The 144,179-nt window shown below is 40.2% G+C and overlaps 4 protein-coding genes across 17 annotated transcripts; all 4 read right to left on the bottom strand.

Moving 5' to 3' along the window:
• Positions 1-37,659: 37,659 nt before the first annotated feature.
• On the bottom strand, positions 37,660-70,295 carry ZNF684 (zinc finger protein 684). Of its 7 annotated transcripts, none has more exons than XM_082613957.1 (6): positions 62,682-62,764; positions 62,261-62,380; positions 47,998-48,106; positions 44,259-44,385; positions 43,469-43,564; positions 37,660-39,091 (listed from the first exon to the last, which is right to left on the bottom strand). In XM_082613957.1, exons 3-6 carry the CDS (start codon positions 47,998-48,000, stop codon positions 38,166-38,168), a joined length of 1,152 nt encoding a protein of 383 aa, XP_082470083.1. In that variant the 5' UTR covers positions 48,001-48,106; positions 62,261-62,380; positions 62,682-62,764; the 3' UTR covers positions 37,660-38,165. The 7 variants fall into 7 exon arrangements, with proteins under 7 accessions (XP_082470083.1, XP_082470082.1, XP_082470086.1 ...); XM_082613958.1 differs by lacking the exons at positions 37,660-39,091; positions 43,469-43,564; positions 44,259-44,385; positions 47,998-48,106 and adding exons at positions 56,264-57,813; positions 68,089-68,126; positions 68,495-68,848; positions 70,199-70,284 and having other exon boundaries at positions 62,261-62,356; positions 62,682-62,808; XM_082613956.1 differs by lacking the exons at positions 62,261-62,380; positions 62,682-62,764 and adding an exon at positions 48,647-48,766.
• A 14,612-nt stretch (positions 70,296-84,907) lies between these two features.
• Positions 84,908-96,744, bottom strand: EXO5 (exonuclease 5). Of its 4 annotated transcripts, none has more exons than XR_014293401.1 (4): positions 96,356-96,743; positions 95,627-95,796; positions 95,466-95,522; positions 84,908-85,045 (listed from the first exon to the last, which is right to left on the bottom strand). XR_014293401.1 is itself a non-coding variant. In XM_082613964.1 (4 exons), the coding sequence occupies exon 4, from the start codon at positions 90,550-90,552 to the stop codon at positions 89,440-89,442; it is 1,113 nt and encodes a 370-aa protein (XP_082470090.1). In that variant the 5' UTR covers positions 90,553-90,561; positions 95,466-95,522; positions 95,627-95,796; positions 96,356-96,744; the 3' UTR covers positions 89,072-89,439. The 4 variants fall into 4 exon arrangements, 2 of the variants coding, with proteins under 2 accessions (XP_082470090.1, XP_082470091.1); XM_082613964.1 differs by lacking the exon at positions 84,908-85,045 and adding an exon at positions 89,072-90,561 and having other exon boundaries at positions 96,356-96,744; XR_014293400.1 differs by having other exon boundaries at positions 95,466-95,796; positions 96,356-96,744.
• A 6,382-nt stretch (positions 96,745-103,126) lies between these two features.
• Positions 103,127-117,980, bottom strand: ZFP69 (ZFP69 zinc finger protein). 4 transcript variants are annotated; one of them, XM_082616385.1, is made up of 7 exons: positions 117,341-117,980; positions 115,722-116,205; positions 114,275-114,360; positions 108,448-108,574; positions 108,018-108,116; positions 105,760-105,867; positions 103,127-104,400 (listed from the first exon to the last, which is right to left on the bottom strand). In XM_082616385.1, exons 2-7 carry the CDS (start codon positions 115,846-115,848, stop codon positions 103,271-103,273), a joined length of 1,677 nt encoding a protein of 558 aa, XP_082472511.1. In that variant the 5' UTR covers positions 115,849-116,205; positions 117,341-117,980; the 3' UTR covers positions 103,127-103,270. The 4 variants fall into 4 exon arrangements, with proteins under 4 accessions (XP_082472511.1, XP_082472512.1, XP_082472513.1 ...); XM_082616386.1 differs by having other exon boundaries at positions 108,018-108,113; XM_082616387.1 differs by lacking the exon at positions 105,760-105,867.
• An 8,760-nt stretch (positions 117,981-126,740) lies between these two features.
• Positions 126,741-141,166, bottom strand: ZFP69B (ZFP69 zinc finger protein B). Of its 2 annotated transcripts, XM_082616389.1 has the most exons (5): positions 140,143-141,166; positions 136,192-136,277; positions 133,376-133,502; positions 133,015-133,110; positions 126,741-129,189 (listed from the first exon to the last, which is right to left on the bottom strand). In XM_082616389.1, exons 1-5 carry the CDS (start codon positions 140,267-140,269, stop codon positions 128,021-128,023), a joined length of 1,605 nt encoding a protein of 534 aa, XP_082472515.1. In that variant the 5' UTR covers positions 140,270-141,166; the 3' UTR covers positions 126,741-128,020. The 2 variants fall into 2 exon arrangements, with proteins under 2 accessions (XP_082472515.1, XP_082472516.1); XM_082616390.1 differs by lacking the exon at positions 140,143-141,166 and having other exon boundaries at positions 133,376-133,522; positions 136,192-136,241.
• Positions 141,167-144,179: the final 3,013 nt, after the last annotated feature.

The following is a 144,179-nucleotide window of genomic DNA, read 5'->3' as shown; positions in this document are numbered from 1 at the left end:
AAAGCCACCAAGAGGGGAAAGGGTGGCCTTCCATCAGTTAGACTGGTAGTCCCCAACTCATGCTCATTGTTTCTGTTCTATTACGAATGCTTGGAATAAATTTGACCTTTCCATCTTCATAACATTCCCTTCTGGAAACCATGGTGTCAGCTTGAATGAATACTATATTTTCTACTACCAATTTTCTCATTTTCTATAGTTTTTCTAGGAAATAGTTCTTAGGTCCTCCCATACTCTCCCTTCCCATTTATGCTGAGCTAGGTCTCCATCTGTCACATACTTTCTAAATAATGTCTCTGCCTGAAACAACAAGTTTTGTTTATTCCACACCTGGTATAAAACCTTAAGTGATTCCTTATTCACTGCTTCAAGTCATAGATGTCTACCTAATTTTCTAGGCCATCCACACTTTCTCCTGCTATTACTGAGAGTCTTCCATGAAATCTGAGTTCCAGTTACTCATAAAAGATGAATAAAGGGAATCATGCTCTATGTGATCTCATCGATGTCCTCAAAAGTAACAATTCTTATTGAAGTTCCAGGATGCTCTGAGTGACGCATGTAGTGCTGGCCAACCTGGGCTAGCTCCCAGAGAGGACACGCGTTTCCAGTCCAACATGGAGGGGGAATGAGTAGACCAGCCTATCCCATCAGATCGCGTGGCACAGGACTTGCACTCAATGCATTCTTCTTAAATGAGTGAATGGCTTTCAATGCACGAACATTTACTAAACCTATCCATCCAATTAGACTGCTAAGGACAATTTATGGTTGAATTTAAGTCAATTTGAATAGGTAAGTGAAGCTCTGGAAATTTTAAAAGCAAGTGAGGAAAGTGGCTTCAAGGACTTTATGGCTATAGAAGGTTAAGAGTATTTGGAATGAAATGAATATCAAGATCATACAAATACATTTTGAGGATTGCAATTCATTTAACTAGAACAATATGCCTAAATTAAGCAAAGCATGGCTCTGTATCCCAAATGTAGAGAGGCGCTAACAATTATATTCAGAACTGGTAGAAAAGCAGTTATACTCCAGTAAAGATGTTAAAAAAAAAAAAAAAAAAAGAAAGAAAGAACTGGTAGAGAGGGAGATTGAGAGACAGGGAGAGAGTGCCAGCTACCTGGTACTACCAAAGCTACCTGCTTTGTACTAAATTCCTCTACTTATACCATTAAAAAACGAACTTATTTTATATATAAAATAGATAAACAACAAGGACCTACTGTGTAGCACAGGGTAATAACCTAAAAGGGAAAAGAATCTGAAAATGAATATATATATTATATAATCATACAAGTGTTATATATATAATCAGTTTGCTATACATCTGAAACTAACAAAACATTGTAAATTAACTATACTTCAATTTAAGAAAAGAACTTATTCAATGCTTATTTATTTTTGTCTCCACTGAGAGTCTTTTAAATAAGTCATAGTCGTACTTTTTTTTATTAAGGTATAATTGACATATATCATTATATTAATTTTAGGTATACAACATAATGATTCAATATTTGTATATACTGTAATATGATTATCACGATAAGTCTAGTTAACACCTGTCACCATACATAGTTACAAAAATAGTTTTTTCTTGTGATGAGAACTTTTAAGATTTACTGTCTTAATAACTTTCAAATGTGCAATATAGTATTATTAATTATAGTTACCATGCTGTACATTATATCTCCATGACTTATTTATGACTGGAAGTTGTGCCTTTTGATTCCCTTCACCCATTTCGCCCCCTACCCCTCTGGCAATTACCAATCTGTTCTCTATGGTATGAACCTGTTGTTGTTGTTTGTTTTTTTAAAAATATTCCACACATAAGTGAGACCATAACGTATCTTTCTCTGACTTATTTCAATTAGCAAAATGCCCTCAAGGTCCATCCATATTGTCACAAGCAACAAGATTTCCTTCTCTTATGGCTGAATGATATTCCCTTGTGTGTGCGTGTGTGCTTGCGTGTGCATGCATGCATCACATTTTCTTTATCCATTTATCTATGGATGGACATTTAGGTTGTTTCCATATCTTGGCTATTGTAAATAATGCTGCAATAAACATGGGGGTGCAGATATCTTTTTGAGTTAGTGTTTTCCTTTTCCTCAGATAAATACCTAAAAGTGGAATTGCTGGATCATATGATCGTTCTATTTTTAATTTTTTTTTTTAATTTTTGAGGAAACTCCATACTGTTTTCCACTGTGGCTGTACCAGTTAAGCCATGGTCATCCTTGATGTCTGAGTGAAAGAACTTGCAATCAGAATTCTGGATGGTGAAGGGACTACACACAAGAAGCCCATCAAGGATTACCAAGAACTACACGCTTTAGAGATTATTTAGCAGCAGGATAGCCCTGGCCTAAGAGATGTTACTCCTTTCCAATTCTGAAGCTCAGCATGAAGACAAAGGGCAGATGAGAAATAGATCAAAAGTAAAGATGACAATCGTAGTCACTTGAGGGTAACATTTCCAAGATTTGGGGAATAGGGACAATGGGAGAGGAGAAAAGTAACTCCCTAAGTGAAACCTGATAGCCATTCCAGGACTTAGGCATTAATTTAACAAAGCTTAACACAAACCAAAACTTTAACGAAAATAACTATTTCCTATTTAAGAGGAATTTTTAAGTTGGGAGAAAGGCTTGATAAAGAAGTTGATTTAGCTGCTTATGGGTGAATTTGCCAAGGATGCTTTGGTGTTCCAGATAGCCCAGGTTAGCTGGAGGAATCAGAGGAGGTAAGGGGAATGGTTTGTCTTTATCCTCCATAACGTACCCATGTGGACTGATCATATTAGTTGCTTAATAGTAGATTATTAAAATAAAGGCTTGGGCCTCCCTGGTGGCGCAGTGGTTGAGAGTCCGCCTGCCGATGCAGGGGATACGGGTTCGTGCCCCGGTCTGGGAGGATCCCATATGCCGCGGAGCGGCTGGGCCCGTGAGCCATGGCCGCTGGGCCTGCGCATCCGGAGCCTGTGCTCCGCAACGGGGGAGGCCACAACAGTGAGAGGCCCGTGTACCGCAAAAAAAAAAAAAAAAAAAAAAAAAAAAAAAAAAGATAAAATAAAGGCTTAAGCTGCAAGGCTATATTGTACAGCACATGGAATATAGCCAATATTTTATAATAACTTTAAATAGAGTATAATCTATAAAAATATCGAATCCCTATTTTGTACACCTGAAACTAACATAATATTGTAAATCAACTACACTTCAATTAAAAATAATAATAAAGCTAAGTAAGTCTCCTAAAGGGACTTCCCTGGTGGTCCAGTGGTAAAGAATCCACCTTCCAATGCAGGGAACATGGGTTCCATCCCTGGTTGGGGAACTAAGATCCCACATGCCATGGGGCAACTAAGCTCACACACCACAACTACTGAGCTCACGCGCCTCAACTAGAGAGCCCGTGTTCCGCAAACTACAGAGCCCACGCTCTCTGGAGTCTGCATGCCACAACTAGAAAGAAGCTCGCACACCACAATAAAGAGCCCCCTCGCTGAAACGAAAGATCCCACATGCCACAAGGAAGATCCCGTGTGTCACAACGAAGACCCGACATAGCCAAAAAAACAACACAAAACAAAACAAAAAACCCCCCAAAACTCTCCTAAAAATAAATTTAAAAAAATAAAATAAAGGCTTATTTGTTAGGGTGCAGTGAACCCTCCAAAACAGTGATCCCCCTCTATCTCTGCCCCCAAATTTCTCACCTTTAGTCCCAGATGAGTGTGCTGGCAAAGCACTTGGTGAGGAGGCTTCTCCTGACCATGGCTTGTCTCCTGAAGGGACCTCATCCTTAGCTGTTTGTTGATTTCAGGGAAGCCAAGGTGTTAAATGTCTTAAAATTTCATCAAAATAGGATGGACAGGGACTTCCCTGGTGGTGCAGTGGTTAAGAATCCGCCTGCCAATGCAGGGGACACGGGTTTGAGCCCTGGTCTGGGAAGATCCCATATGCCACACAGCAACTAAGCCCATGCGTCACAACTACTGAGCCTGTGCTCTAGAGCCCAAGAGCCACAACTACTGAGTCTTCATGCCACAATTACTGAAGCCCGCGCACCTAGAGCCCATGCTCCACAACAAGAGAAGCCACCACAATGAGAAACCCGTGCACCGCAACGAAGAGTAGCCCCAGCTCGCCACAACTAGAAAAAGCCCGTGCATAGCAATGAAGACCCAACGCAGCCAAAAATAAATAAATTAAATATATAAATTAAAAATAAAAACAGAATGGACAGCACAGTAGCCCTGCCCTGACAACTGCTCAATCTTTTTTTTTTATCTCTTTGCCCCTCTTCAGCCTGTTTTCAGAAGTAGATACCTGCTCCTTATTTAATGCTATGGAATGTCTCTGAAAAAGTATCAGAGCCCCATCTTAAGGCTTCTGTAGAGAATCTGGGAGTGGGTGCTTGGAGCTTATTGGTTCACTCACTCGTATGTACCATGTCAAAAAAGGGGGCTTATTTATTATAGGACTAACAGTTTCTTACTTATAGAGCAAAGTGTTCCAGTACCAGAAACATTTTTCAGTGAGGAATTGCTGATAAGTGCAAAATTAGTTTTATACTCTTTAAACAGTACTTGAGGAACATATATTCATTGGCCTTAAGGGTGATCAGAGATTGCTTTGACAAGTCGAATTGAGAAGCCCTCTTCCTGTGTGGTTCCTTTACTTCCCTTGATCATGACCCCAGTAAACTCTGTCAGCATCAGTACTTTAACAGGATGTTCCAGACCCCATCTTAGTTGCCACGACCAAGATTCTGAATCAGCCATCCTCTAGGAAGCCCAGATTCCAGTTAGAAAAGGAGTATAAAGCAGCAGTTCCAAAACCTGGAACTTAGATGCTCAGTCAAGCCTTCTCACAGAAATGCTGAATCTCAGCCTCCTGGGGTGTAACCCAAGATAACCATATTTTTAACAAGCTGCAGTTGATTCTGATGCCCAGGCACATTTGGGAACCACTGATATAGATTCAGATTAGGCTATAAATTGCATATTTATGCCACTCCATATGACTAATTACAGTAAATAGGCTGATGCCAGAGACAGCACAAATTATTCAGTGACAGACTGACTTTATGCTGATGTGTCTAATTTAATCATCGTTGTGCTAAGGATAATTTAACCGTTATCCTACTTGACTATAGGAATTTCTCAATCTGTTTATTTTTTTATATATAATAGATTCATACCAGATTCCCCTTATTAAGTTGTATGTTCCCACAGCAAACCATGTTTAACGCTGTTTGAAGCTTTAGAAATAACATCATTTAAAAGCCGAGTTGTGGCTGCTTGTCCCCATAAGTTTTCATTTATGGTCATCACCCATCTCATCATGGGTGATGTCAGAGAACCCTTTGTTAATATTTCCTTGGGCAGCCAATGTGCATTTTCAAGTCTCCTGAATTTTACCTCCTACATCGATCAATTTATTGGTAGAAATTTCTGTATTCAGTAGGTTCAGCACACTAGTAAAATGCCACCTAAGATTTTGTTTCTTTTTTTTTTTTTTTTGCGGTATGCGGGCCTCTCACTGCTGTGGCCTCTCCCGTTGCGGAGCACAGGCTCCGGACGCACATGCTCAGCGGCCATGGCTCACGGGCCTAGCCGCTCCGCGGCATGTGGGATCTTCCCGGACCGGGGCACGAACCCGTGTCCCCTGCATTGGCAGGCAGACTCTAAACCATTGCGCCACCAGGGAAGCCCAGATTTTGTTTCTTTTTTTAACTTTATGCAAACATCCCATAGAGCAGTAATTCTCCAACTTTGGTATACGTAATAATCACCTATAAGGGAAGGAGGAGCCTTTACAAATGCAAATCCTTGGTCCCCACACCTGTAGACTGATTAAGAAGACGTGGTTGAGGCCCAGGAATCTGCATTTTAACAAGTGCCCCCCCCCGCAAGATAATTATGTACACTGAAGTTTTTGTGCACTAAGTACTAAGGTATTATTTACACTGTAGTACTCACCTTGAGTAATTCTGATATAGGTGATCTGCAAACCACACTGTGAGAAACAAGGATACTCACATAAGAAATGGGAAAGTGGAAAGTTTCACCTATCTCAAGACAAGATTTTAGACAATGCATAGGACATCATCACTCAGGAAAAGCAGCATTGTGGACCTACTTCCATGATCACTTACATTCTTGGCAGAATCTTGTACCACTGGAAAAGTCATGGTATGAACCCAACTCTTCGTGAGGTTTTTTCAGTCTCATTATGGGTCCAGGATGTTCCATAGATATAATTCTTTTCAACTTTTTTTATTGCTTCTTCATAAACAGAACCTTAAGGTGATTGCTTCTATATCTTGTAACATTAAAACAAACACTTGACAGATAATATTTTCACTTAAGTTTCACTTAGGCTATTGGTATGGTTTATTTCTTATATGTAACATCATTATGAGTTTTAAAGTTCTAGGTGAACTTTTTCCCCCCCACAATTGTCATATTTGTAATAGGTGTCTCTGCTGCACGTCTGAAACTTACAGTTTTGACCGTCCTTATTATCACATCGATTATAGAGGATTTCTCTTCCATGTAGATTCTACTAAAGGTGAATATTTCCTTTCTGACTGAAGTCCATGTCACACTTGTTCATATCAATTTTTCTCTTGTGTGGATTCTCAGATGAATGTGAAGCGTTGAAGCCTGAGAGGAGCCTTAACCACACTCATCACATTTATAGGGTCTCTCTTCCCGTGGGCTCTCTTATGAATGCCAAGTTTCACACTCAGAAAAATTCTTACAACACATACCACACTGATATATTCCTCTCCCGAATGGGAATGGGGTGTATAATGGAGAAGAGTGGAGCACCTGGTGAAGCCCTTACTGTGCTCTTCATGTGGATCTGGTTTATCTCCCATGTGGACTCTGATGACCTCTAAGATCAGCAGCTCTGTAATAACTCTCACCACCTTTACCTCCTTTATAGGGTTTCTCTCCTGCATAGATGCTTTCATGATTGCAAATGTTTTTGTACTGGCTGATACCCTCAACCCACTCAGCACATTTGCAAGGCCCTTCTACTGTGTGAACTCCAAGATTCTTAGAAGTTCTTATTTTAGCTCATCTAAAAAGGGTGTGTGCTGGACTTCCCTGGTGGCACAGTGGTTGAGAACCCGCCTGCCAATGCAGGGGACACGGGTTTGAGCCCTGGTCTGGGAAGATCCCACATGCTGCGGAGCAACTAAGCCCGTGCGCTACAACTATTGAGCCCACGCACCACAACTACTGAAGCCCATGCGCCTAGAGCCTGTGCTCCATGAGAGGCCACCACAATGAGAAGCCCGCGCACCACAACGTAGAGTAGCCCCCGCTTACTGCAACTAGAGAGAAGCCCATGTACAGCAATGAAGACCCAATGCAGCCAAAAATAAATAAATAAATAAGAATCTCATGCAAATAAATAAATAAACAAACAAATAAATAAATAAATAAAAAGGGTGTGTGGTAGGAAACTTCTGATATGGCTCCCATGATATTCATGCCTCCAGGTAATCACAGCCTTGGATAATTCCTTCCTCTTGAGTTCAGGCTGGACTTAACAACTTGCTTCTAACAAATAGAATAAGAAAAATGAACAATATTAATTTCCCTTTCATTTTCTTAAACTGAAACGATATGGTAATGGTGATGGGGATGCTACTTCTGTGATCAGGTTACAAATGACTGTGACTCTGTCTTGCTGGTCATCTCTTTCTGGATCTTCTTGCATGTTTGCCTTGATGGAGAGAGCTACCTGGCAAGGGAATAAGGGCGGTCTGCAGCCAACAGCCAGTAAGGAACTGAGGCACAAAATCCAACACCCTCAAGTAACTGAGTCCTGCTAATAACCATGCTTGGAAGTGGATCCTTCCCCTGTTGAACCTTCATTTGGGACTGCTTTCCCAGCCAACACCTTGACTGAAGCCTTGTGAGAAACTGAAACAGATGACCCAGTGAAGTTCTGCCTGGACCCCGACCCACAGAAACTGAGATAATAAATGTATGCTGTCTTAAGCCACTAAGTTTTGGGGTAATTTGTTACAGAGCAATAGATAAATAATACAGCGTGTAGTGATATCTCATTGTGGGTTTTATTTATTTATTATTTATTTATTTACTTTTGGCTGTGTCAGTTCTTAGTTGCAGCACACGGGATCATTCGTTGCAGTGCGTGGGCTTCTCTCTAGTTGTGCCACTTGGGCTCCAGAGCTTGCAGGCTCAGTAATTGCGGCACATGGGCTTAGTTGCCCCCCGGCATGTGGGATCTTAGTTCCCCAACCAGGGATTGAACCCGCGTCCCCTGCACTGGAAGGCGGATTATTAACTACTGGACCACCAGGGAAGTCCCTCTCAGTGTGGTTTTAATTTGCATTTCCTTAATGACTAATAATGTTGAGCATCTCTTCAGATGCTTATTTACCATCTGTGTACCTTCTCTGGTCGACTATCCATTCATATATATTTTTTAATCGGGTTGTTTGCTTTCTTATTGTTGAATTTTGAGAGATTTTTAAAAGATATATTCTGGCATACTCCTTTGTCATATAAGTGTTTTCTCCTAGTCTGTGGTTTGTCTTTTTATTCCCTTAACAGTGTCCTTCACAGAGCAAAAGTTTTAAATTCCGATGAAATCAATTTTTTTCTTTCATGGATTGTGCTTTTGCTGTCTTATCTAAGAACTCTGCTTAACTAGAAGTCATGAACATTTTCTCTTATGTTCTCTTCTAAGAGTTTTATAATCTTATGTTTTACATTTAGATCTCTGATCCATTTTTTTTTGAAAAACAGCTTTATTAAGGTATAATTCACATACCATAAAATTCACCCATTTAATGTGTAAATTAAATGCTTTTTAGTATATTCAGAGTTGTGCAACTATCACCACAACTAATTTTAGGACATTTTTATCCACAACCCCCCCAAAAAAAACCCACACCCATTAGCAATAAATCCCCTTTTCCACTTTCTACCTTTAGCCCCGAGCAACCATTAATCTACATTCTGTCTCTTCAATCTTGCTTATTTTAAGCATTTTATATAACTTGAATCATACAATATGTAATATTTTGTGACTTCTTTCACTTAGCCTATTTTCAAGGTCCATCCATGTTGTAACATGCATCAGTACTTCATTTCTTATTATAGCTGAATAATAGTCCACTGTATGAGTATACTATATTTTATTTACCCATTCACCAGTTGATGGACACTTAACTGTTTCAGCTTTTTAGTTATTATGAACACTGCTGCTATGAACATTTGTGCACACATTTTTGTGTGGACAAATGTTTTCATTTCTCTTGGGTGTACCCAGGAGTAGAACTGCTGGGTCTTTTGGTAACTCTATGTTTAACTTTTTGGGGAACTGCCGAATTGTTTTCCAAAGCGGTTGCACCATTTTACAATTCCACCAGTAATATATGACAGTTCCAACCATCACTGCTTGTTACTGTCTTTTTGATTAGTGACATGCTAGTGAATGTGAAGTGGTATCTCACTGTGGTCTAGCTATGATCCATTTTGAGTTAATTTTTAACAGTGTAAATTGTAAATCAAGATTCATATTTCTGCATATAGACGTCCAGTTCTAGCACCATTCACTGAAGACTTTCCTTTCTCTACTGAGTTGCTATTGCACCTTGGTCGAAAATCAGTTCATCATATTTGTGAGTCTATTTCTGGGATTTCTATTCTGTCTCATTATTCTATGTTATCCTTTTGCCCAGATTACACTGCCTTGACTGCTGTAGATTTATAGTATGTCTTAAAATCAGGTATGAGTCCTTCAGACTTTGTTCTTCTTTTTCAAAATTGTCTTGGCTAGTCTAGTTCCTTTACCTTTCTATATAAATTTTTGTTTGGGATTGCATTAAATCTATAGGTCAATTTGGGCAGAACTGCTATCTTAACTACATTGAGTCTTCTAACCCATATGCATGATATGTCTCTTCACTTTAGTTCTTTTTTCACCTCTTTCCTTAGCACATAAAACCTCACATAATTTGTTATATTTATACTTAAGCATTTCTTTCTCCTTTGGAACTAATACAAATGGTACTGTTTTTTAAATTTGTGTTTCCAGTTGTTAATTGCTAATATATAGAAATACATTGGATTTTTCTATATTGATCTTGTATCCTGCAACCTTGCTAAACTTTTTAGTTCTAAGAGCTTTTTAATAGATTCTTTGGGATATTTTACATAGACAATCATATCATCTGTGAATAGTTTTATTTCTTCCTTTTCAACTAGAATGCCTTTAGTTTTCTCCAGACTTATTGCATTTGCTAAGACTTCCACAGCAATATTCAATAGGAGTAATGACAGTAGACATTCTTGCATTAATATCCAGTCTTAGGAGGAAAGCATTCCATCTTTCACCATTAAGTATGATGTTAGCTGTAGTTTTATTGCAGATGACCTTTACCAGACTGAAGAAGTTCCCTTCTATTCCTAGTCTGCTGAATTTTAATTATGAATGGATGTTAATTTTTTTAAACTGCTTTTTCTGGACCTATTTATATGATCATGTAGTTTTTCTTAAATCTGTTAATGTGGAGAATTACATTGATTTTCAAGTGTTGAATCAGTCTTGTATTCCTGGAATGAACACCATTTGGTTATCTTTTTTATATATTGCTGAATTTCACTTGCTAATATTTTGTTGAGGAATTTTTGCTTCTATATACGGAGGGCAGGGATATTGTTTTGTAGTTTTCTTAGATCTTTGTCTCGTTTCGATATGAGGTTACTGCTGGCTTTATTAAACTGAGCTAGGAAGTATTACCTCTTTATCTTCTGGAAGAGACTGTGAAAAATTGTTGTTTCTTCCTTAAACGTTTAGTAGAATTCACCAGTGAAATCATCTGGACCTAGAGTTTTCTTTTTTGGAAGCCATGAATTAGATTTCTTTAATAGGTATAGGGCTATCCACTTTATTTCTCCTTGAATGAGTTTTGGTAATTTGTGTCTTTCAAGAAATTGGTCCATTTCATTTAAGTTGCTGCATATATGTGCACAGAGTTGTTCATGGTATTTCCTTATTATACTTTTAATATTTGTAGGGAGACTAGTGATGTCCCCTCCTTCATTCTTTATGTCAGGACTTTGTGTCTTCCCTCTTTTTATCTTGGTCAGTCTGGCTAGATATTTATCAACTTTATTGATTTTTTTTTTTTTTAAGAATCAGCTTTTGGTTTCATTGATTTTCTCCATTTTTCTGTTTTTTATTTTATTAATTTCTGCTCTTATCTTTATTATCCCCTTCTGCTTGCTTTGAGTTTATTTTGCTCTTCTTTTTCTAGGTTATTTAGTGAATTACCCGCTTTGGAGACTCCAGAACCATAGTAACAAATCCTGATTAAAATACGCCAAAAAAAAAAAAAAAAGGAAATCAGACAAATCTATAGATACAAAAATTACATATAAAACATTTTATTAAGATAATTAATCATAAAATAATTAATAGAGAAACCAATATTATGATATCAATAAATGCCAAAACAACATTGGATCTCATTCAGCATGATTTTAAAAATAGGTAGAATGTTCAAATCAAAACTACATTAAGGGGCTTCACTGGCTGCGCAGTGGTTAAGAATCCACCTGTCAATGCAAGGAACACGGGTTCAAGCCCTGGTCTGGGAAGATCCCACATGCCGCGGAACAACTAAGCACATGTGCCACAACTACTGAGCCCGCGTGCCACAACTACTGAAGCCTGCGCACCTAGAGCCCGGCTCTGCAACAAGAGAAGCCACCACAATAAGAAGCCCGTGCACTGCAATGAAGAGTAGCCTCCACTCGTCGTGACTAGAGAAAGCCCACATGTAACAATGAAGACCCAATGCAGCCAAAAATAAATTAATTTAAAAAAAACATTAAGAATACAAAAAGAAAAAAAGTACAGAAAATCCTCACCCTCACTCCTGTCCCCCCAATTATTTTATTAGTCCCTTGTTTATCCTTCCAGTGTGACATTATGCAAATATAAGCAAATATGGATATATATTCTCATTCTCCTCTTTACATAAAATTCATTATATATATATTTCTATAAAATATATATTTCTATACACAGACACATTGTTCTTCACCTTGCATTTTTCATTTAATAATATATCTTGGAAGTATTTCCATTTCAACAAGGAAATTTTCCTTACTTTTTATTACAGCTGCATACCATTCCACTGTGTGGATATAGTTTATTAAACCAGTTCTCTGTTGGTGGACATTTGTGTTGTTTTCTATTTTTTACTATTGGAAACAATGCCAGATATTTGCAAAGCACATGTACAAGTGTATCTGTGGGATAGAGTCTCAGAAATAGAATATCTGGATCAAAAGGCAAATGTATCTACGGTGTTGGTAGATATTGTCAAATTCTTCTCCATAGGAGTTGTTCTATTTTGCAAGCCCCACAGCAATGTATGAAAATGCCTACTTCTGTATGCCTCATTAACAAGTTTTTTTTTTTAATTTTAAATTTTTTGCTAATCCCATAGGTGAGAAATGGTATCTCAGCATGGTTTTGATGTGCATTTCTCATATTACAAGAAAAGTCTGTCATCCTTCCATACATTTAAGGGCCACTTGTATTATGTCTGAACAGTCTCTTCACATTTTTTGGTGTGCTTTTTCTTCTTAATTAATTTATTTTTGGCTGCATTGGGTCTTTGTTGCTGCATGCGGGCTTTCTCTAGTTGTGGCGAGTGGGGACTACTCTTCGTTGCGGTGCGTGGGCTTCTCGTTGCGGTGGCTTCTCTTGTGGAGGAGCACGGGCTCTAGGTACATGGGCTTCAGTAGTTGTGGCCTGCAGGCTCTAGAGAGAGGTACCAGTAGTTGTGGCGCACGGGCTTAGTTGCTCTGCAGCATGTGGGATCTTCCTGGACCAGGGCTCAAACCCGTGTCCTCTGCATTGGCAGGTGGATTCTTAACCACTGCACCACCAGGGAAGTCCCTGTGCTTTTTCTTCTTGATTTCTAAGAGCTCTTGATAAATAGGCAGATGAATCTCTTTGTCTGTGATATGGATTGGAAATATTTCCACCAGTTGTAATCTTCTATCCAGTTTGTATTCTTCCTCAGGGAACTGGTGAGGAAAAGCCTTCCTTTCCTAAAGCCCTCCCTCAGTGTCTCTTTCCCAGTCAGTACTCACTCATTCATTCATTCATTCATGGGGATTCAACAGAATGAAGGCAGAGCCTGGGGGGGAAGAAAGAACCATTTCATGATCTTATATACCCCACTGAGTTGACACTCCATGATTAAACCAGTTACACTTACTTTCGTTTCATAATGTTTTCATATTTTACAATAGGCATGTATCATTTTGCAATTAGAAGAGTTAATACTGTTGTCAACAGGGATTGGGAAGCATTAGAGACTGCTTGCAAAATCCTGAAAAACATAAAATAGAAAATAAAATCATCCATTGACACTATTAATATATTAGTATATGTCTTTCCAGTTTTTTCCTCTATGTATGTGTCTTTATATCTGCTATATTATGCAAATTTTCCTAAGTCATTAAAAATGATTCAAAAACATCACTTTTCTTGTTGGAGAATACTGCATCATAGAGATATACTATGATACATTATGACATCCTCTGGATTGTGAAGTAATCCTTTCCTTCTTTTAAAAAATGTAGAAATAACACATGGTAATGTATACTTTTTACACATAATTTATTTAATTATTCCCTTAACATAGATTCTTAGATGTAAAATCAATTGGCATAAACATTTTAAAGGCTTTTCATACATACTGCCAAATTGCATCCTGCAAGGGATGCTGCCCAAGTATCCAAGGGAAATTTAATTTCTAATAAATGCACTGAAATGCATTTATTAGAAAACAAGAAAGGCTAAAAATAAATAAACTCTAACCATGTAACTCAAGACGCTAGGAAAAAAAAGATACACCCAATAGAAGTAGAAGGATATAATAAAGAATGAAAAATTAACAAAAGAGAAAATAGCATGTAAAAGCTATTTTACATGCTACTGTCTTGATTAGGGAAAATACGAGTAAACCCACTCCTATATACATTTAGTAAAATGGAAGAACATACTTATGCTTTTCAGGATTTTGCAAATCCTAATTTTAAAACTAACCAGAGAGAAAAGTGAGGCTGTCTCAAAAGAAACAAGAATTAGACTAATAACAGACTTTTTTTTTTTTTTTTTGTGGTACGCGGGCCTCTCAGTGTTGTGGCCTCTCCCATTGTGGAGCACAGGCTCCGGACGCACAGGCTCAGCGGCCATGGCTCATGGACCCAGCCGCTCTGCGGCATGTGGGATCCTCCCGGACCGGGGCATGAACCCGTGTCCCCTGCATTGGCAGGCGGACCCCCAACCACTGCGCCACCAGGGAAGCCCTAATAACAGACTTTTAATAGCAGCAGTAGAGGTTAAGGAATGACTGAGAACAATTAAATTCCAATTTAGAATTCTATATCCAGCTATGCTGTAATTCACAAGGGAGAAATAAAGAATTTACTACTCTCAGACATACTTGCTGAAAAACTACTGAAGGATTCATTTATTTTATTTACATAAGAAATACTTTTATAAGGCTTAGTATGTGCCTGGCACTATTTTAATCATTCTACAAATAATTCATTTGATCCTAATAACAACCCCATGAAATAAATAATACTATCATCTCTCTTTTACAGATGGAGAAATTGAAGCACAAAGGAATTAAGTACTCTGCCCAGGGTCACATAGCTAGAGATCTACAGAGCCAGATATCAAACCAGGCAGGCTGACTGCAGAGCTGGTGCTTTTAACCACGACACAAGCTGCAACTGCTCTAGGAGGCTGAGGAAATGGAACTCAGAAGGAAGGAGGAAATGCAAGAACCAGTGGTAAGAAACTGGTAAATATTCTGGTTAATCCAAACTTGTGTTGGCTATTTACAACATATAATAATAGTGATAAATCTGGGGTGTGTTAAAAACATGATGAAATTAAAACCATGTATTGATACAACAATAACATGTAACATGAGAGGAGGAGTAGAGTTAGTGTTCTGTTCTATCTTGTTAAGGAGGGGCTTAATTTAACAGTTATGCAAGTTAACATAAAACAAAAGGAGATAAAATGTAAATACTAATCTTGTAGAGGAAAATAAAGGGAGAATAAAGAAAACATAGTCCAATGGAAAGAATGAAATGAGAGAAAAAGAAACAAAACTCCCAAAATCCCAATCCAACAGATTTTTTCAAAAATTTTAGCAAGCTGATCCTACAATTTATATGAAAGAATAAAGGGTTGTAAATAGCTAAGAAAATTACTATAAAGCTATATTACTCAAAAATGTGTTACTGGCACAGGGATATACAAATAATCTATTGAAAAGAATACCTGTCTGATAGCTCAGAACATGATAGAAGTTAAAATCCATGACTTTGTTCTAAAACAGCAGCATAAAAAATATCAAAACTGTAATGTTTGGTGAATCAAGCAAATTGCAAAAAGATAATATACAAGATGATGTTATCTATGTAAAAATTTAAGATACCATGGACATACAGGTAATAAAAAAACCAAAAACATACAAGGAACAACACATAGTAACTAAAGCATAATGGTTACCTCTGAGCAGAGTTTAGAGAATAGACATGAGGCTTTAGTTGTATCTGTTGCTTTTTTTTTTTTCCATACAAAAAAAAAAAAAAAACAAAAAACCTGAAGCTCTTATGGCAAAAAATTTAACATCTGCTTAATCTCAGTAGAGAAAATAGCTGTTAAATTTTCTGAACTTTTCTGTATGTCTGAAATATTTTGTACTTAAAATATTTTTTAAATCTAAAAACAGAAAGAAAATAAAAGGGAATAGACAGAGAGGAAAAAGAGGAAAAAGGAAAAGAAACTAATACAAAACCTCAGTGTTGTGAGAATTTTATTAATACCTTCATTCAGTGGTATTTGGGTGCCATCATAGTCCTCAGGGATACCAATCCCCTTTCCCAACTTAGGCCAGTGGTCCCTGGACAGCTCAACTGGCAGTCCTCCTAAAGAGTCCCAAAGCCTTTCTAACCCCCAAATGGCTGTTTAGCGGGGATGCAGAAAACACATTGCTCTTAGGTGAAGGACTCAGTGGAAATGTTAACCAACTTTCTCTGTTCCCTACCCAGATTTAGAGATGACACTGGGTCACTGACCTTTTCATAACCTCCACTTGTCCAGGTCTTCCCTTTTCATTGCCAGACCCCCAGGCTGTTCTCTAGTTAATTTATGCCTCCTGAAGGGGGTCAAGCTTATTATTGCCTGCATATATGATCCTTCCTTCTATTGGAGGGATAATGGTCCCACCTGACTTGGGCCACATCGGGAAATGATGGGGCATAGAGTTGCCTTCCAAGGCCTCTCACAGCAGCTCTTCCATCTCTGGTCCCAACTGGCACTGATGCCACTGGGGTCCATCCCGACCCACTACAGACCACACACTGGTCAACATAGATCTCCAAGGAGAGCCCTGCACTGGAGGTCGAGACACTTGCTGGAGACTTAGGAGAAGCCTTGGGGCTTCCCACCCCCATCACCCCCACCAACTACCTCCCAGGCACTGTTCTTTTCCTTTTCCTTCTAACCATTCCCTACCCTTTCAGACTTGCTTTTCTCCCCTCTAACTCCCCTCTGTAAACCCTGACCCAGCCCCCTTTTTTTTAGCTATCTCTTCTATAGACACTTACCCTGAAGATGCCTCACCTGGGGATTTCTATAATCCATGGTGCGAGGCTCCCAGCAGCCTGATGACATGATGGGCAGGGAGACAATCAGGGCCAGGAGGCTTCCAGCCTAGAAGGGCACTTTGCCAGGTAAGGGGCGTCTCTCCCAAAAGGAAGACCTTGTTAATCCTTGGCCCTGGATAACTCATTGGTTATGTCTAACATAAACCTCTTTGAGATGAAATATAAAACAAAAGAAGAGCTACTGCTACCAGATTCTGGTGGAGTCCACCTTATGCGGAGGTGGTCAGTCCAGAGCCTGACACAAAACTTCATTAGGGTATACACAGGATTTTTTTTTCCTGAATAGATACACATTTTAATGTATGAGTTTTGACTGAAGTATTTTCACAGCTGATACAGTTTTGGGGGTGTGGATTCTTATGCTGAAGATATGTATTTTTAAATTAACTATACCAATTTAATAATTTGATCATTTATCTCTAAGTCCATTAGTATAATCATCAGGTTCACAGGATTTCTCTCCTTCAGGGATTAACTCATGACAAAACCCATGATCTGACTGTGAACACACTTTCTAAAAAGGCTTCAACATGTTGACCTTGAAGTCCTTACCCTACTATCGCACAAACAGGGGTTCTCTCCCACATGGATTCTCATTCAACAAATATTTACTAGGTGGCTACTCCTGCCAGGCACTGTGCCAGGAGCTGGGGACACAACGGCGAGCAAAGCACATGCAGCTGCCCTCTCTTGGAGCTGCCAGAATTGTGGTAGAAACAGGCTCTCTGGGGAAGGGGGAGATATGCACACACCTACACCTGCATGGTTTTCTCCCACGTGGAGTCAGATGGATGTGAAGGCCTGACTCGCTTCTCACGCGCACAGGGTCTCTACTGCACATGGACTCTGATGTGCATGAAGGTTTGTGCTGTAACGGAAGCCCCAACCACAGACACTGAAATCAATGGTTTCTCCCCTGCGTAGATGCTCTGCAGAGAAGCTCTGTGTTCTAAAGAAACCCTTTACCACACTTGCACATTTGTAACATTGCTCTCTTGTGGGGACTTATGGAACTCAAGGTTAGTGCTCTTTCCAAAGCCCTTACTACACTTAGCACATATAAATGGGTTTTCTCCCATTTATAAACTCGAAGCTCTAAGCTCTAACTGAAGAAACCCTTATCACACACCCATCACATTTGCAGTTTCATTCTCGGAGAACGTGAAGATTCACTGAGATCGAAATCCTTCCCACACTCCTCACACCTACAGGTTTGTCTCCTGTGTGGACTTTCTGATGAGCACGGAAGCTGGTACTTTAAGGGTTTCACACTGAAATGGTTTCTCTTGTGTGGACCCTCTGATGCTCTTGGAGGTCTTCGTTCTGTCTGAAGCTCTCACAACACTTCTCACATTTATACGGTTTTGCTCCAGTGTGGACTCTTCAGTGGATGTAAAGGTTGGGGCTCTGATGGAGGCCCTTGCCACACTCCTTGCACTTAGTAGGTTTCTCTCCTGTGTGGACCCTCTGATGCACACGAAGATTTGTGTTATAACTGAAGCCTTTGCCACATGTATTGCACACGAAAGGTTTCTTTCTCATGTGGACTCTCTGGTGGATGTGAAGGTCTGTGCTCTGACTGAAGCTCTTGCCACACTCAGCACAGTCATAAAGTTTCTTTCCTGTATGGGAAAGGGGATGCTTTAAGAATGAGAAAATGTTTACAACGACGAAAAAATATGACCGTCAAGTTAAAAGACCTCAGTGGAGGTTGTAAGCAATAGAATATCAGACTGGAGAATGTAAAAAACCATGTTAGTGGATTAAAAGATCAACTTGAAGATGGGACTTCCTGGTGGCGCAGTGGTTAAGAATCTGCCTGCCAATGCAGGGGACACGGGTTCAAGCCCTGGTCTGGAAAGATCCCACATGCTGCAGAGCATGTGGTACGCCACATGCCGGTACGCCACAACTACTGATCCTGCGCTCTAGAGCCCACAAGCCACAACTACTGAGCCCACGCTGCACAACTACTGAAGCCTGCATGCCCCAGAGCCTGCGCACTGCAACTACTGAGCCCGCGTGCTGCAACTACTGAAGCCCGCGAATCTAGAGTCTGTGCTCTGCAACAAGAGAAGCCACTGCAATGAGAAGCCTACACCGCAAGAAAGAGTAGCTCCTGCTTGCCACAACTAGAGAATGCCTGTGTGCAGCAACGAAGATCCAATGCAGCCAAAAATAAAATTTTAATAAATAAATAAATACAAGTTCTTTAAAAAGAAAAAAGATCAACTTGAAGAGTTCTACTAGGGCTCAGAGGAAAGGATTTTAAAAATGGAATTATGATCTCAAAGCTCCTATATATTATATGTATAAGAGATTCAGAAGGAGAGAAGAAAGACTATGAAATAATAATAATAATAAATAATGAGAATGTACTTAGTCTGAAAGAGAACTTGATTCTCTTAGATTGAAACTATTTTCCCAGGACCACTTAGGAGTGCTAAAAAAAAAAGACAAACTAACATATACACCTACTGGGATGAAATTTATGAATTTCAAGGATCAAGAAAACATAAGCATACGAAACATTAAAAAAGCAAAACAAGTTACTTTCTTGAAAAGAGACTAAGACTGACCAAAGACAACAGTACAATATTTTCAGAGTCTTGAGAGAAAAAAGACTATCAGCAAGCAAGCTAAACCTAAACCGATGATTCCCCTACAAGGACAAAAGGAAGGAAAAAAAGGGGGGACAAAGATGTCCAAAATTTGTCAAAATAAAAACTTGTGAAAAGGGAAGACATGGAATATAAAAAGTAGAAATGAATAAATTAAAGCTTTTCCTCTTTTTCCCTCAACAAAATCTCATGAAATATCAAGGGAAAACTCCCCATGAGCTGAAGGCTTCAGAGATGAACGGGCTCAATGACAGGCAAATATAATTACGGGGTGGGGGGTGGCGGGGAGGACTGCCTAGCTAGGCACATCCTGGTAAAACTCCTAAATTCCAAAGAAGGGAGGGACTAGAAAAACAGGTTAAACAAACAAAAATACGATAAAATAAGACAGAGAAAATTACTAAACGAATGAATCAGATCAGAATCAGCAGTATCCGAGGCTTAAAAACAAAGATGCAATGGCTAGAACATTCTCAGGGAAAATGATTTTGAATCTAAAGGTCTCTACTCAGTCAAACTACTATGCAAGGGACTCCCCTGGTGGCGTAGTGGTTAAGAATTCGCCTGCCAACACAGGGGACACAGGTTCAAGCCCTGGTCCGGGAAGATCCCACATGCCGCAGAGCAACTAAGCCTGTGCGCCACAACTACTGAGCCTGTGCTCTAGAGCCCGCGAGCCACAAATACTGAGCCTGCATGCCACAACTACTGAAGCCTGCGTGCCTAGAGCCTGTGCTCTGCAACAAGAGAAGCCACTGCAATAAGAAGCCCGTGCACTGCAACAAAGAGTAGCCCCCACTCACTAGAGAAAGCCTGCTTGCAGCAACAAAGACCCAACTCAGCCAAAAATAAATAAATTTAAATAAATAAATTAAAAAATTAATTTCAGTATATCAATACATCATACAATGGAATATGATACAGTCAGTTAAAAGACTGAGATAGGTCTAAATATTTTGACATGTAAAGATATCTAACATATGTTACTAACTAAAAGGAAAGTTAAAGAACTAATTTTTATAACATAAACAGATAAATACACAAATAGAAACAAAACAAATATGTATCTGTGAGCTTATATATTTTCTGTCTCCTTATATGTAATATAAATAGAAAATAGTCTGAAAGATACTTTTTACTTTATATGCAGTATACTTTGTTTTAATACCTTTCTAATTAAATAAGTAATTACAGGGAGGGGGGGCATGGGGAGTGACTCCTTAATGGGTATGGGGTTTTCTTTTAGGGTGATGAAAATGTTCTGGAACTTGATAGAGGAGTTAGTTACACAACATTGTGATGTACTAAATGCCACTGAATTGTACACTTTCAAATGGTTAATTTTATGTTATGTGAACTTCACCTCAAAAAAAAAAAGAAATATAAATGGCGGAGGGGGAACTCAGGTTATTACTTAGTAGCAACATTTTTCTTTCTTCAATAGTGATTTGAACACTCTGATATTTGAATCTCAAGCCCTCACCTAGTTAAACACTTTAAGAGCTCACAGCTTTAAACAACCAAGGGAACAAAAATTCTCCAAAGAGCAGTTGTTCTCACCCACTAAGACCAGGTTGCCATAGATCTCCAGCATCACCTCTTTGTACAGGGCCCTTTGTGCGGGGTCCAGCTGCCCCAATTCCTCCTCGGTGAAGTCCACGGCCGCATCCTTGAACGTAACAGGTTCCTAAGACACCAATGAACAGTAATTCCTCTTCAGTGAGCAAACATCTACACCAGCTTCCGTGGTACAAAGGGTACAAACTTGGCAACACTGAGAAAGGTAGACAGTATAAAGGGGACTTCAGAATTTTGTCCTAAGCTGTAAGAATAATTTAAAGAATAAAAAAATTTTAAAGATATGTATATCTTTTGCAGAGGCTCACCAACCCTAATAATATGAGGAGCTCTTAAAAATCAATTAAAAAAAATAAAATGCTCCCGTTAAAAACGGACAAATGGTAAATAATCTGAGTGAGTAATTTCAAGAAGAAAAAAATTACCAATAAACACATGAAAAGACATGCTGCCTCACAAATTATCAAAGAAATGGATATTCAGATAATGAGGCATTATTTTCCCCTATCCTTGGGGCAAAGATTAAGACTTATTATACCCACTACCAGTGACAGTATAAGAACACACATACCCCCATATACTGTTGGAAGGAGTATAAATTGGTATAAACTTTTTGGAGAACAATTTGGCAGTATTTATCAAACATATCTTTTGATCCAGCATTTCTAATTCTAGAAATTCATCCTCATAAGATAACTAATGACTTCCTTGCTGATAAACCCAATGGAAAGTTTTCAATCCTTTTTATGCTTGACTCCTTGGCATTATTTGGCCCTGTTGACCACATGGTCTTCCTCAAAACTCCTCCGAGAGTCTGGATATCATAGTATCCTAACTCTCCTAACACTCTGGTCAATCTTTCTCAATCTCCTTCTCTCCTGGTCAATGTGCGGGTTTCCTGGGTTGGATCCTAGGCCTTCTTCTCACTCTCCCTATGTGATCTTATCTATTCTGATAGCTTCAAACGCCAACTGAATGCTGACAACTCTCAAATGTACTTTGGCAGCCAAGACCTTAAGCTATACCTAGAGTTCCAGACCCAAATATCTCCTTGGTGAACATCCAGTGTGAAGCATAGTGCCTGATCTACAGTAGGTAATCAATAAATTTCTGCCAAGTGAAAGAAATATCTATTTGGATGTCTCAAAGACATCTAAATCAACATGCTCAGTTCTGACTTTATCTTCCTTTCCAAAACTGCTTCTCTCCCAATGCTAACTCAGGAAACCCCACCTCCAACCACCCAGATGTTTAGGTCAGAAAAAAAGAAGTCATCCTTGATTTCCTCTCTCCCATCCCTCACATGATCTGTCACTAAATCTTTTAAAATATCTCTTTTACCTCCACTGCCTCCACCTTATTCTGAGCCACCATGATCTCACCTCTGCCTCCTAATTGGTCTATACCATCCTGCCTTCCTGCAACATAATCTCTACTCTGGCTCCTCTTTTTGTGCCCATTCCTTAAATATTAATATTTGTGTTCCTCAAGATTCTTCTCTGGTTATCTTCGTTTTCTTCTCTTCTCACATATCAGCTGGATGATCTCAACCAAGCCCATGACTTTAATGACCATATACATGGTGACAACTCATAAATTTGTATCTTTCACTTGGATCTGTCTCAGACCTTGATATCTATCTACCTTCTAGACTTCTTTAATTGGATGTCCGACAGGTGCTTCAAACTGTCTTCTAACTCCCCTCTGCACACACAAACACACATAGAAACACAGAGGCTCCATCTCCTCTGTTCCTTATCTCAGTGAAGACTATCACTGAGTTGCCCAAAACTTGCATTTCAGCCTTAACTACTCCCGTTCCCTCACTCTCCACCACCATATACAGAACCACAGTGTTATATATGTTTTAGATACGTACTTGGAAATGTCCATATTCTTTATATACTTATTTATCTACAAAGCCAAGTTCTATTCCATTTCATTTCAAAGTTATATTTCAACATAAAGTTCATTTAATGCTGGCTAATTAGCCAGGCTAACTGGTACCTTTATTATTAAACAAATCCAAGGATTCTTTGATCTATCATTCTTTTTGGAAGCCCAGCACCTTTTTTTTTTTTTTTTTTTTTTTTTTTTTTTGCGGTACGCGGGCCTCTCGCTGTTGTGGCTTCTCCTGTTGTGGAGCACAGGCTCCGGACACGCAGGCTCAGCAGCCATGGCTCACGGGCCCAGCCACTCCGCGGCATGTGGGATCTTCCCGGACTGGGGCACGAACCCGTGTCCCCTGCATCGGCAGGCAGACTCTCAACCACTACGCCACCAGGGAAGCCCGCCGAGCATCTTTAAACATTTAATTAGGAAGATATCATTTCTATTTTCAAGCAAGCTTGTAGATTCTTAGACTATCTTAAAGACTAACCACCAAGTGTAAATATAGCTGCATCCATACCTGAACAGAGTGGCTAGGTATTAAAATGCCCTTGATAAGAATTGGCAGTTTGGGGAATAGACAGGAAGTTGTCCTATGAACTGAAAATGATTTTATGAGATTACTTAAAAGCTAGTGCTTTGGGCCTCCCTGGTGGCGCAGTGGTTGAGAGTCCGCCTGCCGATGCAGGGGATACGGGTTCGTGCCCCGGTCTGGGAGGATCCCATATGCCGCGGAGCGGCTGGGCCCGCGAGCCATGGCCGCGGAGCCTGTGTGTCCGGAGCCTGTGCTCCGCAACGGGGGAGGCCACAACAGTGAGAGGCCCGCATACCGCAAAAAAAAAAAAAAAAAAGCTAGTGCTTTCCTTTCCAATCACTGCACTGTAAAGAAGTCTAATATGGGTACTGTGGAAAACAGCCACTGTGGAAAACAGTGGTTCCTCAAAAAACTAAAAATAAAACTACCATATGATCCAGCAATCCCACTCCTGGGTATATATCCAAAGAAAAGGAAAACACTAATTTGAAAAGATACATGCTCCCCAATGTTTATAGCAGCACTATTTACAATAGCCAAGATATGGAAGCAACCCAAGTGTCCATCAACAGATGAATGGCTAAAGAAGATGTTGCACACACACACACACACACACACACACACACACACACACAATGGAATACTACTCGGCCATAAAAAAAGTGAAATTTTGCCATTTGCAACAACATGGATGGACCTAGAGGGTATTATCCTTAGTGAAATAGTCAAACAGAGAAAGACAAGTACTGTATGTTACCACTTATATGTGGAATCTGAAAAAAAAACACACAAACAAAAGCAAGTGAATGAATATAACAAAACAGAAACAGACTCACAGATATAGAGAATCAACTAGTAGTTACCAGCGGGGAGAGGGAAGGGGGTAGGAGCAAAATAGGGGTAGGGGAGTAAGAGGCGCAAACTACTATGAATAAAATAAATAAACTACAAGGATATATTGTACAGCACAGGAATATACCCAATATTTTATAACTTTAAATGGAATATAATCTATAAAAATTTTGAATCACTATGGTGTACACCTAAAACTAATACAATATTGTAATTCAACTATACCTCAACTTAAAAAAAAGTCTAATATGAATGAGGATGTGATAGATCTTTTAGTGTGGTTATTTGTATTTCTTATGGTTCTAAGAAGAAAGATTAAGTTGTATTGTGGGAAAACTCTAAGAATGAAATTCAATGTCTTTTATAAAGCTTTGAAATAGTTTACTAGTGATCTGTCAGTCTTGAAATTCAAACATCAACATCATTAATGCTTAGTCTACAATAACTATAACTTATTTTCTAAGACTATGTATTATGTGACTCAAAGGCACACTTAAGACTTATGTTCTGGATATCTATCCACTGTCTTAATTCTGTTTCTCAGTCATCACAAACTTATTTCCTATAGAGAGCATTCACTGCAATGCAGTGAAGTAACAGAAAATTTCTAAGTCTGGAAATACAACAACTTCAGAAACAAAGTTGATGAAAATAAATTCCCAGTAATTAGGCATGTTCACACTGTAGTACTAATTTTCAATTCTTAATTATGAGAAGCTTTTAGGAACTGGCTGTAAAGGTGAAAATATTCAAGTTGGTCTTGAATAAAGAGACACTGCTAATGTTTTGTTTATTTGACCCTAAGAATTTAGACTGATAACAGCTGGCATTAGAAAATCTACTAACATACATAATCATAACAAGTAAAAAAGGAAAATCCATATGACCATTTCACAGGATGGCAAAACAGCATTTAATAAAATAAATCAAGTTCTAATTTAAAAACACTTTTTTTTTTTTTTTTTTTTTTTGCTGCACCATATGGCATGGGGGATCTCAGTTCCCCAGCCAGGGATTGAACCCGCGGCCCCTGCACTGGAAGCATGGGTTCTTAATCACTGGACCACCAGGGAAGTCCCTAAAAACACTTTTAAAGGACACTGGTCTAGGTAGTGAAATAAACAGACAAAACATAAACCCAAATGAGAATAACAGGTTATCAATATGCAATGATAGGGGCTTCCCTGGTGGCGCAGTGGTTGAGAGTCCGCCTGCCGATGCAGGGGACGCAGGTTCGTGCCCCGGTCTGGGAAGATCCCACATGCTGCGGAGCGGCTGGGCCCGTGAGCCATGGCCACTGAGCCTGCGCGTCCGGAGCCTGTGCTCCACAACGGGAGAGGCCACAACAGTGACAGGCCCGCGTACCGCAAAAAAAAAAAAAAAAAAAAAAAATAATGCAATGATAATATTTTGACTTGGTCTTAAATATCGGGAGATTGAAAATATTTGTAAAGGAGTCTGTTTTACAAATTTAACCAGATATGAATAATGAATGATCACATCAATTAAATTTTGTCATTTTCTAAAATTTATTCTTAAATATAGTAGAAATGTGTCATTATAAATGCCTAAAACCACAGTTTTTAACGCCCAACCCTAGGTTTTATTTCAGCTATTAAAGAAGCAACATCAAGTGTATTTAAGGCTGTATCACTACAGATTGTGCTGAAAAATCACTTGCAGTGTTGCAACGTCTCACATCTATAATGATCCTACATGTGGTGAGTAAGTAGTACGGGCACACATAAATTAGCTGCTGATATAAATGAAACCTCTAAGCCTATGATCTATTTGATCTCATGTAAAGAAATACATTTTTTGGTTCTTCTTCATATTCCTTGTTTGTAAAATGTCTGTGCAATATGGCTGTACTATTTTTTTTTTTTTTTTTTTTTTTTTTTTTTGCGGTACGCGGGCCTCTCACTGCTGTGGCCTCTCCCGTTGCGGAGCACAGGCTCCGGACGTGCAGGCTCAGCGGCCATGGCCCACGGGCCCAGCTGCTCCGCGGCACGTGGGATCTTCCCAGACCGGGGCACGAACCCGTGTCCCCTGCATCGGCAGGCGGACTCTCAACCACTGCGCCACCAGGGAAGCCCTGGCTGTACTATTTATTCACTTGGCTGAGAATTTTTTCTAAACAGTGCATATTCTTTTTATATAACATAAAAAATGCAGTGGCAACTTTGAGTCTCTAATCTAGCCCACTAGTTTGACGAAGTGCTGGCTTGTATGTCTAGGCTACACACTTAAATTATAACTTTTTCCTAGGGTATGTACTGACATAATTAACATTCATCTATGGAAAGCAAACTTGATGATAAAACAACACACATTTCAAATAACCCCCTCCCTCCCACTCTCACAATGAGAATCACATTTCATTTGCTATTTTTTTCTGATATCAAAAGTGCTATTATGGAAGATAAGAGAAAACTACAAAAAAATACAAAATATATAATCATATTGCCCCCAAATAAATACTATTTACATTTTGGCATATATATGTAAGTTTTAAAACTTGGGGATATTCTTTACAACTTTTTAAAACATGTTTCAATTAAAATATCATGAACATTTTCCCCTATTAGTAAATATTCCTCTACACCTTGTTAATGGCTGTATAGTGGCTCTTCTCATGGTTATATCATAATTTATTTAACAATCTCTCAGGACTTCCCTGGTGGTCCAGTGGTAAAGAATCTGCCTTCCAATGCAGGGGATGTGGGTTTGATCCTTAGTCAGGGAAGCAACTAAGCCCACGTGTCACAACTACTGAGCTCGTGGGCCTCAACTAGAGAGCCACAACTAAAGGGAAAACCCGCATGCCACAACTAGAGAGGAGCCCGCACATCACAGCAAAGAGCCTACGCATTGCAACGAAAGATCCCACGTGCTGCAACTAAGATCCAACACAGACAAATAAATAAATAATATTAAAAACAAAACAACAACAACAACAAAATTTCCCTATATTGGACACTAAAGTTACTTACCATTTTTCATTACCATAATGATACTGCAAGTTATATCATTGTATTTAAATTATATGCATTTATCAACTCTTTTTCTAAGGGTAAATTCCTAAAAGTAGAATTGTTAGCTCAAAGACTTTTGTTAGGTTTGTTAGGTAAAGACTTCTGACACATATTTCCAAAGCCCTCCAAAAAGTTTGTAGCAAAATGACATTTAGTTTAAAAGTATTTGAGTGTTCTGGTTTTACCAGTAGGTATTTTTAAAAAACACATCTCTGCCAATTTGATAGGTGGCAAAAATGCCATTTCATTATATTATAACATTTCTCGGATTACTAGTTAAGTTGAAAAATAGTAAACCAGATGCTACAAATATTTATAAGATTTATAGGTCAATAATATCATGTCACAAAAATAAGGAATTTCACCTAACTGGAAACAAAGAAAAAGGACTACTCCTTTCCCCACAACTGAAAAGGAAAAATAAGACAAAACAACCCAGTGAGCTGAGAGCAGAGTGGCAGGCAGTTGGAAAGGACGGCTTGCCCTGCAAGCAGTGCTGCTGTGGTATACGGAAACTTATGCCAGCTGCAGGGTGGGAAGCTTAGCCTGACCTGGGACCATTCCATGTTAGTACCATCCTCTAAGCTACTGGCAGAAACAGAAGCATATTTCCCCTGGAGAAAAATTTCCCATAGGACTCATATAAAGATCAATCAATGAGCTCACAATTAAACTCATCAAAGGGGAGAGTGAGCAGAAAACAGATTTACACTACCAACAACTACAGATATTTAAACTATCAGATACAGAACCAGAACAGCAATACATGAATTACTTGAAAAAATAAAAGATGCAATTATAAGATGATAAAGCAAAGAAATTATCTGAAAATAACATGCAGTTGTGAAAAAAATAACAAATGGAATGTCTAAAGAGGCATTAAAAAGGAAGTTCTAGGAAGAATGTATTTCAGGAAAAAGAAAAGTGACCCCAGAAGGAAAGGCTGAGACAGAAGAAAGAATGGCAAGCAAATAAATGATAAACATATATGTAAATCCAAACAAACATTGTCTGTATAAAATAATAATTCGAATACTATCTAATTTATTAAGAGGACAGAATTAAAATGAAAAAAACAGGGACTTCCCTGGTGGTCCAGTGGTTAGGGCTCTGCACTTCCAATGCAAGAGGCACAGGTTCTATCCCTGGTAGGGGAACTAAGATCCTGCAAGCTGCTCGGCAAGTCCAAAAAAATAAAAAATAAATAAAATGCAGAAAACAATAGCTTTTAAGTCAATGGGGGATGTGATCAGTAGTTCCTAAGTCCTTGCATTATTCTGAAAGAGGTTAACATATTGTTTAAACCTAGGCTTGCAAGTATGCACAATAAAATTTCAAGGGTAACCACCAAATGAATGGATATAAGTTATAAATTGCAAACATGTAAAGAGGAAAAAGAAAAAAGGAAAAAAACCCTCTTCACTTAAAAAACAAACAAAAAAAGGTAAGAAAGGAGGGGAAAATACAAGAAAAATGGACAAATAAAATTAAAGTGCAAGACAGTACATACACATCAAATATATCAATAACTACACTAAATGCAAACAGACTAAACTTGCTAGTTAAAAAGGTGCTGATTATCAGATTGATGGGGGAGGAGACAGAATTCAGCTATAAGCAGTTAATGAGAGATATACCTAAAGCATAAGGCCCTGAAAAGGTTGAAATAATGGAAAAAGATAAACCAGGTAAATAATAAACAAAAGCAGGAATAGCTATACTAATATCAAAAAATATATATTTCTAGACACAAAGCATCACTAGTGATATAAAAGGTCACTACATAGGGATAAAAACTTTAATTCTCCATGAAGATATAACAACTCAACTTGCATGTACCTCATAAAACATCCTCAAAGTAATATATTTTTTAAAATGGAAGTACTACAGAGAGAAATTGACATATCTACTACTCACAGAGATTCCACACACTTTTTTTCCTCAATTCTTGATGGGTCAAGCAAACAAAAATAAATCAATAAAGATACAGGACTTCCGGGGAAGATGGCGGAAGAGTAAGACGCGGAGATCACCTTCCTCCCCACAGATACACCAGAAATACAGCTACACGTGGAACAACTCCTACAGAACACCTACTGAACGCTGGCAGAACACCTCAGACCCCCCAAAAGGCAAGAAACTCCCCACGTACCTGGGTAGGGCAAAAGAAAAAAGAATAAACAGAGACAAAAGGATAGGGACGGGACCTGCACCAGTGGGAGAGAGCCGTGAAGGAGGAAAGGTTTCCACACACTAGGAAGCCCCTTCGTGGGCGGAGCCTGCAGGTGGCGGAGGGGGAAAGCTTCCAAGTCACGGAGGAGAGCACAGCAACAGGGGTGCGGAGGGCAAAGCGGAGAGATTTCCACACAGTGGATCGGTGCCGACGGGCACTCATCAGCCCGAGAGGCTTCTCTGCTCACCCTGTGGGCAGGTCTGGGAGCTGAGGCTCGGGCTTTGGTCAGAGCGCAGGGAGAGGACTGGGGCTGGCGGGGTGAACACAGCCTGAAGGGGCTAATGCTCCACAGCTAGCCGGGAGGGAGTCCGGGGGAAAGTCTGGACCTGCCGAAGAGGCAAGAGACTTTTTCTTTCCTCTTTGTTTCCTGGTGTGCGAGGAGAGGGGATTAAGAGCGCTGCTTAAAGGAGCTCCAGAGACGGGCTCGAGCCGCGGCTGAAAGCGCGGAGCCCAGAGACGGGCGTGGGATGCTGGGGCTGCTGTTGCCGCCGCCAAGAGACCTGTGTGCAAGCGCAGGTCACTGTCCACGCCTCCCTTCCGGGGAGCCTGTGCAGCCTGTCACTGCTGGGGTCCCGGGATCCAGGGACGGCTTCCCCGGGAGAGCGCACGGTGCGCCTTGGGCTGGTGCAAGGTCACGCCGGCCTCTGCCGCAGCAGGCTCACCCCGCACTCCGTGCCCCTCCCTCCCCCGCGGCCTGAGTGAGCCAGAGTCCCCGAAGAGGCTGCTCCTTTAACCCTGTCCTGTCTGAGCAAAGAACAGACGCCCTCCGGCGACCTACACGCAGAGGCAGGGCCAAATCCAAAGCTGAGACCCGGGAGCTGTGAGAACAAAGAAGAGAAAGGGAAGTCTCTCCCAGCAGCCTCAGAAGCAGTGGATTAAAGCTCCGCAATCAACTTGATGTACCCTGCATCTGTGGAATGCATGAATAGACAACGAATCATCCCAAATTGAGGAGCCGTGTGGATGAAAGGTTCTTGGTGCTGCAGCCAGGAGTCAGTGCTGTGCCTCTGAGGTGGGAGAGCCAACTTCAGGACACTGGTCCACAAGAGACCTCCCAGCTCCACATAATATCAAATGGCGAAAATCTTCCAGAGATCTCCATCTCAACACCAGCACCCAGCTTCACTCAATGACCAGCAAGCTACAGTGCTGGACACCCTATGCCAAACAACTAGCAAGACAGGAACACAACGCCACCCATTAGCAGTGAGGCTGCCTAAAATCATAAAAAGTCCACAGACACCCCAAAATACACCACCAGACGTGGACCTGCCCACCAGAAAGACAAGATCCAGCCTCATCCACCAGAACACAGGCACTAGTCCCCTCCACCAGGAAGCCTACACAACCCACTGAACCAACCTTAGCCACTGGGGACAGACACCAAAAACAACGGGAACTACGAACCTGCAGCCTGCAAAAAGGAGACCCCAAACACAGTAACATAAGCAAAATGAGAAGACAGAAGAACACACAGCAGGAGAAGGAGCAAGATAAAAACCCACCAGACCTAACAAATGAAGAGGAAATAGGCAGTCTACCTGAAAAAGAATTCAGAATAATGATAGTAAAGATGATCCAAAATCTTGGAAATAGAATAGACAAAATGCAAGAAACAGTTAACAAGGACCTAGAAGAACTAAAGATGAATCAAGCAATGATTAGAAACACAATAAATGAAATGAAAAATACTCTAGATGGGATCAATAGCAGAATAACTGAGGCAGAAGAACGGATAAGTGACGTGGAAGATAAAATAGTGGAAATAACTACTGCAGAGCAGAAGAAAGAAAAAAGAATGAAAAGAACTGAGGACAGTCTCAGAGACCTCTGGGACAACATTAAACGCACCAACATTCGAATTATAGGGGTTCCAGAAGAAGAAGAGAAAAAGAAAGGGACTGAGAAAATAGTTGAAGAGATTATAGTTGAAAACTTCCCTAATATGGGAAAGGAAATAGTTAATCAAGTCCAGGAGGCACAGAGAGTCCCATACAGGATAAATCCAAGGAGAAACACACCAAGACACATATTAATCAAACTGTCAAAAATTAAATACAAAGAAAACATATTAAAAGCAGCAAGGGAAAAACAACAAATAACACACAAGGGAATCCCCATAAGGTTAACAGCTGATCTTTCAGCAGAAACTCTGCAAGCCAGAAGGGACTGGCAGGACATATTTAAAGTGATGAAGGAGAAAAACCTGCAACCAAGATTACTCTACCCAGCAAGGATCTCATTCAGATTTGATGGAGAAATTAAAACGTTTACAGACAAGCAAAAGCTGAGAGAGTTCAGCACCACCAAACCAGCTTTACAACAAATGCTAAAGGAACTTCTCTAGGCAAGAAACACAAGAGAAGGAAAAGACCTATAATAACAAACCCAAAACAATTAAGAAAATGGGAATAGAAACATATATATCGATAATTACCTTAAAAGTAAATGGATTAAATGCTCCCACCAAAAGACACAGACTGGCTGAATGGATACAAAAACAAGACCCATATATAAGCTGTGTACAAGAGACCCACTTCAGACCTAGAGACACATACAGACTGAAAGTGAGGGGATGGAAATACATATTCCATGCAAATAGAAACCAAAGAAAGCTGGAGTAGCAATTCTCGTATCAGACAAAATAGACTTTAAAATAAAGACTATTAGAAGAGACAAAGAAGGACACTACATAACGATAAAGGGATCGATCCAAGAAGAAGATATAACAATTGTAAATATTTATGCACCCAACATAGGAGCACCTCAATACATAAGGCAAATACTAACAGCCATAAAAGGGGAAATCGACAGTAACACATTCATAGTAGGGGACTTTAACACCCCACTTTCACCAATGGACAGATCATCCAAAATGAAAAGAAATTAGGAAACACAAGCTTTAAATGATACATTAAACAAGATGGACTTAATTGATATTTATAGGACATTCCATCCAAAAATAGCAGAATACACATTTTTCTCAAGTGCTCATGGAACATTCTCCAGGTTAGATCATATCTTGGGTCACAAATCAAGCCTTGGTAAATTTAAGAAAATTGAAATTGTATCAAGTATCTTTTCTGACCACAACGCTATGAAACTAGATATCAATTATAGGAAAAGATCTGTAAAAAATACAAACACATGGAGGCTAAACAATACACTACTTAACAATGAAGGGATCACTGAAGAAATCAAAGAGGAAATAAAAAAATACCTAGAAACAAATGACAATGGAGACATGATGACCCAAAACCTATGGGATGCAGCAAAAGCAGTTCTAAGAGGGAAGTTTATAGCAATACAATCCCACCTTAAGAAACAGGAAACATCTCAAATAAACAACCTAACCTTGCACCTAAAGCAATTAGAGAAAGAAGAACAAAAACACCCCAAAGTTAGCAGAAGGAAAGAAATCATAAAAATCAGATCAGAAATAAATGAAAAAGAAATGAAGGAAACGATAGCAAAGATCAATAAAACTAAAAGCTGGTTCTTTGAGAAGATAAACAAAATTGATAAACCATTAGCCAGACTCATCAAGAAAAAAAGGGAGAAGACTCAAATCAATAGAATTAGAAATGAAAAAGGAGAAGTAACAACTGACACTGCAGAAATACAAAAGATCATGAGAGATTACTACAAGCAACTCTATGCCAATAAAATGGACAACCTGGAAGAAATGGACAAATTCTTAGACATGCACAACCTGCCAAGACTGAATCAGGAAGAAATAGAAAATATGAACAGACCAATCACAAGCACTGAAATTGAAACTGTGATAAAAAATCTTCCAACAAACAAAAGCCCAGGACCAGATGGCTTCAAACACGAATTCTATCAAACATTTAGAGAGGAGCTAACACCTACCCTTCTCAAACTCTTCCAAAATATAGCAGAGGGAGGAACACTCCCAAACTCATTCTATGAGGCCATCATCACCTTGATACCAAAACCAGGCAAGGATGTCACAAAGAAAGAAAACTACAGGCCAATATCACTGATGAACATAGATGCAAAAATCCTCAACAAAATACTAGCAAACAGAATCCAACAGCACATTAAAAGGATCATACATCATGATCAAGTGGGGTTTATTCCAGGAATGCAAGGATTCTTCAATATATGCAAATCAATCAACGTGATACACCATATTAACAAACTGAAGGAGAAAAACCATATGATCATCTCAATAGATGCAGAGAAAGCTTTCGACAAAATTCAACACCCATTTATGATAAAAACCCTGCAGAAAGTAGGCATAGAGGGAACTTTCCTCAACATAATAAAGGCCATATATGACAAACCCACAGCCAACATCGTCCTCAATGGTGAAAAACTGAAACCATTTCCACTAAGATCAGGAACAAGACAAGGCTGCCCACTCTCACCACTCTTATTCAACATAGTTTTGGAAGTTTTAGCCACAGCAATCAGAGAAGAAGAGGAAATAAAAGGAATCCAAATTGGAAAAGAAGAAGTAAAGGTGTCACTGTTTGCAGATGACATGATACTATATATAGAGAATCCTAAAGATGCTACCAGAAAACTACTAGAGCTAATCAATGAATTTGGTAAAGTAGCAGGATACAAAATTAATGCACAGAAATCTCTGGCATTCCTATATACTAATGATGAAAAATCTGAAAGTGAAATCAAGAAAACACTCCCATTTACCATTGCAACAAAAAGAATAAAATATCTAGGAATAAACCTACCTAAGGAGACAAAAGACCTGTATGCAGAAAATTATAAGACACTGATGAAAGAAATTAAAGATGATACAAATAGATGGAGAGATATACCATGTTCTTGGATTGGAAGAATCAACATTGTGAAAATGACTCTACTACCCAAAGCAATCTACAGATTCAATGCAATCCCTATCAAACTACCACTGGCATTTTTCACAGTACTAGAACAAAAAATCTCACAATTTGTATGGAAACACAAAAGACCCCGAATAGCCAAAGCAATCTTGAGAACGAAAAATGGAGCTGGAGGAATCAGGCTCCCTGACTCCAGACTATACTACAAAGCTACAGTAATCAAGACAGTATGGTACTGGCCCAAAAACAGAAAGATAGATCAATGGAACAGAATAGAAAGCCCAGAGATAAACCCACGCACATATGGTCACCTTATCTTTGATAAAGGAGGCAGGAATGTACAGTGGAGAAAGGACAGTCTCTTCAATAAGTGGTGCTGGGAAAACTGGACAGAGACATGTAAAAGTATGAAATTAGATCACTCCCTAACACCATACACTAAAATAAGCTCAAAATGGATTAAAGACCTAAATATAAGGCCAGAAACTATCAAACTCTTAGAGGAAAACATAGGCAGAACACTCTATGACATAAATCACAGCAAGATCCTTTTTGACCCACCTCCTAGAGAAATGGAAATAAAGACAAAAATAAACACATGGGACCTAATGACACTTAAAAGCTTTTGCACAGCAAAGGAAACTATAAACAAGACCAAAAGACAACCTTTAGAATGGGAGAAAATATTTGCAAATGAAGCAATATTTGCAAAGGATTAATCTCCAAAATTTATAAGCAGCTCATGCAGCTCAATAACAAAAAAACAAACAACCCAATCCAAAAATGGGCAGAAGACCTAAATAGACATTTATCCACAGAAGATATACAGACTGCCAACAAACACATGAAAGGATGCTCAACATCTTTAATCATTAGAGAAATGCAAATCAAAACTACAATGAGATATCATCTCACACCAGTCAGAATGGCCATCATCAAAAAATCTAGAAACAATAAATGCTGGAGAGGGTGTGGAAAAAAGGGAACACTCTTGCACTGCTGGTGGGAATGTGAATTGGTACAGCCACTATGGAGAGCAGTATGGAGGTTCCTTAAAAAACTAAAAATAGAACTACCATATGACCCAGCAATACCACTACTGGGCATATACCCTGAGAAAACCATAATTCAAAAAGAGTCATGTACCACAATGTTCATTGCAGCTGTATTTACAATAGCCAGGACATGGAAGCAACCTAAGTGTCCATCAACAGATGAATGGATAAAGAAGATGTGGCACATATATACAATGGAATATTACTCAGCCATAAAAAGAAACGAAATTGAGCTCTTTGTAATGAGGTGGATGGACCTAGAGTCTGTCATGCAGAGTGAAGTAAGTCAGAAAGAGAAAGACAAATACTGTATGCTGACACACATATATGGAATTTAAGGGAAAAAATGTCTTGAAGAACATAGGCGTAAGACAGGAATAAAGACACAGACCTACTAGAGAATGGACTTGAGGATATGGGGAGGGGGAAGGGTAAGCTGTGACAAAGTGAAAGAGAGGCATGGACATATATACACTACCAAACGTAAGGTAGATAGCTAGTGGGAAGCAGCCGCATAGCACAGGGAGATCAGCTAGGTGCTTTGTGACCACCTGGAGGGGTGGGATAGGGAGGGTGGGAGGGAGATGCAAGAGGGAGGGGATATGGGAACATATGTATATGTATAAGTGATTCATTTTGTTATAAAGCAGAAACTAACACAGCATTGTTAAGCAATTATACTCCAATAAAGATGTAAAAAAAAAAAGGGAACAAATAGTTTAATTCAGAGCTCAGATCATAATACCAAATACTCACTCTAGCAGCTATGAGACAGTCCCCACCCTCCAAGGGTTTCTGTCTTCTTGCTGTCTTAAACTTTATAGTTGCTCAGATACTAATATTACTGCTAAAGTCAGGAGCTGAGAAAGAGCTAGGAGGGGAAGAGAAAATGTTAAATAAGGCAAAGTGACGGCTTTAAAGGGAAGTGAGAGAAAAGGCAGTCAAAATTGAAAAAAGATCCCTGAGTTTATAATTAATTTACATATATACTTCTGTGGGTTGCCAAGTGATTTGGTGTGACTACCTAAGTTTAATTAGCATACAGTCTCATAATGAAAACTCTGTAAGACAAGGCTTCACTTAGATTTGATGGATATTCAGAAAATCACTCTCATTCACGTCTTTGTCATCATCACCCTGCAAAAATGTTAATGAGGGAAAACAATTCCAAGTTCACACACATAATCCCAAAACTTATGCTTACAAGAGAAAACCTGATTTTGTGAATATAGATTCAAGCTCAATGCAGTACCTAACCTTCAACCAAGTCTGAAGGGCTTAAAGACTCATATTAGCAAGCAACACTTAAAGTGAAATACAGACTTTTCACTTAAATCATTGTGAGTTCATGTGTCTTTAAAGGGAATACACAGAATTTATGTAATGTCAAATTATAAAAGAGTTGCTAAGAAGTTCAAGGAAGCAGAAACACTTTTCAATATAGCTTGATATGATACCTATGGTAGTCACCTGGAAATTTCCAAACAAGCCTGAGATATCTCTGAATTGATTTCCTAAACAAAAAGGTAATAATTGATTTTAATAATAATATAGACAATTTAATTTTATTTTAATCAATAATATTGATTTTAATAATTTCCTTCCAGAAGTCTCACAAAGTATTATGACATCTAATTTTTCTAAACTAAGTACCCCAGTTTTATACTGCTTTAGGTTCACTCCTACTTATGTAGCTGCTGCAGTAAAATAGGATGGCTTTTATTTATGACTATTTATCTGGAGAAATGCCTCTTTCCCTGTACTAAGTGCTTAGAGTAATACAGAACACAGCTGTTTTCTTTCTTCAGTGTCCGGTTAATCAGGATTAAATACACACACGCACATACACACACACACACACACACGCACGTTTTGCAGAGAGAAGAAAACATATTACACAATGTCCTCAGCTGAGCAGAGCAGAAGACTTCATAACTGTCCCTGACGATTATTTAAGAGGAGGCTCAAGAAGGCTCAGTAACAACTGCCGTAACTATTCATAAGTGCCACAAAATGGTTAGAGATCAAGTTCACAGCACTGACTTTCATCCTACATAATAAACCATATTATTTCATTTATATTTGGCAATTCTGGATATGGTGATTTTAGGCTTTGAAGAGACAATGATGGTATTTACCAGAGATCTTAATAGATATAATTTTAGAAGGGGTTTAAGTTTTATTTATATATTTTTTATTGTAGTAAAATATACAGAACATAAAATGTAGTATCTAAACCATTTTTAAGTGTACAATTCACTGGCATTAAGTACATTCACAATGTTATGCAACCATCGTTATAACAGATAAAATTTTGTATAATGTGCATAGCATGTATTTCAAACCCACGGTTATACAAATTTCTTAAGCAATGCAGACATTTGTATAAATTGTGTAAAAATCATAAATCAGGGGCAGTGTACACATGCAATTATAGTGAGTCTGATGCCTTAATTATTCAATTTTTCACAACTTCCTCAGTTTTACTGTAAAGTTGTCTGTAGCTCAAAATATTCTGTAATCTTTTCAATAAAATTAGTAATATCACTTATAGAACATGAATTTCAGAACATGCTTTTCCACATTTATTCAACTGATAGGGTTTTTCTCATGATGAATTCTTTGCTGCTTCAATAAAAGGCTAATTTTAAGTTTTCCCACATTTACAAAGCTCCCTTGTTTTTATGACTTCTTTGATGGAGAATAAGATGTATTTTCCAGTTAAAAGATTCCCCACATGTGTTGCATTTATTTTGTTGCTCTGCTGTGAGTTGAGTAATGTTTAAGGAGATGTGATCTCTTGATGAAGGCTTTGCCACATTCAGTGCACCCGTGGGGTTTCTCGCCTGTATGAATCCTCTGATGCATGACCAACACTGATGAGTCTGCAAAGGCTTTGCCACATTCTCTGCATTGGTATGGTTTCTCGCCTGTATGGATTCTGGAGTGTTTATAAAGGGATGAACCGTACTTGAAGCTTTTCCCACACTCCTTACATTCAAATGAGTTCTCAGGTGTGTGTGATTTCACATGCTGAGTAAAGGAGGAGTTCCAGGTGAATGATTTTCCGCATTGACCGCATTCATAAGGCTTCTCTCCAGTGTGGAGTCTCTGATGGACCACGAGTTGTGCTTTATGCGTAAAAGCTTTCCCACAATCACTGCACACAAAGGGTCTCTCTCCACTATGAATTTTTTGATGAGCTGCAAGGTGTCCCTTACTGTTAAAGGCTTTCCCACAGTCACTGCATTCAAAGGTTTTTTTTTTCCTTGTATGCTCTTTTTCATGTCTAATGAGATGAGACTTCTTTTGGAAGGTTTTCCCACATTCACTGCACCCAAAGGTTTTTTTCCTTCTGTGCTTTCTTTCATGTCTAATAAGACACAACTTGTTTTTGAAGGCTTTTCCACATTCCTTGTATTCGTAAGAGTTTTCTCTGATATAACTTTTATTATAACTAAGAAAGTATAAGTTAGGTTGCAAACACTTTCCATTTGATTCACATTTATGCTGTTTTTGTCTTGAAGAAATAAAATTTATATTCAGATTACAATTTTGGACTGTCTCGTTGGTCAGTGTTTTCTTGAAGGTGAACATACCTTGGTTCAAAAAACTGTCTTTGCTTCCTTCTCCTTCCTGTCCCTCTAGCTCATCATCAAGTAAGCAGATAACTTCTAAAAAGGAGTAAAATGAAACATTCTCAGTTACTCCTTCCAATATCATGTAATAGAAAGAAATTTTTAAAGTCTATGTTTTCGGGCAAGGATGCCAATTCTGACCACTTCTAGTCAACATAGTACTAAAATCCTAGCTAGACCAATTAGGTAAGAAAAAGAAACAAAAACATCCAAACGGGGAAGGAAGAAGTAAAAGAATCTCTGTTCATTGATGACATGATCTTGTATTCAGAAAACCCTAAAGATTCCATGAAAAAACTCTTAGAACTAACAAATTCACCAAAGTTGTAGGATACAAAATCAACATAAAAAAATCAGTTGTCTTTCTATACCCTAAAAGCAAACAATCTGAAAAGGAAATTAAGAAAACAATCCATTTACAATAGCATCAAAAAGAATAAAATAAAGGAGATGAAAGACCTGTACACTGACAACTACAGAACACTTCTGAAAGAGATTAAAGAAAACACAAATAAATAGAAAGACATTTTCCATTTTCTGTGTTCATGGACTACTGTTAAAATGTCCCAAATGTACCCAAATGTATCTACAGATTAAGTGCAATCCCAGTGGAATTTTTTGCAGAATTTGAAAAAGCAATTCTAGGGGCCTTCCCTGGTGGTGCAATGGTTAAGAATCCTCCTGCCGGGACTTCCCTGGTGGCACAATGGTTAAGAATCCGCCTCCCAATGCAGGGGACACAGGTTCAAGCCCTGGTCTGGGAAGATCCCACATGCTGCAGAGCAACTAAGCCTGTGTGCCACAATTACTGAGCCTGCACTCTGGAGCCCACGAGCCACAACTAATGAGCCCGTGTGCCACAACTACTGAAGCCCACGCGCCTAGAGCCCATGCTCTGCAACAAGAGGAGACACCCCAATAAGAAGCCCGCGCACCACAACGAAGAGTAGCCCCCGCTTGCTGCAACTAGAGAAAGCCCGTGCACAGCAATGAAGACCCAACGCAGCCAAAAATCAATCAATAAAATAAATAAATTTATATATATATAAAAAAGAAGAATTCACTTGCCAATGCAGGGGACAAGGGTTTGAGCCCTTGTCTGGGCTCGCACAGCAACAAAGACCCAATGCAGCCAAAAATAAATTTAAAAATAAATTAATTAACTAAAAAAAAAAAGGAAAAAGCAATTCTAAAACTCGTATGGAACCACGAAGGACTCCCAAGAGCCGAAGCAATCTTGAGTAAGAACAAAGCAACAGGTCTCACATTTCCTGTCTTGAAATCACATCACAAAATTACAGTAATCAAAACTGTACTTTACGGTACTGGCATAAAGACAGACATATAGACCAACGGAAAAGAACAGAGATCCCAGAAATAAGCCCACGCATATATGGTCTTCAAGAAGTGTGCCAAGACAACACAATGGGGAAAGAATAGTTTCTTCAACAAATAGTGCTGGGAAAACCAGATACCCACATGTAAAAGAGTGAAATTGGACTCCAATCTTACACCACACACAAAAATCAACTCAAAATGTATTAAAGACTTAAACATAAGATCTGAAACTATAAAACTCCTAGAAGAAAAGATAGGGGAAAACTTCAGAATATTGGTGCTCACAATGATTTCTTGGACAGGGAACCAAAAGCACTGACAACAAGAGCAAAAATAGACAAGTGGTCCTACAGCAAACTAAAAAGTTTCCGTCAAGAGAAGGAAACAATTAATAGAGTGAAAAGGCAACCTACAGAATGGGAAAAAATATTTTAAAAACATATATTGGATAAGTTGTTAATATCCAAAATATATAAGGAACCCTTACAACTCAATAGCAAAAAAATGGGCAAAGAACTTTAATAGACATTTCTCCAAAGGAGACATACAAATGGTCAACAGGTATATGAAAAGATGCTCAACATCACTAATCATCAGGGAATTGCAATTCAAAACCACAATAAGATATCACCTCACACCTGTTAGGATGTCCATTATTTAAAAACAAACAAAAAATATAACAAGTATTGGCAAGAATGTGGAGAAATTAGAACCCTGGTGTACTGTTGGTATGCATGTAAAATGGTATGGAGTTTCCTCAAAATATCAAAAATTGAACCACCATATGATCCAGCAATCCCACTTCTGGGTATTTATCAAAAGAATTGAAAACAGGATTTCCTAGAGATATTAGCACTCCTGTGCTCACTGCAGCATTATTCACAATAGCCAAGAGTTGAAAACAATCTAAATGTCCACTGACAGATGAATGGATAAAGGAAATATGGTATATACATACTTTAAAAAAGAAGGAGGGCTTCCCTGGTGGTGCAGTGGTTGAGAGTCCGCCTGCCGATGCAGGAGACACGGGTTCGTGCCCCGGTCTGGGAAGATCCCACATGCCGCGGAGCGGCTGGGCCCGTGAGCCATGGCCGCTGAGCCTGCGCGTCCGGAGCCTGTGCTCCGCAATGGGAGAGGCCACAACAGTGAGAAGCCCGCGTACCACAAAAAAAAAGAAAAAAGAAAAAAGAAGGAAATCCTTCATGTGCTACAACATGGATGAACATCAAGGACATTAGGCTAAGTGAAATCAGCCAGTCACAGAAGGACAAAAACTGCATGATAGCACTTACATAAGGTATTTTAAATAGTCAAACCTATATAAGCAGAAACTAGAGTAGTGGTTGCCAGGGGCAGGGAGGAGTGGGAAATGGCGAGTTGTTCAATGGGTTTAGAGTTTCAGTCCTGCAAGATGAGGAAGTTCTAGAGATCCCCTGTACACCAACGTGCATACAGTTAACAATATTGTACTATACACTTAAAAGTTTGCCAATGAGGGTAAGTTTCATATTATGCTTTTTTTTTTTACCAAACACATGCAAAAAGTCTCTGGTTTCAGGTCTGGTCTCCCATTCTAGACTACAAAACAAAAAAGAAATCTGTATTTGTCCTGCCCTGGGCATTAAGAAGAAACTGCTGAAATGGAGGCTTCTGGAAAACAATAATGAGAACAAGTAGCTTTTTCTATTTATAAATATGACTTTCCATTCCGTGAAAGATGGTAAAACAGGCACAAAGTAATGTTATAACAATGACAAAGAAAGTTAAAAAGGACTCTTAACAAGGATGCAGAGTAGCTCTGAGAGTGGGGAGAGCCATTTCAGAGGAATGAATGAGGAGAGTAACCAGGGGAACAAGGAGATAAAGGCATTCTGAGAAATGAGAAGAGCTAGACTGGGTTGGGGAAATTTGACCAGAGTCAAAATCTACAACATCTAATAATTAAGTTATCCTGTTAGGATGCTCCCAAGTCTCCTTCACACACTTCTTCTCCTTCCTCATCCTGCACACAACCACCAAAGAACTGTCAAGCCATTAACTCCCTTTTACCTATAGGCACTTTCCTATATCCTCTCTAGCCACCCAAGCCACAGTTGAGGCCTATTTGTAGAAAGTTCTCCAACTCCACTTCTGCTAGGATTCATTCTCCAATGCCTACACATACCCAGGAACACAGAGGCTCAGCAGAACACTGAAAAGAGACCAGATGTCAATTCTTTTGCTTCTATCATCAGTTATTTCTACTACTTGATAAGAATTTTTCCTGAAAAATAATCCTATTTTTTTATAACCTCTTTCAACCTTCCAGACATACTAGCCTCCAAAACTCTGCTTTGCCCCTGACACCACACTCTTTAACTCAAATTTCACATTTTGGTTTCCACACATACAGATTCCATTATTTCTGGGGATCTGAACCATAAGACTCCTAGGCTTTACCAACTTTTGCCTTTATATGCTGTGTGGTTAAGAAAGTTAACTCTGACTACTGTTACTATGGTGCCACACCATGTCCAAAACAACATCATCACTGCTCAAAACCCTACAAATGCTAAGTCCACTGATATAATAATGTTAGGGAAAATGGAGGAGAAGGCAATTCTTCACTGTTTCTGAGATTGCCTTCCATCAAGGGAGAACCTTATTAGTGTAACAATTTGGACTCTTACCTCATTCCTTATTTCTCAAATAAACACAATCTGATTACATTATTAGAAATAGATGTATGGACAGATCTGCCATCATGCTGAGGAGGGAAGAAGAATGAGGATTCTAGGAACTAAGAGAACCAACAAGCACTTCGATGGAACAGGCAGCGTGAGGAGCCAGAGCAGAGAGGAAGGACATCCTCCCACACAAGAACTGAGAAACAGAAAGAGCAGCCACGTGGAAGAGTGGAAGTGGAGGTGTCATCTGGGGATCTGAGGATGTTGTGTCAGGTGTACCCAGTCACTTTCAAAGGTGTGTGGTTTTAAGAGGTGCTTCCTACAAAGTATTTCAGAGGTGACTGTCCCTCACTCACCAACTGAGATCTCAGTTCCAGAGACTCCCATCTACCTGCTTTCTCTGACTCACCTGGAGAGTGCCAATGTGGGTTCTCTCCCTCCACCATCCATGGCTCTTGTCCTTGTTCCACCTTGAAGATCACTTTTGTTTTGGTGACTGGACACCCTGTTCAAGGGAAACAACACAGAACTGGGGACAAAGTGCTAGGAACAAACGACTACCTCACAATTCGGGTTTGCCTCCTGGAGTCTTAGGGCCTGTGAAGATAACAAACTTTAGAAGAGAAAAGACCCTTCTTCATTTGGGAGGCAGAAGCATTAAACATACTACCTGATCCCCAAAGGGGATTATGAATCTTTGACTGGACTAAGCTGGTGGCGCAGTGGTTAAGAATCCACCTGCCAACGCAGGGGACAAGGGCTCGAGCCCTGGTCCGGGAAGATCCCACATGCCGAGGAGCAACGAGGCCCGTGCACCACAACTACCAAGCCTGCTCTCTAGAGCTCGCAGTCATAACTACTAAGCCCATGTGCCACAACTACTGAAGCCCACGCACCTAGAGCCCGTGCTCCGCAACAAGAGAAGCCACCGCAATGAGAAGCCCACGCACCACAACGAAGAGAAGCCCCTGCTCGCCACACTAGAGAAACAGAAAGCCCGCATGCAGCAAAGAACACCCAACACGGCCATAAATAAACAAACAAACAAACAGAAATAGCAAAAACAAAGAAAAAGATTCTTTGACCACTAAAATTCGGGGTCAAACTTACTAATGCTTCAGAATGTTCACAGGTTTCTCAAGTCTTAAAGGAAGGGTACGATTAGTATATCCTGAGTTACACAGGGAAATTGTCCTTACCCACTGAGATGAGGTTTCTAAAGTTCTCCAGCATCACATCCCAATACAGCTTCCTCTGAGCATATCCCAGCAGCTGCCACTCCTCCACGGTGAAGTCCACGGCCACATCCTGGAATGTCACTGATCCCTGTAATAGTATATTCATTTTCGACCTGAAGTGAGGACCACTGGGGCACGTGGAGAGGATTCAGAGCAATTCCTCTAATTATGTTCATATGTTCAGAGTTTGCAGTAAGTTACCTAGAATAACTAAAAACTACGTACTTGATTTAGAATTAAAATTTGTGATAGAAGAAAATCATATTAAAACTGTCCCACTATATACATATACACACATATGTATATATACATACGTATACATACATATATATGGAGAGAGGGAGAGGAAGAGAAGGAATAAGATAATACTAAGTTCACCGAGCATTGTTTTGGCCTCATGTATTCTGCTTATACAAAGGGACACTGAAAAACAGTCATATGAAAACGGCTACTCATTTATGACAAATCATCAAATTTTTTTCTTTCACGATAAGTGCCAGGAAAATTTTTATCTGTGGAATTGTTATACCTTACTCTCTAGGACATGGCCAATAACTTCACCGATTGGGTATCTTGTTTTTATGACTGCCAAGATTAAGCATAAATTTGCATCTCAACATTACAAAGCATGTTCAGACCCTATGGCCTCCATATCAATTTTCTAATTTTTCTTCAATTTAAATTTCAATCTATATTTTTCCCATTTATATTCTTACCTATTAATACTTTTCCACTTTAATATATGGAGTCTTACAAGTCACTTCAAATTCACCAGAAAGCAAAGTGGAATTTGAATGAATAAATGGATGGATAGACGTATGGATGGATGGATATCTTGCCTGGAAGTTGGTCACTTTCTGCGGCTCATGAGAAAGGACACTGATCTACGAAAACAAGACAGGGGGAGTCCCCTGCCTTTCTAGCCTAGAAATAAGTACCCATATGCCAGCTACAAAAAAAAGCTACTGGGGGAAGAATGACCTTTCAAACAAGCAGGGAAGTCCATGTTATAGAAAGACCAACTTGTCCACTTTTAATCCTGATATGATCACAGAACTTGGATAAGGATGGTCTCTCTTGGGTAGATGTATATATTTCTGCCCATTGATCTATTACAATTTATTGTTAATTTCTGATCTAGTGATTTCTTTTCTCCCAGAAACTTATCCCAAAGAAATAAAAATTGATGGATATGAAAATTAAAAGCCTGAGTTCTGGAGCCGGGCAACCGAGTTCAAATTCAGCTACTCCACTTACTAGCAGCAATGACCCTGAGAAAGTCACTTAACTACTCTATACTTCAGTTTTCTTATCTGCAAAATGCTGACGATAATAGTACACACATCATAGGATTTTTACAAGGATTAAATAAGTGAATACATGGAAACCACTCAGAACAATATGTGGTAAGCACTCAATAAGACTGTGACTATTTTTAAAAATAAAAAAGGGGAGAAAGGGAAAGATGAAAAATAATGTTTTTATATCATTGCTTATAATATGAAAACAGACAATAGCTTAAATGTCCATTAATAGAGTGTTGATTTAAAAAAAAAGATGATAACTTAAATGTCCATTAAAAGTGTTGATTAAAAAAAATGCTGTATAAAGATATTGCTTTGGAAAGAGGTTCCATTTATATTTGTAGGTGAAAAAAGTACGTTAAAATATATAACATGATCCTCCCCTCCCCTTTTAAAAGAATATGCACGCAGATACAGAGACACACAAGCTTGGTGTTCTCTGCAAATAAATAATAGCTATTTACAAAAATGTAAATAATTGCTATTTAGGGTTGTAAAGACAGCAGAATCATATGTAACTTCTATTTTATTTTTTTACATATTTGTACTTTCTAAATGTTTATAATGTATTATTTTTTCAAATATATACATATATATACATGTAAATATATAGTTTAAAAATATACATGTAAAATTTAAACAAAGGTCTGTAATGCCCTACAACATCTTGGTTCCACCTCTTCTAACCTCATCTACCTCAATCCTTCAAGCACCCTCCGACAGTCACTCTGATCAGACGTTCAGCTTTCTTGCTCTTCCTCCAAAATACCAAGGATGATTACTCAGGATCTCTGCACATCTCTTCTGCCTGGGCTGTTCTCCCACAGGGAAAAATCGAGATACTGCACAGCTCACTCTCTAAATTCCTTCAGGTCTCTGCTTACAGGTCACTTAGCAGTGAGGCTTTTCTTGACAACCTCAGATAAAAGAGTTTCCTCCCTCTCGGTCACCACCACTCTGTACACCCATACTCTGTCTTTTTCTCCATTGCACCTACTATCAAATGACAGATTGTGTATCTGTTTATTTGGTTTTTGTTTCTCTACCTCCATGAAAAACATAGATTCTGTTTTGCTCACTGTGGTACACCAAGTACCAGAATGGTGTTTGGTCCACAACATACACTCAGCAAATATTTGCTGAATGACTCAAACTCCTTGTTACATGTTTTCAAAAGAAACTTATTAAGCAACTTTGGCCCAACTGAACTGTGATGCAGAGAACTTCCCTGGCAGGCGAGTGGTTAAGACTCCGTGCTTCCACTGCAGGGGGCACCTGTTCAATCCCTGGGCAGGGAACTAAGATACTGCATGCCGCTGCGGTGCGGCAAAACTTTTTTTTATTTTTATTTTTTTAATTTTTGGCTGCGCTAGGTCTTCATTGTTGCCCATGGGCTTTCTCTAGTTGTGGCAAGTGGGGGCTACTCTTCATTGCAGTGCGCGGGCTTCTCATTGAGGTGGCTTCTCTTGTTGCAGAGCACGGGCTCTAGGCGCACAGGCTTCAGTAGTTGTGGCGCATGGGTTTAGTTGCTCCACGGCATGTGGGATCTTCCCGGACCAGGGCTCAAACCCGTGTACCCTGTATTGGCAGGCGGATTCTTAACCACTGCACCACCAGGTAAGACCCGTGGCAAAACTTTTGAACTGTGATGCAGGAAAAAGAACAGTCTGGGAATTGAAGACTGGATTTCAGGCCTGACTCAGCCACTAACAAGCTGTGGGACTCTAGCACTCAATTGCCATCTCCTTAAAATGAAGAAGCAGAACCAGAAGACTCCTAAAAGTCCTCCTAGCACCATGAGGCTGTGATTACCCTGTAAACTAGTTCTGCATTTAGGTAAGGGGAGAAAGGGAATCAGCATAACCCCAAAGGGCAAATATGACAACTAAAATAGTAAGGAGCCAGCTTAATTGTGAAGGAAGCAATGAGGAAGGGAACGCACTGGTGTGAATGTGTGTTTGTGAGAGCCTGAGAGAGAGAGAAAGAGAGAAGGGGAATGAATAAATGTGTTTAGGAAAGAAGCAGAATTTCTTCTGTAGTAGCTCTTGATTCTTCTTTCCCTTGACCATACCCTCATTCTCCTCCAGTGAGTTTCATTTTCCTGTGGAGCCTGACCACATAAACCCATACTTCATTTTCTGTAATTCTCACCTCTCTCCTCAAACATTTGGGACACCTCCATAAACACAGTCCTTGATGGTACCTACATGTAATGCCATGAGTCAAGCCCTACTCTCACTGGATAGTAGAGACAGAAGTTGATTCTTGTCTCAACTGAAATGGGGTTAAAAAGTCACAGGTCAGGAGAGCCTCTTCCCGGGGTTAATCTGATGGAGAAGCAACAAACACTCCTTCAACAGGAACCTTCACGTTGGGCCGCGATTCTTTAAACTCACCATCCTGTGGCCCTAGGTTGGCTTTTTGTAGATTTTAACCAGGGCCGCTGGAAACTGAAACAGGCAGGAATACGCAAGAGGGACCCTCAGGTTCAATTACACAGTCTTCCTGCAGAGACACCAAGAGTTCTCTCAATAACAATGATCACAAGTTGAAGTTCATTTAGCATTCACTCCTCAAGAATACAAACTAACTCTTTGTTTTAGGCAAAGTACTATGTTGCAAAAATAATGAAATTTGGGTAAAATGGCACTGAGTTTGAATACTCGCTCCTCCACTAACTAGTTGTGTGATTTGAAGCAGCTTCATACCTCCCTGTAAAACGATGAGTACACTTACAAAGTCATCGTGATAAACAAATGCCAATACTTTAAAATAATGTGCTTAACAGTGTCTGGCACTGGCTGTATTGGTTCTCTTCCCTGCCGCTTTGAAGTGGTTTACTGCCTTCGGCGAGTCAAAAATCTTGTGGAATGAGATGAGTTACAGTTCAACGCACAGGCGGAGGCTCCCTACGCGGTCCACACTACCTACAACACAGCAACGCAGACTGGCCCGCCACGCCCCAGCCAGACCTGGGCAGAAAGGAGCCCAGCCCTTACTCGGCTTCCTCTGAGCCAAATGCCCCCGCGCATAGGAGTTACCTACAATTTTGCTTTCTTCACATGAACTGAGAAGCCGGTCTCTGCTCTCCACCTGCTCCTCAAGCCATGCTGGCTCACCCGCGTTCAGTACTGAAACACGTGGAGGAACGCAAACACTTCCTGAGGTCCCCACTGCGCGTGTGCGGAAGTAGCGACCCACCCACACCCTCCCCCCAGGGTTCTCTGAGGAAATCCACCAGAGACTACATTTCCCATAAGGCGGCCGGAGTTTTATATCCGTAAGGCCTCAGGGATTTCCTCTTCATCTAGCGGAGATTTCTAGTTTGATGTTGTTTGGGCTTCATGGAGAATCATATTGAAAGGAAACGTGTACGTAATTTTTACTGATTAATATAAACGTGGCATATAGAAAACATATGCCATATAGACGTGGTAAATAGAAAACAGTAATTTATTTAAAGGAAGAGTTTCTTCTTTTATTTTTAAAAAGAATTAAACTTAGTAACACTGTAATAACATATCATCTGTAAATAGTTTTAAAACCTAAACTATGTAAATTAATGTATTAGATCCCTGTTAAAAAGGTTTTTAGTTTCAGACAGCTTAGTTATGAGTATGTTTCAAAGCTTTATTACAATCTAGGTGTAAGGGAACAGCAAGAGGGCAATTTCAAGTTTCACTCAGGGAAAAGAGTATATATAGGAAAAGAGAAGGGTTACATAATCGTTGGAGAGCTATAAAAATGACAGTGTATCTAACAGGCATCAGGTTGGGTGGATAACTAGTTTCTATAACAAGTCTTAATTCCATTAAAGTCATTTAGAAATTGCTTATCAGGAATGATCATTTTTTCCCAGAAGGAAGTCATGAATTATAGTATGCAAAAAAAAAAAAACAAAAACGCTTTTCCCAGACGAGGTTTGGGACAATTTCTCTTTTATAGGTTTCTTCAGACCTTTCTCCTCCACCCCGCAGCCCCAGCTCTCTCTCTCTTTTTTTAAAAAATTATTTATTATTTATTAATTTATTTATGGCTGCATAGGGTCTTAGTTGCGGCACATGCGATCTTTCATTGCGGCATTTGGGCTTCTCTCTAGTTGTGGCCCACAAGCTCAGTAGTTGTGGTGCATGGGCTTAGTTGCCCCGTGGCATGTGGGATCTTAGTCCCCTGACCAGGGATCGAACCCACATCCCCTGCATTGGAAGGCAGATTCTTTTTTTTTTTTTTTTTTTTTGTGGTACGCGGGCCTCTCACTGTTGTGGCCTCTCCCGCTGCGGAGCACAGGCTCCGGACGCGCAGGCTCAGCAGCCATGGCTCACGGGCCCAGCCGCTCCGCGGCATGTGGGATCTTCCCGGACCGGGCACGAACCCGTGTCTCCTGCATCGGCAGGCGGACTCTCAACCACTGCGCCACCAGGGAAGCCCAGAAGGCAGATTCTTAAGCACTGGACCACCAGAGAAGTCCCTTTTTTTTTCTTTTTTTTTTTTAATGTGTGTATACTGTCAGGCCTTATCGTAAGCATATATCTAATATTCATTCAACAAAAACATTTTGCCTGAGTTCCTGTTATATACCAGACATTGATTTGGGTATGGAGTAGTGAGCAAAACAGACAAAAATGCCTGCCTTGTGGAGCTAATGTTCTATTTTATTAGATATTGATAAATGCTATGGAGAAAAATAGTGCAATGAAAGGGGACAGGCAGTAGTGGAGGGCTGCAGTTTTAAACAGAGTAGTCCAGGAAGGCCTCTCTTAGGAGATATTTGAGCAAAGACCTGAAGGAAATGAAGTTGCAAACTCATGCCAGATGAAAAAGGGGTTTAGGTAGAAGAAACAGCAAGAGCAAAGACCTGAAGCAGAAAGTGCCAAACACATTTAAAGAACAGCAAGGAGGGCCATGTACCTGGAGAAGGGAGAATAATAAAGAGGTAAGGAGGGGTGAGGGCCCAGACTGTGGAGGGACTTGTAATCAATGTAAGGACTTTAGCTTTTCCTCTGAGTGAAAATAAAGGCTTCTGGAGAATTTTGGGCAGAGGAGTGGCATGGTCTGACTCAACTTTTAATATGATCACTCTGGCTGCTGTGTGGAGAATAAACTGGAGGAAAGCCAGGGTACAACCAGTTAGGAGGTCATTAGAATAATCAAGAAGTGAGATGATGGTGGCTCAGACCAAGTAGTAGCAGAAGAGCTAGTGGGAAGTAGTTGCATTCAAGGTCTAGTTTGAAGGCAGACTCGATATTGATTTACTGTAGATCATATGTAAGGTATGAGAGAAAAAGGAGACTCAAGGATGATTCCCAAGTTCCAGGTGTGAGCAAGTGAAAGGATGGAATTGCCATCAGATGAGATGGAGAAGGCTGCAAGAGGAGCACAGCTAGGGAGAAAGAGAGAGAGCAGGACCTGTTTTGAACGTGTTGAGTTTGAGATGCCGATTAGAGACAACCAGGTGGTGAAGTTGGACAAATATGCTTGAATTCAGGAGTGATGTCTACAAGAAATACATTTGGGAGATATCATTATATAGATAGACTTTGAAACCATCAGACAAATGGGCTTACCAATGAAGAGCGTATAAAGAGAGAAGAGAAGAGGTCTGAGGATAGAGCCCTGGGATATTCCCAAGTTGAGAGTTTGCAGAGATGAGAAGGACTCAGCAGGGAGACTGAGAAGGAAAAATCAGTGAAGCAGGAGGAGAACCAGGAGAATGTGGCTGCTGTAAGCAACGTGGAAATAAATGCTTCACAGAGAACCGAGGGCTACATCGCGTCCTAAGCTGTTAATAATTAAGACCGACGACTTGGTCATTGGATACAGCAAGTAGAATTTTATCGGTGACCTTTACCAGAACAGTTTCAGCAGAGTGGTGTAGGGGAAAGCCTATTTGGAATGAGTTTAAGAGAACATGACCTGAAAAGTCTAGATAGGGGGAATTTCAGTGAGACAAAGAGATGGTTTCTGTGGGGAAAAAAAGAATTCAAGAAGGAGAAAAAAAAAGACGGAAGGGGAACGGGTAGATTAACAGAGTGCTAAAACTAGCACTTTGGTGAAAGTTTGATGAGGAACAGGATATTATTTCCCCTGAAAATTACTTAATTACCATCTTTCCCTTTGTAATTAAGTAATTAATTAAGGGAAAAATGGTAATTTTACAATGTAGAAATGTGGTGGATGCCACCCTAACCAAGTAATTAAAGTTAAAGTGACCAGTAATGGGACTTCCCTGGTGGCACAGTCGTTAAGAATCCACCTGCCAATGCAGGGGACACGGCTTTGAGCCCTGGTCCGGGAAGGTCCCACATGCCACGAAGCAACTAAGCCCGTGCGCCACAACTACTGAGCCTGCGCTCTAGAGCCCATGAGCCACAACTACTGAGCCCGCATGCCACAACTACTGAAGCCTGCACACCTAGATCCTGTGCTCCGCAACAAGAGAAGCCACCATGATGAGAGGCCTGCGCACCGCAATGAAGAGTAGCCCCTGCTCGCCACAACTAGAGAAAGCCCGCGTGCAGCAATGAAGACCCACCTCAGCCAAATAAGTAACTAACTAACTAAATAAATAAAAATTTAAAATAAAATTTAGAAAAAGTAAGATCACCAGTAATAAGACAAGTTTGACATTGTGCTTTCTGACATGAAATACTAAGAATATCACTTATGTGATATACTTGCCCAAATGCATAACTTGAATCTAATCATGAGGAATCATCAGACCAACCAAAACTGAGGGGCACTCTACAAAATAACTGGCCTGTACTCTCCAAAAATATCAATGTCATGAAAGATGTTGAAGGGCTGAGGAATTGTTCCAGATTAAAGGAGTCTGAAGAAGTATGACAACTAAATACAATGGGTAATCCTGGTTTGGATCCTGGACCAGAAAAGAAAAATTGTTAAGAAAAACGTTATTGGTTTAAATGCAATGTGGTATCTTGGATTGGATCCTACATCCGAAAAAGGACATTTATTGAAAAACTAGTGAAAAATGAATAAAATCTGGAATTTAGTTAATTGTGATAAACCGGTGTTGGCTTCTTAGTTGTGCTCTGGTAATAAAAGATGTTAACCTTAGGGGCAATAATAGGTGAAGGATATATGGGAACTCTCGGTACTAGCTTTGAAACTTTTCTGTAAACCTAAAATTATTCCAAAATTAAAAATTTCTTTAAAAAAGAACAGTATTGAGACAATTGGGGAATTTTATGGATGATAGATTATAGTATTATACCAGTGGTATATTTTTTTAAATTTTCATCATTGAACTGTGGTCATATAACAGAATGTCCATGTTCAAAGGGGTGAAATGTTATTGGACATCTTCTCAGCCTCACTTCTTCCTTTTTTTTTTTTTCTGCCCACAGCATGCAGCTTGCAGGATCTCAGTTCCCCAACCAGGGATTGAACCCAGGCCACTGCAGTGAAAGCCCAGAATCCTACCCACTAGGCCACCAGGGAACTTCCTCTTCTTCCTTCTTTTGGTAACAGATCCTATTTTTCTTTGGGGGGACTACTCTGCTCCTATTACATGAGATCTTTGTGATAATGTAAATCAAAGTTTTCTGTGGTATCAATCTGTCTTTTCAGTGGTATGCACTAGCTCACTGGAAATAATATGCTTTTAGTTTTGCAAAGGAAATTACTAAAACACTAAAGTGCTTCTAAAAAAATAAGAGACCATTGTTTTTTCCTCATCATAGGTGAGTTTAACACATTTGCAATTAATATTATTATTGATATGTTTTTATTTATTTCTACTTTTTTTGGCTTTCTATTTATTATATCATTTTCTGCAACTTTCACCTTTCCTGCTCTGTTGGATTTATGAAGTTTTCATTATTGCCCTCTTCAGATTTTTAAGTTACACATTATATTTCTATGCTTTTCTAGTTACCCTTACCTTTTTTACACCTTTATAAATCCTAAACTCTCTTTTTCCAGAACTCAAGGACCTCTAAACTTAGATCTGCCTTTTCCACTTTTTCTGTTTTCTTCTTTTCATTATACTTTTTGTATTTCATTCTTAAAAATTAGCATATATGATATAATCAGAAAAAAATGAAGTTTCATTGGGGAGAAAATGCCCTATCTGCCATCTGTGTATAAATAAAAGAGAAAGAAGGTATTTTTCAGTGATCTTTTTATAAAGTAAAAAAAGAAAGAAAATCTCAAGGTATGACAAACTCTTAGAGGTGAGAAAAATCGAGGGAGTTCTCATTTAGATTGTTTATGGCTGTTTCAGCCACAGAATACAAATAGACTAGGGAGTTCTGGGAATCTGAGATGTTTGGATGGAACTAAGCATAGTTTTGGTTTTCTTCTTGCCAAAATCTCGTATGGCTTAAGCCAATGAGCTCAGTGACAAAAACTCTCAAGGTGGCAGTTTATATTTGTCCAGTAAGGAAGTATATATATATATATATATATATATATATATATATATATATATATATATATATACATACATACATATATATATATATTTTTTTAAAATTTTTGGCTGCATTGGGTCTTTGTTCCTGAGCGTGGGCTTTCTCTAGTTGCAGCAAGCAGAGGTTATTCTTCATTGCGAATGGGCTTCTCATTGCGGTGGCTTCTCTTGTTGCAGAGCACAGGCTCTAGACACATGGGCTTCAGTAGTTGTGGCACATGAGCTCAGTAGTTGTGGCTCGTGGGCTCTAGAGCACAGGTTCAGCAGTTATGGCACACGGGCTTAGTTTCTACGCGGCATGTGGGATCTTCCTGGACCAGGGCTTGAACCCATGTCCCCTGCATTGGCAGGTGGATTCTTAACCACTGCGCCACCAGGGAAGCCCAAGGAAGTATATTTTAACTTGCTCTACTGTATTCCTTCTTCCACTTGAGGGAGTGAATTAATTTATGGAACCTAGATAACATGCTTCCTGAATATTACAATTAAAATTCCCTTGTTTTATGCACAGACCATCGCACACCTCTTGCCACCTCTACCTACACAGCTGCTCTTCCAAGGGGACCTCACATCATGCCGACAACAGTAGAGCTCCCTACTGCCTCCTAATATGTGTCCTCTTCCTGTAGCCTTACATAGTTTGGAGTTTCTCAGATGAGAAGCATGGGCATGGGAAGGGGAGATAGGATGGGAATGGAAAGCACTGAATAGGGTAAAACAAGGATTTCATCTAGGAAATGAGAGAAAACTGTTGGTTTGAAAAAAAAAAAAAAGGCAAGTCCCGTGACTATACATACCTAAAGAATTCCCTGTGTGGCTGACAAATGGATTCTGAAGACAATTCCAAAAGAAAGAAGGTAACAGAAAATTTTGAAACTGCAAGAGTGTAACCAGTATGCCACCTCCTAAAACAACTGGGAAAGTGTTAAGGAAAAAAGGTATTCAGTGACATTTGTTAAAGATGACAAATGACAAGACAGACTTTACTCAGGACCAGTGTGATAGGTATAGGGACAACTGCCATGGGATTTTGGTTGGGGAGAGATTGCGCTCAACTCTGAATACACCATACACAAGTAGGAATTTATAGCTAAGAAGTAGGGTAGGGGTCAGTGGGTGGAAAATTACTAAGAGAAAACGGGTAAGGAGGGTTCTGGGTGAATCCACCTAACAGGATTCCTGCTGAAGACAGGCGAGGGTGATCAGACATCACCTGAAGGATGATGGAGGATGAGGAACCTGATCAGATATTGAGGGTGCAGGGTTCTGGTTAAAATGACTTAGCAGAGTTCTTGCTAAAACTAGATTTTACAAGTAAGTGTGCAAGTGGGCCTCGGAAAGGTTCAGGAGCCTAACGTTTGTTCAAGCAAAAAAGTCAGTAAATAATTTAGATCCTTAAGTGCTAGTATGCTTGTTCAAAAAAAAGCACTATCATTCATTTGTAATCATTACTCAGCATTACTCTTCAAAAAATGGCCAATGAGAGAAAAACAATGTAATATAGTTGTAACTGAGCTTAAACTTGAAAAGGCTTGATTTCTGAATTTAGGTTCAAGCTGTTTTGTCACAACTCAAGAAAAGGCATAAAAGTTTTTTGACATTATCAAAGAATATTGTGAACAGCAGTAAAAACTGTAGCTTAAATAATGGTTGGTTCATCCTTTTTTTTTTTTTTTAACGGTACACGGGCCTCTCACTGTTGTGGCCTCTCCCGTTGCGGAGCACAGGCTTCGGACGCGCAGGCCCAGCAGCCATGGCTCACGGGCCCAGCCACTCTGCAGCATGTGGGATCCCCCCGGACCGGGGCACGAACCCGTGTCCCCTGCATCGGCAGGCAGACTCTCAACCACTGTGCCACCAGGGAAGCCCTGGTTCATCCTTTTAAGAGAATATGTGGAACTTACAAAATGTCACGTTCCAAAGTGAAGTTGCTAAGCAAAAAAAAATGTGCTCTTTTCAACTCGATTAATGCTGCCTGTGCTGTCACATGGTAAATTCCAGGCACCCCTAGGAGCTAAACCTGTATCAATTTCTTACAAGAAAACAAAAAATAGACCCCAAGGCTCACTTCCTGAAAGTTGCAAAGCATCATGACACTCTAGTTTATTAAAATGAAATGTAGATGATACCCTAGTTGACTACTACTTGAGCTATGCTTACACCTTAGGTAAATACATCAATGAAAAAGAACAGGAATATTTGAAGGGCAAATGTTTTATTTACACACTTATTTAAATACTTCTTTTCCTCAACTGAGTACTTACTGTAATACAGAATACAACTGCTTTCCCCCTCTCAATTGGTATCTTGTTAAATTATACATATGTGTAGTTCTATACATCTTTATAACAAGTTTGAGAATGAGATTCAGTAACACTGCCATACCCCTTAAAAGTGCCAGCAAATGGGTGAAAATATTACTGAAATTCATACTACGTATTAAATCACGTTTTCACTTGCATGTTACTGTTAGGGTTGGAAGAAAAAAATGGTGAAATTTACTGCAGAAACTCTTAATAGATATAATTTAATATAATATATAATATAAACATATTTTATACTCACACTTGCATAATTGTATAATTTGTTATAAAAATTAAAAATCAGAGATGGTAAATGTAGTTTTCACTGATTCCTTGATTGCTTAATTTATGCTTACTTTCCAAGCTCTATGTGCATTTATAAATTAACATTTTCTGTGATCTTTTCTCTAAAAACTTTATTATCACTTGCAGAACATGATTGGCATTGGTTTTTTTAATGGGAATTTATTCTTCCAGTTCATTCAGATTGGTGGATTTCTCCTCACCATAAATTCTCTACTTAATAAGTTTATTAAATATTTAAAGTTTTCTCAGATTCATAAGTGAATATTACATATGAATTTTCTGATGTACAATAAGATTTGACTTCTGGGAAAATGCTTTCCCACATTTGCTACATTCATAGGGCTTTTCTCCTGTATGAATTATCTGATGTCTGAGGAGATGAGACTTCTTGATGAAGGCTTTGCCACATTCAATACACCCATAAGGTTTCTCTCCTGTGTGAATTCTTTGATGCGTAACAAGCACAGAAGTGTTGCCAAAGGCTTTGCCACATACAATGCATCGATAGGGTTTCTCTCCTGTATGAAATCTAGAGTGTTTATAAAGGGATGAACTATATCTGAAGGTTTTCCCACATTCCTTACATTCAAATGAGTTCTCAAGTGTATGTGATTTCACGTGTTGAGTAAAGGAGGAGTTCCAGGTGAATGATTTTCCGCATTGACCGCATTCATAAGGCTTCTCTCCAGTGTGGAGTCTCTGATGGACCACGAGTTGTGCTTTATGCGTAAATGCTTTCCCACAATCACTGCACACAAAGGGTCTCTCTCCATTATGTATTTTCTGATGAGTTGCAAGGTGAGCCTTCCTGCTATAGGCTTTCCCACAGTCGTTGCATTCAAAGGGTTTTTTTCTTGTATGATTTTTTTCATGTCTAATAAAATGAAACTTCTTTTTGAAGGCTTTCCCACATTCACTGCATTCATAACAGTTTTCTTCAGTATAACATCTATTACAATTAAGTAAGTCTGAAGTAGGTTGCAAACTCTTCCTATATGACTTACATTTATATGATTTTTTTCTTGTAGGATTAAGACTTGTGCTCATATTATAACCATGAATTCTCTTCACAGTCAGAATTTTATTGAACATGAACAAAACTGAATTAAAAAAATTGTCTTTGCTTTCCTGGTGCTTGTCTGATTCATCAATAAGTGGGCAGTCAGCTTCTAAAAAGGAGTACAGTGAAACATTCCTAGTTAATCTTTGCCATCAACAGTTATAGAAACATATATGATTTCAAATCTAGTCTCTCATTCTGAAACAAATCTGTATTTGCCTTGCTCCTGAGCTTTAAGAATAAAACTGCTAAAGAGGAAATGGGAGCACAGAATGACAATGAGAACAGATGGCTTAACTTGTGACCTGAGGAAAGATAGTAAAATAGCACAAGGTACAGTAAGGAGGGTACAAAGGAAATCAAAAAGTTGCTCAATTGCTCAACAAGGGCATATGGTTAGCTCACAGAATGAAGAGAGCCCACTGTGGAGATGTGATTAATGGACTGGGTAGCCAGGGGAACAAGAGACAAGGGAGTTAAGGGAAAATATCAGAGGGAAAACTAGATTTGGAGAAGGGAGATCAGAATCAGGGTCCTTACTACCTAATTCCTAGATTACCCAGGTAGAATAGCTCCTTATTTCCCTCATTCATATCTCTTTTTCCTCTTGATCATCTGGCACAATGTCACTTCCCCTCAGGAACATTTTTCTATCTCCAACCCTCTAACCTCATCCAAACCACAGCTGAGTCATATCTGTAGACAGGGCTCCAACACTACTACAGCTGGGATTCATTCTTACCGGTACTTGTAAGCCCAGGAACACAAAGGTCTAGCAGGTCATTCGAGGGTGTGCTATTCTTAGCCCAGATTCTATCTGCTTGTTACCATTTTTATTCAGGCTGAGTTTTGATATATGACAAGTACTACTTTTACATCCTCTTTCAATCTGCCTAACAAACTAGTCCCCAGAAAGCCTCTTTGCTCCTGAAGTCACATTTTTAGACTCCTAGTCTCAAAACTCTATAAATCCCAAATCCACTGCTCCATTAAAACAAAAAAAAATTAGGGAGGGGGTTATAATTCCCCACTCCTGAATTTCCTTCCATGTGGAGTTACTACAATACCCCTAGCCTTTTGCTTCATGCCTTATCCTCTGTGGAGCTGGCTGAGTAGTGGGCTATAGCCATTAATACACATTTCTTTATTGAGTGGTTCTAAATGTGGGGACTGGGTTCCTGTCTTCTTTCCTCTCTACTTCAACCAATGGGAAGCAGCATCCTGTGTTACCTTGGCCAACAATAACCAACTGAAAAATCCAGGGTAATCAGCCTGGTGAACAAAAATATGCAATACAATGAATTCACTCATGGTATCTAAGCATGCACTGCTCTAGCCCTCAACAAATACCTACTTCTGTTCCAAGGATTCTAGATTCTAAATAGCTACAATCATTTGCTCATGTTCCTTCCCCACCTTAACTTGCCCTCCTTCATCCTCTCTCATCCTGTCTAGTATTTAGATATCCTTTAGGGAGGAGCCATTGTTCCATGATCTTAAAAAAAAGGCTCCTCCAGTCTTTGCCTACTTTAGGCTCCATTTTCTCTGAACTTCTAAGACAGTCATCACTGCTGCCTAAACCATTTATTTTGACAACTAACTAGATTAAAACTGCAGTGTTACTGTGCATTGAACAAATGTTCCACATTCATCAAATTTTAAAATATATGGCTATGTTTTGCCTTTTCAACTACAATTTACACACCTGGAAAAACAATATTTTTTAATTTATTTGAATCCTTCTCAGGAAACATTAAAAAGCCTCGTTGAGGGCTTCCCTGGTGGTGCAGTGGTTGAGAATCTGCCTGCCAATGCAGGGGACATGGGTTCGAGCCCTGGTCTGGGAAGATCCCACATGCCGCGGAGCAGCTAGCCCCGTGAGCCACAATTACTGAGCCTGCGCGTCTGGAGCCTGTGCTCCGCAACAAGAGAGGCCGCGATAATAAGAGGCCCGCGCACCGTGATGAGGAGTGGCCCCCACTTGCCGCAACTAGAGAAAGCCCTCGCACAGAAACGAAGACCCAACACAGCCATAAATAAATAAATAAAAAATTAAAAAAAAAAAAGCCTCGTTGAATGAAAGGATAAGAAACATCCCCACAATCCCTGACTTTACAAAAATGAATTAATTAAATATTCATTGAATGTCCATGATGTGCTCAGCAATGGTGTAAAGAAAAAAAATGATACTGGACTTTCTCTTCAGGGAGTAATCATGAGAAAACATGCCTTAAAGCCACAGGTTTTTTGGTTTTTTTTTTTTAAGTCTTAAAAGCCACAGGATTAAAAAAAAAATCTAAGATAGTATATGTCAAGTTTTCGTGACAGAGCCATAGTAGAGTTGGGATGGGAATTCAAAGAAGGCAGAGATCAATGTAGGCTAAAGTTACCATGAAAGAGGAGAAAACTGAATTCAGACTTCATAGCATGCTGGTTTTGAAACCGAGTGGGGCCTTGAGGGGCTCCCAGGCACTGAAACTGTGAGGCCTGGGCACTGAGGCCTCCTTTTGTCCATCATTTCTTCCAGGCAAGACTCCAGCCTCCATGACGTTCCCTGAGTTCCAAAGGGTGGATTTGAACAGTTGCTAATCAAGGGAGGAGCAGCTAAGAAACCACCTGAGGCAGGATTAAAGGGACCAGAGAAGCTCATCAAGATTAAGACAAGACCACCTGAGACTGAGGGAGTGCAAGCTCTGCTCACACCCTAATCTTGTCAGGACCCCACCTTTGAACCCCTGTTATAAAACCCTTAATCAAATCCTCTGGGGGAGAGACACATAGTTTTTCAAGGCAGAAGCCCAGTGTGTCTCCCTTTGCCTGGCAAAGCAATAAAGCTATGCTCTTCTACTTCACCCAAAACTCTGATTTGATTCAGCATTGCTGTACAGAGAGGCCAGTAATGGTTTTAGTTAGATGGAGCACATCAGAATCAAAAGGACTGATGCGGAAAAGAAAACTGTGTACAGAGGATGCTAAAGAGTCTAATTGCATGGAATAGGGAAGAGACGGACAATTCTGGATAAACATGGGATCACATACAGAGGGATAAGCCATTTAAATACCATAATACAGGTTATACAGGAATAACATGTTTGTCAGAAGAGTGACAAGCAAAATGAAATAATTCAGATAAATCTTTCAAGAACATCTAAGATAAACCAGAAAGTAGGCTGGAATTGGCAATATAAGTATTTACATAAACGGCCGAGATACCATATCAGGAGTTAAAATTCATTTGGTTTATGCCAGTAGTAATTGGGGTTCCAGGGAATCTAAAACACATTTAATTGGTATCTTAATCATTTGAAACATACTTCTTTTATGGACTCTGTGCAAAGGGAAGATTTTATTTTGAGTCAGTCTTGGATAAACTAATAGTTGAAATTATAGGTAATAAGTCACAATAGTATTTAAGGAGAAATTCTTAAGAGAAAAAGCCAAATTGCTTACCACAGTGATTTTGTGACTACAGAGCAGGAGGCCAGTCATTACCTTTTATTGTAAGGATAAAGGTAAAGGGTTGAAGAATATTAAAAATTGGTTACTATGAAAAAACAGACAATAAGGCCAGGTAGGGTAAAATTATGGGAATGGAAAGCTGGTGAGGCAAAGATGCTGGAGATGGCAGAAAATAAATAACTGTAGTCTTTAGAGTGATGAAGTTTCTGAGGGAGTTACTGTGGACAGAATTTCAGAAGATGGAAGAGAAGTCAAACAGCAAACGGTGAAAAAGCTGTGAGAAAGGGTGAGGGCAGATTAGTGAGGAACTAATTCAAATAAAGTTGGAGGACAATTTCCAAAAGATTTCAATATTATCAAGTGAAGCAGAAAGATGCACTAGAAGGTAGATACCCCAAGTTAGCCGTAAGACTAAAGATAAGCAAGGTAGGGTACACAGGAGGAGTATATGCTGCAAGAAAAGGAACGAGTTTTTTTTTAAAAAAAGGAAAAAAATTAGGAAGAACATATGTTATAAAAGTTTTGAAATAAAAACAGCTAACATATGCTGAACACTTACTGTCTGCCACTATATGAAGGGTTTTGCTTGTATTAACTCATATAATCGTTACAAAAACCTGAAGTAAAAAGTAATATTATCCCTATTTTATAAATAAAGTTGTGCTACAAAATAATTAGGTTAGACAGAGGTTGGTGGAATAAGACTTCAAACCCACATAATTTGACTACATTATTAGAAATAGATGTATGGAAAGATCGGCCATCATGTTGAGGAGGGAAGAAGAATGAGGATTCTAGGAACTGAGAGAACCAACAAGCACTTCGATGGAACAGGCAGCGTGAGGAGCCAGAGCAGAGAGGAAGGACATCTTCCCACACAAGAGCTGAGAAACAGAAAGAGCAGCCACGTGGAAGAGTGGAAGTGGAGGTGTCATCTGGGGATCTGAGGATGTTGTGTCAGGTGTACCCAGTCACTTTCAAAGGTGTGTGGTTTTAAGAGGTGCTTCCTGCAAAGTATTTCAGAGGTGACTGTCCCTCACTCACCAACTGAGATCTCAGTTCCAGAGACTCCCATCTACCTGCTTTCTCTGACTCACCTGGAGAGCGCCAACGTGGGTTCTCTCCCTCCACCATCCATGGCTCTTGTCGTTGCTCCACCTTGAAGATCACTTTTGTTTTGGTGACTGGACACCCTATTCATGGGAAACAACACAGAACTGGGGACAAAGTGCTAGGAACAAACGACTACCTCACAATTCGGGTTTGCCTCCTGGAGTCTTAGGGCCTGTGAAGATGACAGACAAGCTTTAGAACAGAAAAGACCCTTCTTCATTTGGGAGGCAGAAGCATTAAACAAATTATCTGATCCCCAAAGGGGATTAAGAATCTTTGACCACTAAAATTCAGGGACAAACATACTAATGCTTCAGAACGTTCACAGCTTTCACAGGTCTTAAAGGAAGGGCACTATTAAAACATAATGAGTTACACTGAAAAGTTACCATCCACTGTCCTTACCCATTGAGATGAGGTTTCTAAAGTTCTCCAACATCACATCCCAATACAAGGTTCTCTGATCACAGTCAAGCAGCTGCCACTCCTCTGGGGTGAATTCCACAGCCACATCCTGGAGTGTCACTGATCCCTGTAATAGTACATGGATCTTCAAACTAAAGTGTGCATCACTTGGGGACTTGTAAGAGAATCATGGCAGCCTCTTAGGATCATATCATGTTCATTGTTGAGTTTTCAGAAAGTAATGTATGGTAACTATTGTACACCTGATTCAGAAATATACTTTGTGATAGAAACAAAAATTATATTAAAAATATTCAACTAGTGCCAGGATAATTCAATGGGGGAAAGAATGGTCTTTTAAACAAATGGTGTTGGAACAACTGGATCTCCACATGCAAAAAAATGAAGTTGGACTCCCCTCAACACACACACCTCACATCATATAAAAAAATGAATTAAAAATGGATCAGAGACCTATGTGTAAGAGTTAAAACTAGAGGTGACCCTTGAACAACTTGGGGGTTAGGGGTGCCAACCTCCTCACAGTTAAAAATCCACAAAATAACTTTACAGCCCTCCATATCCGTGGTTCCACAACCACGAATTCAACGAACCACAGGTCATGTAGTACTGTAGTATGTATGTATTGAAAAAAATCTGCATATAAGTGGACCCACACAGTTCAAACCCATGTTGCTCAAGGGTCAACTGTATATAATTCTTAGATGAAAACAAGGGAGTAAATCTTTATGACCTGGGATTAGGCAATGGTTTCTTACACATGACAGAAAAAGTGTAAGTGACAAAAGAAAAAAAATAGATAAATTGGAATTCATCAAAATTAAACATTTTTAATCTTCAAAGGACACCATGAAGAAAGTGAAAAAGACAATTCACAAAATAGGAGGAAATATTTGTAAATCATATATCTAAAAAGAAATTTGTATCTAAATTATAAAAAGAATTCTTACAACACAAAAATAAAAAGAAAACCCAATTTAAAAATGGGCAAAGGATTTGAACAGACATTTCTCCAAAAACAGATATGGTCCATAAGCACATGAAAAGATGTTCAACATCATTAGTAAATACAAATTAAAACCACAATGAGGTATCACTTTATACCCACTAGGATGGCTAAAATCAAAGGCAGACAATGACAAATGTTAATAAGGATAGGGAGAAACTGGAACTCTCATACATTGATGGTAGAACTGTAAAATGGTGCAGCAACTATGGAAAACAGTTCAGGAGTTCCTCAAAATGTCAAACATAGAGTCACCATATGACCCAGCAATTTTTCCTAGGTATATACACAAAATAATTGAAATCATACATCCCCCCCCAAAGAAAAAACCATACACAAATGCCCATAGCAGAATTATTCATAATAGGCAAAAGTGGCAACAATATGGGTATCCATCAACTAATAAATAGATAAACAAAATGAGGTATATCCATATGATCCAATATTATTCAGCAATAAAAAGGACTCTACAACATAGATGATCCTTGAAAATTTTGTGCTGGGTGAGAGAAGCCAGTCACAAGAGATCACATATTGTATGGTTCCATTTGTATGAAATGTTCAGAATAGGCAAATACATATAAACATAAAGTAATTCAGGGCTGGGGGAAGGAAGGAATGGGGAGTGACTGCTAATGGATATGGGGTTTCTTCTGAGAGTAATGAAAATGTTCTGAGATTAGTGGTGATGGTCTCACAATTATGATAATATACTTAAAAACCCCACTAAATTGTATACATTTTAAAGGGGTCAATTTGTAATATGTGAATTATGTCTCAATAAAATTATTTTAAAATATTACTTATATGTTCTTCATTCATTCACTCATACAATATTCAATGAGGACATACCAAGTACAGTACTAGAGATATAAAAAAGAATAAAATTATTACTGCCCTCAGAGATCTTATAATCTATTAGACACTGCAAAAAAGCATGTAAAGGTAATAAGATGTTAGAGGGGCAATAAGGTTAATAGGCCAGACTCACATAAGCATAATAAAACAGAAAAATACAGATTTTTTAATATGATAAAATATATCCTCTCAACCATAAAGTCAAAATCATGTTTAACTTAAACTGAAATTAAAAAGGCATATGGCGGGGCTTCCCTGGTGGCACAGTGGTTGGGGGTCCGCCTGCCGATGCAGGGGATGCGGGTTCGTGCCCCGGTCCAGAAGGATCCCGCGTGCCGCAGAGCGGCTGGGCCCGTGGGCCGTGGCTGCTGGGCCTGCGCGTCCAGAGCCTGTGCTCCGCGGCGGGAGAGGCCACGGCGGTGAGAGGCCCGCGTACCGCAAAAAAAAAAAAAAAAAAGGCATGTGGCAGCATGCCTACTGCAAAGAGATAGTTAAGACCATATAAAGCAGGTGTCAGCAAACTACAACCCACAGGCTGACTGCCTGTGTTTGCAAATAAAATGTAACTGGAACATAGTTATGCCCATTTGTTTACTTCAACTACAAGAGCAGAGTTGAGTAGTTGCCACAGAGGTTATATGGCCTTCAAGCCTAAAATATTTACTATTTGTCCCTTTAAAAAGTTAAGAGAGGGACTTCCCTGGTGGTCCAGTGGTTAAGACTCCTCGCTCCAAAAGCAGGGTGTCCTGGGTTCAGTCCCTGGTCAGGGAACTAGATTCACATGCTGCAACTAAAAAAGCCTGCATGCCACAACTAAAGATCCCGCACATGGCAACGAAGATCCCACATGCCACAACTAAGACCCGGTGCGGTCAAATAAACAAATAAATATTTTTTTAAAAAAGTTAAGAGACTAGGCAGGGTTTACCCCAGGAATGCATAGATAGTTCAATATTGGGAAATGTATTAGAAATTCTTTAAACTGTTATATTAAAGAAAAAATATGTTATTTTATTGACAGGTATAAAAAAATGATATGAGGAAAAAAGTTCCCAATTTATGAAAACAATCTTAACAAGCTAAAAATCCTTAACTTGATTTAAAAAACAAAACAAAACAAAACAACTATCTACCAGATTACAAGAGGAAACAGTAAGACACTGGAAGCATTCCCACTAAAACTGGAACAAAAAAGATTTTGGCTAGAAATTACATTCAAAATTATAGTTACTAGAAGTCCTGTCCATTGACATAAGACAAGAAAAAAATATGGAGCCTACATATTAGGCAATAAGGGACAAAACTCCATTTGAAGAGTATATGATGGTCTAACTAGAAAATCTAAGAATCAACTAAAAAACTCTTGGACTTAGTAAGAGTTCTGTAAGTTGACATAAAGTCAAATAGATAAATCCATACTTTTCTCTACACCAGAATAGCCAATTAGAAAATATAATGAAAAAAGATCCATTCCATTCTCAATAGCAACTTAAACCATATGTAAGAATAAACATCATAAGAAATGTAAAAGAATTACCATAATAAACCTATAAAACTGCAATGAAGGACCAAAAAACACAGAATAAAATGAAGAACTCACAAATAACAAATGCTGGAGAGGGTGTGGAGAAAAGGGAACCCTCCTACACTGTTGGTGGGAATGTAATTTGGTAAAACCACCATGGAGAACAGTATGTAGGTCCCTCAGAAAACTAAAAATAGAATTGCCATATGATCCAGCAATCCCACTCCTGGGAATGTACCCGGACAAAACTATAATTCAAAAAGATACATGCACCCCTATGTTCACAGCAGCACTATTCACAATAGCCAAAACATGGGAACAATCTAAATGTCCATCGACAGATGAATGGATAAAGAAGATGTGGTACATATATACAATGGAATATTACTCAGCCATAAAAAAGAATGAAATAATGCCATTGGCAGCAACATGGATGCAACTAGAGATTATCATACTAAGTGAAGTAAGTCAGAAAGAGAAAGACTAATATCATATGATATCACTTATATGTGGAATCTAAAATATGGCACAAATGAACCTACCTACAAATCAGAAACTGACTCACAGACATAGAGAACACACATGTGGTTGCCAGAGGGGAGGAGGGGAGAGAGAGGGACAGACTAGTAGTTTGTGGTTGATAGATGCAAACTATTACATTTAGAATGGATAAACAACAAGGTCCTAACATATAGCACAGGAAACTATATTCAATATCCTGTGATAAACCAAAATGGAAAAGAATATGAAAAAAGCATGTCTCTATGTGTATAACTGAGTCACTTTGCTGTACAGCAGACATTGGCACATCATTGTAAATCAACTCTACTTCAATTTTAAAAAATGGAGAACTCATTATTGAAAAGTTATGAATTCTCTCCAAATTAATCTAAAAGTGTAATGCAATCACAATAAAAATACCTAACACTCCCCATTATGGACCTTGACAAGTTGATTTTTAAATTCACATGGAAGAGAAAATGCTCAAGAATTGCTGAAGACTCTGGAAAAGGAGCAAGGTTTACTTATGGATCCAGGTGAATATTAAAAAGGATGTGTACCTGGACTTACAAATTGAGTTCATATAGCACTTCTTGGCACTATGTTCTCTGCTTATTCTAGGGAACACTCTAAGAAAGTCACAGGAGGGACTTCCCTGGTGGCACACTGGTTAGGACTCCACGCTCCCAGTACAGGGGGCCTGGATTCAATCCCCAGTCAGGGAACTAGATTCCAAATGCATGCCACAGCTACGGGGCAGGCAAGCCACAACTAAGGAGCCTGCCTGCTGCAACTAAGACCTGGTGCAACCAAATAAATAAATAAATAAATAAATAAAAATTAAAAAAAGAAAGTCATAGGAAAACTGATGTTATATTTATCACAGGATTGTTACTGTCAATATTGTTTCTAACACTATCTCTATGAAAACCCATTGTGGGAATCCCCTGGTGGGCCGGTGGTTAGGACTCGGCACTCTCACTGCTGGGTCGCGGGTTCAGTCCCTGGTTAGGGAAGTAAGATTCCATAAGCCTCAGGGTGCGGCAAAAAAAAAAAAAAAAAAGAAAACCCGTTGTAAGATACTTTCTTTGGAGAGTTGTGCCAAGAAAAAATTTACTTATCCGGGGAATTGTTCTGCTTCATTCTCAAGGACAAAGCCAGTACTTTAAAAGGTTGGCTATCCATTTTCTATGATCACCAGAAAGACTGGGTATACATATGCAGCTCCAACTAAGTGCAGACCCTATAATCTGGATATCAACTTAGCACTTTTGGACCTGATCTATTCAATTTACGTTTTCCCTGACTATACATTTCCTTTTTATTATGTGAATTTTTACTTTTTGGCTGCACCGCACGGCATGCAGGATCTTAGTTCCTCGATGGAACCCGTGCCCCCCTGCAGTGGAAGCACGGAGTCTTAACCACTGGACAGTCAGGGAAGTCCCTATATGGACTTTTTAAGAGATTTAAATAGCAATAAATGGATGCCTTACCTCTAAGTTGACCATTTCTGCAGCTCTTACACAGAGATCTATGAAAGTAGAAATGGGGAAGAGAGTAAAGACATGAGAAACACCAGGATTGCAGTGTAGAACCCTGCTCTATGAAAACAGAAGCACACACACTGCAGTCTCAGAAAATGCCACCCAGTGGGAGAACGACATTTCTAGCAAGTCAGAAAAGTCTACTTTTTATAAGCAATGATCTCTGTATGTGTTATTAATATATGGAGCTTAGATAAGTATCTTGTACATTTCTGTCCTACAGACCTAACAGCAAGTTGTTAACCTTTAAGCCATTGACCTTTTTTTTCCTCCCAGAAATGTATCCTAAGTAAATACAAATACTTGTATCCTAAGTAAATAATGAATGAGTTAAAAGGATAACTAAAAGCCTGACCTCCGAAGCTCAGTATCTTTAGAAGTCATTCCTTCCTGTGATTCTCTGGTCTCTGTTCTGTAGCTGGAGTAAGAGATCTCAAATAGGTTTCTTGAGAAAGCTGGATCCAGGGACCCGGCGGGGAGGGAGGGGTGAGGATTTTTTTTAAGCTGGAGTCTTCAGTTTAGACTCTAAATCTGTTTCTCCCTCTCCCTCCTCCTCCCCCTCGGAATTCACCATCTCCTATGAGCCCAGTCTAGGCTTTTTGAAATTCCAACTAGCACTGCTAGGGCCCTAGAAAGGCTAAAATGTGCAAGATGGACTCCCGGCTTTATTTCGTCCTCACTGGAAAATCTGAAGATTCACCAAGAGCTCCTTAAAAAAAAAAAAAAAAAAAAGACACACCGAATTTTACTCAGCATACATTACTCAAATATTTCAAAAGGAAAATGTGTCCAACGCTTCGTCTTGCAGGTTTTTTTCATCTTGCGAAAAAAATGAAATTTGAAGAAAACTCATCTGGATTTGAATCTCAGATCTTCTACTATACTAAACTGTTTGAGTCTAGGCAAGTTAACTTCACCTCTCTCAGCTTCAGTTAATTCATATGCAAAATGGAGAATATTTACTTCGGATGACTGTTGTGAGCATACCCTAAGAGTGCATCAAAGTTTCTCTAGAAACACTTTATTCCTAGATCCCTTAACATGGTTTAATTTTAAACCACTGTAAATGGTTTTAAATGGTTCTGGTAGGACCAACTGTGCTCCTGTAATCAGGGAAGGTGTAGTTTGACGCACAGACTTCTACACAGTGTCTTCTACTTGCAAGGGCAGGAATGCAAACTGAGCTTGCTCTGCCCCACCCGCGATCTAGGAACCCTCTGAGTGGCGGTCGGACCCTTCTCTTGCTTTCTCTGAACTACTCCAGAATTGGACAGGACCCACACACCCAAACACGAAGTCACCGCACGTGAGAGTTTTAAGGTTTTACTTTCAGTTCAGTAAGCCAATAAACCGGTCCCTTTCTTCCCGCCCTTCCCTTATGTCCCCCAAGTTCTGCAGAGTCATACCTGCCAGTCTTTCACTGCCACACTCCCAGCTCCGACTCTAAGCTGGAGATCAGGTTACGGAGATCTCCCAGATCTGGGAGAAACCCCCACTCTCACTTCATACAGTGCTGGTTGGAAAATCACAGACTACAGGCTACTGCTCCACTGCGCGTGTGCGGAAGTAACTGCCCACCCAGAGATTCCCAGGCTCCCCCGCGGTGCAGGCTATTCATCGGGCACTACATTTCCCATAAGGCCCGTGGAGCTCGTTTCCGGAATGCGTCACATGCTTCTGCCTCTTTGGTGGGAGATTCCTGTGTTAGTATCTCTGGGGCCGCTTGGAGACACAGGGTCATTTATAAAAGGGAGATGTATATATCCTTTTTGTTTAAAATGATAGACATCAGCATTTTGGGGGGAAATTTTATTTTTTTATACAGTAAGTTCTTATTACTTATCTACTTTATACATATTAGTGTATATATGTCAATCCCAGTCTCCCAGTTCATCCCACCACCACTTCCTACCTCCCACTTTCCCCCCTCGGTGTCCATACGTTTGTTCTCTACATCTCTGTCTCTATTTCTGCCCTGCAAACTGGTTCATCTGTACCATTTTTCTAGGTTCCACATATATGTTAATACACGATATTTGTTCGTCTCTTTCTGACTTACATCACTCTGTATGACAGTCTCTGGATCCATCCACGTCTCTACAAATGACCCAATTTCATTCCTTTTTTATGGCTGAGTAATATTCCATTGTATATATGTACCACATCTTCTTTATCCATTCGTCTGTCGATGGGCATTTAGGTTGCTTCCATGACCTGGCTATTGTAAACAGAGCTGCAATGAACATTGGGGTGCATGTGTCTTTTTGAATGATGGTTTTCTCAGGGTATATGCCCAGTAGTGGGATTGCTGGGTCATATGGTAATTCTATTTTTAGTTTTTTAAGGAACCTCCATACTGTTCTCCATAGTGGCTGTATCAATTTACATTCCCACCAACAGTGCAAGAGCGTTCCCTTTTCTCCACACCCTCTCCAGCATTTGTTGTTTTTAGATTTTCTGATGATGCCCATTCTAACCGGTGTGAGGTGATACCTCATTGTAGTTTTGATTTGCATTCCTCTAATAATTAGTGATGTTGAGCAGCTTTTCATGTACCTCTTGGCCACCTGTATAGATATCAGAATTTTTAAATACTGGAAAATCTAAATCAGTAGTATGCTAAAGAGAATAATTTACCCTTAGTTCAGTTTCTTCTAGCCATAAACTAGCTTAGGTCAGGGAGATGAAAAGGACCCAACAAAGACTGAGATGGAATAATTCGTGAGGCAGGTGGAAAAGAAGGAGGGTTTGAATCTGCAAAATCAAGGGAAGAAAATTTTCCAAGAAGGAAGGAGTGATCCACTGCATTAAATGCTGCTGATAGGTCAGGTAGGATGAGAACTAATAATTGACTAGTGGATTGAGCAGTGTGGGAGTTGTTGAAACATGCCCTTTTGGTGTAGTGATGGAAGTTTGATAAAGTCTGATAAGAGTTAGGTAAGGGTGGGATGAAACAATGGGAGAAAGCAAGTACATATAGACAACTCCTTCAGTTTTGCTTTTTTAAGATGAGTAGAAAAATAAAGCTGTCCTCTGCATATGGAATTGGGGTCCAGAATTTTTTTTAAGATGGAAGAAATTAGTGTTTGTATCCTAATTAAAATGATACAGTGGACAGGGGGAAATGGACAATACAGGAAAGACGACAGTTGCAGGAGGAAAGTCCTTGAGGAAAGAAGGGATGTAATCCAGTACATAATCGGGGGGATCAGTTCTAAGCAAGAGTATGGACAATTTATTCATTGAAATAAAAGGGGAGGGCCTCCCTGGTGGCGCAGTGGTTGAGAGTCCGCCTGCCGATGCAGGGGATACGGGTTCGTGCCCCGGTCTGGGAGGATCCCATATGCCGCGGAGCGGCTGGGCCCGTGAGCCATGGCCGCTGGGCCTGCGCATCCGGAGCCTGTGCTCCGCAACGGGGGAGGCCACAACAGTGAGAGGCCCGCATACCGCAAAAAAAAAAAGAAATAAAAGGGGAGGCATACAGGGAGGGGGAAGGGTAACCTGGGACAAAGTGAGAGAGTGGCATGGACATATATACACTACCAAATGTAAAATAGATAGCTAGTGGGAAGCAGCTGCATAGCACAGGGAGATCAGCTCGGTGCTTTATGACCACATAGAGTGGTGGGATAGGGAGGGTGGGAGGGAGATGCAAGAGGGAGGAGATATGGGGATACATGTATACATATAGCTGAATCACTTTGTTATATAGCAGAAACTAACACAGCATTGTAAAGCAATTATACTCCAATAAGGATGTTTAAAAAAGGGGTGGGGGAGAGGCAGAGTCGATAGGTACAGATGCAGACAGGTGGACAGATTTGGTGGTGGGAGAATGAGGATGTCCTCACCTGAGTGCTTCTATTTTCTCAGTGAAATAGGAAGCTCAAAGTGAAGATAGGGAGAAGGTATTAAAGGTTTGAGGAAAGAAAATACTGTATTACATTGATTCTAATACTTTTTCATATTTCAACATCTGTGAAATTGCTGTCTTACAAATGATGGCATGCCATAGTTTAATTGGCAGCATTTTTTCTCTTTCTTAGTAATATGTAAAATAATGATGTATCTTATAATCAATGGCATCTGAGATCCTAATGTTATTTAGGAATGGGGAGAGTGAATGGATTACAGACATGTAGTGCTATTGCCTGGCATCATTAAGAGCCCGCTTGATATTAGTAGCCCTTAACTTTACTGGCATTTTCAATGTCATAAACACATATTTTTATATCTCATTTTTAAAAAGTCCTTTCTTGACATGTAGCTCACTTGAGCAATTACTCTATTTCCTAGCTTTCTTTCATAGAATAATTTTCTCTAAAGAGTTGCTTCTTGTTGCTGTCTAAATTTTCTCACTTCCAACTGTCTCCTCAGTCCATTCTAATTGGCTTCTTGACCATAACTACACTCCTAAAACTGCTCTTGTCAAGTTAGCAATGGAATTTCAGTTGAAAAATTAAGTGGACTTACTTAGTCCTCATCATATTTGACCTCAACGGCATTCAAGAAAATTGAAATACTTCCTTATTTTGGCTTCTAGAACATCTCACAAAAGATCATTTCTCCCACCTCACTAACACTACTTCCTTATTTTCTTTACCGAATACTCTCTGTCCTGCCTCCAAATATTGGAATATTCAAGGGTTTGGCCTTGGGCCTTTTCTTTCTGAATTTTTTCTCAAATGGTCTCATTCAGTCTCATGGCTTTAAATACCATTTATTTGACGTTGACTGAGAAATCTATATCTCCAGCCCTCATCTCTCCCCTGAATTTCTGACCCCTAATTCCTTATGCCTACCTGAAATCTCCCCTTCGAGAGGCTTAAAAGCCACCTCCAACTTCACATGTTCAAATCAAATATTTAGGAGCCATCCTTGATTTCTCTTCTTCCTTTTTCATGTCTTTCTCTCATAGTATATATGTTCTATGAGGGCATATATTTTATTCGTTTTTGTGATATTGTGATTTATAATAAGAAATATGTATTTGGCCTTCATCCCCAATTCTGGCTCAGAGCTCCTAAAACTCTTGGAATTCCCTAAGTGATAAGAATGAGCATGGTGTCTTTTGTTATGTTAATGAGGTGACTTTTGGACTGCACCTAAGGATGGGGGCTGATTGCCAGGAAAACCAAACCATGTGATTAGAGGGTTGGAACTTTCAGTCCCATGCCTCCTAACCTCTGGGGAGGTGAGAGAGGCTGGAGGTTGAATCAATAGCCAGTGGCCAATGATTTAATCAATCATGGCTATGTGATGAATGACTTAATCAATCATGGCTATGTAATAAAAACCCAAAAAGGTGGGGTTCAGAGAGCTTCTGGCTTGGTGAACATGTGGAGGTGTGGGGAGAGTGATGTGCCCAGAGAGGGCATAGAAGATCTGTGCCCTTTTTCCATACCTTGCCTTATGCATCTGTTCCATATAGCTGTTCTGGAGTTATATCCTTTAATAATAAACTGGTAGTCAGGTAAGTAAAATGTTTCTCTGAGTTCTGTGAGCCACTCTAGTAAACTAATCAAACCCAAGGAGGGGGTTGTTGGAACCTCCAATCTATAGCTGGTAGGTCAGAAGCACAGGTAGACAACCAGGACTTGCAATTGGCATCTGAAGTGGGGCCAGACAGGCAGTCTTAGAGGACTGAACCTTAACGTGTGAGACCTGACATTATTGCCAGGTAGATAGTGGCAGAATTGAGTTGAACTATAAGACACTCAGCTGATGTCTGAGAATTGTTTGGTGATGGGGAAAAAAAAACCACACGTTGGAATTGGTGTGAATAGAATTTTAGTTTTGTCTATGACTATATCTCCAGAGCCTGACACATAATTGGTGCTAAATAAAGATTTATGAATACTGAATAAATGTGAAACTGTCTATAGTTTCATGTCCATAAGTGCAACCTGTCTGGCTAGGGTCTTGGATCTATAGATCAATTTGGGGAAAATTGACATCTTAACAATATTGAGTTTTCCAATCCATGAGCATGGTATATCTCATCATTTATTTAAGTCTAATTTCTCTCAGCAGTGTTTTCTAGTTTTCAGTGTACAACTCTTGCATATTTTTTGTCAGATTTATCCCTAAATATTTCATAATTTTGATATTATGAATTGTATTTTTGAATTTCCATTACCAATTGTTTGTTGTGACTATGTAGAAATACAATTTACTTGTGAATGTTGATCCGTTAGCTTTTTCAAAGTTCCCATGGGATTTCTTACATAGATAATCATGTTATGTGCAAATAAAAAGTTTTATTTCTTCCTCCTCAATCTGGATGCCTTTTATCAATTTTCCTTAACTTACTGCATTGGAAATAAGTTATCCACCACTACAATGATGACTAGAAATGGTGACAGATGACATAACTGCCTTTTTTCTGAACTAAGAGGAAAAACATTGTCTTTCACCATTAAGTATAATGTTAACTGTAGGTTTCTTGTAGATGCCCTTCATGAGATTGAGGAGGTTCCCTTTTAGTTTTAGTTTTCCAAGAGTTTTTCTGAAGAACAGATGCTGTATTTTCTCAAAAAAAATTTTGTATCTCTTGAGATTATCATGTTTTTTTCATTTTTAGTATAGTAATATGGTGAATTACATTGATACTTTTAATGTTAAACCAATCTTGCATTCCTGGCATAAACCTCATTTGGTCATGTCCTTTTTCTGTATTGTTGGATTCTGTTTGCTAAAATTTTGTTTAAAATCTTTGCATTTATGTTCATAGGGTATACTGGTCTACCAGTAATATGTGGTCTGGGTATCAAGGTAATGCTGGCATCATTGAATGAGTAGGGAAGTTTCCTTCCTCTTCCATTTTCTGGAAGTTTGTGTAGACTTTAGTGTTATTTCTTCTTTAAATATTGGGTAGAATTCAGCAGTAAAGTCATCTGGACCTGGAGTTTTCTTTGTGGGAAGGTTTTAAACTACAAAGTCAATCTCTTTATTAGATATAGGGCTATTCGGGTTACAGATTTTCTTCTTGATAGAGCTTTGGTAGTTTGTATCTTTCAAGGAATTTTTCTGTATCATCTAAGCTGTCAAATGTATTGGCATAAAGTTGTTCATTATATTATTATTCTTTTATTATTTTTAAAAATATTTATATATTTTTTGGCTGCGTCGGGTCTTAGTTGCATCACGCGGGATCTTTCATTCTGGTGCACGGGCTCTTCGTTGTGGTGCGCGGGCTTCTCTCTAGTTGTGGCGCACAGCCTCATTAGTTGCAGTGTGCAGGCTCTCTAGTTGTGGCACACGGGCTCATTAGTTGCAGTGCACGGGCTCTCTAGTTGTGGTGCATGGGCTCCAGAGTGCGTGAGCTCTGTAGTTGTGGCACACAGGCTCATCTCGTTGTGGTGCACGGGTTCAGTAGTTGCGGCGTGCAGGCTTAGTTGCCCCATGGCATCTTAGCTCCCCAACCAGGGATTGAACCAGTGTCCCTTGCATTGCACGACAGATTCTTAACTACTGGACCACCAGGGAAGTCTCATCTTATTATTCTTTTAATATCTATACTATTTGTAGTACTATCACCTCATTCCTGATATTGGTCATGTGTCTTCCCTCTTTTTTTTTTTTTTTTCCTGATTGCTCTGGTTAGAACTTATCAATTTTATTGATCTCAGAACCAGCTTTTGATTTTTCTCTATTATCTGTTTTCTATTTCATTGATTTCAGCTCCAATGTTTATTTCATTTTTATGCTTTCTTTGAATTTCATTTTCTCTCCTTTTGTTGGTTTAAGGTGGACACTGAGGTCAGTAATTTGAGATCTTCCTTCTTTTCCAGTTAGTGGCATTAGTGTTATCAATTTCTCTGTAATATACTGCATCCCACACATTTTTGTATATTGTTTTCATTTTCAGTCAAATCTAAATAATTTCTGGGACTTCCCTGGCAGTCCAGTGGTTAAGATGCCACACTTCCACTGCAGGGGGCAAGGGTTTGAACCTGGATTGGGGAACTAAGAGCCCACATGCCGCATGTGGCATGGCCCCCAAAAAAATCTACTAATTTCTCTTTTTGTGATTTTTTTTTTTTTTTTTTTTTGGCCACATTGTGCAGCTCAAGATCTTAGTTCCCCAGTCAGGGATTGAACCCAGGCCCTTGGCAGTGAAAGCATGGAGTCCTAACCACTGGGCCACCAAGGAATTCCCTGTGATTTCTTTATTGACTCATAGGTTACTTAAGTGTGTTATTTAGTTTGCACATATTTTTTTATTGTTCAGATATTCAGATACCTGTCATCGAGCTCTAACTTAATTCCATTGTCATCAGACAGCATACTTTGTGTGACTTTCATCCACATAAATTTATTCAGACTTGTTTTATGGTCCAGAAGTTTATCTTGATAAACATTCTATGTCCACTTGAAACAACTGTGTATTCTGCTTTTGTTGGGAGGAGTGTTTTGTTGTTGTTGTTGTTGTTGTTTTGTTTCTTGCGGTACGCGGGCCTCTCACTGTTGTGGCCTCTTCCGTTGTGGAGCACAGGCTCCGGACGCGCAGGCTCAGCGGCCATGGCTCACGGGCCCAGCCGCTCCGCGGCATGTGGGATCTTCCCGGACCGGGGCACGAACCCGTGTCCCCTGCATCGGCAGGCGGACTCTCAACCACTGCACCACAAGGGAAACCCAGGAGGAGTGTTGTATAAGTGGTAATTAGGTCAAATGGTTGATAGTGTTAACTCTTCTATATTTCTACTAGTTTTGTCCTCATCATTTATAGAGAGGAGTATTGGAATCTCACACTTTAATTGTGGGCTTGTCTAGTCTATTTCTCCTTGTATTTCTATCAGTTTTTGCCTCATGTATTTTGATATTCTGTTTTAGATACCTAAACACTTAGGACTGCTATGATCTCCTAATGAATTGACCCTTTTATTGTTAAGTGCCCCTCTTTATCCCTGGTGTATTATTAGGGTTCAGCCCACAAACAGAAACCACAAAGTATTTTGAACAAGGAACATTTAATATAAAGAATTATTAATAGGGAATTGGTGTAACTGGGAAGTGGGGAATAAAAAGCACTCTAAAGAATACCCTGGAGCTGGGGAGGGTACCCCCAAAAGAAATAAACTTGGAGGGGGAGACTCTTCCCCAAGGCTGGGATTCAGGTGAGGATATGTTTGAAACCCATCAAATGACCAAGTTTCCTGGGTTGTTACAGGCCACAGCTGGTGTGCAACTGACAACCCAAGATTGTTGAGTAAAGAATCACTGGCTAGAATGCTGACGAAATTTGCTAGGAAACTGCCTGCAGGGTTATGGTTGACATGCTGGAAAGCCAGCTGAAACATGGACTGGACTAACAGGAAAGCCTCCCAGAAGCTGCCTGAGAAGAGGGTGGTGGTTGATGACTCACTGGAAAGCTGTCACTAGTAAAAGGCTGGGAAGTGAGTTGGGGCACATGTGGAACTCATTTAGCTGCCCTTGGGAATGCTGCTGAACCTGTGGGATGAAGCCATTCACAGGGAGGTGCTGCTTGCCTCTTAAAAATGCTTGAGATGGGGTGTGTGCAAGAAGTTGTCCATGAGGAGGTAAGACCAGATGCTTTTGGAAACTTCTGGAAGGGGTTGGAGGTGGGGAAACTAGGGAGGTACCACTTGCTGCTGCCTGCCAGGGAACTACCAAAAACAAACAAACAAAACTCTGCAAGAGCCCAACTAGATAAACACATTGGAGCTAGGAAAGAAAACCTCTTCTGTATTAGGATTCTCCAGAGAAACAGAACCAATGGGGGATACACACCACACACACACACACACACACACACACACACAGCTGGCCCTTGAACAATTAGGGGGTTAGGGGCGACAACCCTTCGAGAAGTAAAAAATTTGCATGTAACTTTACACCAGCCCTATTTATCCAGGGTTCTGCATCCTTGAATTCAACCAACCAAGATTGTGTAGTACGTATTGAAAAAAATCCAGGTATAAGTGGACCCATGTTGTTTAAACTGATGTATATATATGAGAGAGAGAGAGAGAAAGATGAACTATAGGAATTGGTTCAAGTGGTTATGGAGGCTAAGAAGTTCCCCAGTCTGCTGTCTGCAAGCTGGAGAACCAGTAAAGTCAGTGTGAATAATTCAGTCTCAGTCTGAATGCCCATGAATCAAGGGAGCCAATCAATGGTGTAACACCTAGTCTGAGGCCAAAGGCCTGAGAACTAGAGTAGAGTGGGCACACTAGTGTAAGTCCTGGAGTACCAGGTGCTCCAGTGTCTGAGGGCAGAGGATGGATGCCCCAGTACAAGAAGAGAGAGCAAGAAATTGCCCTTTCTTTACCTTTTTTTGTTCTGTTCTGACCCTCAACAGATAATAGCTGCCATTGGTGAGGGCAGATCTTCCTTACTAGTCAGCACCCTGAATCATATGTTAATCTCTTCTGGAAACACTCTCACAGACATATCCATAAATAATGTTTATTTTTCCAGCTATCTGGGCATCCCTTAGCCTACTCAAGTGGACACAGAAAATTAACCATCACATCTTCCTCCTCCAGTGCACTTCCAGCACCTTCTACTGACAAAGTTTCTTTTGAGTAGTGTTAACATGGTATCGTTTTCCATTCTTTGAGTTTTAACCTTTTTCTCTCTTTATATTTAAAGTAAGTTTCTTTTAAGAAGCTTGTATTTGGGTCTTTCTTTTTTATACAATCTGACAATCACTGCCTTTTAATTGAGGTCCTCAGAACATTTACATTTAATATGATTGATATGACTGGTTTAAACCTTCCATCTTACTGTTTTTTTTTTTAAACTAAGTGTTTTTTTATTTCTCCATCTGTTCTTTATTCTTTTTCCTCCACCTTCCATTGGATTAAAATTTTTAGTGATTTCATTTTAATCTACTGTGTTGGCTTATTAGCTATATATCTTTATTTTGTCTCTTTAGTGGTTGCTTCAAGGTTTATAGTATACATTTTTAACTTATCACAGACTACTTTTCAAGGTATATTATACCACTACACTTACCAGAATATAAGAACTCTATAACATATAACGTTATATGTCAATTATATCTCAATTTTTAAAATGGTTTTTAAAAAAAAGAACTTTGCAATAGTAAACTTTCATTTCTCTCTTCCTGGTTTTTGTGCTATTGTCATACTTCTAAGTAGATTATAAATCCCAGAAAACACTCTATTATCATTACTTTAAAAAGGCAAGTTACCTTTTAAAGAGATTTAAATAATTTTTAAAGTGTTTTATATTTTCTCATGTAGTTACCATTTCCTGTGGGCTTCTTTCCTTTGTGTATATCCAGATCCTTTACATCCAGATTTCCACCTGGTATCATTTTCCTTTTGCTTGAAGAACTTCCTATAACATTACTTCTACATAGGCCTGCTTGTGATGAATTCTTTCAACTTCTGTATGTCAGTAAGTCTTTATTTCACTTTCATTTTTGAAAAATATTTTCACAGCACAAAGAATTCTAGGTTGCAGTTTTTATTTTCAGGACTTTAAAGATATTACTCCACTCCTTTTTGTGGCTTCTATCATTTCCAACAAGCAATCTGCTATCATCTTTATTTTTTCCCCCCTCTGGCTGCTTTTAAGATTTTCTCATTATCACTGGCTTTAAGCAATTTGATTATTATGTGTCTTGGTTTAATTTTCTCCATGTTTCTTGGGCATAGAGGTCATTGAGCTTCTTGGATCTGTGGGTTTAGAGTTTTCATTAAATCTGGAAAAGGTTTCATCATTATTTCTTCAAATACTTTTTCTGTCCTTCCTCCCTTCCCTTCCTTTGTGGACTACAATTACATATATATTAGACTACCACTTAAAGTTTTCCCATAGCTAATTGATGTTCTGTTTTTTCCTTTTCAGTACTTTTTTTCTCTCTGTTTCATTTTGGATGCTTTCTGTTGCTATGTCTGCAAGTCCACTAATCTTTTCTTTTACAATGTCAAATCTGTCATTAATCCCATCCAGTGTATTTTTCATCTCAGACATTGCATTTTTCATCTCTAGAAGTTCAATTTGGGTATTTTTAAAAAATCTTAAGTCAGTTATCATCAAGGTCTATTAAAACAGAGGATTCATGTCATTAATGACTACTCTAGACTTCTGAGAATTATGACTTCCAGTTTCAAAGGCTAATATGTCTAAAGTTAAACAAAAGAGAGATTAAGCAGTGGTCCAGAAGACACTGATCTTGATCACTCAGTGTAACATTTTCAAGATTTAGAAAACTGAGACAGTGACAGATGAAATAATTACATCTCTAAGTAGGAGTCCAGAGAGTATGTTAGGAGAGAATTTACATTATTATGTTCATAATGCAGCTAATGAACCATGAGATTAAAAGATAAAAAGCACTTCTATTAGCTTTTTTTTGAACATAAGTCTAAAAAAGAAATATACCCATAGCTACTGAGTGACTTGCATGTTAAACATCCTTGACCCGTTTTTCCATGAATACCAGTTTTACATATTTCACTCTACTCAAGGTACTAATGAGATTACTTTCCTAGATATTGTGTCTTTTATGGAGTTAGAATCATTCATTGAAATGTTCTCCCCAAATTTCACATTTAAGAGTTTCTCTGTATTTCAGTGTATAAAAACAGAGTAGAATGGTGGTTACCTGGGGCTGGGGCTGGGGCTGTGGCTGGGGATAGGGGTGGGGATTGGGCAGGTATAGTTAAACAGTACAAATATACAGCTAGTAGATAAATAAGTTCTGGAGATCTGATGCACAACATAATGATTATAGTCAACAATACTGTATTATAAACTTAAAAGTTGCTAAGAGACTAGATCTTAACTGTTCTCAACACAAAAAAGAAATGATAATTATGGGATGCAATAAAGATGTTAGTTAAAGCTACCTTGGAATCATACAGCAATATATAAATGCACCCCAAAAAAGGTGTTTCTCTGGCTCTATTGATTCTCTTTTTAATTTATACCATTGAAAAAGCCCTTACCACACTGGTTAACAAAGCAAGTAATTTTCCTTTGAATGAAACTCTTACCTTCATTTTTATAGACTCTCCGTGTAATGAATATGAATTGTGTTACAACTGAAGTCTTTACTGTATGTATGACATTTAAACAGTTTCTCCCTTGTGTGAATTCTCTCATTATAGTAAAGACCTATGCTCTGTTTGAATCCTCACCACATTCATCACATTTAAATGGTTTGTGTGGGACATCCCTGGTGGTGCAGTGGTTAAGAATCCGCCTGCCGGGCTTCCCTGGTGGCGCAGTGGTTGACAGTCCGCTTGCCGATGCAGGGGACATGGGTTCGTGCCCTGGTACGGGAAGATCCCATATGCCGCGTGAGCGGCTAGGTCCGTGAGCCATGGCCGCTGAGCCTGCGCATCTGGAGCCTGTGCTCCACAACGGAAGAGGCCACAACAGTGAGAGGCCCGTGTATAGAAAAAAAAAAAAAAAAAAAAGAATCCGCCTGCCAGTGCAGGGGACACAGGTTTGAGCCCTAGTCCAGGAAGATCCCACATTCCGTGGAGCAACTAAGCCCGTTGCACCACAACTACTGAGCCTGCGCTCTAGAGCCCACAAGCCACAACTACTGAGCCCACGTGCCACAACTACTGAAGCCCGCACGCCTAGAGCCTGTGCTCCGCAACAAGAGAAGCCACTGCAATGATAAGCCCACGCACCACAACAGTAGCCCCTGCTTGCTGCAACTAGAGAAAGCCCGCGGGCAGCAACAAAGACCCAACGCAGCCAAAAATAAAATAAGTAAATTTTAAATAAATAAATGGTTTGTGTGGACTTTCTTATGGGCTCAATACTCAGGTGAAGCATCTACCACATTTGCTATGCTTAAAACATTTATTCCCTGGTGGAAGAGGTGAAAATCGGAGAACAGTGAAATTTGGGGACATGAAAAATAAAATCACTGAACCAAAAACTTCAGTGCTGGAAAAATTCAGGAATCTTAATTAGTTAACTACATAACCAGTTCAAAGAATTCTTAGAATGTAAAGATAAAAAATAAAAAGAGTAAAATAAGAGAGAAAGATAACAGATATAGAAGGCAGGTCAAGGAAATTTAGTGTACATATCAAAGTAGTTCAGAAGGAGACAAGAGAATAGAGAGATAATACTCAAAGAAATATTTTCGAAGTTGAAGAAGTTGAAGACCAGAACAAACAATTTTCTCAGTATTAAGAGAAAATGACAAAGAGAATAAAACAATAAGAAAAAATTAGGAGACATAGAAAGTATATATAATAGAAATACACATAAAAGTATTCCATAAAGAGAAAATAAGACAGAGAAGCAATAACCAAAGAAATAATAGTTGAAAAACTTTAAAGAGAGTACTTTCTTCCTTACATTTTAATGTATTTTTTTGGATTTTAAAATAATGAACATGTATTATTTAATCAGAAAAATCCACCATAAAGGAAATTTAAAGACATGCAATAAACTGGATTTTAAGAATCATTTAAAAAGACTAAAATCTCCTTTAAAAATGGGCAGTGAAAAAAAAAAAGGGCAGTAGACTTCCCTTGCAGTCCAGTGGTTAGGACTCTGCACTTCCACTGCAGCAGGCATGGGTTCCATACCTGGTCGGGGAACTAAGATCCCGCATGCCATGCAGGGTGGCCAAAAAAAAAAAAGAAAGAAAATGGGCAGTGAATATGAGCAATTCATAAAAGAAGTACAAATTATCAACAAATAAAGGACAGATACTCATCTTCCTAGATTATCTGAGTAGTGCAAATTAAAATATTAAGGCTGGACTTCCCTGGTGGCACAGTGGTTAAGAATCCACCTTCAGAAAAATATTTACAATATCAATGCAGGGGACACGGGTTCGAGCCCTGATCCGATCCCACATGCCACGGAGCAACTAAGCCTGTGCACCACAAGTACTGAAGCCTGCAAGCTTAGAGCCCATGCTCCTCAACAAGAGAAGCCACCGCAGTGAGAAGCCCATGTACCGCAACCAAGAGTAGCCCCTGCTCACCACAACTAGAGAAAGCCTGTGTGCAGCAACGAAGACTCAATGCAGCCAAAAATAAATAAGTAAGTAAATAAATAAATAAATAAAATATTAAGGCTAAGATATCAATTATCTCAGATTGGCATCATTTAAAAAGAATTATAATACTAGTGTTTGGGTGTGGAAGAATATACACTTTTATGTACTTCTTTCTCACAAATAATTTGAGTTATTATATTATGTCATATGATGATAATATAATGATACATACAAAAGATTCTTGCTCTGGGGAATCCTGAAGTCTAAACGGTATAATATTGCAGGGCAATGTGGATCTTATTTATTTATTTATTTATTTTAAATTGAAGTATAGTTGATTTACAATGTTGTCCAGATATATTTTAATTGTGCAGCCTTATATCCCAAAATTTCTAGGCCTTGGAATAAGGAGGAAAATCAGAAAAATATTTACAATATCAATGTTTATATATAGGCTGTGCATTTATTTGTCTATATCTATCCCTGTATGTGCCCACTGGGAAGGGATAATTAAGTGATGAATTATATTACACCTATCCAGTGAAATACTGTATTATCCAGATACGACACTATCCATGAACTATCCAGATATGACACTATCCATGATAAAACTTGACTGAAACAAGCATGTTATAGAGGATTTTTTGTGTCTAATCACATACACCCCAATATACACATATTTGTTTTATATTTAAATATATGTTGATACATCCATAAAAATATCTTGAAGAACCTTATCAACTTCCAATCGATAGTTATTTTGGGATTCAGGATTAATAGGTGTATATGTGAGAGCAACATTTACTTTCTACTTTATATATTATTATAGTGTTTGTAGTAGGAAAAGATAGGAAATAGCCTAAGCAGATGTAAATAGAGGACTGATTAGATAAACAGTAGTATTATATCTTTACAATGGAATTCTTTGCGGCCGCTGAAAGGAAGGAGATAAACTATAAATACTAATATGAAACAACTCCAAAATAAATTGATAAGTAAAAGAAACAAGGTGTGTTGAAGTAGGAAAATATATCTTAAATGAGATACAAAAAAGCACTAATGAAACACTGAAACTGGTCTTCAGTAAAATTTTACTCATCAAAAGATACCATGACAGAATAAAAAGGTAAGCCACAGACTGGAAGAAGATGCTCTCAATAAAGATATCCAATGAACGTTGTGTTTATTGGAGACATTACTGAAGGACAGCAGAAGTGAAGTTCAGTGGAACTGGAGAAACCAAGGCTAGGATAACGATTCTTAGCTTACTTGCGGTCCACAGGCACAGATTCTGCTTATGGGCCTAATCAATATTCCTAGGATACTGACCTGGAATTCAATACAGCTCATTTTTCACTTCATCCAGACCTCCAGGGCTTGGAGCCCCTTCTTTCTCCCATGGCAACAGGACCACTCTGCATTTTTTGCTTCCACATTTGAGGATCTGATACAACCTAGTGGATTGTGACACCACTACAATAGTTCCAATTTCAGATCCACCTGAGATAAGTCATTCTGCAACACATGAACTTTTACCAAGTCAGCTCCTCCTCTGGAATACTTCTTTGCTCCCACTCACTTTTAAAAGATATTGACACAATAGAATATTATTCAGTCTTAAAAAGGAAGGAAATTCTGACACAGGCTATAACATGGATGCAACTTGAAGATGTTAAGCTAAGTGAAATAAGCCAGTCACAAAAGGACAAATACTGTATGATTCCACTTATATGAGGCACCTAGAGTGGTCAGACTCATAGAGACAGGAAGTAGTATAGTGACTGCCAGGAGATGAAGGGAGGGAGGAATGGGGAGCTCATGTTTAATGGATAGGGAGTAATTTCAGCTGGGGAAGATGAAAATTTCTGAAGATGGATGGTGGAGGTGTCATGTTCACATCTTCCTCTTTTCCTCCAAGAGTGTCGGGTCCTTAGCAAGGCAAAAAGTGCAAGCTCTGTTACTGAAAAATCTCAGTGTGGCCGAGATGGCAAGCTGTCACTCAATATCCATTCTCTGGTTTTTGCAGTTCATAGACTCTCCAATTTTTGTCTGCACATATGCTTTCCCAGAATAAAAATTACATATCCTTGTAGTGACCAAATTTTGGCCAGTGGGATGTCAGTGCTGCAAATTTATGAAGTGTCCTTAAAATAATACCCTTTTCCTATTTCAGCTTTTTTTTTTTTTTTGTGGTACGCGGGCCTCTCACTGCTGTGGCCTCTCCCGTTGCGGAGCACAGGCTCCGGATGCGCAGGCTCAGCAGCCATGGCTCACGGAGCCAGCCACTCCGCGGCATGTGGGATCTTCGCGGATCGGGGCACGAACCCGTGTCCCCTGCATCGGCAGGCGGACTCTCAACCACTGCGCCACCAGGGAAGCCCCCTATTTCAGCTTTATGCTGAATGTGTATAGGAGACTAGAGTTTGGGCAGCCATTTTGGACTATGAAGTAGGAAGACACTTATTGGTTTTAGAGAAACAAGAGAGAAGGAACTTGGGCTCCGGACATCATGACCTAGACTAACTATATCTAGGGTTCTTTTTCATGAAAGAAATCCATTTCTATTTTGTTTAACCACTATTGTTTTGGCAATTTCTATTATGAACAGTTGGACCTAATCCTAATTTAGGTACTTAACCCATTCTCTGGCCCAAGAAGCAAGTTTTTTTTTTGCTTTTTTTAAAATCAAGAAATAGCTTCATTGTGACATCTCTTTTCATTTACCCACTCACTGAACAAACATCCAAGAGGTTCATAATTTGGAGTCAGACACCTCAGCAGAGTTCATATAAATATATGTTGATACATCCATAAAAATATCTTGAAGAACCTTATCAACTTCATATCACATCATACTGTATGATACATACATGGGAGAGATGACATTATGAGATATGCAGCAGCTGCAAACCAGGGAAGCATCTCTTGTAGAGAACAGCATCAGTGATCCTGGGGTGATCCCAACTACAGATGCCTCAACTACTCTGTGAGAAACCATAAAGTGATGACCGAAAGGTGTTAATTTAAAATAAGGATTTAGGGGCCTCCCTGGTGGCGCAGTGGTTGAGAGTCCGCCTGCCGATGCAGGGGATACGGGTTCGTGCCCCGGTCTGGGAGGATCCCATATGCCGCGGAGCGGCTGGGCCCGTGAGCCATGGCCGCTGAGCCTGCGCATCCGGAGCCTGTGCTCCGCAACGGGAGAGGCCACAACAGTGAGAGGCCCGCGTACGGAAAAAAAAAAAAAAAAAAAAAAAAAAAAAAAAAAAAAAAAAAATAAAATAAAATAAAATAAAATAAGGATTTGTGGACTTCTCTGGTGGTGCAATGGTTAAGAATCCACCTGCCAATGCAGGAGACACAGGTTCGATCCCTGTTCCGGGAAGATCCCACATACGAAGGAGCAACTAAGCCCGTGTGCCACAACTACTGAACCTGCACTCTAAAGCCAGTGCGCCACAACTACTGAAGCCCGTGCACCCTAGAGCCCACACGCCACAACTACTAAGCCCGCGTGCTGCAACTACTGAAGCCCGCATGCCTAGAGCCCTTGCTCCGCAGTGAGAAGCCATGGCAATGAGAAGCCCACACTCTGCAACGAAGAGCAGACCTCGCTCGCCACAACTAGGGAAAAGCCAGCGCGCAGCAACAAAGACCCAACGCAGCCAAAAATAAAATTTTTTAAAATAATAAATAAATAAATAAATAAATAAATAAATGGGCTGTGTCATGGCCAAATTAAAAAATAAAATAAAATAAGTATTTGAGAGCTCAAGGAATTACTGAATTACAGAGTTCTGACTAAATTCTATTAAATTAGTCATTGTCTAAAACCAACTGATTTTCTCTTTTTCCTCTTCTTAAAGATTCTAATATAACTAAGATGATGCTACAGAGGCCTGAGCAAGTTCTTTTTTTTGAAGACTATTAGCTTAATACTATTTATCTCATAAGGTTCAGTTTACCATGCCCCAAATTTGAGTCCAGACTTCTTAGGGCCTATAATGACGTACAGTGTAGGCAGCTTAACACAGCAAGAAAAATTTACAGTGTAATAGTTAAGAGCATAAGCACCGCAGTCAGACAATCTAGGCTGGAGTCAACCACTTTCAAACTGTGTGACCTTGGGCAAGTTGTATAACCCTTCTAAGCTTCGGTTCCCTCATCAGGGATAGTAATGGATACATAGATTTAATCATAAAAAGTGCTTAGCACAGTGCCTGGGACAGAATACTCCCTCAGTAAATGGGAAGAGTTATTACAAGATTCCCACTCTCCATAAGAAAAGAGTATGTGTAGCTCAGAAGGCCTCCAGAGGTAGCCTACTGTAACTCCTATAAATGTCCAGGTTTTACCAGTTCAGGTATAACATGCAGCTATGCTAACAATATTCACCGTGTTCTGCTGGCTCTTGGCCCTCTAGTTAGTATAGAAACCCCACCCCTGCCAACTCCTCTCCTTCCATCTACTTCTGCAAATTCTCCAGGAGTGTGTCCGTAAATAAGCCTACTCCTTCCAGATGATGTCCATATCATTCTTTCCTCTGGTCTTGATGGAGATGCCTGCAGTTAAGGGCTCCACTGAGATTCCTCTTCATTATCTTTAAATATCTTAAAATGTTTTTACTTTGTTGTTTTTCACTTTATAAACAGAGTATCATGCCATATGTAACCTTTTGGGACTTACTTTTTCACTTAATATTGTGTGCTAATTTTCATCCACATGGTTGCATGTCATTGTAGCTCATGTGTTTTGGCTGCCGTACCACACCATCCTACTCTTCCAATGATATGCACCTAGGCAGCTTCTAGGTTTAGGTTTTGCTAGTGTGAAAGTGTTACAAAGCTCTTGTTAATATTCCCTGTTGTACATGTATAAGAGTTTCTCTTAGCGTATACTCAGGAATGGTATTGCTGGATTGTACAGTGTGTTAATGTCACATGTTTCTTAATGTATTATGGGTTTTTTTGTTTGTTCGTTTATTGCAGTACGCAGGCCTCTCACTGCTGTGGTCTCTCCCGTTGCGGAGCACAGGCTCCGGACGCGCAGGCTCAGCAGCCATGGCTCACAGGCCTAGCTGCTCCATGGCATGTGGGATCTTCCTGGACCGGGGCACGAACCCGTGTCCCCTGCATCGGCAGGCAGACTCTCAACCACTGCGCCACCAGGGAAGCCCTAGAGTCTCAGTTTTGACCTATAGTAAATATCATTGATAAAACCAACATAAACAATATGTCTTTGGTATCGTCAATAATTTTTAAGCATGCAAAGGATCTGAGACCAAAATATTTGAGAATGTTGCTCAATGGAAAAACAGAGATGAATGAAGCAAAGGACTAGAAACAACTTACACTATCATCAACATTATCTTCATTATTATCAGCAGCAGCAGCAGTAGCAGCAGTGCCATCCATATACTGAATCATCGAATGATTCTGCTGTGTTGAGTACTGTCCTAAGCTCTTTGCATGCATCATCTCATTTAATCCTCATAATAACTCTATGAGGTGAGTATAATTACCATCACTCCATTTTCCATATTGGAAAACTGAGGCTCAGAAAAGGCTTAGAAACTTTCCCAAGGTCCCAAGCTAGTAAAGAATAGAGTCCAGGTCTGTCTAATTCCAGGGCATCACTTATGCTTTGGTCTTAGAGTAGGAGATGATGGGTACCTCTGGGGTTGAAGGTAATACAAGCCTCCACTCATGTATTCATTCTTTTGTAAATATTAATATCATATTTACTATTTTCATTTTTTATGACTTCCTGCTTCATTTTTCCTTATTTCTTTGAGCATATGTATTAGGCTTCTTTTAAATTCCTGCTCTGCTCATTCCACTACTTCAGAAATATGTTTATGTATGTACTTAAAGGCTTGGAATAACATGCACACACAACTATTCTGGTGGTCCTCTTTGAAGGGTTGAGATTATGAAAAAAACCAGTTCAACCAACCTGGACAGTGTTTCATTTTATTTCATTATATAAAATGTAGAAACCCTGATTGAGAAAAAATAGGGAAGAGACTTAAAAGAAACTGAAGAATCTTCTTAGGAAAGCAATGATTGCTGAAGGATACCTTGCTCCAGCCAAGATAAGCATCTGTCTTCTTGGCAATCTGTGGCGAAGCTCCAGGGACAGTATAATCCCAGATCTCTCCCGGAGCCTTGGTCCTGGATTTGTGTGGTAAGAGGCTGAGGAAATATGAAAAGAACCAAAATAAGAACACTCTCCATGGAAGTCAAGCTCAGAGACTGGTCCTCTTTCACTCTGCTGAGTACATTAGGAGCAGGAAAGATCAAAGTTCCTGAAAGTCTATCTTCTGTTCATTTGGCTTTTTTGGCTTGCAGCTCCAGCATGGAGTTGGGCAACCCACCATTCTTCCTCCACTCACAGATATCTGCATAGTTGCATGTCCGGCATTTCCAAGCCTCCTCCACATCAACCCCTTGAGGCTCTCGGTGGCCCATCCAGTAGGCCATATAGTGCTGCACTTTCTTTCTCACCTCCGTCTCTTCAAAGGCCACTATCTCTGTACCCAGCACAGTGGCAGTCTCTTGGTGGATATACTCAATCTTCAGGATATCAATAACTGGGAGGTCAGACAGTGTTAGAGACAAGAAGACCAGCTCCATGAGGTCACCCAAGGACTTCACAGAGAAGCCTCCCTGCCGGGCATGCCTCAGCACTGAAGGTCCCAATGGCTTTTCTGGATGCAATTTTGTGTGGTGGCTTAGGCTAGCAGTGGTCACTTTCCCTTGTACCATGGCATCAAAGATGTATTTGTACAGGCTGACCTGAAAACAGTCTTTTTTTCTCTGAGCATCCGGAGGGAGCACAGGGTGCCTGCGTGTCTTGAGTTCAGCCAGTTCCAGTTCCCCCCTGGCTGTATAGTGCAGCTCATCAATCACTCCAACAAGAAGCACACCCTCCACTTCTCCAAACACTGGAAACTCTCTGATGCGCCCTTCTGACTGCAGGGTAGGAATCATTGATAATATGTTCAGAAACTTAATTGCCCAAGCATCTTCTTTAGAGGTGATGGGGAGAGTCACAAGATCATGAACTTCTAGTTCTCTAGCTAGGTGGATGCTGGCACCAGTGTCCAAAACAGCTGACTTCTCAGGTGTCAAGAAACCAGGAAGCTCCTTCCCATATACCATTTGCTGTTCACACCAGTTCTGAGTAGACAGATCAGTGACATACAAATATTTAAGATGGAATCGTTCCATAGGTGACAAGACATCCAATCCTCTTTTCCACTTTGGTGAGCTTATGAGCTCGCCATCCTTCCCAGGGAGTTCAGAAGAAGGGCCAGGCTTGTTAGGTGAAGTACTTGACTCTTGTGTATCCTCCAGGTCCAGAAACTCTGAGTCACTCATGTCTGAGAACCCTGAGGCCTCTGCTGACACCGTCTCCTCTTCCCTAGTCTCTGCCATGGCACAGCTCTGGATTGGGCAAAGGCCGTGCATATCATGTTAAAGAAATGCATTACCCAAATGAAAAATTTCTCAAAAGCACTTTCAAATTCCAATGAGGTAAAAAAGAATCACGACTAATTATTATATACAGTCTTTAAAGGTGCTTATTTATTTATGACCAATTAGTAATGCTATAGAGTTGTACTACGGGTACAATTTACAACAATAAGACTCATTGTATCATACACATATGAATACTTGGCAAAAATTTTTAAGGGCAAAATAAAACTTAAGTTTTATTACTGAATCTGGTACTAACATACCATATGTGACGTTAAGCAAATCACCTACTTTGTCCTCAGTTTCTTCATTTAAAAGAAAATTTGAGGTTTGCCTTTTTTCCTTCAAAACTCTACTGACTTGGGACATTATTTCATTTTTTAAGTGAATGTAGATCAGTGTGAATGTTGGAGCAATGTTTGCCATTTTACCATGGACCACTTCTACAATTCTTTTGATACAAAGTCCTTGACTAGGAAAATAAATCTCAATAACAAACTGTTCCTTGAGAAAAATCAGCTCTACAATGACTGTTTTTATTATTTATTTATTTATTTGCGTTACGCGGGCCTCTCACTGTTGTGGCCTCTCCCGTTGCGGAGCACAGGCTCCGGACGCGCAGGCTCAGCGGCCATGGCTCACGGGCCCAGCCGCTCCGCGGCACGTGGGATCTTCCCGAACTGGGGCACGAACCCATGTCCCCTGCATCGACAGGCGGACTCTCAACCACTGCGCCACCAGGGAAGCCCCACAATGACTGTTTTTAAATGTAGTTCTCAGAAACGTAGTGCGGCAAAATTCAAAGACTAACTACAGATAAATACAAACAGATCTACTCATGAAGTAATAGGATGAAGTAACGAGAGAGGATATTCACAGCAACATGTGGAAATCAGTTGGTTTTTGTGTTTGAGATATATTAAGAAAATGACAAGAAGAAAAAGCTCTTGGTGGGTTTTACTTTACCTTTACTGACTGTATAAATTCCTCCTAACACTATAGAAATTGGTGTTTCCCACTAAGTTTATTTTCTCCCTCCACAAGAAATTAGCTTATGATGGAAAATATGTAAGTGAAAACTCTTAAAATATTACTGTATTTTGCTATAAATAATAGTGAATATTTATTGCACAGTTATTGCATGCTAGACACTGAGCCAAGTGCTTCACACCCAATATCTCACTACTCTACTGAGGGACAAATACTCTCCCTTTTTACAGCAAACAATTTCACAAGCACAGGAGACAGAATAGAACAATGAACACAATCTAGATAAATAACTGTTGACACGTTGCTGTGTTTGCTTCTTTCAGGTGTTTTTTTTTAGCCTAACTATTTTAAAATAAATTACAGAAATCATCATGCTTCAAATACAAATGCTTCACATACATTTCCAAAGAAGCCTCCTACATTAACTACAATATTATCATATCTACCAAAATTAATAATTCCCTAATACTCCAGTCCATATTCAAATTTCCTCAGCTGCCCTAAAAAACATTTGGATAGCTTTTCGTTAAACCAGGAAACAAAGACCATACATCATGTTTGATTGTTTTGTCTCTCAAGTATTTTTAATCTTAAGAAACTAAGGGAGTTCCCTGGTGGCCTAGCAGTTAGGACTCCGGGCTTTCACTACCGTGGGCCAGGTTCAATCCCTGGTCAGAAAAAAAAAAAAAAACTAATAGGAGGGAGGGATAAATCAGGAGCTTGGGGTGAGCACATGTACACTACTATATATAAGATATTTAGATAACCAACAAGGACCTACTGTATAGCACAGGGAGCTCTACCCAATATTCTGTGATAACCTATATGAAAAAAGAATCTAAAAAAGAATGAATATATGTATATGTATATGAATTACTTTACCGTACACCTGAAACTAACACAACATTGTAAATCAGCTATACTCCAATAAAGGGACTTCCCTGATGGTGCAGTGGTTAAGACTCCGTGCTCCCAATGCAGGGGGCCCAGGTTCAATCCCTGGTCAGGAAACTAGATCCCATATGCATGCTGCAACTAAGAGTTTGTATGCCACAACTAAGGAGCTGGTAAGCCACAACTAAGGAGCCCACCTGCTGCAACTAAGACCCAGCGCAACCAAATAAATAAATAAATGTAAAAAAAAAAAAAACCTACACTCCAATAAAATTAAAATACTAAAAAAAAAACGAGGGCTTCCCTGGTGGCGCAGTGGTTGAGAGTCCGCCTGCCTATGCAGGGGACACAGGTTCGTGCCCCGGTCCGGGAAGATTCCACATGCCACAGAGCGGCTGGGCCCGTGAGCCATGGCCGCTGAGCCTGCGCGTCTGGAGCCTGTGCTCTGCAATGGGAGAGGCCCGCGTACCGCAAAAAAAAAAAAAAGAAACTAGGCAAATTATTTTGTGAAGATACTCTTTTTAAGCCTTCCTTCTTACTTCACATATCTAACCCTGCATACAAAACAAAACAAAACAAAACAAAACAAAACAAGGTATGAGCAGCCCACTAGTATTTTGACTTTGGGTGACAGGAAAATAACTTGACACAGAATTTAAGCTGATTGAGGTAAAAACTATGAGCAAAGCTTCCTCCTTGCTACTCTAAGGAGCAATGAAAGAGCAGTATGTACCAAGTCCCATGTTAAAAACTTAAAAACAACTAATACCTTGAAAATGGTATTAATATTAGTTATCATTGTACTTAACTAATTTTTACATAGTCTAAATGTCCCTAATGAAGGAAAATACAGATAGCTGGAAAACAAGTTATTTGCAATGAACCAAAGTAATATGATGCTGAGACTTCTGGGTATATCCTATAAAGTTATTGCTTTATAGGATATTTCAACAGTAATAAAACACAGAAGCTGCACGTTTGCACAAGTGTCTTAAACTATAAATGTGCCTTAGCTGATGATACTTTCAAAATAAGTAATGTTGGACTTCCCTGATGGCGCAGTGGTTAAGAATCCGCCTGCCAATTCAGGGGACACGGGTTCGAGCCCTGGTCTGGGAAGATCCCACATGCCGCGGAGCAACTAAGCCCATAGGCCACAACTACTGAGCTTGCTCTCTAGAGCCCGCGAACCACAACTACTGAGCCCACGTGCCACAATTACTGAAGGCCGTGCGCCTAGAGCCCGTGCTCTGCAACAAGAGAAGTCACTGCGATGAGAAGCCCGCGCACCACAACAAAGAGTAGCCCCCGCTCGCCACAACTAGAGAAAGCCCGTGCGCAGCAACGAAGACCCAAGGCAGGCAAAAATAAATAAATAAATAAATTTATACAAAATGAATAATGCTATTTGGACTATGAAGTCCCTGAAACTGGGAGAGAATCTTTACCCTCCACCAAGAAACAAAAGTTAAATGGCAATTAACACATATACTTCGGGTTGCCCCCTACCCCCATCCCTCTGCAGGGGAGGGCACTAAATCCAAATCGACTGACCTTGAAAATAGTTTACTTCAAATACCCAGTCCTGGGCTATCCAATATGTAGCCACCAGTCACATGCAGCTATTTAAATTTAATTAAAATTAAATAAAATTAGGCACATTTCAAGTGCTCAGTAGCTACATGTGGTTGGTGGGTACTACATTATAAGGCACAGATATAGAACACTTCCCTGTCACACAAAGTTCTATTGGACAGTACTGGTTTCAATTATTTCATATGTATCTATTAACTCCCCAAAGAGAGCATAAGCTCCTGAAATGTATGGACTTCCTACTTGTTTTACATACAACACTCAAAACAGGGTAGCTCTTAACAGGTAAGTGAAATGTTTGTAAAGAAGACACAAGGGACTTCCCTGGTGGTGCAGTGGTGAAGAATCCCCCTGCCAATGCAAGGGATATGGGTTCGAGCCCTGGTCCAGGAAGATCCCACATGCTGTGGAGCAACTAAGCCCATGCGTCACAACTACTAAGCCTGCACTCTAGAGCCCGCGAGCCACAACTACTGAGCTCACAGGCTGCATCTACTGAAGCCCGCGCACCTAGAGCCTGTGCTCTGCAACAAGAGAAGCCACCGCAATGAGAAGCCCACGCACTGCAACGAAGAGTAGCCCCGCTCATCGCAACTAGAGAAAGCCTGTGTGCAGCAACAAGACCCAACACAGCCAAAAATAAATAAATAAATAAATTTATATTTTAAAAAAAAAAAAGAAGAAGACACAAAAGGAGAGCATTCTTTGTGGAATTATTTACCTAAAAGGAAAAAAACAATACACTGGAGATGGACAATTTAGACTCAGTGTGCTGCTTGGACTTTCCTATGCAGAAAAAATCCAGGCAAGGGCATGATGCAGTGCACTTTGTCCCAAAATTCAGTTTGTATCTTTTTGACAGGAGATGGTTTTACATGGTACATGGATCAACATCTTAGAATAAATATAAAGCTTAGAGTGTTCTTCAAATGCATAATTTCATATGTAGTGTTTCTAAGCACAAGTTTGATTTTTTAAATAAATGTTAAGTAAAAAATTAAAACTATGAGACTAACAATACATGTGGTACATAGGTATGGTAGAAATAGGTGGTAAGTGAATGAGATGTTTGGGAAACACCAGCATGCTGTCAAGAGTCTGGGGGTCCTACAGATCTGGATTCTGAGCCTGAGTAGGTCAATAGTATTTAGTATGCTACTTGCCTTATGAGTATTCTTGGCCAAGTTTGCAGTTTTCCTGAGGCTACTGACACATCTTTAAAATTAGAGTACTCCTTCCAACCATACTCAGCTACCCAAACAACTGAGTGATGGCGAAGTACACACTCTGGCACTCAACAAATGGGGATCTCCTTCTTCTCAAGGGAGAGATGAGATAGTACCCCTATTCCCTCTGACAAATTACATTTTAGGAGAGAAGAAACTTCTACTCACCTGGGATTTGGCTGATCTTCCTCCTCACAGGAAAGGCAAAATGCTGAAATGACAAGGCTGGGGGAGGAGGAAAGAGCTCTGAAAGACCAGGTCTGCAATCGGAGAATCCAGATTAGCAACTCTGGGCCTTGCTAGAACAGAGAATTTTGGTCCTTTCTCACCTGACCAGTCCCTCACATTGCAGCGTTTCCTCCTCTCTGATCCACTCTGCACAGACTGTTGCCCACCCCGGATCCTACGTAAAGCTTGCCTCGCTCCGAGGGCAAATTCTCTGTGACTTCTTCGTTTTGTCCATACCCTGGATGCCGTTACTTGATCCAATCCCTGCTCCCTGCAAGTAAAAGGGTGAGCAATAACGAAGGTCCCCCAGGAGCTCCGAGAGCAGTTTCCTCTTCCAGCCCCAACTTCGGCCCAGAAGCTCGGGCAGAGACCTCAGATCAGATGTTTTTCCCCTCTGATGGGTTCCTGCTGCCTGCGGAACTGCCTCTGCCTTCACGCTCAACGCTCAACATCCTGACTTGCTCTGTGCAGCCCGGACTTGTGGGCTCCAAGAAAGTCTGCCTTCAGCGGGGACCTTCCCACCGGCCCCCAAACCACTGTCTCCCCGGGAGTTCCACGCATGCCCGAAAGTTTACTGAGCATCTCTCTACAGTGTACTGGAGGAGCGAGCAAAGGACTGCTGGACTTGGGAAGGGGTCCCAGCCGACAGCAGGGTCTTCCAAGATCGAAAGGTCCTGAACCCACAGGAGCAGACGAGATAAGCCGCTGCCCCGGAGCCGTTCCCACCCAGAAAGGGGGTTGGGGGGACGCGGCACCCACGGGGACAGATCCCTGAGTTCCAAAACGCAGCCCCTCAGCCCGCCACCCGCATTCGCCGGCCTTCCGCTAACCTGGGATATGCCTCGGAACCCCGGACTCCACCGGCTCCGCCGCGGCCTCGGAACCGCTCCCGGACCCTTTCCCCGGACGCGCAAGAGCAAGTCAGGCAGAGGACCTCTGGTTTCGCTCTTCGCACAAAAGCCTCCGGGACACCAGGCCCAGAATGCCCAGCGGCTGCTCAAGGTCCACCCCCTCCCGGAGGCCTCAGCTGCGCCGCTTAGTCTTAGCGCGTCTGCGGCTCAGACGCGAATCCCGCTAGCTGCGGGGCGGAGGAGGGTCCTGATGCGGATCCGCCTCTGCGGAGGTCGTCCTTGTGGGCCGCTGGCCGTGCGTGTGGGTTCATTCGGGACGGAACTGTGCCGTCACCTGACCAAGAGGCGCCCACCCTGTTGGCTCCCGGCTACTGCCAAGCCAGTGTAGGAGAAAGGTCTGGGCATGTCCCTTTCCGCGGTGCACTTGGCCTCTGCCCGTTAGCGCTGCGTCTGCGCTTTGCCACCTTGGGTTCTGTACGCCTTTCTTTGCACCTCGCACCAACTTTCCCAGTGAGAGAACAACCACGAACTCACTTTTCGAAGATGCTGACGCTCGTCTCATCAATGTATTTCTTTTTTCTATTTGCTTACTTTTTAATTAACCCTTTTATTGGGAAATATAACACAAGTATATTCTGAAATAGAGAGGTAAGTATAATAATTATTGAACAGACATGTCATCATGTACAGCAAAAATAGTGTCGTGCCATTCCCAAATACACTCCCATGCCTCCTTCCTGAGAAAACCACTAGTCTGACTTTTATGACAATCATTGCTTTTTTTTTTTTAACAGTCATCACATATTTGGAAACGATTTGTGACAAAGGTGGCATCGCATAGCAATGGAGAAAAAAAGATGGTCTTTTCAATGAAGGTTCTGAGACAATAGGGTATCCTTATGAAAAAAATATAAAATGAGACCCCTTGTCTCACTTCATCACAAATATCAATTCCAGGAGGATTAAAAGCCTAAATACATTTTGGACTTCAGAATAGGGAAAGATTTTATTTATCTATTTATTTATTTATTATTTATCTATCTATCTATCTATCTATCTATCTACTTACTTAGTTTTGGACCTCGCAGCTTGCGGATCTTAGTTCTCCCACCAGGGATTGAACCCCAGCACCAGCAGTGAAAGCGAGTCCTAACTACTGGACTGCCAGGGAATTCCCCGATTTCTTTAAAAAAAATACAAAAATGTTGGGAGTTCCCTGGTGGTCCAGTGCTTTCACTGCCCTCGCCTGGGTTCAATCGCTGGTCAGGGAACTAAGATTCCGCAAGCAGCGCAGCACGGCCAAAAAAAAAAAAAAAAAAGTTAAATAAGAAGAAAACTACAAAGGAAATTTTGGGTCAGTTGGGGGAATTTAAATGCGACATATATTAGATAATAGTATCAATCAATTATCAATATCCTGAGTGTGAAAATGATCTTGTGGTTGTGTAGGAAAACGTCCTTGTTCTTGGAAATACGAAAGTTGAGGGAAATCTTACACATCAAGTGAAATATGGGTGGGCATTGCTGTACTGAGGTTGGAGGTTTCTGCCTCCTCCCAAGTATAACTTTCCTTCAGCAGGACGCAATTCCCAATGCACGAAAGCGCCTCCTCAACCCTCTCACACATGGACCTGTTATCTTCAAATGGAGTTTGAGGGGGCAATGCTGATTGGTGGAGTGAAGCAGAAGCGATTCAGAAATGATCATGCTGTGGGGAAAAGAAATTTCCAAGATAGCAGGACGGTGTTCCCCAAAGCTTTCATTCTCAAATTTCAGAAAACGTTACCCCTTCCCCAAAAGGCTATCATAAGAAGTCGGGGCATTTAAGGTCCATCTGTATACAAAAGCCTTTGATTTAGTTCCTCCACCTCCAGGGACATCTGTAATATGGGAAATACCGTTAGACACAAATTGTCTGTTTTCCTCTTTCCATCTTACTTTCCTTACTCTTTCAGAGGGTAGAATTTGTACCTCTAAATCACACTGATTACAGTCTTCCATTCAAGTGTTTATATGATAAAAATAAGTCTATATGAATGCTCTCGAGAGCTTCACTGTCCAACACAGTAGCCACTAGGTACGTGTGGCTCTTAAGCATTTGAAATGTGGCTAGTCCAAAATGACATCTGCTGTAACTATAAAATATTGTATTTTGAAGATTTAGTAAAAAAAAAAGTTAACTCACTAATAACTTTTATATTGATTACATGTTGAAATAGTAATATTTGGATATATTGTATCAAATGGAATATATTTTTAAAATTAATTTTACTTACTGCTTTTTATTGTATTAATGTGGCTGGTAGAAAATTTTAAGTTATTTATGTGGTTCGCATTTGTGTTGTGGCTCACATTATATTTCTCTTGGACAGTGCTGCTCTTGAGCATCAGACCTAAGGGCAGGGAATTTATCTTGCTCAAGTTTGTGTTCCTAACAGGTGCTAGAACAATTATTGACATAATTTTTATATGCTTAAGAGAAACCCACTGATAATATTCTGTATTTGAGAATCTTCTCTTCCCAGTATTAAGGTCAGCCTCTCTTTAGCCAAACACCAGTTTCTGGTAATTGAAAAGGACGTTGCTTAGTTGGAGAAAGCCAGAAAAGGTAGCCCTAAGCTAGGAAGTTGGGAGAGCTGGGAATGAGTTAAGGATGTAAGACTGGGCCATGCTTCTGCTAAAACAGGCAGCCTCAGATGTAGGACATTTGAACTCTTGAATCAATTAGGGTTTATTCATTTATCAGTTTGAAAACCCAGGAGCTCTAGCTTCAGGTGAGGCTTGATCCAGATGTCAAACAGTGAGACCAGAACTGAGTTTTCTCTCTCCATTTCTTGGATCTGTTTCCTCTGTGTTTTTGCATTTATAGGTAGTCTTCCTCCTCTTCCACTGCCAGTAGCTTCCAGGGCCACAGTCTTCCAGATTTGTGTCCAGTGGAAAAAAAGGAAGTCCATTCCCTAATACCTCAAAGATAAGTCCAGAAATTGTCCAATTGGCCCTGATTACTCAAACTGGGGCTGTGTGCTTGTCTTAACCAGAGTCTTCAAGAAAACAGAGCCTGAGGCAAGGATTTGATGATTTTTTTTTTTTTTTAGGTGCAAACCCATGGTAGCAAGGGTAAGAAAAGAAGGAAGTGTAGCAAGCAACAGTGTGAAGCAAATTGAAGTTGAATAGCCCTGGCTATTGCTTCATGCTGAGCCATGGTCCTCCATAGTGATTCCAGAGTAATTTTATAAAATTAAAATCCCTTGCTATCACTCTCTAGTCAAAAATCCTGTAGGATAAGGCCTAGATATTTATTTAGTAAATTCAGCCAAGACTTCAATTGTTCATCCAAAACTTCATAGATTTTGTGTAGTATTCCCTGAAGATGTGACACAAACTAAATCTGGGAGGATGAGTAGAAGCTAACAAAGAAGTTAGGCAGAAGGAGGAAAAAAATAGCATAGTTGATCACCAGAAGCCATGAAATAGCATGGAATATTTGGAGGACCATAAGATGTTTATGGCTGGAGAGAAGTACGCTTGGGGGGAAATTTGGGAGCCACTACTAGAAAAATAGGCAGTGCTCTATACCAAGTATGCTATTAAGGAATCTGACATTTAGCTTCAAGTTATAAGAAACCATTGAGGGATTTCAAGCAATAATTTGATTAGTTATATGTTTTAGTGTGACCACTCTAGCAGCAGTGGGGACGATAGAGAGATGAGTCCAGATTAGATATAGAAAAAATATTTGGGAATCTATTTAAGCAGTTAGGAAATGCTAAGAGCCTGATTAAAGTACTGACAATGGGAATACAGCAGAGGATATAAACTGAAGAGATCCTAAACAATGTATAGGACCTGGTGACTGATTGGGAAATGTGATGGATGAGAGGGAGAAGTTTAAACTGGAGAATTGGATGAGTGGTGATACCACTTCCTGGATTAAGGAATACAGATTTTATTGAAAAAACTGAGTTGAGTTTTGGACACACTGACTTTGAGGTGACTATGAGTTACCCAAGTGGAGATATCCAGTGGGATATTGAACATAATGTTTTCTCCTGGAACTCAGGAGAGATTTGTAAGACATAGATGTAGATGTAAGAGGCGTTGGGATGTTAACAAGATCAGACAAAATGTCTAGCTTGAGAAGAGAATTATGCCTAAGGACACAGTTCTGGGGAAGAACATTCACATACCAACAGAAAGAGATGTGCCTGTGGGATAAATCTAATGAATGAATAAGCACTGATAAAAGGCAAAGCCAGCGGGTAGGCTCTGAAGCATAATTTATGAAAGACCTCCTTGGGGCAATAGATCTGAGAAGTAAAACTCTTACAATGGCAAAAAGCAGCTATGTTCAGCCATTAAGGGCAAGTGTTTGGAAAGCCAGGCTAACAAACTTAGAGGAAAAAATGCTCAAAAATATGACTTAGGTGAAAAGATGTGAGTAATTAAAGAAGGGGAGTCTCCATTTCTTCATCTATAAAGAGAGAAGTTTCAATTAGGTGAGTTCCTAGATCCTTTCCAGTTCTAAAGTTCTGATCTGATGAGCCAGCATTGAAGAGTGAGTAGGATCTGGAATGCTATGAACAGTAACCCTTTCTTCTGCTCTCCTGCCCCTCCAGCCCACCCACCCCCCTGCCCCATTCACCACCACACCATCCACATGTTCCCACAGAAGCTGAGATCTCTGCCTACAGTTGACTTGTTTAGCGGTGGGCACCTGACCTAGCTGGGCCAGTAAGAGAGCTTCCCCATGATTTTGAGATAAATGAGAAAGAGAAGACAGTTTTTCTCTTGAGTGATGGAAACTGAATATATGTAAAATCTAAAGCTGATGGTAACTGTGATTTGCAACGAGGTGTTGAAAACAAAAAAGAAAAGCCAGAATGAAGAAAACACAAGAAGCAGAGGTCGGAGATGGAGAGAAAACTGCCTGGGTTTTCCAAAGCGTTTCAGATCCTGGTCTCAGACCACTGTTATAATGTATCGCTGCCTTGAATTCCATGAGATACCCCAACATCCCTCTATTAACACCTCTCTTTGAGACTTAACTAACTTCAGTTGATTTCTGTTACTTGTAACTTAAAGATTCTCAACTAATATATTTGAGTGTAGTCAGAGCCCATATGGGAAGGAGATAAGTAAATGGAAGAGGAAGCTGTAAGGTAGAGATAAGTAAATGGAAGAGGAAGCTGTAAGGTAGGACTAGATGTAATGAAGGATCTTAAGTGCCAGGCTTTGGTTTATAACTTGAGTAGTGGCTGTGGGGATGAAGATGAGGGGAAATCCATCAACATTTCACAGAATCGCTAAAACGTTAATAAAACTTTACCTGAATGAAAAATGAACATGTACAAAATTACTGTGGTCCTGACCTTGGCATTCAGCTTTCACACATAATAAGCAATGTCAACTAATTAATTAATGCTCTCTTCATTAATTAATGTTTATTAATTAGAAAGTCATGTCCTACCTTGTTTCTGTCTGCTTCCACATGTGAACTGTAACTCTCTAACATAGCCATCCTGTAAAATGCTACGTATGGTCAGTTGATCAGCTGTGGTATATCCTGCTATGTTAAGTACCCTGACTCCATTGTCAGTTTTCCTCCATTCCAAAGGGGTTGCAGCCAAGATTATACTTGCTAAGGCAGGTGGATCAGTCTCTTTAAAGGAACTCTAATTCATCAGACAGTTCCAGACTCAGAAGTCAGGGGCTGTAACAGTTGGTGGAGAGATGTCTTCTCCTTCTCCAGCTGAGACTTTGGTGGATCTGGCTGCTATTTGATAACATGCAGATTTCTCCCTGGCTCCAGGGATGGCAAGTGCCGCTCTTTATGGGGAGGCAGCTCGGCTGGTACTTCTAGGCTATGTTATTGAGAGAAGCTGATACTTCTTTAATGGATGATGGGGCTGTTGGCTCAGGAGATGCTTCAGCACCAGATATGGTTCCCACAGTTCTGTATCTTGCTGGTGGGAAAATAAATTGGTCCAACCTCTATGAAGGTCAATTTGGCAGTATCCATCATACAAATGTGCATACCCTTTAGCACAGAAATTCCTGTTCTAGGAATTTACCCTATGCATGTACTCACATTGTGAGAAATAAAAATGCATAAGACTATTCATGGCAACATCATATAAATAAAAGATTGGAAATTCAAAAATCCACCTATAGTGAAGTAGCTAAAGTACATTCAAACCATGGAATACTATCAGCTATAAAAAAAGAATGAGGAGGCATTTTGTTTACTGATATGGAGTGACCTCCATGATATACAGTGAAGTAATAAAAGTAATACGTGTTTGTATGGGGGGCTGCCATTTATGCTTAAAAGGTAAGAAATGTATATATGTATTCTCTTGGATTTAAACAGAAAGATCTCTGGAAGGGTGTAAAAAAAACTTAGTTATAAAAAATGGTTGCCTCTAGTAGAATTTTGTGATGGGGGATGGAGGAAGAAGTCTTTTCACTTACACAACTGACTGTACCTTTTGAAGTTTATACCATGTGAAAGTTTTCCCCATCAAAAAAATTTTTTTTAATTAAAAAAATATAGGGGTGGTGATGTTTTAAACAGTAGTTCCAAAATGCTGGTCTGTAAATCAGTGAATGCCCATGATGAATAATTTATTAATCTACCATGAAATCATAAAAGTAATAATGTGTGAATTTTCTATATTGTTGAATTTAATTTGAAGGGCCATCTTTTATTCTTGATTAAGTACTTTGTGTGGAGATATCAGTAGACAGTAGTTATCAATGTAATGTTTATTTACACAATGGGCAAAATTAGAAGTTGGCATCATTATGTCAATTCCTCCAATTTAGAGTCCTGAAATTCAAAGCACAGAATCACTGATTTAGACCTGGATTTTCTTCATGTTGAATAATCTGTTTTTAGGCATTATTCAGGAAGGCATTTCTCCTGTGTATTTCATGGTGTCGAGTAAGTGATGAATTATAGCTGAAGGCTTTTCCACATTCATTACATTCATAAGGTTTTTCTCCTGTGTGATGCCTCTGATGTTTCTTAAAGGATGAATCATGCCTGTAGGCTTTTCCACAGCGGTTGCATTCATACGCTTTCACTCCTGTATGAACAGTTTTATGGTTGCTAAGGTGTATCCTTTGCCTAAAGGCTTTCCCACATTCCTTACATTTGTAGGGTCTCTCCCCAGTATGGATTCTCTGGTGATGCGTTAGATAAGCTCTATGACTAAAGGTTTTACAACATGTGGTGCATGCGTAGGGCTTCTCCCCAGTATGAATTCTTATATGTTCACTAAGGTGTCTTATCTGTCTAAAGGTTTTCCCACATTCATTGCATGTAAAGGGTTTCTCTCCAGAATGAGTTCTCAAATGTTGGATCAAGCTAATGTTCTGGCTGAAAGCTTTCTGACATTTATCACATACATAGGGTTTCTCACCAGTGTGAGTTCTATGATGTTGATTAAGAGATGAGCGATGTCTGAAGGCTTTGCCACATTCTTCACATTCAAAGGGTTTCTCACCAGTATGGATTCTTTGGTGTGTGGTAAGGGATGCACTTTGACTAAAGGCCCTTCCGCATTCCTTACATCTGAAAGGTTTCTCACCAGTATGAATTCTCATGTGTTCGGTAAGGTGAATGGGTTGTTTGAAGACTTTTTCACATATATTACATTCATAGGTTTTTGTTCTTATGTAACTTGTTGGATGATTAATCAAATCTGATTTGTATTTGTTTCTCTTTCTAGGTGTGTCATATTTATGGTGCCTCTGTTCTATAACAACATTTGAACTCACAATACTTTTGCCAAATTTGTAAGTTTCTTGGCCTCTCTTCTTATGGGTCAAGATGGTTTGTCTCACATCTCTTCCATGGCTATCCTGGTGGCTTTCTAACTCATGCTCATATTTTGAGACTTTTCTCAATGTGGAATAAATGACATCATCCCTCATAAACCTTTCCATCATGCCATGATAGAACTGTTCCTGTAAAACGTCATTGTTTGCAGTTGACGCAGCTGTTTCTGTTTTACTCAAGTCTGAAAGAAATGAAAAAAATGCAAATAACTCATATTCATTATGCTTTGAAAAATCAATTATTATACTGGGTATGGACTAGAGATTTAGATAACAATACATATAAAGTACATGACGTTTTGAGTATATTTAAATATAGTTAGGCAGTCTGGAGAGGTAATGGGAAATTAAGAAACAATGAACCAGGTAAAATGTGATTTTATATATAGGGTAAAAATTTGAATATTTTAGGCCTCTTCTTTCTATTAATACTAAATAATGAAATTTCAGGGCTATGTCTTAACAGTGTCTTTTTAATTGATAACTACTGTTGGAAAACATTCTCAGAAAGGTAAAAAGATTTCCCTCTTCCCACTCCAGCTAGTTCAAAAATAAGGTTTGAGGGAATTCTCTGGTGGTCCAGTGGTTAGGACTCTGCTTTTACTGCCAAGGGCTCGGGTTCAATACCTGGTCAGGGAGCTAAGATCCCGCAAGCTGCATGGTGTGGCCAAAAAACAAACAAACAAAAAAATTTGAACTAAGAACATTCACAAGAATGTCAAGCTGTCTTTTACTGAAGCTTATATTAATATTTACATATTGTTCTGCTTCCTGTAGTTATTAATCTGTCCCAGGAAGTGTTAATTATACAAAGGAGACTTGTAAGAAACCCAGACTTGTTGCTACTATGTTGCTACTATTGCTATGTTCTATGAAAATATCCTTTCTTTAAAGGATCTTTAAAATTCTGACTGTTTTTTTAAAATAATTTATTGCACCATTACTAATATTTCAACTGACAGTTCCACATTCCTGAAAAGTATAACTTCTTGTAGGATTTTTGGTTAACACAGAAGGATCAGCGGTACTTCCAAATTCCAAATTCTAAATGAATAGATGCAAAAATAAAGTCTATGTTGTGCAGGCCCCTGATTCTGGTCCTGGATCAGGGAGAAGGAAGAGGAGAAGAAGAAGACAGGGGAGGAGAGAACAGGCCATCTATGACCCCTTCCCAATTCGGTATCCAAGCTGAAGCAGGCCCAAGCTAGGGGAGGAGAGAAGATATAACTTTGAAATTGGGAGTTTTTATTATTATACTGAATTACACATTTCACTAAAATCAGACTGTTCTTATTATTTAAAGGGACTGGACCACCTATGGGACCTCTCTGAGATTTCATCCAGAGGCAAGGAAAGAACATTCATGGTAGCTATTATTATTATTTTCATTATTATAAGTTGAAAAAGAGAAAACCCAGGAGAATGTACAAATTATTGGAATTAATAACAGAGTGAAACAAGGTGGCTGGCTAAAAGATCAAAACCGGTTATGTTATTACACACTAGCAAAAAAGAGAAAACATAATTGAAAAAATTTATACCATTTAAAATAGCAGGGAATTCCCTGGCGGTCCAGTGGTTAGGACTCCGTGCTGTCACTGCCAAAGGCCCGGGTTCGATCCCTGGTTGGGGAACTAAGATCCCACCAGCTGTGCAGGGTGGCCAAAAAAATAAAATAAAATAGCAATAAAATATAAGCTCTTCAGGATGAATCTGACAAAAGATGTGCAATGTGTACAAGACTTTTATGGGGGAAAATCCTTTATTTTAAAAAAATTAGGAAATATCAGTAAGTGGAGCAATATACCACATTCCTGGACAGTAGGACTCAATATCATAATATCAATTCTCTCCCAAATTGATCTATAAATTCAATTCTATTCCAATCAAAATACCACCAGCATATTTTTATGTGTGTGTGTGTGTGTGTGTGTGTGTGTGTAATTGATGCACTCATTATATAATTCATATGGAAAAGCAAGGGGCTAACAATAGCCAGGACAATTTTGAAGAATAAGATATTAAGTCTCACTATGAAATATAGTAATTAAGAGCCTGGCATTAGAAACTTGGCAGGTGACAGAGTGGCATTAACTATTCAATAATTGGTTCTTGGACTGATTATCCACATGTAAAAAGTTAAACTAGGGGCTTCCCTGGTGGCGCAGTGGTTGAGAGTCCGCCTGCCGATGCAGGGGACGTGGGTTCGTGCCCCGGTCTGGGAAGATCCCACATGCCGCGGGGCGGCTGGGCCCGTGAGCCATGGCCCCTGAGCCTGCGCATCCAGAGCCTGTGCTCCACAACAGGAGAGGCCACAACAGTGAGAGGCCCGCGTACCGCACAAAAAAAAAAAAAACAAACAAAAGTTAAACTAGAACCTCACCTCATACTACATATAAAATAAATTCAGATTTAACCTAAGTATGAAAATCAAAATCTTAAAGATATAAAATAATATATATTTTTTCCTATAAATCAATAAGGGAAAAAGATAATATAAAAATTCACAAAGGATATAAACAAGTAATTTACAGAAAAGGAATCCTGGATAGATGGCCAATAAACATGAAAAATATGCTCCCTCTTATTAGTAATCAGGAAAATGGAAAAAACCAACAAGATATTCACCCACTGAATTTATAAAAATGTGAAACTTTGACAATGCCAAGTGTTGACAAAGATGCTGAGTTCTGGAACCTCTCAAAACCTGCTGATAGGAGTACTAATTGGTGCAACTAGTTTGAAGAACAATTCTGTAAAACCTAGCAAAATGAAGGTGACCCAACAAGTCTGCTTCTATCAAATATCTCAGAGAAACATGAGAAGTTTTACACAAAGTTTTACTCCAGTATCTTTGTAATCCCCAAATTTAGAAACAGTACAAATGTCTATCAACAGGAAAATGGATAAATTGTGCTTTATTAATTCAACAGAAATGAATGAACCAGAACAATATGGATAAATATCAACGGTGTTGAATGAGAAAAGCAAGTGGAAAAGTATATATACCATTTATTTAAAGAATAAGAACATGCAAAACAGCATTTTATATTGCTTGGGGATATACACATGCAATACAAGTATGAAGATACATATACAAATGAAAATATTTAAACTCAGAAGAGTTGGTTGTTTTAAAAGGTAGGAGGGGAATAGCGGGGCTTAAACTCTTTTATTTCTTAATCTAGGTGGAAGATACATAGAAATTTATTATAATGTTCTCTATGCCTTTCTGAATATCTAATATATTTCATAATAAAAGCAAAGTTTAAGGAGATTGTTAAAAACCATTGGATTTGATGAAAAGGAATCCTGTGGTAATTTCTCTTGCAGGACTTTCCATAAAATAGTTATTACAATAAATAAAGATACTTGAGTTAAAGGGAGAGTGAGAATCAAAGCTAGGATTGTAAACTGAAAAATTGGTGAAAAGTAGAAATAGAATGCAAGAGAGAAGATTAAAGATTTGTAGAATGCAGTGAGAGCCCTGAAAAGAGATCTGTTTTCTTTGAGGAGAGACCACGTACATCTGACTGCTTAGGGAAAGGAGCTTTCGACTGGCAGACTTTAGGATACTGAAGAAAGAAGGAAAATCAAGTTTAACCTTAATGAAGAGAAGACTTCTTTTCCCTCCAACTTCAGAGACTTTTGCAAGGTTAGGTGAAGGAAAGGGGTGCAAAGGGAGGGGTAAAATCGGGTTCAGTGCATGCCTGTCCACCCTCTCTGCCTTCCCGCAGCCTGGGAAGATGCTGGGCGCTCTGGCCTACATATTGAAAGGCACCATCTGCCTTGGTCTCACCTGAACTGGGATCTCCTGGGCCTTCTTTCTCTGTCATCCATGGTGCTTCTCCTTTCTCCAACTGGGAAATCACACTAGGTTTGGAAAGTTGACATCCTACTTATGGAGTGAAAAAAAAGGTATAAATATTTATACTGAGGTCTAAGAACCATCCCTGGAATGTAGTTCCAAACCTCTGGTATTTAGGGTCTCTGAAAACAGAAAGGGGCACCACAGCATTTTTTTCTGTTCTCACTCTACAAAGTAAAACTGTTCCCCCAAGGGAGGAGATTCAGGTATGCTCTGGCTTGATTTTCAAAGGAATGAGACATCTATCTCCAACACAGAACCCAAGGCCAGGCTCCAGGGAATCTACAGCATTTAATAATTTAGGAATAGTGACTGTCCTGTAATGGGCAGGTTTCGGGACGTATGTGTAACCCATGCTTACCCACTGAGACCAGGTTCCCATAGTTCTCCAGCATCACCTCCCGGTACAGATTCTGGTGAGCAGGGGCCAGCTGCCCCCACTCCTCCTGGGTGAAGTCCACAGATATGTCCTTGAAGGTCAACAGTTCCTAGGATATCAAATATGTTCCTTTTCAGTCTGAGACCACCTCCATCAAGATCCAAGATGTTCTTACAGTATTCTAAATTCTGAGAGATTCTAAACTAGTTTTACTGGGAGCCTCCTCTGGATCTGTTTGGTGATTCTCGGAGACTACCATAAATAATTAAACATACAGAAGGACAGATGGTCATATATGTCTTAGAAAAAAATTAAGCAGGATAAGGGGAACAGGGAGAGCCACAGTGAGGATGGGGAGGATCTTTCACGTAGGGTGGCTGGGGAAGGCCTTCCTAAAAGGGTGATATTTGAACAGAGACATGAACTCAGTGAGGAAGAGCCACGTGGAAATCTGAGGGGAGAGCCTTCCAGATGGGGACAAAGGACCTGAGGTGAGAGTGTCCTTGGCTTGTCTGAGGAAGAGGAGAGTAGCCAGCATTGCTGGAGGTGGGCTAGTGAAAGGGAGTGCAAGGAGATAAGATCAGAGGGGCCGGGGGAGGGAAGAGAGAGGCTTTTAGCACTTACTGTCACAAAGACCAGTGCATCCCTGCTGAGTTGAAATTCTGGGGCCCTGCTGGAGTTTAATGCAAGATGAACAAAACTGTCTGGAACTGTGGTCTAACCCCTCTCTAGCTCAAATACTGAAGAGGGAAAAAGGATCGGCCCCTCAGCAGTGGTGGCATGGGGCACTGGTAGTTGGGTTAATCAGAAGTGAACTCAATCAAATTAAAGTGTATCTCAGCCAGAGCTCAGCCACAGCTCTAGGAAAAATATGAATAAGCAGTCCCTCACCTTAACCACCAGTCAGGGGAAAAGGCTTAGAGTCTTCTGTAAATAAATGGAACAAACAAAAGAAATAAACAGACTATATCCATGTATCTATCTATCCATATATACCTTTATTTGTTAATTGTTTATTTAACAAGAGAAATTATTCCTTAGCCCAGATATTCATGTTTCATAGTTCAGGAACACAGGTCAGTGACAAACTTCATGCAACTCAACCCAAATAAATTCTTTACATTCTAAAATCACTTTGCAATCTGAAAGATACCAGCCTTCCTCATCACCTCAAAATTTTTCATGGAACCACAATTTCTGTAGAAATCTGCATATGCCTTCTTTCTTGGTTCAGCCAAAGCAATCCTGTAGAAAGCTGCAAACCCCAGGGATACAATGAATGCTCTAACAGTATGAAATAGCAGATGCTTGGCCAGGAGGCCATGCATCTGAGGTTTCATCAAAGAACTGGAAACCATGGTAGTTATTCACCTCAACATCAACGTCCTTCCAGGCTGATGGAGAAATGGACCTATCTATGTATATTTCATCCTCCACCATTCTTTTATACACAATATCTGAACTACAATAAAAAATTATTAGGCATATAAAGAAGGATGAATATCTGACCTATAATCAAGAAAATAAAAACATAAGAAGCAAACACCTAGGTAACCAAGTCATTGGAATTAGCAGAAAAGAAGTTTAAAGAAATTATTAAAATATATGTTGAAGAGGGCTTCCCTGGTGGCACAGTGGTTAAGAACCTGCCTGCCAATTCAGGGGACACACGTTCGAGCCCTGGTCCAGGAAGATCCCACATGCTGCAGAGCAACTAAGCCCGTGCATCACAACTACTGAAGCCTGCGCGCCCTAGAGCCCATGTTCCACAACAAGAGAAGCCACCACAACGAGAAGCCTGTGCACCACAAGGAAGAGTAGCCCCCACTCCCTGCAACTAGAGAAAGCCTGCACACAGCAATGAAGACCCAATGCAGCCAAAAATAAATAAATAAATAAATAAATTTATTAAAAAAATAAAATATATGTTGAAGAATTTACAATAAAATATGGATAGAATAGGTGAAAATGTGGGGTTAATTGAGGAGAGAGATAGAAATGCTAAAAAAGAACTAAAAGACAATTATACAAGTGAAAAATACAATATCTGAAAAATCCACTGGATGGGCTTAACAACAGATGGACCCTGATGAAGACAAAATCAGTGAAACTTAACACAGGTCAACAGATAGTATTCAAATGGAAGCACCAAGAGAGAAAAAGAAAAACAAAAAAAACAAAAAATCTTGGGATAATATCAAGTAATCTAATATACATGTAATGAAAATCTAAGAACGAGAAGAGAGAATGAGCAGAAAAAAATATTTGAAGAAATAAAGGCTGAAAATTTTCCAAATTTGAGTAAAAACTCAACCCACAAGTCCAAAAGCCAGCAAACCCTCCATGGGGTGGGGGGGAAATTCAGAGAATATCATGTCTATGCACATCATTAAAACTGCTGAAGAGCAAAGATAAAAGGGAAGAACGTAAAAGTAGTGAAAAAAAGGTAGGAAAGGAGGAACAAAAAAAACCAAGAAAAGTTGGTATAAAACAAAGGAACAAACAGAAAGACATGTCACATCTGGGGAAAGAATAAGAATAATAGCTGACTTCTCATCTGAAACAACACAAGCCACAAAATCATGGAACATCTTTAAAGTGCTTAAAAGAAAAACCAGTCACCCTAGAATTCTATATTCAGTAAAAGATTCTCAAATAGGAAGACCATATAAAGACATTTTCAGATCACCAAAGCTGTGAGAATTCATCATCAGAACACCCCCACTACAGGAAATGCTAAATGACATTCTTTAGGCTGAAGGGAAATAATGTCAGTTAGAAACTTGGAACTTGGTGGTGGGATAAATTGGGAGATAATGATTGACATATATACACTAATATGTATAAAATAGACAACTAATAAGAACCTGCTGTATAAAAAATAAATAAAATAAAATTCAAACGTTCAAAAAAAAAACTTGGAACTAAAGGAAGGAATGAAAAGTGCTTGAATTGGTAAATGTGTGCAAAGATGAAAGGCTCGTTTTTTTTCCTTTTCTTAATTTCTTATAAGACAATTTACTGTTAAAAGCAAAAATAAGAACAATGTATTATGGGGTGTATAAGATGTAAAGTGAAAAGCATGATGACAATACACAAAGAATGGGAAAAGTAAATGGGAAAATAAGGCTTTCAAATTATATGTGAAATAGTAGTAATTCAACTGTGACATGTGAAAAATGCATATTGTAATAGTTAGAGCAACCACTAAAAACAAATGAAAGAAGTACAGCTAAAAAAGTCATTAGAGGACATAAAATAGAATACTAAAAAGACTGCACAATCCAAAAGAAGGCAGGAGAGGAATAAAGAAACAAAAGAATAGATTTGACAAATAGCAAACAAAGAACAAGAATATACACTTAAATCCCACCACATCAATGATTATATAACTGTAAATGTACTAAGCAAGCACAACCCAGCTATATTTAAGAAGGTCACACTTTAAATATAAAGGCACAAATAAGTTAAGTAAAAGAATGAGGGACTTCCCTGGTGGCGCAGTGGTTAAGAATCCACCTGCCAATGCAGGGGACACAGGTTTGATCCCTGGTCCGGGAAGATCCCACATGCCAGGGAGCAACTAAGCCCGTGCGCCACAACTACTGAGCCTGCACTCTAGAGCCCACGAACCACAACTACTGAGCCCGCATGCCACAACTACTGAAGCCTGCGCACCCTAGAGCCCATGCTCCACTAGAGAAGCCACCACAATGAGAAGCCTGTGCACCGCAATGAAGAGTAGCCCCCACTCGCCACAACTAGAGAAAGCCCGGGCGCGGCAACAAAGACCCAACGCAGCCAAAAATAAATAAATAAAAATTTAAAAAGAAAGTAAAAGAATGAGAAAAAGCTATCCTATACCAACAATAACTAAAAACACTGGAGGAGCTATGTTAAATCAGACAAAGTGGGCTTAGGAAAAAGACTATTATGAGGCATAAAGAAGAGATATTTCGTAATGATAAATGGTCAGTCCAGCAAGAAGACAACAATCCTATGTGTTTATGCACCTGATAACAGAATTCGAAATAAATAAAGCAGAGTTGACAGAACTAAAGGGAGATATAGACGAAACCATAATAATTAGAGATTTTAACACTCCTCTCAGTAAATGATGGAACAAGTAGACAAAAATTCATCAAGGATATAGATTTGAACAACCTATCAACCAACTTAACCTAACTGACATTTGTAGAGCACTGTACCTAACCACTGCAGCGTATAAATTCTTTTTTTTTAGATTCTTTTTTAAAGTAAACTTTTTATTTTGAGATTACAGATTTATTATATAATTTTAATTGTAGATTTACATGCAGTTGTAAGAAATAATGCAGAGATCCCATGTACTCTCTACTGGGGGTAAAACAAAGTTTTAATTGGAAAGGGGCACGAGGGAACATTCTGAGATGGTGGAAATGCTCTCTATCTTGATTTGGTTACGTGGTATATACATATGTCAAAATAGAACTATGTACTCTCTTAAGTGTATTTTCCTATATGTAAATTACAACTCAATTTTAAGAAATTTAATCTTATCCCAGTGCTAAGAATCCCACCAGTTTTTGACAAATGCCAGGTGGTAAGAATTCCAGATAAGTGGAATGTAGATATAAGATACCTCTTCAAATAATTAGAATATTATTACTTCTTCCATATTACCAGAAATAACCCTGGAATACATTTCAATCCTAACAGGTGTTAGCATCTGAATTAACAGAGGAAACTGGGATTGTAAACAGCGAAAAAAATCACCGAGCAAGTAAATACAGGAGATGAGTTCAAATCCTGTACCATCTAATTTCAGAACCCAAGTTCTCACCTAAAACTCTCCTGTCCTCGAATAACATCTCCTCTTTAACAGTCTTCCCTTTCTCGGTTATTCTACAGTTTTCCTTCTGTTTCACCTATGCTTCTACCAGGTGGTAAGGACACCGTTTCCACACCCTGTTGTGACCGCCCAGCCTGTCTAATGTGTATGCTCTGTGGCCTGACCATTTCTTCTCTACTCACGTCTTTGGCTGCAGTTTGACCTCTGCTCCAGACACTATTCTAAGGGTCACCTCATGAAGTGATAGATGTACCTCACTAAAAATGTCAAAACTCTATTCTCACTAAGTTTGTTTTTGAGTATGAAATACTCATAAAAATTGAGGTTTATCGGACTTCCCTGGTGGTGCAGTGGTTAAGAATCCGCCTGCCAATGCAGGGGACATGGGTTCCATCCCTGGTCCGGGAAGATCCCACATGCCGCAGAGCAACTAAGCCCGTGCACCACAACTACTGAGCCTGCGCTCTAGAGCCCACGAGCCACAACTACTGAGCCCACAAGCCACAACTACTGAAGCCCATGCGCCTAAAGCCCATGCTCCGCAACAAGAGAAGCCACCGCAAGGAGAAGCCCGCACACTGCAATGAAGAGTAGCCCCTGCTCGCCCCAACTAGAGAAAGCCCACACGCAGCAACAAAGACCCAATGCAGCCAAAAATAAATAAATAAATAATTTTTCTAAAATTGAGGTTTATCTTAGGTCCCAAGTTTTTAGGGGCTAGAATTATATCACTCATTTTGCTTTCTCTACAAAAATTCGCACAACGTTAGATCTAGATGTTGGTTAGAAACAAGCGTCTTCTATGAGTAAGGAAACCGCTGCCACTGCGGCCCAGTTTTCTGTAAAAGACTAACTTGCACTGAGTTCCCTGGGTGAAATTCGTTAGCCTTAATATACCCGAACTCCCCAGAAAAGGGCAAGTTATAATCTTAAAAACCAAAAAGCATGTCAAGAAAGTGACAGGAAACTTCAACCCACCTGGGAGTCTGTTGTCGGGGCCCCGGGAGTCACTTCATCCTTTAAACTTTCTCCCTGGGTCTCATCAGCATCCTGAGATAGCAGAGCTGAGGAAGGAAAAGAGCCAGAAAGTTTGCATCTCCCCAAACCCCCCAAATAGAAAAACTGCCTGTAGATCTGCTGAATATGGCCCCCCTCTCAAAACATTCACAGAGGGACATTCAGAGCAACTCAAGAGCAGACTGGAGCCTCCTTAATGAGGAGGATCTGCAGGGCACTGCTTTGGGCATTAATGTTTTCCAATGGCCAGTGCTGGTCCAAAAGCACAGACCTACCAGGCCACTCCTTTGTTCAAAGGTTCCCAACAAGAAAGAAAAATACAAACACCTCCCATGGACTTCAAGGCACTCTATAATCTGCCTGAAGCACATTTTCCCAGCATTAGTTTCCTCTAACCACCATCCTTTATCTGTGGGACACATACACTGACCACATTCTTAACCCTTAGTTAGACTAGAACAGTCTCCATTCTCTGAACCACTCTTCAAGGTACCCACTTTTGTATCTTTTCCTCAATTCTTCCGTAAAAAAAACTTAGACATCTTTTAAGGCCCAATTCAATGCTATCTGCTTTGTGAAATTTTCTCTGATAAGTACAATCAGAAGAATGTTTCCTGTCTCTTGTCTTCCAAAAGAATTTTACCACAGAATGTATTTAGGCTACTTTCTATTCTTTTGATCTGAGTATGTGTCTATCTCCATCAATTAATAATTAGCATTAGAGATCATTATTCATTTTTCCATCCATCAAGATGCTTAGCAGAGTCCCCTGCCTGAAGGAGTTAGAATATAACAAATACAAGCTGGATTTGAAGTGTTATAGGTATGAACTAAGAGACCACATGAGACACAAATTCCTCTGTCCACCCATCTATTCTGACCCAACCACCAAATACTGTGTAATCTTGGTTATGTTTCCCACTGAACTCATATATTTCAAGGTAAAATGACAGTAACTAAGCATGTCATTCCTTCTTCCTGGCAGAAGATGAAAAGAAAGAAAAAAATATTGGTTTGGGGTTAAAATGACTGAAACTTGTGAAGGAAAACCACTGGAGGGCTTAAGAAAGTAGAAACCTTTGACCCCAATGTCTGTGAGTCACACTTACACACTTGGGAGCCGCTAGTGGGGAACACCCTGAATTCTGTCTTCCTGTCCTGTGTTTATTCGAGGACACGAGATGGGAGCAGCATGGCACACGTGTTGCAAAGATCCAGTGCTCAGAGCCCAACATTTTCTCTCACAGCTATCCCTTTCCCCAGAGCCATAAGCATGAGCCCCAAGGACCTCCTTTCCTCCAATCTTCTCCCCTAGAGACACCTCAGTGACGTGTGTACCTATCTTTCTGCAAGCAAACTGAGACCCCTTCCTCTACCTCCATCCCCTCCCTCCATCAGCCTCTCTCACCTTCTCCTTCGAACATCTTAGTCACGTCCTCCCACAGGGGCGCCCCTTCCTTGGCCTTCTGTGGATGGTGCAACTTCACCCAGGTGCTGGCCTCAGTGGGCAGGGTAATCAGGAGCTGCTGTAGCATGATGATGCCACCCGACTGGCCTTGTCTACTTCTGGGGAGGACACTGCCAGAGCCTCTGCTGAGATGCCTCACAGCTGTATGGTCCTCCTCTGATCACAATCTCCTGCCCTCAGGACTTTGGCGTGTCCCTGCGGCACCAGAACCTGGGGGCTCCTAGAGGCTAATATGGCTTTAACAGCCCTGAAAGAGTGACTCCTTTCTGAAATTAAGTACTGCCTGCTTGGGAGGTGGCCGGTTGAGTAGGTCTGAGTACATGCCTCTTCATATTCTTCCAGAGGAGCAAAAGGCAGGAGAGGAGGGATCCAGAAAACTGATCATACAGCTAGAACTCCAGAACTTGCAGAAATATATTTAAAACTGCAAAAGATCCAAAAACAAAGATGTAGCATCAATGTGGAAATAAGTATAATTGGTGCTTTGGATGTGGCTTTAATTTCCAGTTCTATACACACTTTCATAAACAGCCAGTGACACACAAACACCAAGGATACACAAACATACACAGTCCCTGCCTTGACTTCCTTCCTTGTAAGCTGCATGCATCTTCTGTCTGGATACAGACTTGGGAGTTAAAAGGGCAAGCTTAGAAACCAGACAGCCTGGGTTAGAATCCTGACACTTGCACTTCAAAGCTCTAAGACACTTCAATTCTCTGAGCTTGTCTCATCATCTAAAAATGCAGATAATAAATGTACTTCATAGGGCTGTAACAATGTTGGGAATACAGTACCTTCATAGACATTATTAGAAACCTTTTGCTTTAATGTTGCAATCATAGCATTACCTTTTAAAATTATTTTTTTAAAACAATTACAGATCTGAATTTAAACTTCAAGTATCTCAACTGATGGAATAATCACATAGCTGTGTTTTCACACGGGCAAGTAGTGGCAGACACATCACCACCCACGTGGATGCCCAGCAGCTGGCAAGTCCTTTTAACCTCTGGGTTAAGATACATCCTGCTTTCAGAAACGTTCAATTGGGAGAGAGGGGTATGTCTTCAAACGGAGAAAATATAGTACTTTGAATATAATGAGGACTACTGCATAACTGTTTGTAGCAGGAAAATTTGGAAACAGCCCAAATTCATCATCTCATTGAAACCCCTGGCATCTGAACATATGCCTCCACAGCGACCAGGTCCAGTGTATCCCGGCCCCAAGAACAGTCATAGTCCTAGCTCCCTGGAAAGGGAATTGGCCTAACTTTTTGGAGTTTGTGGGGCAGGGTGTTTGGCTTCTTGTTTTCAGCTGTGACTGATGCAGAGAAAGGAGCTGCATCCTATGGATAGGAGCATGTGGAAAATATCCTAACCCTGAATAGATAAAAAGTAAAATGGCTTGTTACCAAAGCGAGGAAACTTTCGAATCTTATGAAATGGTTAAAAACAGAGAAGCTTCATTTCGAGATGCCCCTTCTCACTGCTCCCAGACGTGCCTCCCTCGGACTTAGAGACTTGCAGACACAGGCAGCTTAGCTTCCTACTCACCAGACCGGCCTTGGACGCTGGCAGGACGAGAGATGGGGGCGTGAGAGAGCCCGTTCTTGAGGCTTTCAGCTCCAGAGGGTGTCTCTTTAGAGAAGGGCCGCGGGTGACGGATTTTGTTCTTTCCCCGCCTTTTATAGACAGACCACATCCCCACCCAACACAATGATTCTTTTTAAAACGCCCAACGTTCACGCAGGCTTCCTTCGGAAGCTCAGAGGACTATCGGCCTCCGGACGGGACCGGGGAATCTTTTCCAAATTCCCGAGAGGCGGCCTAGGGCGGGTGCTGCGGCACCAGATGAACCCACCGCCCCTCCAAGGTATCCTTTCCCGGCCGCACCCCCGGGAGCGGGGCTTTGGGGGCCGCAATGCGAGGGGTGCCCAGAACCGGCTTCCTGCAGACCCGGGTGAGGATACAGCTCGCTGGCCGCTGCTTTGATGCCGGCCCGGTGGCAGCAGCCAGGCCCACCGGCGCCCAGCCTCCTGGGCCGCAGCCCGGGTGTCCCGGCGCCTCCACCCTCCCGGCGCGCCGTGGCCTTTGCCCGTGCCCCGGGTCGCTCTCGCCCGGGCCCTGGCGGGTTCGGGGTGCAGCCCCAGATGCTGCGGTGCAGCCACAAACCCCAGCGCCCGCCCTTCTTCCGGCGGCTCAGCACGCCTGGCCGCCCGCTCCGCCCACGGGGAGCCGCGAGGGCCCCGCCCTCCCCAGGGAGGCAGGCGCTCCTGAAAACCCGGAACCCGGACTCTGCCGGACTCCCCCACGGCACGCGTGCCTCCAGGGCTGCCAGACCCTGGTCAGCGGCCACCCAGGCGGACCGCCTGCGTTTCCTGACTGTGGTCGCAAGAGACTAGGTGGCCCGCCCAGCTCTACTGGTCGGGAAGCCCTTTCTCTGTCGTTCATTCATTCATTTATTCAACTATCTTCTGAGTGCCTAGATCTGCCACACATTGTTACAGGATCTGGGGAGATACCAGTTATCAAAACGCAGTCCCTGCTTTCTTGGATCTTAATTCTGGCAAAATTAAATAGATAATAATAATGTAGAAAGGGAAAATTGCCTGCCATTCCAGTAAACAACAAATTGCCTGCCATCAAGCCATCAGCCACTGCAGCCCTCCACTGAGAGGGGAATTCAGGATGGAGACAAACAGGAAACACTCTGCACTCTGGATACTGGCCCTAGATAGTTAAGATGCGTATCTAAGGAATAATTTCAATGAGCCCAGACTCTTGCATCTTCCCATAGATAGGAAAGCACTAAAATCATTAAGATTTTTTGAGATGTCCGTAGATTAACAGTAATCTTTTTATGTTTGACTACATGTCTTTCTTCAGCAAAAAATCCTATGTATCCTGGCTCCTCCCTTACCTCTTCAAAGCAGTTCCTCAGAGCTATCTGAGAGGCTGTCTCCCAGGCTATAATCCTCAGCAAGTTCCCCAAATGAAAGTTAACATGCAAATTTTAGGTTGTGCACTTTTCTTCAGCCCACGATAAATAGAAAAATAAAGAGATAATCCCCCAAGTGTTGGTAAGGGCTATGAAGAAAAAGGAGGCAGCATGTGGAGAGGGGGATAGGTGATGACTGGAGTTCCTCTTTCTGGTAACAGTGGGCTAGCGTCTTTATATCAACCCACCTCAGGAAACGACAATCAAATTAAAAAATAAAACTCTGGAATACATGCAGAGTATGTGAAGTTCTTAAAGGAATGTATTAATTTTCTAGGGCTGCTACAACAAAATACCACAGACTAGGTGGCTTAAATAATAGAAATTTATTTTCTCACAGTTTTGGAGGCTAAAAGCCCAGGATCCAGGTCTCAGCGGATTGGTTTCTCCTGAGGCTATTCTCCTTGGCTTACAAATGGCTCCCTTCTCCCTATGACCTCACATGGTCTTTCCTCTGTGTACTTTCATGCCCCTAGTGTCTCTCTATGTGTCCAATTTTCTTCTTCTTCTTATAAGGACACTTCTTAAAATCTCCTTATATGAAGATTGGATTGGATTAGAGTATACCCCAATGCCTCATTCTAAATTAATCACCTCTTTAAAGTGACCAAGCTTAATCACTTGAATATGTGATTAAATACAGTCACATTCTGAAGTACTGGGGGTTAGGATTCCAACATCTGAATTTTAGGGGGATGCTATTCAGCCCATAGCAAGCTGTCTAAGAGATGGCATGATATTAGGGAATTGCCAGACCAAAAGCTGGAAAGCCAGGATCCAGGGACATGATATGACTTGGAAGATGCTTTTGCTGAGGGTATTTACCTAACTGGAAAAATTATAATTTTTTACTTCAGAGAAGAAAAAATAAATAAAATACAGTGCGTGGGGAGTGAAACAGAATACCCTCTGTATAATAACTGGGACCCCAAAGGGCTATACACTCAGGAGAAGAATGAATTGGAAGTGGAACAACTTCAGGGGAATTTACAGGCTAGGGTCAAATTGCCTGCCCAAGTCTTGATTTTGGTTTAAGGTGGGCTCTGACTGAGATGCTATCAGATGCCTGGCAAAAACAAATACAAATCCTCTCTGGAGGAAAACATTATAATTATAGGCCTTAGATTGTTCCTACATGTAAGTTTTCATAGAAATGGTGAGTACAGAGTTAAAGATAAGCCAGTACACAGGGAAACTAGACTCCTAGTGAGTGTTTCAGAAGAAACACAAACAACAGAAATAGATCTACAAAGACAACTGCTTTTGGAATTACCAGATGCAAAGTATAAAACAATTTATGTTTTCTTTGTTGAAAGAAATAAAAGATAACTCAGACAGTTTTGGCAGATACCTGGAAACTATAAAAAGTGATATAACATATATTTTTTAAAAACTAAATAGAAACTCTATGACAAAGAAATACAGTAACAAAATTAAGAATTCATTGAATGCATATAATGGCAGATTAGACATAGATAAATAGAGAATAAATGAAATGGAAGGTAGGTCAGAAGAGATTATCTAGAATGAAGCATTAAGAAACAAAGGATGTAATATATAGAAGAGGGAATAAGAGACATAGATGTTACAGTGAAAAGATCTAGCATAAGTTTAAGAGGAGAGACAGAGACAGTATTTGAAGAGATAATGGCTAAATATTTTTCAATACCTGTGAAAGCAAAAAGATCACAGATTTAAGAAGCCAAATAACTCACTAATTAGTTAAATAAAAAGAAATCTACACCTAGACACATCATAGTGAAACTGAGAAAAACTAAAGACAAAGAGAAAATCTTAAAAGTGTCTGTGGTAGTTTTAAAATATGCCCATTCCTTCCTCCCTCTCCCCTTGAATGTGAGTCAGACTAACTTCTAAAGAATAAAATGTGGATTCCCTGGCAGTCCAGTGATTAAGACTCCATGCTTCCACTGCAGGGGGCGTGGGTTAGATCCCTGGTCTTGGAACTAAGATCCCACATGCCATGCAGAGTGGCCCCCCCCCCCAAAAAAAAAGAGTGGAATGTGGTGGAAATGACAGTATGTGATTTCAGAAGTTAAGTCACAAAAGATTGCCACTTCTGCTTTGCACACTCTTTGATTGCTTGTTCTGAGGAACTTGCCAGCCATTTGAGTTAGCTATCTTGGAAGTGTATCCTTTAGCCCCAACCAAGCCTTCGGATGACTCCAATCTCAGCTGACATCTTACTGCAACTTCATATTGACTGAATTCTGAGCCAGAACCTCCCAACTAAGCAGCCTCTCAATTACTGACTCATTAAAAAATGTGAGATTAAAAAATGTTTATTTTTTAAGCCATTAAGTTTTGGAGTTACTTATTATGCAGACATTCCTAATTAATACAGTGGCAAATTTTGATAACTAGCACAAGCAGCATTGTGACAGCTAACTTATCATCTGTGATAATGGAAGCCAGAAGACAGTGGAATGAAATCTTCAATGTGTTGTGAGGAAATAATTGACAACATAGAATTCGATGCAGAATATTTAAAAAATCTTTCAAGAATAAAGGAGAAATAAAGACATTTTCAGACAAACAATGAGAGAGTTTGCCACCAACAGACTACATTAAAGAAAATTTTCAAGGCTGAACTTTAGGCCGAAAGAAAATGATTCCAGACAAAAGGACAAAAATGCAAAAAGGAACAAAGAACAAAGAAAAGGAGCATTAATGATGTAGAGTAAAAATCTTAATAAGTTGTGAGGTTAAAAAAACAGATTTGGAGATACAGGGATATATGTATATGTATAGCTGATTCATTTTGTTATAAAGCAGAAACTAACACACCATTGTAAAGCAATTATACTCCAATAAAGATGTTAAAAGATTTAAAATCCAAAAACAATGGCATAGAGATTTGGAAGAGGGTGAATTGAGTTAAAGTATTCTAAGTTAAAGTGTCACAGTTAAAGTGCTCTAAGGACTATTGTAGACGAGAGTAGAGGTATTCTTTAACATTACATTCTGATAAGTAGAAAATGTATATTGTTAGCCAGTAGACTTATATTACTGAACATGAAAACCTATTATAAAGTTATAGTATCAGTAATTAAGACAATGAGGTAGGTATTGGTGCAAGAATAGATAAACTGACAATGGAACAAGAGTCCAAATTCAGACCTACATATAGACCATCACCTGATTTAGGACACGGGTGGAGGTAAAGAAAGTCTTTTAAATAAGTTGGTGATGGGTCAGTTGGACCTTTATATTGACCTCTACAACATAAACAAAAATCAGTCCTGATGGATTGCAAATCTAAATGTGATAGATAAGACAAAAATTTTTAGAAGAAAGTAGGAGAGTATTTTTACAAGCTTGAAATGGGCATAGATTACATGGAATAAAAAGTGCTAAACATAAAGGACAAAATTGATAAATTAACCCAGATTAAAATTAAGGACCAGAGATTTCAGGTATTTTTGGTGAGGGTATAAATTGGTACAACTATTTCAGAAAAGCATTTGGTAGTAGCATTTACTGAAGCTGAACATTATGATCCAGCAATCCTATACTTTGTTATATAACCAACAGAAATGGATACATGTATTCACCAAAAGACATATACTAGAATGTTCATAGAACATTCTTTATATTAATCCCAAACTGGAAACCACCCAATGCCCATCAGCAGTGGACTGAGCAAATAAATATTGCTATATCATACAATAGAGTACAAACAGCAATGAAAATAAAGACTAGAACTACACACAACAATATTGATGAATCTCATAAATATAGTATTGAGCAAAAGAAGCCAGATACAAAAGAATACATGTAATTCTATTTAAATAAAGCACAAAAACAGGTGAAATTAACCTATGGTGTTAGAAGTTACCTTTTAGAGGATAGTGACTGGAAGGGAGCACCACTTCTGGATGGCTATAATTTCTGTTCTTAACCTATGAGCTGGTTACGCAGATGTGTTTAATTTTGAAAACTCATTAAGATATTTATCTCTATATATGCACTTTTCTGTATGAGTATCATAATTTAATAAAGTTTCTAAAAAATGCATGTTGCAAAGCAGAAATAGAGACAGACATAAAGAACAAATGTATGGATACCAAGGGGGAAAGGGGTGGGGTGGGAGGAATTGGGAGATTGGGATTTACACTATTGACACTATGTATAAAATAGACAACTGAGGGGAACCTACTGTAGAGCACAGGGAACTCTACTTAATGCACTGTGGTGTTCTAAATGGGAGGGAAATCCAAAAGGGAGGGGATATATGTATATGAATGGCTGATTCATTTTGCTGTGCTAACACAACATTGTAAAGCAACTATGCTCCAACAAAACTTAATTTAAAAAAATTTTTAAAAGCATGTTGTAACATTCAGGGTAACCACTAAAACAACAGAAGTAGAATATCTAACTTCAAACTTAGTAAAGAGGGGGAAAGAAGTGATAATATATAATCAACCCAAAAGAGAACAGCTATAAGTGGGGACCTATTTTATACAGGGTAATTCAGGAAGATCCCTCTGATGAGATGCTGTTTGACCAGAGACCTGAAAGAAGTCAGGAAATGAGCCACATTTATATCTGGAGAAAGAGCATCTTAGAGAAGGCGAAGGCCCTGAGGTGGGAGCAGGGATGGGAATATGCATGGACCAGCAAGGAATGCTGTATTTCTTGAGGCAAATCATAGTGAGAACATAAGTCATATGGGTGCTATCTGGAGAATAAACTGTAGGGGATGCAAGTGTGCAATAATCCATTGTGAAAGAAAATAGTGAACTGGATTAAGTGGCAGCAGTGGAGGTGATGAGAAAAGGTACATTTTGAAGATAGAGCCAACAGAATTTTCTGAGGGATTGAGGAGTCAAGATGATGCTGATTGGGCAATTGGATGCTCCCATTTACTGAGACAGGAAATACTGGAAACAGAGCAGGTTTAGAAACGGACTTGTTAAATTTGAGATGCCTAATACACATCCAAGAGCCAATTATGCACTTGGAATTAAGAGTCTGAAGTGCTGTTTGGGGTCAGAAACATAAATTTGGGTGTGTAATGATCTGAATGTTTGTGTCTCCTCCAAATTCATATATTGAAATCCAAAATACCCAATTGACAGTAGTTAAGTGGTGGGGCATTGGAAGGCACTGAGGTCAGGGGGGTGCAACCCTCATGAATGAGATTAGTGACCTTAAAAAAGAGCCCACTGGGCTCCCTAGCCCCTTCCACCACGTGAGAACACAGGGAGAAGTCGGCAGTCTGCAACTCAGAAGAGGGCTTTCACCAGAACCTGACCATGCTATCTATCCTGATCTTGGACTTTCAGCCTCCAAAATTGTGAGCAATAAATTTGTGCTATTTATAAGCCACCCAGTCCATGATATTTTTCTTACAGCAACCGGAACAGACTAAGGGTCCGTTAGTTACAGACCGTTAATAACGGAGGGAGAGGGAAAGGGAGTTTGTTCTCTGGCGTCTCTTCTTATAAGGGCACTAATTCCATCATGAAGGTCACTCTCATGACCTCATCTAACCCTAATTACCTTCCAAAAGCCCTTCTCCAAATACAATCACATTGGGTGTTAGGGCTTCAACATACATATTTTGAAAAGAAACTTTTAGAAAAATAAAGGTAAATAGAGGAAACTTACCTGTGTTTTGAAATCAACTACATATATTTTCATAAAAATGTCTCATCAGAGAAATTAAAAGACACGTGAATGTCACACACAGCCCAGCTCCTGTCCCAGCAGTTTAACCCATCCAGCATTTCAACTGCTTAGCTGTGCAACCTTGGGCATATCATTTATCCCCTCAGATCTTCAGCGTCTTCATTTATAAAATGGAGGAAAATAATAGTATCCATTTCATAGGAATGATGCCATTTAAATAAGGTCATCTCTGTGGATGTACAGAGTGTGTTTGGCACAATCAGTTGAAAGGGGATGACAAACAATGAGGGGTATTTGGATAATTGACTAGAAATTTGGAAAGCAGAAACGTTTAGATCCTCAATTGCAACACAAACTCAAAACATAGGAAATAACCTTTTCAGTGATACCAAGACTAACAATAGTCATACAAATAAATTATATATGAAGGGATGAGTTAAACTGGAGCGGGAGGCTGTTGAAGGGGTGGAGCCTGGCTTCCCCCAGGAGAGGGGCTGCGCATGCCACCATTCAGTCTCCATTTCAGCCCTGTTTCTTATCCCTGTCTCTTCTGTGTCTTGTGTCTGATTCCAGAGCAAATTGTCCTTCTCCAGAGAATAAAATCTAGTCTCCTTTGGGATGAAGGAAGGTGGTAATGTAAACTCTTTTACAAAACAAAGATAAAGTCATGTAGTTAATCAGCCCTACTTAACTGCATTTTAAATTAAACAAATTAACTTAAAAATATCCTTCTATCTTAAAAGTATGTCAGTTATGATTCACCATTCTTAGAGGCTTATATATTCTGATCCATTTGCAAAGAAAAAAAAAGGAAATGAAAAGGTTTCCTCACCTATAAAATCTAGGTGAAACAGTATAGGAACTGCCTTTCTCTACTGTCATCATAGATACGTAATTCAATTCAGTTCAGATCAAAGCAATTCAACAAACATTTCTTGAGTCCCTACTGTGTGCCAGGCACTATTCTAGGCACTTATGATACACCGGCAAACAAAACAGATCCCTGCTCTCATGGAGCTTACATACTAGTAAGGGGAGACAGTAGTAAATAATAAGCATAGTAAATATGTAAATTATCTAGTATGTTAGGTGATATGTGATATGGACAAAGAAAGAATAGAACAAATTAAGGGGGGGTTGGGAATATTGAAGTTAGGGGGTAAGGGACAGGTTGCAGTATTAAGTAGCATGGTCAGAACAGGCTTCAGTGAAAAGGCAACACTGAGCAAAGATGAGAAGGGAAGGGTAGGATGTCTGAAGGAACAGCTAGTGCAAAGGCTCAATGGCAGGAAGAGGTTGGAGTTCAGAAGAAAGGTCTGGGCTGGGGACGTGAATTTGGCAATTAAACAGAGATAGTATTTTAAGCTATAAGACATTATATGAGATCACTGAGGCAGAGACTCACTGAGGCAGAGAAAAGTGATGGTCATGCCTTTCACTAAAAGAAGCAATCAGAGAAACCCAAATTCTTGGGAAATATAAGACCATAGAAACATGGACAAACATATATAAGGAACAGTGAGCATCCTCACTCTGTCCTCTGCCCATCAAAGTCATACAGGACTTAAGAGTTAGAAGCCAGTTGTTTTTTGGTTTTTTTAAAAGTAAATATACTAATAGAAAATATCTAGATATAATAGTATCTATTCTGGATTAACAGCTTTACTTTTGATAGTTCACACAATGCTCAGGCAGTTGAATTGTTTGTTCTTCCATTTAAGAGTAAGAAGTTGAACTTGACCAATCTTCAATTATGTTTGGAAGGATGCAGTATTTATAAATACAGTGAAGTACTATGAATCAACTCCTCCACTTCTTCTCTCATACTTCCCTGCCTCAGTTTGGTCCGTGGTCACTTTCTCCCTGGTCCTCTTTGGTGGTCCTCTAGATGTGTTTTTCTGGGGCTATCTCAAAAACCCTCCCACTCAGCAGAAAGCACACTTTTGAATCTAATACTGTACATTTGGCAAATGGAAAGTCAAAAACAATTAAAATGACAGCCACCAATCTTAATATATCTATCTTCAAAAAAACATCAATAAGTATTAAGGAATTATGGCTTAATCTTCTTACGTGTAATAATGGCATTGCAGTTAAGTCTTAAAAGAGTGGTGGTTATCTTTTAGAGATACATCTCAAAGCACTTGTGGATGAACATAAAAGCATCATTATGAACTAAAGTCTGCATAAATATCTCCATAAATAATTCCTAGGTTTCCACAATAGCATTATAATTGTGATTAAAAAAATTTTTTTGCAACAAAATACCAAAGGAATTGGTAAGGAAATAAGATTTTTGGCATAGATATAAACAAGCATACAAATTTGACATTAAGTGGCAGTCCATTGTCAGTATTAATCATTTTACATACTCTATAGCAGGAGTGGCAAACTACAACCCTCGGGCTAAATGCAACTCAAACTTGTCTTTTAAATAAAGTTTATTGGTACACAGATACACCCATTCATTTGTCAGTGGTTCTCAAGTAGGAACTACCTTGTCCTCCAGGGGACATCTAGCAATGTCTGGGGAAAGTTTTGGTCATCACAATGGATGAGGGGACTACTGGCAACCAGTGGCCAGGGATGCTGCTAAACACCCTATGATGCACAGGATGGCTGCCCATAACAAAGTATTTGGCCCCAAAATATCAGCAGTGCCAAGACTGAGATACCCTGATTTATATATTTTCTCTGGATGTTTCTGCAATAAAATGGTAGAGTTGAGTAGTTCTGAGAGAGGCCATATGGCCTACAACACCTAACATATTTACTATCTGGCCCTTTATAGAAAAAGTTTGCCAATTCCTCTCTATAGAAAACCATAAAATATAAGTATCTCATGTATAGCACATTATCTATCAAGTCTAGAAAACTCCCTTTAACATTATTTCTTCTAGAAATGAGACAACTGACATTTTTATTTATACCTCTTCTAGCCATATAAAGGGCTATAGTAAAGATTATATTTTATTCTGATTCATTAAAGGGATATTTAAAACAGTGACTCTCAAAGCCAATCACAGATCACTGGCCTGTTGTGATGATTTCACTGGCCCACAGTGAAATGAGAAAAATAAAGACAAATTTGGGAGATTTTCATAAAGCTAAGTTAATTCAAATGTAAAGGGCTGTTCTCTATGAATATATCTTTCCTGTATTTTTAAATATTAAAATGCCCTTTCTTCTCTGAAACAATGCAGATAATAGGTAGTTGTTTGTTTGTTTGTTTGTTTTGTGGTATGCGGGCCTCTCACTGTTGTGGCCTCTCCCATTGCAGAGTACAGGCTCCGGACACGCAGGCCCAGTGGCCATGGCTCACGGGCCCAGTCGCTCCACGGCATGTGGGATCTTCCCGGACCGGGGCACAAACCCATGTCCCCTGCATCAGCAGGCGGACTCTCAACCACTGCGCCACCAGGGAAGCCCAGTAGTTTTTTTTTAATATGGAAAAATTAATAGTTGTAACATTGGGTCAAACCATTAAAAAAAATTACTGGTTCTTGAAATCTAAAAGTCAGAAAACCACAGATTTAGAGGCTTTTGCTCCGATTTGGGGATTCTTTGATGTTGAACATATTTCACATATCATTGATGAAGGTATTTCTTAAATGTGTTTTGCAATGTCGAATAAGTGATGAACTACAGCTGAAGGCTTTTCCACATTCATTACAATCATATGGTTTTTCTCCAGTATGAATTCTCTGATGTTTAGCAAAGGATGAATCATGCCTGAAGGCTTTCCCACAATGACTGCATTCATAAGGTTTCACTCCAGTGTGGACTCTTTGATGGATAGAAAGATGTATTCTCTGGCTAAAGGCTTTCCCACATTCCTTACATTTATATGGTCTTTCCCCAGTATGAGTTCTCCGGTGTTGAGTTAGGTATGTGCTGTGGCTGAAGGTTTTACTGCATACATTACAAATATAGGGTTTCACACCAGTATGAATAATCTCATGTTGCCTGAGGTGTCTAATTTGGAAAAATGCTTTTCCACAGTCTTTGCATGTAAAAGGTTTCTCTCTGACATGAGTTCTCAGATGCTGGATCAGCCCAATGCTCTGGCTGAATGCTTTCTCACATACACCACATTCATAGGGTTTCTCCCCAGTATGAATTCTAACATGTTGAGTAAGAGATGATGGGTGTCTGAAGGTTTTCCCGCATTCTTTACACTCATAGGGTTTCTCGCCAGTATGGATTCTCTGATGTGGAATAAGGGATGAACTTTGGCTAAAGGCTTTTCCACATTCTTTACATCTGAAAGGTTTCTCTCCAGTATGGATTCTCATGTGTTCTGTAAGATGAATGAGCTGTTTGAAGATTTTTTCACAAATATTACATTCAAAGGTTTTCATTCTTGTGTAATTCCTTGAGTGATTAATCAAACCTAAATTGTATCTACTTTTCTTTCTAGATATGCCATGTTTATGGTGTCTTTTTCTTGGAGGATCTATTGGTCCTGGAATAACTTTTGAGCACACATTAATACTTCTCACACATCTGTTAGATTCTTGGCCTCTTTCCTGCGTGAATGTTTTCTTGTGGATCAAGGGGATTTGCCCTGCACCCATTCCTTGGTTCTCCTGGTGGTTTTCTAACTTATGACATTTGGAGTCCCTTCCCAATGTGGAAACCAAGATGCTTCCTCTCGTGGACCTTTCCATCATCAGGTCATGGTGTAATTCTTCCCATGAGATGTCACTCTTTAAGACTGACTCTTTGGTTTCTGTTTCATCCTCCAAGTCTGAAAGAAACCCCAAAATATAAATAACTCATATTCACTGAACTTTAAAAAATAAACGGCCACAGTGAGAACAGGAGGGAAAAAATATATATATACTAGGTACGGGAGGGTTGGTCTGTCTTCACATAGGATCCTGCCACCTAGAAAGCTGATGTGAAAGTAACAAAGTGGTCAACACAAAGAAGCTGTTAAAATTATGTAAGGTGACTTTAAAAATTGGGAGGAGTTCATCCATGAGAATTGCAAGAGGAAATGGACTAAGAAGAAAGCATCACTGGAAGGGCAAATATCAAGAGATAAGACAAGGAGATAAGAATTCTAACATGATATCATCTCGAGCTCATATTCCTATGACAAAATTTTATTTACTTAGAAAAATTTAAGTATCTCATACTCTGTGCATGTTAAGATAAAACATCAAATAATATAGAAATGCATTCACTGAAAAAGGACAGCCTCTCTCAATCTCATCCCCATTTCCTTTAATCTCTTAAAGGAATTTGGAATGCATCTGTTCAGACATTTCTCAATAATACACACAAGTGAATGTGTGCATTTGTGTATATATGGTTATAAATATACATTTCTACCCAAAAAAGGGGATCATGGAATACATATAGTTATGCGTCTGTTTTTTTTAAGCTCAATTATATGTCTGTACATTTAGATTTATCTCATTCTTTTTAACAATGGTATTACATTCTACTTACAGACATATTTGTTTGACTTTACTAAAAAATATTTAGGTTGTCTCTGATTTTTCACTTTGTCATTATATGTAAGTTTGTGTACACTCCTGTCAACGTTTCATAGGATTTACTAAAAAGAAAGTATTGGGTATGTGTATGTGGGCTATCAGTGAATATGGGTGCCCTTCCCTGCAAACTCACTGGATTTTTATCAATCTTCATAATTTCTGCCTATATAAGAGGTGAAAACTGATTTCTTAATTTGTGACAAAACATTAATTACACTGTAAAATCTTAAAAGATAGAGAATATGTATTTTATCCATAGTATACATGACACAGCATTTTTGTTCTTTTTTTTTTTTTTTTTTTTTTTTGCTGTACGCGGGCCTCTCACTGTTGTGGCCCCTCCCGTTGCAGAGCACAGGCTCCGTATGCGCAGGCTCAGCGGCCATGGCTCACGGGCCCAGCCGCTCCGCGGCATGTGGGATCTTCCCGGACCGGGGCACGAACCCGTGTCCCCTGCATCGGCAGGTGGACTCTCAACCACTGCGCCACCAGGGAAGCCCGACACAGCATTTTTGGATGAGGGAGTTTCCTGGATTTTTACTCTCTATTCCTATCCAACCATTCTGGACCCTGTCATCCTAAAGCACCAATATTTCCTGTTCATGGCAAAATCTTAGTCCCCAGAATGTCTAACCTCATTTTAGTAATAGCACATACAAAGTACTTGGTAATAGCTGAATAAATTTTGGAGTGGACTCAAAAAGCAAGTAGAGATGTTTGGATTACTTACTACAGGGAATAAGGAGGCATTTAACTTTTCTTTTTAGGGTAAAAACAAGATAAATGTGATAATTTCAAGTGGTCAAATCTGGCAGTATCATTCAAAATGGTTCAGAAAGAAAAGGAAGACATCAACAAATGCAACTAGAAATTATAGTAATTGGCATGGGATGATGGGAACCTGGCTTAGCAAGGTATCAACAGAGGTGAAGAGAAGAAGTGGACCTAGCAGGTAATATCAAGGAAGAAACCACAGAGAATGAGGGAAAAACAGAGTAGAAAGCATGATACATTCTTGCTGATACCATGATTTCTAGTCTCAGAGGCTAAAAGAACAGGAGGAGTCAGGAAGAGAACTTTGTTTGGGAGAGAAGATAGCTTCTGTTTTTGGATATGCTGGGCTTGAAGTAACAACAGCATGTCTATATAGAGATGTCCCAAACAAACACCAGGGATATGTGAGTATAGAGTTCATATGAACATATATGACAAAGATGAAAATATGGGGAATATAGATGTCAAAGGGATAGTTGAGACCATCATAATGCATTTGTGGGAGTTTGTGCAGAAACAGAACAGCAGTGTAAAAGACAGAGGCTCCTCAGGGATTGGGGCAGATACCGTTGGCCATTCTGAAATCTTTTCTCCCTACTTCTGGCCACACAACTATACTATATTTCTCAATATTCCTTGAATTTGATTGAGTGAAGTGACAAAGGTCTCCCCCATTAAGTGAATGAGAGTGAAAAGTGATGTTAGCCATTCCAGTCTGGCCCGTAAAAACCACCCAAATGAACCCCTCTGTGCTCTTCTTCTACTGCTGGCCAAACTTAGATGATGAGGAGGCCCTCGAGGATGATGGAAACACCATGTGGAAGGAATCTCTGTCCCTGAATTGTCAGGGGGAAAAGAACTGTCCACTGAACTAAACAGATCAATACATGAGCAAGAAAATCCTATTCTGTGTGAGCCAAACTTTAGAGTCTATATACTATAGTAGTTTAGCTTAGCCTAACAAAGGCATCAATTATATATCTGCATTAAGAAAGGAGACTGATGAGAAGCATTGAAGAAGCAATAAGAGAGATAGAAGAGACAAAAATTATTAAATTAGCTGGTGGAAGAAAAGATACCAAGAAGGTAGTGTGGTCTATATAACCTAATGCTGCCCTGCAGGACAGCACCATAAGAACACAAACTGTGGCAGCTTCCCTGGTGGTGCAGTGGTTAAGAATCCTCCTGCCAATGCAGGGGACATGGGTTCGAGCCCTGGTCCAGGAAGATCCCACATGCCTTGAAGCAACTAAGCCCGTGCGCCACAACTACTGAGCCTGAGCTCTAGAGCCCACGAGCCACAATTACTGAAGCCCCCCTGTCACAAGTACTAAAGCCCACGTGCCTAGAGCCCATGCTCCACAAGAGAAGCCACCACAATGAGAAGCCCGCGCACCACAACAAAGAGTAGCCCCCACTCGCTGCAACAAGTGAAAGCCCGTGTGCAGCAACAAAGACCCAATGCAGCCAAAAATAAAATAAATAAATAAAATTTTTAAAAAATTTTAAAAATAAAAATGGGTTGTAATTAAAAAAAAAAAAAACAACACAAACTGTGGAGTCAGAATGATTAGACAAATACTGATTCCACCAAGTAGTAGCTAAACGATCATGTACAGATTTCTTAACCTAAGAGCCTTCTTTTCCTCATTTGTAAGATGGGGTTAAAGTAGGCACAGGACTTGCAGAAGCCAGCTTGGAAAACAGTGTCATTATTACTGTTCTTAGAAGTTGAAGAAGACTTTTAAAAGCCATTGGATTTGGTAAGAAGGAATTCTGTAGTGACTTCTCAAAGAGTCATAAATTATCTGAAATAAAAGTTAAATTACACAAGTTAAAAAGAGAATCAGAATTGAAGATACAGTCATAGAATAAGATTTAGGAAAAAATTTAAATGGAATCATCAGAGAAAGTGAAAGTCATGATACAATAACATAAGGATCTGGTGATGGGTACTGTCTTTATGAGGCAAGATCCATGGATAACTGAATGTACAGGAGAAAGAAACTATGATCAGGGTAAGGTTTAGAATGCTGGAGAAAGCAAGAAAACCACAAATGTCAGGTCAGGAGAAATGGTGAAGGCAGCTAACCCTGATGAGAAAGGCATCTCTTTTCCTCTGACTCCAAAGAAACTAATGAGAAGAGGCAAGTGCAGGAAAGGGGGGACAGAGTGGTAATCAGGTTTCTTGTGGGTCTCACCCAGGTGGCTGAAACCTCCCCAATGGCCTGAAGAAGCCTTTAAGCTGAACTCTCTGGCAAACATGACAAAGGCTCCATCTGCCTTGCTCTTACCTGGACTTGGACCTCCTGAAATCTCTCTCTCCATCAGCCATGGTTCTTCTCCCTTCTCCAACTGGGAAATCACACCAGGTTTGGAAAGCTGATACCCTGCTCGCGAAGAAGAAGAAAACTACGTGTGCTGAGGTCAAAGAGGCATCCCAAGAATTTAAAGATTGTTCTTTGTTATCAGGCCTTCTGAAGGGTAGAGTAGAAAGACCAGGGCAGGAAAGACCACAGCAATCCTGATTTGATGTTCAGAAGGAACTAGAAATCTCTAACACAGAACCCAAAGACCAAGCATACCACTTAACTTAGAAATAAAGATTGTTATTCCAATAGGCAGGTTCTAGTTACAAGGGGCACCCATCCTTACCCACTGAGACCAGGTTCCCATAGTTCTCCAGCATCACCTCCCGGTACAGATTCCGGTGAGCAGGGGCCAGCTGCCCCCACTCCTCCTGGGTGAAGTCCACAGATATGTCTTTGAAGGTTAACAGTTCCTAGAACATCAAATATGTTCCTTTTCAGCCAGAGTTAGGAAGTTGTTCTAACCTTGTCTAGATACTAAGAGATTTTAGCCAAGTTTTCCTGGATACCCTCTTTTTTTTTTTTTTTTTAAAGCAAACCCATCACAGGGGTGGAGAAACACCACTCAGCAGAGATTCTCCTCAGGCTAGACAGGTCTAGTCTATGTCAGTAGACATATGAGGTAGCCTGCCACATGTGGGAGCCCATCTCTGATGCAGGAAAGGCTAGAAAAGATCTCTTTGTCATCAAGCCTCTGCCAGTTCCTATGGACACGCTCTTGAAAACTGGCTGATTCTCTGCTGGAGGTTACAGAACAATGCAGGGAGTGTGTAAGCTGTCTTTTCCAACTCACAATTTGGTTGAAGGCAAAATACTCATGAACTATATTAAAGAAGGTCACAGAACAGTATATAGTAATTTAGGTTAAGGACAATAAAAATCAGGATATTTGAGAAAGGAAAGAGTTCAAAAGGGGCTAAGGCCACAAGAGAAAACAGGGACCCTGGTTGGGCTGAAAGAATTGGTTAAAATGAAAACATTTCGGGACTTCCCTGATGGTCCAGTGGTTAAGAATCTGCCTTCCAAAGCAGGGGAAGCAGGCTCGATCCCTGGTCAGGGAACTAAGATCCCACGTGCCGCGGGGCAACTAAGCCTGCGCACTCTACAGCCCGCGTGCCACAACGAAGAGCCCGCTTGCTGCAAGGAAAGACCCCGCGTGCCACAACTAAGACCTGACGCAGCCAAATAAATAATTTTTTTTTTTTAAATGAGAACAGGGCTTCCCTGGTGGCGCAGTGGTTGAGAGTCTGCCTGCCGATGCAGGGGACACGGGTTCGTGCCCCAGTCCGGGAGGATCCCACATGCCGCGGAGCGGCTGGGCCCGTGAGCCATGGCCGCTGAGCCTGCGTGTCCGGAGCCTGTGCTCCGCAATGGGAGAGGCCACAACAGCGAGAGGCCCGCGAACCGCAAAAAAATAAATAAATAAAATAAAATAAAATAAAATAAAATGAGAACATTTCAGCATGGATAAGACCCTTAGCTGGGTATTTCTGTTAGTAAAAAAAGTATGTGAGAACAGCACATTTTTAGAGGGAGCACGAATTCTGCCTAGTAAGGAAGATTCCTTGACCAAAGCAGACACTGCATTGTGAGGTACAAGAGCCTGTTATGAATGATCTACACAAATTAAATAACCATTTGGGTTATTTTTATTTTTTATTTTTATTTATTTTATTTTATTTATTTTTTTTTTTTTGCGGTACTCGGGCCTCTCACTGCTGTGGCCTCTCCCGTTGCGGAGCACAGGCTCCGGACGCGCAGGCTCAGCGGCCATGGCTCACGGGCCCAGCCGCTCCGCGGCATGTGGGATCTTCCCGGACCGGGGCACGAGCCCATGTCCCCTGCATCGGCAGGCGGACTCTCAACCACTGCGCCACCAGGGAAGCCCGTGGGTTATTTTTAAAAAATATTACTAAATGCAAAGAGAACCCAGAAGCCAGAAGGCTGAGATAATAACAAATTCCTTAAGTATGGAATTAAGACTATTTTAATGCTTTTTATGTATTGTAAATAATTCTGGAATGCATTTCAGGCCTACTACACACTAGCCTCCATATTTAACCAATGAATTTGAGGAAGGTTAAAGACATGGGACTAAACCCTGTACCATGTGATTTTGGAAGTTATGATCACTCCACTTTAAAACTCTTCTGTTCTCTAATAATATCTCCTTCTATATTGGTTTCCTCTGATTACTCTCTAATTCTCTTGAGTTTCCCTATGCTTCTGGGGTTTGGCTGTGCAGAGCTTTGCCTGCCAGTGCCACTGGTTTTCTGATGAGCTCATGTATGATACACAGACACTATTAAACTGCTCTTGGAAGTTCTCCTTCCTTTTCTTCTTAGCCTGTTTAGTTTGTGTCCTTTAGGACGTGTCAGTAGCTTCTCTACTCTATCTACTCTACTCTATCATCTATAATTCTGCTCCAAGACATGACCAAAAATCCTTTCTTAAAGGTCATTAATGAAGTGTATACATCTCCAAGAATATCAGAACCTCTCTGTTCATTTTAAAGTGTTGCTTTAAATATATTTTACAGTGCTTGTCTTTCCCCTGGATGACATCTTGAGATGCTTAAGGGCAAGAATTATATTATATACTTTTCCTCTCTCTTACACACACACACTCACACACATGATTTTTAAATTTGTTGTATAAATGACTAGAGGTTTGCTAGAAACAAGAGGGTTTCTGAGGAAGGTTACGACAGGTGGGGAAAATGCCTGTGAAATCAATCCATGCAGCCTGGTTTCTAACAGGCTAAGAAAATCCAATCCAGGAAGTCGAGTCAAAGAAAATCGAAGCCAGGGCTCTTAAAATCTGAGAAACAATTTCAAGAAAGTGACAGAAGGGCTTCTCTGGTGGCGCAGTGGTTGAGAGTCCGCCTGCCGATGCAGGGGACACGGGTTCGTGCCCCACTCTGGGAAGATCCCACATGCCGCGGAGTGGCTGGGCCTGTGAGCCATGGCCGCTGGGCCTGCGCGTCCGGAGCCTGTGCTCTGCAGCAGGAGAGGCCACAACAGTGAGAGGCCCGCGTACTGCAAAAAAAAAAAAAAGAAAAGAAAAGAAAAGAAAAGAAAGTGACAGGAAACTCCAACCTACCTGGGATTCTGCTGTCAGGGACCCAGATGTCACTTCATCCTCAAAGCTTTCTCCCCGGGTCTCATCAGCAACCTGAGATAGCAGAACTGGGAAAGGAAAAGAGCTATGAGGTTTGCATCTTCCCTGATCCCCCAAATAGAAAAACTGCCTGCAGACCTGCTGAATATGACCCCTCTCTCGATACATTCAATACAATGAGGGACATTCAGAGCAACTCAAGAGCAGGCTGGAGCCTCCTTAATGAGGAGGATCTGCAGTGCGTTGATTGGGGGATTAATGTTTCCCAATGGCCAACGCTGGTCCAAAAGCACAGACTTACCAGGCCATTCCTTTGTACAAAAATCCTCAAAGGTTCCCCACTTTCAAGAAAGAAAAATCCAAACACTTTACCATAGACTTCAAGATCCTCCACAACCAGTCCAAAACTGCTTCTTCAAGTATTACCTGCCTCTAAACACCATACTTCATCCTCTGGACACACCCATCACATAATCCTATTCACCATTCTTTGAACATACCTGGATAGCACCCACCTCAGTACTTTCCCCCGAGTCCTACTCGGTGAAAAACTGAGGTATCCTTCTAGGCCAGTTTGAGTGAAGTTTTCTCAGAGCCCCTTAATGAGAGGAAAGCTTCCTCTAGCCTGTATTCCTCCAATGCTTTTTTTTTTTTAATTTATTTTTGGCTGCATTGGGTCTTCATTGCTGTGCGTGGGCTTTCTCTAGTTGTGGCGAGTAGGGGCTACTCTTCGTTGCAGTGTGTGGGCTTCTCACTGCAGTGGTTTCTCTTGTTGTGGAGCACGGGCTCTAGGCACGTGGGCTTCAGTAGTTGTAGCATGTGGGCTCAGTAGTGGTGGTTCGTGGGCCCTAGAGCACAGGCTCAGTAGTTGCGGCACACAGGCTTAGTTGCTCCACGGCATGTGGGATCTTCCCTGACCAGGGCTCGAACCCGTGTCCCCTGCATTAGCAGGCGGATTCTTAACCACTGCACCACCAGGGAAGCCCCAAAGCTTGGTTTTTATCTCTACTCTGGTATCTATCTCAGGCTGCCTCCTATTATATTTATTTTTATACTTATCACTTTCAATTGAGTATTAGTACGAGTATATGCATAGAAACTGTATCTGGTTCATTTTTTCCCATCTGCTACTTAAGCACAACTAAATTATGCCAGGCTGCTAGAATTCAAGAAATACTGGCTGAAATTTGACATATTAAAAATATGAACTAGCAATTAAGGCACATGAATTATTGTCCTTGTATTTTTCCCTTAACTTTTTATCATGAATATTGAACACCCATATATCTAACACATTAAATGATTGTTAACATTTGCTATATTTGTTTCATCTATCTATATTTTTTTCTGAACCATTTCAAAGTTGCAGAAATCATACTTCCTCCCTAAATACTTCAAAGAATCTTCTCCTGCATAACCATGATACCAATTATCACACTTCAGAGAGTTAACAATAATTCCATAGGATCATCTAAATATTCAGTCCATATTCAGATTTCCTCAACTGTTCCCAAACTGTCTTTTTTTTTTTTTTTTTTTTTTGCGGTACGCGGGCCTCTCACTGTTGTGGCCTCTCCCGTTGTGGAGCACAGGCTCCGGACGCGCAGGCCCAGCAGCCATGGCTCACGGGCCCAGCCGTTCCACAGCATGTGGGATCTTCCCAGACCGGGGCACGAACCTGTGTCCCCTGCATCGGCAGGCGGACTCTCAACCACTGTGCCACCAGGGAAGCCCGCCCAAACTGTCTTTTATCCTAGAGTTTTTCTAGTTAAGGCTCACACATTTTAAGTGGTTATTATTCAAAGTCTCTCTTACTCTAGACAGTACTTGCCTTTCTTTCATGACACTGGCATCGACGTACTGTATCCTCATGGTGGGGTTTCTCTTATTTCTCCATCCCCTGTATTTTCTTTAAACCAGAAGTTCAGCCTTTAAGATTAATTTGGATCAGGTTAAACATTTTAGGCAGGGATTCTTCATGGGTGATACTATGTGCTTTATATTACATCACCCAGAAGGCACAAAATGTCGGGTTATCCCATCATTGGGACACTTGGTTAAGATAGTGATCACTAGGACCTCCCTGGTGGCGCAGTGGTTAAGAATCCATCTGACAATGCAGGGGACACGGGTTCGAGCCCTGGTCCGGGAATATCCCACATGCTGCAGAGTAACTAAGCCCGTGCGCCACAACTACTGAGCCTGTGCTCTAGAGCCCGCAAGCCACAACTACTGAAGCCCACACGCCTAGAGCCCGAGCTCCGCAACAAGAGAAGCCACTGCAATGAGAAGCCCGCGCACCACAACGAAGAGTAGCCCCGCTCGCCACAACTAGGGAAAGCCCGCGTGCAGCAACGAAGACCCAACGCAGCCAAATATAAATACAATTATAAAAAAACAAAAGATAGTGACCACTAGATCTTGTCACTGAAAGAGTATGTCCTTTCTCTGGCACTTAGCAAGTGATTTGTGGGGGCCATACCCTGACACCATGTGAATATCCTATTCCCTGCCAACCTTCCAATTACTTCATTTACAGTAAAATATGCTATCATTCTTTCTACGTTTATTATTGGCAGGTATTCTCTGAAGAGGATGTAAAAAGCAAGGTAAATGCATCCTTCATTCCCATAAAAATCTATTTTCAATGTAAGAAATCAGTGTATTAATCACTTCCAATGTGGCAGATGAGTTTTCTCCCCCCACCCTCTGTTATATTTATTTATTTTGGGGGAGGGTCCTAAATTCTTTTTCATTTTAAAAAATTTTTATTGGAGTATAGTTGCTTTACAATGTTGTGTTAGTTTCTGCTGTACAGCAAAGTGAATCAGTTATACATATACATATATCCACTCTTTTTTTAGAGTCCCTTCCTATTTAGGTCACCACAGAGCATTGAGTAGAGTTCCCTGTGCTATACAGAGTAGGTTCTCATTAGTTTTCCATTTTATAAATAGTAGTGTATATATGTCAATCCCAATCTCCCAATTCATCCCATCCCCCCTTCCCCCCTTGGTAACCATAAGTTTATTTTCTACATCTGTGACTCTCTTCCTCTACTTTAAGTGTCATCATGAATGTGTGGAATTTTACTTATTTAAGGTGTTACAATCAATCTGGAGACTTAGGGCTTCCCTGGTGGTGCAGTGGTTAAGAATCCGCCTGCCAATGCAGGGGAAACGGGTTCGAACCCTGGTCCAGGAAGATCCCACATGCCGCAGAGCAACTAAGCCCGTGCATCACAACTACTGAGCCTGCACTCTAGAGCCCACCAGCCACAACTACTGAAGCCCATGCTCTGCAACAAGAGAAGCCACCACAATGAGAAGCCCACGCACTGCAATGAAGAGTGGCCTCCGTTCGCTACAACTAGAGAAAGCCTGCACCCAGCAACGAAGACCCAACGCAGCCAAAAACAAAATAAATAAAATAATAAATACATAAATAAAAGGCCCTTTAAAAAAAAATCTGGACACTTAAACTGTCTCCAATTTGAACCGGGCTTCTGCATCCTTCTGGTAGACGTCCATTGGTCTTTGAGCTCTTCCTTGCTATTCTAGCACAAGATACTCCAGTCTCACCTGGTACTTTCCCTACTGCCTTCTACTTCTGAACTACCCACCCAATACCTGGACAGGTCATTCATTTGATTCACATTTCCTCACTGTAAAATAAGGAAAATCATGCAAGTCCTCCCAGCCCCACACACGAATGGGGAAGATAAAAAGAAATATCATACACAGCTATGACACTGAAATATTAGTTTTAGTCCGAACTAACCACTACTACTTGGGAAAACCCCAAGCCAGGAGCAATAATCAAGAACTCCAGAGACTTTTTACCTAAGCAGATGCTTCTGCTCAGGTGCCCACTTTCCTTCCCACCCTAGACGATGCTGCTCTGCCTCCCTCCCACCCAGCAGTCTATTCTCACCTTCTCCTTCAAACATCTTAGTCATGTCCTCCCACTGGGGCGCCCCCTCCGTGGCCTTCTTTGGATGGTGCAACTTCACCCAGGTGCTGGCCTCGACGGGCAGGGTGATTAGGAGTCTCTGAAGCATGATAACTTCAGCGCTCCTTTCTGGCGAACTGTAGCTCAGCTCACAGGGCAGAGAGTCCTGACAGGGCTTGTCCACTTTTGATGAGGAAACTGCCGGAAACTGACGGGAGGCTTCACAGTTGCACAGGTGTCCTCCACTCTCAGGAACCCGGCGAACATACAGCACCAAAATCCGGAGTCTGGACCTTTTTACTCCCTAGGCTCTCAAGGAACACCTCCCATCCTTGCGCTCCATCTGTCTCCTCAGCAGGCAGCGGGAGGCTCCAGGTGTTTATTCTAAATCGCCAAGTCTACAGGCCCCTAGCCATGCTGGTTAGAAAACATCAGAGTCAGCAAAAGGATCCGTTAAGTTCAATCACATGGTCAGAATTCTAGAACTTGCACCAATCACTGAACATTGTTTACAAAAGATACATGGAGACCGTGGACAGTCCATATGGTCCAAAACACTGTGCTGGGGTCATGAAGCATAAAGGGATAAATAAAACCCAATTCTTTGTTTTAGGCAGCACTAGGTTTAAAGTAGTCTGAGATTTGGAGTCAAAAAGGATCTGGCTTTGAATCCCAGCTCCTTCCCTTGCCGGCTGCAGCAAATCCCGTAACCCCGTTAATCCAGTTTCCTCCTCCCGAAATGGAGAGGATAAATCTTTTCTCCAGGGCTGAACCGCCCGGCCCTGCCCTCGCAGCCTTTGTCTGAGCCGACTCTGGGGCGCGGGGCACACTGCGCGCCACGGGTGATGGCGGGCGGGGCCGAGGCGGCGCTACCCAGCTTGTCCCCTCCCCAGACCCAGGGGAGCCCTGGCTCACCCCTCTCACCAGCTCGGTTCGCACGCCCTAGCCCTCCCGCCGCGACGGACCGGTCTCCGCGCAGTGCCAAGATGCCCCACGTAGCGCAGCCCGGCTGGTGCGCCTGCGCGGCAGCAGCCTCCGCGCGCGGTTCCCGGCGTCCTGCGGGGCAGCCTGTCCGCTCGCCGGCGCCTCCCGGGATGCGCCCCGGGATACTGTCCGATCTCTCCGTTTTCACGCAGCTCGGGACCCGAACCCAGGGAGAAGCTGCCTGCTCCTGCGAAAGGAAACAAAGCCTGTGTTCCCGTCCCCACCGAGACTAGTGAATAGAACCGGCTCCCCTCTGCCAGGCATGGACGTGTGAATATTTCCGCCGGGAGATTTGAAACCCTTGACAAAGGGAAACATCTGTATCTCTTTTTTGTCGAAACAACATTGGTGTAAAAGAATCCATACCACTTTCACTTAATATGTACGTGGAAAAGACTGAAAGTGGAATGGAATCCAGTGTTTCATTAAAAGAATACCACGGTCAGGTAGTTGTTTGTCCTAGTATTCAATAAGTTCTTACGTTAATTGCCTTCCTTATATTTCTAAAACGCCACAAAATACGAAATAACTGTTACCTGTAATCTCACCAAGCAGAGTAACCATTGCTAACGTTTGGTGCACAGACACCTACACACACAATTTTTTAAATGCATTTTTATGTATTTTTCTGCAAAAATGATTACACTGTAATGCTGTTTTATTTTCTACATCAATAGCCTACAAAAATAATTCAGAAAATAGAATAGAACTATGTGATTGCTGAACTTCCCTGGTGGTCCAGCGGTTAAGAATCTGCGCTTGGACTGAGGAGGGGGGGGGGTCCGTCCCTGGTCAGGGAAGTTCCGCTAGCCGCGCGCGGTGCGGCCAAAGACAAAACTCCACAACAAAACAAAAAAAACTATGTGATTGCTAGCTATTATGAATTGAATGTCTGTGTCTCCCCACCCAGCTCTCCAAATTCATATGTTGAAGCTCTAACCCCCAGTGTAGCTATATTTGGAGTAAGAAAGTACAGATCTTGGACTTCCCTGGTGTCGCAGCGGTTAAGAATCCGCCTGCCAATTCAGGGGACACGGGTTGGAGCCCTGGTCCGGGAGTATCCCACATGCCGCGGAGCAACAAAGCCCTTGCGGCCGGGAGCCACAACTACTGAAGCCCACGTGCCTAGAGTCCCTGCTCTGCAACAAGAGAAGCCACCGCAATGAGAAGCCTGCACCACAACAAAGAGTAGCCCCCACCCTCTGCAACTAGAGAAAGCCCCTGAGCAGCAACGAAGACCCAACGCAGCCAAAAATAAATTAATTAATAAATTAAATTTTAAAAAAAGTACAGACCTTCCTGGGCTTATGATGGGGTTACATCCAGATAAGCCCATGATAAATAGAAAATACAGTAAGTCAGAAATGCATTTAATACACCTAACCTACCAAACATCATAGCTTAGCCTAGCCTACCTTAAACGTGCTCAGAACCCTTACACTACCCTACAGTTGGGCAATATCATCTAACGCAAAGCCTATTTTATAATGAAGTATTGAATATCTCATGTAATTTACTGAATACTGTACTGAAAGTGAACAAAATGGCTGTGTGGGTGCAGAATGGTTGTAAGTACATTGGTTGTTTATCCTTATGACTGTGACTGACTGGGAGCTGAGGCTCACTGCCACTGCCCAGTATCATGAGAGGGTATTATACCAAATATTGCTAGCCCAGGAAAAGATTAAAATTCAAATTATGGTTTCTACTGAATACATATCACTTTCACACAACCGTAAAGTTGAAAGACTATAAGTTGGGGACTGTCTGTAATTAAGATTAAATGAGGTCATAAGGGTGGGGCCCTGATCCTATAGGATTAGTGTCTTTTTAAGAAGAGACATGAGAGGGCTTAATCTCTCTCTGAATGCAGACACTGAGGAAAGGTAATATGAGGATTTAGCAAGAAGTCACCATATACAGACAGGAAGAGAGCCTTCATCAGAAACTGATCCTGCCAAATCTTGATCTGGGACTTCTAGCTTTCAGAACTGTGAAAAAATAAATTTCCATTGTTTAAGCCACCCAGGCTATGATATTTTCTTATAGCAGCCCAAGCAGACTAACACACCAGCATATAGTATTTACAGAGTATGAAGCTTTGTTCTAAGTGCATTACATATTTTTTAAATAAATTAATTAATTTTTTTGGCTGTGTTGGGTCTAAGTTGTTGTATGTGGCTTTCTCTGGTTGCAGCAAGCGGGGCCTACTCTTTGTTGTGGTGCCCAGGCTTCTCACTGCAGTGACTTCTCTGTTGCGGAGCATGGGCTCTAGGCACATGGGCTCAGTAGTTGTGGCTCGCAGGCTCTAGAGCACAGGCTCAGTAGTTGTGATGCACGGGCTTAGTTGCTCCGTGGTATGTGGGATCTTCCCAGATCAGGGCTTGAACCCGTGTCACCTGTGTTGGCAGGTGGATTCTTAACCACGGAGCCACCAGGGAAGTCCTGCACTACATATTTTAACCAATGTAGTCTTCATAACAACCCCTTGAGGTAAATGCTATTATTATTCCCACTTTGAAGATAAGAAAACTGAGGTTTGGAGAAGTTAAGTAACTTGCCCTGCATCATACAGCTTGCAAGTGGTGAATCCAGGCAGTCTGTGCTTCTGTCTACTACTCAACAAAAAAACAGCATAAAATATAGTAAAAAGTTAATGGTAGAGTCTAGGTAGTGGTACATGGATGCTCACTGTAAAACTCAACTTTCCTGTATGTTTGAATATTTTCATAATAAAATATTGGAAAAATATTGCTAAGAACGAACAACAAGAGTTATGCAGGACATTATAAATAAAACCACAAAAGTTACTGATTTAAATGGAGGGAATAATGATGTACACCATGTTCATGGATTGGAATAGAACATTCTAAATATGTCACTTATCCTCCTTTAATACTCCACAATCAAAATCTCAACTTTTCCTTTTATTAAATTAAATGATTCTAAAGTTTACCTGGAATGGTAAGTATTCCAGAATGGCCAGTTAAATTTTCCAACAATAATGATGTCAGACTTGACCTACCAATATAATT

This window comes from Mesoplodon mirus (genome assembly GCF_964341445.2).
Source record: "Mesoplodon mirus genome assembly, chromosome: 3".
Classification (NCBI taxonomy): domain Eukaryota; kingdom Metazoa; phylum Chordata; class Mammalia; order Artiodactyla; family Ziphiidae; genus Mesoplodon; species Mesoplodon mirus.
Note: the sequence above shows the minus strand (reverse complement) of the source record. Positions and strands in the feature narration are given on the sequence as shown.

Excerpts from the sequence above, each read along its gene's own strand:
- ZNF684 (XM_082613957.1), bottom strand. Across the intron at positions 43,565-44,258 it reads TAGAAACCTCATCTCAGTGG|GGTGTCCAGTCACCAAAACA; the intron begins GTAAGGACAATT and ends TCCCTTGAACAG. Across the intron at positions 39,092-43,468 it reads CCCACATTGGCACTCTCCAG|AAGTTATCTGCTTACTTGAT; the intron begins GTGAGTCAGAGA and ends ACTCCTTTTTAG.
- EXO5 (XM_082613964.1), bottom strand. The coding sequence starts at position 90,552 with ATGGCAGAGACTAGGGAAGAGGAGACGGTGTCAGCAGAGGCCTCAGGG.
- ZFP69 (XM_082616385.1), bottom strand. The coding sequence starts at position 115,848 with ATGCTACAGCAGCTCCTGATTACCCTGCCCACTGAGGCCAGCACCTGG. Across the intron at positions 114,361-115,721 it reads TAAGATGTTCGAAGGAGAAG|CTCTGCTATCTCAGGATGCT; the intron begins GTGAGAGAGGCT and ends TTCCTTCCTCAG. Across the intron at positions 108,117-108,447 it reads TGGGAACCTGGTCTCAGTGG|TAGGATGTCAACTTTCCAAA; the intron begins GTAAGCATGGGT and ends TCACTCCATAAG.
- ZFP69B (XM_082616389.1), bottom strand. The coding sequence starts at position 140,269 with ATGCTTCAGAGACTCCTAATCACCCTGCCCGTCGAGGCCAGCACCTGG. Across the intron at positions 133,503-136,191 it reads CCCTGACAGCAGAATCCCAG|GAACTGTTAACCTTCAAAGA; the intron begins GTAGGTTGGAGT and ends TTGATGTTCTAG. Across the intron at positions 129,190-133,014 it reads TTCAGGAGGTCCAAGTCCAG|ACTTGGAGGATGAAACAGAA; the intron begins GTAAGAGCAAGG and ends GGTTTCTTTCAG.